The sequence below is a fragment of the Protopterus annectens genome, chromosome 10.part0 (assembly GCF_019279795.1).
Source record: "Protopterus annectens isolate FY-2018-M chromosome 10.part0, PAN1.0, whole genome shotgun sequence".
Taxonomy (NCBI): domain Eukaryota; kingdom Metazoa; phylum Chordata; order Ceratodontiformes; family Protopteridae; genus Protopterus; species Protopterus annectens.
In genome coordinates this window covers 1,744,803,894-1,744,948,072 of record NC_056744.1, presented here as the reverse complement: position 1 = coordinate 1,744,948,072, position 144,179 = coordinate 1,744,803,894, and the positions used below count along the sequence as shown (strand labels likewise).

The 144,179-nt window shown below is 40.3% G+C and overlaps 1 protein-coding gene across 1 annotated transcript; it reads right to left on the bottom strand.

Moving 5' to 3' along the window:
- Window positions 1-31,417: 31,417 nt before the first annotated feature.
- On the bottom strand, window positions 31,418-124,904 carry LOC122814475. The gene is made up of 5 exons (XM_044087054.1): window positions 124,819-124,904; window positions 117,922-117,929; window positions 112,207-112,542; window positions 38,958-39,112; window positions 31,418-32,305 (listed from the first exon to the last, which is right to left on the bottom strand). The coding sequence occupies exons 1-5, from the start codon at window positions 124,902-124,904 to the stop codon at window positions 32,207-32,209; spliced, it is 684 nt and encodes a 227-aa protein (XP_043942989.1). The 3' UTR covers window positions 31,418-32,206.
- Between the last annotated feature and the right edge of the window lie 19,275 nt (window positions 124,905-144,179).

The following is a 144,179-nucleotide window of genomic DNA, read 5'->3' as shown; positions in this document are numbered from 1 at the left end:
CCTCACAGCTTGCTTGCTCCACTTCCAGCCTTAGCCAGACTTCCCCTTATTTCTCCTCCTGTTCGTGATATAATTCTGGCTTCCCATAAGTCCAATACTAGGAAGACGTATGCGAGTAAATGGATGCATCTTTCACATTGGGCACAAACTAAGTCCCTAGATCCTTTCCATGCACCCATTCATAGGGTTCTAGATTTTCTAGTGGAGCTTTTTCATTCAGGGTCATCGTCGGCCACTATCAGGGTACAATTAGCGGCCATTGCTAATTTTCATGTTGGGCTCTCAGAAGCAAATATTATGTCCCACAAACTCTGTAAAGCCTTCCTCAGGGGCATCTTTGTGCTTAGACCTCCAGTTAAAGATCCACCTCCACAATGGGATTTGAATTTAATTCTAATCTCATTGATTCTGCCTCCTTTTGAACCTGCAGCTTCTTGCTCCCTCAAGCTTCTTTCTTGGAAAACTCTGTTTTTAGTAGCCATAACATCTGCCAGAAGGGTATCGGAACTTCAAGCTTTGTCTGTCCGTCCCCCTTATTTGGTCTTTCACAAAGACAGAGTAACTCTCAGAACAAACCCTTCCTTCCTACCGAATGTGTCCTCGGAAGCAAATCTAAACCACTCCATTGACTTGCCTGTCTTCTTCCCAGACTATGCCAACAGGGCTGAACAGAAATTACATTCATTAGATGTTCTTCGCCAATTACGGTATTATCTAGACAGGACAAAACAACTCAGAAAGTCAGACCAGCTCTTTTTCTCTTATGCTGCAGGAAAGAAAGGGCTTCCGGTATCGAAGGTTACTCTTTCCAGATGGTTGACATCTATTATTACCTTTGTCTATGAGTTGAGACACAGGCAACTTCCGTCTAGGCCTAAGGCCCATTCAACCAGGGCACTATCAACATCAACGGCATTTCAAGCAAGGGTACCACTAGATGCCATATGTGCAGCAGCTACATGGGCTTCCAAACATACCTTTATTGCCCATTACAAACTTGATATAGCCTCCAGAAATAGAGCTGACTTTGGTTCCACTGTACTCAGGAGTCTGTTCCATTGAGCCACCCAGGACTAAGATGCTAGGGACGCTGTCCCATCCAGCAAGAATGAAGGCGAGAATGACAACTTAACATTAAGAAGTTATGTTTTTACCATAACGTTCCATGTTAGTTGTCCTCTTCCTGCCTTCTTTCTTGCGTCCCTCCCTCCTGGCCCCTAGCCTGGATAGACTTCAGGTCTCTGAGTCCTTCCATTTCTGGAAATATAACATGTTACGGTTTCCCAGTATCCTTAATGTTACTAGCAGGGAGCCCGTACTTGCAAATGAGGATTATGATATTATGATATTATATTTATACTATGTCTTAGCTTCCAAACGAGATCTGGGGAGTTAGCGCATGGTATTGTGGGTTATAGGGCTGCCTCAAGCCGGTAAAAATAGCTCTCGAGCTATAGTATAGGCCGAGTCGGAGCCGAGGATCGGCTCCGAACCCATCCAGCAAGAAAGAAGGCGAGAAGAAGACAACTAACATGGAACGTTATGGTAAGAACATAACTTCTTATTTTTAACCATTCTAGACTACCATGCCCCAACTCGTATAGTAAGAACTAGGTCTAAACCAGCCCCTTGGCTCACCAAAACTACCAAACAAAAAATCCTCCATATAAACAAACTATGGGCTACCTGGCGTACAACCAAAAACCTGTCAGATCAACTAATATTTAGACAACTAAGAAATTAAACTAAAAAAGCCATATTGTCAGATAAAAGAAACTATTACTGCCCACTCCAACAGACCAACCAAAACAAACCTCAAAAATTCTGGTCAGGTATAAACAAACTCCTGCACCCAGGTCACTCAATCACACCCACCCCCTCAGGCTCCAATCTCCTTAGCCCCAACCAAATTGCCAATTCTTTTAACACTTTCTTCACAGACACCATTCAATCTGTGGCCAATCAGCTATCCGCTAACACTGCATCCCCTTCTAATATTATCCCTAATAGCCCCCCCAATATTTAAATTCCAACCTGTTCCTACATCCTTTGTCGGCACCCCAATCAAAAAACTTAAACCCACCACCCTCTCTGCAGATCTATTACCTGGAGAATACCTGCAAAAAGCAGCCAAAGCTATAGCCTACCCCATATCCATCCTCATTAACAGAACTATTTCTAAAGGAACTATTCCAACTATTTGGAAAATCTCACATGTCATCCCCCTGCATAAAGGTGGTAATTCCAATGATTTTTCTAACTATAGGCCTATAGCCATATTATCCCCTCTGGCAAAAATCATGGAGAAGTACATTCATAAGCAACTATTAAACCACCTCCTAGCAAACAACCTATTAGCTACCTGCCAACATGGATTCAGACCATTTCACAGCACCTCTTCTGCTCTTCTTTCCTTCATCGATGTCATTAATAAAAACCATAATAGCAACACTCTTTCCTCAGCCCTCTTCATTGATCTGTCAAAAGCCTTTGACATGGTCAACCACCAGCTACTCATAAACATACTTGGCAACTTCTCACTGGATCCACTTGCTATACAATGGTTCCAGTCCTATCCAAATAATAGGCAACAGGCTGTACTATGGGAAAACAACTTGTCTTCCCACTTACCAATTGCCCTTAGAGTCCCTCAAGGCTCCATATTGGGTCCTCTCCTCTTTTCTATTTTTACTAATGACCTACACACTGCACTACCTCAAGCCACCTGTATCCAATATGCGGATGACTCTACACTAATATGCTCAGCCTCCTCACTTTCACAACTGCATTCCCTAACCCAAGGCACATTTAACACAGTAGAGAATTGGCTCCTTCAACGATGTCTCATCTTGAACCCAAAAAAAGACAAAAATGCTACTATTTACTCCCACCCGCAGAGCCCCCCCACTACATTTCACAATCACATCTAGCAATGGTACAATCATATCTCCAGACTCTATTACAAAACTACTTGGAGTACTAATTGACAACCACCTCACCTTTGACCCACATATTAACAACACTATAAAAACAGTAAACAAAAAACTAGGTTCCCTCTATAGGATCAAACCCTTTCTTACCCCACTAGCAAGGACCACTATTGCCCGGACCCACCTTATCTCAACCCTACTATATGCTTCCCCTATCTATACCAAACTATGCAAAAGCAATCTGAACAAGCTGACTAGTTCCTACAATAATATTGCCAGATTTGCAACTGGCTCTACCTATAGAACCCATCATTGTAACAGTCTTAATCAACTAGGGTGGTTAGAATTGCCAAATCTTATTCTATCAAACCAACTAACTATTGCCTATAAGATACTGTTTCATCCTACATCTACTCCAATACTAACTAATCTAATCACCCCCTACAATAACCTGAAAACCCTGCGCTCTTCAAACAAAATAATGGTAAAGATATGTAAAACCAACAATCTGGCTGGAGATTCTTTATTCTCTAACACAGTGGGTAAAACCTGGAACTCCCTCCCTACTGATCTAACCTCCCAACCTTCTACTACCCTATTTACATCCAAGCTCAAACCATACCTTAAATCACACTGGCTATGCCCCTGTGCAAACCCAGACTAACTTCCTCCACTGTCTCCTGACCCTTTTCTTCTCACTCACACAAACTAGCTATTCCTTTTCTACTAACATCATTGTCTGTAAAACCATCTGAAAGTTCAAATAGTGCTCAATTTTACTTACCTACTGTTTTTGGTTGTATGTATATCCATACATGATATGTTAGCTTAGAAGACTTTTTCCTTACTCTTAAGCTAAAATGTATTTACTAGTTAAATTTGTTAAATCTTAGTAATGTACTTATGTTATTGAGATCTTTTCTTCTGGAATGTGGAGCTTTTCTCCCCGGGCCTCCACTGAAAGTGGACATGTATCCAGCTGGACTAGCCCGGTCAACAAATGTAAAATAAAAATAAATAAAATAATAAAATAGCCTCCCTAGCCAAGGTAAATCACAAAACATTTTTTTAACTACATCCAAAATCTTAAGGGAAATATGCAGCTATGCACAGAGCTGGTTGTGGATAGCACCACCCATACTCAACCAGAGGAAATAGCCAACCTGATAGCTGACAGATTTGGATCAAACTTCCCCCACCTGTCCCCACAGGTCATCTCCCAAAGTTTACCTGCCACCATTCCTCAGCCTATTATTTTAATAGAGCAGGTCATCTGTGCACTCTCTAAGGCTAGAAGCACATCATTAATGGGCTTTGACAACATCCCAGTTTGCCTTTTAAACAACTTAAAATGTGACCTTTCAGACCCACTTGGATCCCTATTTAACCACAACCTCCAGACATGCAATGTTCCGGGAGAATAGAGGACAGCAACAGTTATCCCTCTGCCCAAGGGCCATCAACTGACCCAGGAAAGTATAGCCCCATAAACCTGACTAGCTTTATTTGTAAGGCCATCAACAGAATCATCCTAGACCTTATCAACAAGGACATAGGTAATCTGTAGACTCTGGACCCAATCCAGTTCAGGTAGATCATGTCTGTTAAATCTGTTTGACTTCTTTGAGAAGGTCACCAAGGCCATGTATGAGGGAAAGACTGTGCATACCACCTACCTTGACCTGGCCAAAGCATTTGAGACAATTTGCCACTCAGGTATTATAGAGAAACTCTCTCAGCTGGGCATAAACCCTGAATTCATCTGGTGGCTAGCCAAATTGCACATTAACAGGACACATACTGTCAAAATGGGTAAATTCACCTCTAGCAAGAGGCCACTCCCCAGCAGCGTACCACAGGGTTCTGTACTAGGTACTTTCCTGTTCAGTATTTATATCTTTCTGAGAAGTCAAGACAAATGTAGATGGCCTTTGACTGACCAAGTTCACTGACGACTGTAAATTGGAAGCAATACCTGAATCCGCAAATGATACTGATATACTGCACAAAGGATTAACTCAGACAAATGATTGCTGCCAGAGCCATGGATTGAAACTAAATACAAAAAATACATAATTATTCCCTTTGGCAACACAAATACCCCAGCTAATTACAATATAGACAGCACCCCTGTAAGAGTAGACCCAGTGGTACGTGATCTGGTTGCTCAGGTTGATTAGTAATCTGAACTTCAACCTTAAGATTAGAAATCTGAATTTAAGTAAGAGCATGGCATTCAGATCAAAGGATGTTATAATTCCATTGGACTCAGCCCTCATCAGACAAATAATTGAGTAAAATGCACCCTTTTGCATATTCCTCACCAGATATCTGCAACAGCTGGAGCAACTCCAAAGGTTTCTCACCAGAAAGATACTGGATATAAAAACAAGTCCTATGCAGGAAGATTGAAAGCCCTATCACTGTATTATGCCTCCTACAGACTACTATGGGGAGATCTGTGTCTGGCCTACAGGGCAGTATCCGATCTGGCCCTGATGGAAATGTTACACATTCGTAAATGAAACTTCATGATGGTCACTCATTCCAGGGATCTTAACCTAGCATCTGACATAAATAAATCATGTTGGAGAGGTAGCTACATCTATCAGAGAGTACCCCCTTCTCTGTAATAAGCTTCCCATTCACGTGTAGCAAAGCCCTTCCGTGACCCTCTTCAAGCACAGTCTAGATCAATGGATGGATAATCATAAATGTACTCCTCAGGTGGCACCCATGTCCTTCATTGACAGAAGCATTTGGTATTAGATACCATAGGATGGGTTCATACCTCTGTGAACTTCGTTCACCTAGATATTGAAAATTGGGAAACACGTTAAATATGGCTAAACTTGTAAGGGCTTTTGAGCCTTTAGCCTAGGAATCTCGTATGAACCTATGAAATTAAAGTCATCCAGTTCAGGGGTCCCAGATCTGAGGTGAAGACACTGATATGCCTTGTTAAGGGCATCATCTTACATGACCATCAGTTACTACTTCTGTGATGAATAAAGTAAGGGCATTAAAATCTCCACTAAAGTTTAGCCACCCTGCATGAAACTAGTTATTCAGTTAAACAGACTTATACACATGGGGGAGTGAAAGGCTGGGTAGAGGCAGGAAGTCATGATCATTCAAAGTGACTACCATCATTCTTAATTCAGCGAGGGTCTCATCCCTAACCTTCTAGTCTTCTAGCAGCTGTAGGCACCATGCAGACACATTCAGGAGTACAGCTACCACCATCTATATCTTCTCTTAAAGGCAGAACAGGCCACTAGACCATGCTCTGCCCTGCTTAAGTTCATATGTTCCCCATGATCTACATACATTTCCTGGAGACAAGAGTATGTCTGGTCTATGGGCAGCAAGTGTTAAAATAACATATATCCACTTCATAAGATTGCCTTATTTGTTTATTTATTTAGTTAGTTATTGTATTTATCATTTGTTTATCATAGTAGAGCACTGATCCAAGTGGACTGTTTTCAGGGTCACCTTGGGAAAAACAAAGTACAGAGCAGAAATATGCAGAGCACAAATAGTAAACATTAAATATTCAGCATGAAAAGTACATAATGAAATCCCTAATGTGTATACAATGAAAATGTTTTCAAATCATAGTTAGAATGTTGGTATTGAACACAAAACAACGGGTTAGTAGCCAGGTATATTCTACTGTATTTACAGAGTTTTTTTTTTTTTACTAGTGGAGGACAATGTATTACAGTAAGAGGGAGGAGAGTAGATAAAAACAAAGAGATCTGGGAAAAGATTAGAGCGTCACAGGTGGTGGAGGAAAGATAGAGAAAAGAGTGAGTGCAGAATGGAATAAGATGGTGAAGGAGTGTACAGAATAGAGAGAGGAGAGAATTAGGAGGCAGTATCTGTCACATAGGTAGTCCCTAAATTACTGTTATTCCCACATATAATACTAGCATTCAACTAAAAGCTTGTCACAGCATACAAATGCCTATTCCTAGAAAAAAATTATACCTACCCATAAAGTGGGCTGCAGAGCTGCTTTTTGTCATATCTAAAGAGAATCTTGTCTTGACTGTGATACATTTCAAATAGATAAGTTCCTCAGCAAAAGCACCCAAATATTCCAAATACTCTGTGGCAGCGACCTCTAGTGTTGACAAGAAAGCTATCTGACTAGCCAGGAAACCTGAATAAGGGAAACAGGAAAAGTCAAACATACAGACTCTTTACTCATATCACATAGTGCCAAACATCACCATGATGTCATTTAAAGTTGTGACTTAGGAAAAGTCACATATACAGACTACTCATATCACATAGTGCCAAACATCACCATGACTTCATTTAAAGTTCATTGGTCATATTCTAAAGCAAGTGTAATCAACAAACCTTTGGAGTTGGGTATAATCTCCTCACTACATGCAGTACCAGACCTGCTCTTTGTATAGGAGATTTTACCAAATACACGCACACTAATCTAATGCCAGCGTATCCATGACCATCTTGACAACCCTATTGATCAAGTCATCACCATCAAATAACTTATGTGACTTGATCCTGCACTGAACTTTCACCTTCACCTAGAACAAATATGGAAGAAAATAAATTCCTTCCTATTTTGATCCTATAAAGTGCCCCCCTTTCTATCCACACCAACCAGGAATGCAAAAGCATTTTATAACACAACTCAAATAACCCACAACTCTTATCTAGACCTACTGGAGGCACCGTCTGTCCAACCAAACACTGTATTCATGGGAGAGTTTAACTACCCATGTATAGCCTGGAAAACATACATTGCCACCAACTTGCAAGCACAATGTTTCCGGGACTTCAGTAACACAAATGCCCTTGATCAGTTAGTGTGCACTTCAACCATTGATTCAAACATGGTGGACCTTGTTCTCATCAACATGGCAGAGTGTTGCATGCCCCATGTGTCACGTCCTCACTCGTGAGGTCCGTTCACAGATCAACTTTCAAACCCCAGCTAAACCTGTTACAGTCAAAGCCGGATCGTGGTCAAATGGGGTCCTAGGCAGGATAATGGATTGCCCCCGCAGCCATTCCAGTGTCTCGTTATTTGGCTATTTCTTCACAGTTACCAGAAATGCTGGTAAACTGTCAGTGTGCATACAGTTTTCTTCTTTACTTCTACAATAATTACAGATATTTAAATTTAATTTAAAACTTTTATTTCAAATTTTATAGTGCAGATATTGCTAGACATTTGCTAAACAAAACAATACAGTCTCAGAATTAAAACAGACTTAGCATTAACAGTAAACTTCTCTGCCCTTGAAACTCGCTTTCATTGAAATAGCATTGAAACCCACATTCAAAGAAAATGCATTTGGCTAGTAGTGGATTAGTTTTACCTTTGGGGTGTTTTAAAACCATAGGCTCCTTTTGCATATTTTTAGGACAATGCATGTGTTCTTTGATTCACCCTCCTGGTTGTATTAAATTATATTCCTTGTATAATACAACACCACCTGTTAGAATGTGTTTTAAATTTGTAGTTTTGAACATCTTTTTTTTCAGTAAGCAATGAAACAAAACATATGAGCCAATAAAGACAACACTGCCCATTTCAGAACATGTCAATCATAAAAGGCTTCTCAAACTCTTGTCATTACAGTCCACCAGTATCAGTCAATATGCACAATTTCTGCAGACATAAAAGCCATCTGAATAATTCCACATTAAAAGGAAATGTAACAAATGAAGAGGTTGCTACTAGCAAATATCTTCATGTTTCAGTGTTTCATCTACAAAGTCAGTGCCTTCTGCCTTAAAGAAAAAAATTGCCTATGTTACATTAAAAATTGGTAAACTGCTAATATTGCAATAGAGAATGGATGGCAAACTAACAACAGGTTCATAGTTACAAGGCATCTCACCCAAAGAAGGGCACACTCAGGACTGCAGTACCCCACACCTCTTAAAAGTACAATGCAGTATCAGCAATCCATCTACATGGTGTGTGGAAAAAATCTATAGCCTTCTGCATCAAAAGCAACCATATTGCTTGTTGTGCTAACAGTGCTTTGAAACATGGTGGCACAAACAGTAATGACCATTTGCTACACAAAACAGTTGCACATGGAAAACAGACTAAGCATGAGAAGCAGTAAAATTCTTTTCCCTTGAAGGTCACAATTCCTTCAGATGTACTGAAACTCACAACTCCTTGAAAATGCAATGAAACTAATAGTTGCTGTATAGAATATGGCTCTAGTCACCTGTAACCAAGGTACAGGGTGTGAGCCTGGTTAAATTAACTAACATGTCCACTATAACTAGGGCATTTCACACACAGACACCTACCTGTTTGTCTGGCGTTCAACAGCATAATAAAATTAGAGCTTGTTTTAGCATAACAAAATCCCAGAGTTCAATAGCATAACAAAATTGAAGCGAGTTTATTAAACAATTGTGTGTTCTGTTCCAGTTTAAATGTGCATGCATTGTCATATAGATGCATGTACAGACACTATTAAGGATGGATGAAGCAAACAACATGAAAAGCACAAAAGCAAGTAAACAGATAACACACCGAACAGCCAGTACTTCTCCAGCAATATTCTCCTTTATTTTTCAAAGACCTGGTACCTCGGCAATTCGCCTTCAAAGGATCACAACTCAATGCAGCACAATGGCAATTTTTATATATGCATTAATTGAATCAATCAATTAATTAATTATATAATTAATTCCAAAAAAGGAGGGAAAAAACTTGTGTACATATTTAAAGTGATCTCACAATAATTTCTGAATAAATATTCATATAAATTATATATATTACATTATTAAACATGCCAATTATATTATTTTATTAATAAATTCATGTATAAATATAAACATATTGTTCTACTTCTTTATTTGATTACCAAATGTATTTGCTAATATAATATATAATTCATCAAATACCTAATTCTAAATTAAGACCAAAAGGTTTTAAAGTATTGAACTTCAAAATCATCCTGGTTTCCAGCTCCAACAATCTATCAGAAATATTATCACCTCTGCAACAAAAAGGCTTTCCCAAAATGCTGAATTTTAAACTATCCGATTTCCCCTCATGAGCTTCAAAGAAGTGTTTAGCAACTGGACTAGATAAATTTAAATTCCGAATGTCCCTTAAATGCTCCAAAATTCTAACTCTGACCATTCTTTTGGTTTGTCCAATATACCATATGTTATTACAACTGCAAGTAAGTGTATATACAACACCAATAGATTTGCAATTAAAATAATGCTTGGGGTTATGGTTAACATTATTAATAGACCTGACGTTTATTATTCTGTCACATAAACTGCAAGAACCACATCTAAATGATCCCACATTAATAGTATAAGGGGTTCTTTTGATTAAGAGGTTATTATTTAATATTTCTTTTAAATTCTTTCCCTTTTTGTATGAAAACGTTATGTGATGTGGAAAGAGCTCACCTATAGAATCATCCTCGCTAACCAGGTACCAAAATCTTTTAATTAAGGAAACAAATTTTTCAGAAAAAGCTGTGTACCTAGTCATGAAAAATATCTCTTCCACATCTCTTTCTTTTTTAGTTGGATCTAAAACATCCATTTCAAACTTTGTGAATGTTCTATGCTTATTCATAACATTATTCATACTTTTGAATAATTGCTTTTTTTCATACCCTCTTTCAATTAATCTTGAACATACCTCATTTAACTCATAATCCAACTCAGATTCTATGCTAGTATGCTGATATATTCTTTTAAATTCTCCATGAGGCAAAGCTCTCAACAAATGGGGGGGATGCATGCTAGTAGCATGCAAAAACATATTCACTGACGTACTTTTCCTATAGGGTCTAAATTCAATAATATTATTTCTTTCAAATAGGGTCAAGTCCAAAAAATTAATTTGATTTCTATTCATCTCATACGAAAATGAGAGATTGTGTTCATTAATGTTCAAAGATTCAAAAAATTCACAAAATTCTAACACATCCCCTTTACATATGAAGATCAAGTCGTCAATGAAACGTTTATACAAAATTACTCTGTGTTTAAAAAAATCTGTGGGGTAGATAAACTTTTTTTCAAAGGAATCCATATATATCACAGCATATGTGGGAGCATAAGCAGCTCCCATAGCAGTCCCCTTAATTTGTAGGAAATACTCATCATTAAACACAAAATAATTGTGGGTCAGACAAAATTCCAATAAAGAAATCAAAAAACTAGTCTTAGGACCTTCACCTAACATGTTATAAATGGCTTCAAGTCCCCACCTAATGTTAATGTTTGTATATAAAGACTTGACATCAATAGTCACCCAATAAAAATCACTGTTCCAAGAAATTTTGGATACTTCATTAATCAAATCTTGAGTGTTGCTGATGTGAGCACTAACCCTGTTAAGATAAACTTTTAACTGAAAGTCCAAAAAGACATTAACATTCTCCAAAAAAGAGCCTACCCCTGATACTATAGGCCTACCCGGGGGCTCAATTAAGTCTTTATGGATCTTGGGCAGAGCATATAATATTGGTGTAAGAGGGTCTTTAATATACATTTTCTTAACATCAGTATGCAAGAAAAATCCTAGTCGTTCTCCCCTTTCTAATAGAAATAACAATTCTTCATTGTAAGATTTTAGAGGATCCCCATCAAGTTTAGTGTATTCTTCACTATTGCAAAGCAATTTATTTACCATCCTACAATAATCAGGTCTATTCAAAATAACCCAATTACCCCCCTTATCAGCACATTTAAATATATACTCATTTTTCAATTTTTTAAGATTTTTTAACGCCTGCCATTCTTCTTTGCTTAAATTGAATTGTTTTTTCTCTTTACAAAATTCTTTAAACATTAACTCTGTCTCTTTAAGAAGTACCTTTTGAAAAACTGAAATAGCTGGTATGAAAATGGTAGGTGTAAACTTGCTTCTAACATTTCTAAATTTTGGCATCATTAATTTGCCATATCCTGTCAGGTAATTGACATTAGAACTAATATGGGTATTAGGACAAGTTAACCAATCATCACCTTCTTCAAAAGAACAATCAAATTCATCACATTCATAATTATATATAGATAAATTCATTAGACTTTCATCAAAATCAATTTCATTAAGTACTTCATCACGAGTTTCATTTGAATTAGGAACATTTTCACTCACATTCACATTTACATTAGTGAATTTTCTAAAGTATACTCTCAATAAAAGCTTACGAATGAATGCTTTCACTTCTAAATAAATATCAGCAAACGACGGGAAAATCGTAGGAACAAATTTGCTCCCCTTATGCAAAACATTCAACATATCATGGTTTAAGCACAAATCAGATAAATTAACACACTCCAATGAAGGTACATTATGACAAGTTCTATTAGATGCGGTTATTCTCAAACCTTCATTTGTAACGGTTTTGCCCCTTTCTGCCGTTTCTTCCGTTTCTCCCCTTATTGTAGTTGTAATTTTGAAAGTTCATATTGTCCATGGAATTTAGGTTAGAAGCTTCATTAGAAGCTTCTGCAACTTCCCTGTCGACAACTCGGTTGGGAACAGCAGTTCTAGAAAAAGAAACATTTTTAGTAATAGTTTCCTTTTCTGTTGAAGAAAAAGATGACGCTGAATAGTTCCTTCATTTAGAGCTGCGAGTCCAGCTCCTCCCCCTGGAGCGATTACGTACAGGTTCACGCTGCCAACTAAAAATAATACCTGCCTCGTAATCTTTTAAGTCCCGAACTAATTTATTGCGTTTTCTCTGTACAATGTCAGCCTCTAGCTTGTTCATTTTATCACTTATGTTGGCCATTTGAACTCTGTAATTCACTTCAGCTATGAGTTCATTTTGCAATGCTGAAATCTAATTTTTAAGTTTATCATGAGATTTTTGATTACGTTTAATTAATATGCGAAGCCAACCTACAGTACATGAAAGAAAAGTTGGTTTCCACTCCTCTAGAAGGTCAGACTCATCATCCGAAAAAGGTGCAGCTGGCAACTTATCAATGCGTAACCCTCTAGGGGTGATGTTAAGACTCACATATTTCTCCAATAGCCTTGTATCAAAATACAGCGCAACTTCCTTGGCCATCAACTTATTTAACTGGGCAAAACGACCATCTGCATCTGTATTCCCCCCCAAGTTCCAGGGATCATTGCTAATAAACCTTTTGTCACGCTCCACCACCATATCCAGAAACAGCAGAGCATTAGATGCAGGGCTCCGTTCGGAGCTTTCATTACTCGACATGGATGAAAAATTCAATAATCTCAGCACGAGAATGTTAGGTCAAAATTTAGATCAAAAAATGACTCACTGGAAAAGTACGGCTTGGATCCAATGTACAAATGAAGCAAACAACATGAAAAGCACAAAAGCAAGTAAACAGATAACACACCGAACAGCCAGTACTTCTCCAGCAATATTCTCCTTTATTTTTCAAAGACCTGGTACCTCGGCAATTCGCCTTCAAAGGATCACAACTCAATGCAGCACAATGGCAATTTTTATATATGCATTAATTGAATCAATCAATTAATTAATTAATTATATAATTAATTCCAAAAAAGGAGGGAAAAAACTTGTGTACATATTTAAAGTGATCTCACAATAATTTCTGAATAAATATTCATATAAATTATATATATTACATTATTAAACATGCCAATTATATTATTTTATTAATAAATTCATGTATAAATATTAAGGATGGACTCTGCATAAGTCCTTAAAGAAGAAATGTAATACGTGTAGAGTGTGTTCTTAAAGAAGAAATGTAAGATTGCAGTGGGCTCACTAGCTGGGGAAGGTGATGCTAATTATCAAAGCACACTAGTTAACACTGGAGTTGCATTATTGTAACCATTTAGGTAAGCCCCCAGGACAGCTAATCAGCAGATATGCAAATAAAAATAATGCATGAAAAATCAAATCATAGACAAATGGCACTACCTTACAAACCATCTCCAATAAAAACTGCTGGTCCATTACTAACTCTCCTAATAGTGAACACCACTGTGTAACTGTTGCCACAGTTAAATGGCTCCCAGTACATTCAACAGCCAGCATCCTACTAGGATCATTAATTCACAAAGCCCTTTCTCCTGGGTCTTCATCAAAACACCCACATATAAGCTTAGTGGTATATCTCAAATTCAACCCACCCTACTATGTCAAAAACATAAACTATTGCACTGACCATGCATTCTCCATCCCAGCACCTAAACTATGGGACTCCATTTCTCTTTCAGTCTGAGACATCCAAAAGTATTCTGACTTCAGACAACAGCTCAAGTAATACCTTTTTACCCAAGCAAAGTGTAGCTATACTTACTCAGGTGATGTTACATGAACCCTGCAGCTCTCTCACACACCCCTTTATCCTTGTATCATACTTTTTTATCTCATCTTGTCATCTCCTTATTTACTGCCTCTCATTCATCGTACTTCAAACCAAAACCAAGTTCCACAACAGCATACTGTAAATCCAAAAATGCAAAATAAACGCTGCAAGGGTAAATCCAAACCTTTTTAATGTCTTAAAACCAGAAGTCTTAGCGCTTTTGTTCATCACCACTGAGCTTCATCAGAAACTGGTTAAAAATATTTTATTTTTAACCAGTTTTTGATGAAGTTCAATGATGGTAAATGAAAGCACTAAGATGTCTGGTTTTAAGACATTAAAAAGATTTGGATTTACCCTTGCAGCATTTATTTTGCATTCACCGTACTTCTTTTTTCTCTTTGCATTTCTGTCACACTTCTTTTCCTTTCTACTCTTCTTCCCTGTGCATGCCTCTCACACCTTTTCTGTGTCTTCTCCCCATGGTAGCATTTCTTGCAAATGTTCTTACTTGCTTGTTCTAATGCCTTCATACCTCTCTATACAATGATATGCTGCTATCTTTGTACCATAAGCCATCCAGAGCTTATCTAAACAATCCTGTCTTGGTTTAAGTTGATTGGTAAGAGAAGTTTTATTTGAATTTATATTTTACTTTTTACTACTGTCTTTCACTGTTTGTAGGAAGGAATGGACAGCTTGTAGACAAGAAGATTTACTGTGATTTATATTTTGTTGTTTTACCTTTAGTTTTCACTGTTGGTTGTTAGAAAGAGATAGGTTTTAGACAGGCAAGCCTTAGCCATCCCAAGGGGCCTAGTCAGCTATCAATTCAGAGATTGCAGAAAGGACAATCCAGAATTTATTTAAACAATCCTATCTTGGTTTCTGATTCCCTTGGTTTTTTCTATTAAAAAGAAGTGTAACTGTAAGCCGTAGTAAGCTGATCTAAAGGAATTTCAGCTTTTGTTTGACTTTCAGAACTTGTACGGTCAGAACAACTTTATTGTACTTAATTTAGGATTTGGTTGTATATTGCTTGTGTGATTTTTCTCATAGAGGTTGATTTAAGTTTTCTTTGAATTCTGTGGTTACTGATTTTGATTATTCTTTTCTTTTACAATGTTTTATTTGTTTGAAGGTGAATATAGATTCCTTAAATGAGTATGCCATTAATGATTTGCTAAAGCACAAATATCTTGTACAGCGTAATAAATGCTATGCACATTTAAAGGTAACAGCTGATAACACTGGTGATCTGTGTTCTTCATGTCAAATGTTGGATGATTTGCTTACCATTATTAGAAGTAAATCTACTGATGATGATTGCATTTGTGCAATTGGCACAGATTGGAGAACTGTTGTTACATATATTAATGAGTGGACTGGTATGATAAATAATGTTAGGCAAAGAGCAAATAGAACACATTTATGATACTATGTGTCTATTGTCTGTCAGGATCATGCAACCCCTATGAAACAAGATGATGCCCCTGACAGCTTTGGAATTCTGCATGCAACTATTCCGCAATCTGAGGATTCAGAGTGTTCAGAAGGAAACAAAAAAAAAGAAAGAAAGAAAGAAGTTCACAACAAATAACAAGGAAGAAAAATAAACTGATAAGTATCTGTAAAGTAAAGAGAATTTGTTTGTGTCTTTCGGCTGTTCCCGGTTAGGGGTCGCCACAGCGGAACTCCGGTCCGCTAATGATTGGTAGTGGATTTTTACGTACCGGGTTACCAGCCCTGATGCACAACCTTCAACGAAGGCATGCCCCATTCACGTATGCCTCCACACAGAAGACGCTCTAGCTGAGTATCAAACGGGACAAAGTCTTGCTATGAGGTGACAACGCTACCGCAGCACCACCACCGCAGTCATCTGTAAAGTAAAGAGAAGACATATTAAAAAAGAGACTGCTTTGTTATGTAACACACAGATTACAGGGAATGATAATACTTTTCTATCATAAAACCTTCAGTCTACAGAAAAAGGCATTATTTTTCCAAAAGAGAAGGTAGAAGAAAGAGGCAAGGGACAGGTGGAAAGGAAGAAGTCACAATTGAACATGGAAGAATTGAAGAACATTACTGTAAGAATAAAGAAGAGAAAGACAGGTGTTGACTACATGGCTCAAGCTGTGGATGTACAAAGCCAGCTGGATGAGAACTGTATGCTTGCAAATGTAATATGCAATGAAAACAGTGGGATTAATAAGACTAATGGTGATGAAGATCATTCTTTTGTAACAATTGATAGACCAGATATTACTGTATTAGAAGTTGAAGATTCTTCATATCTGGTCAGAAAAGATATTTGTGTATTTGGAGATTCGATTATTAGAGGAGCTGATATTTACATTTGTAGAGAAGATAATGAACATCGAATCATGTTATGCTCGCCAGGAGCAAAAATATAAGATGTGAGACAAGCCTGGAACAACTTAATTTAAAGAAGTACGGATTTGTTTTTATTCATGTTGGTACAAACAATCTCATCTGGAAGGCCGTATTTTTCATAAATCACATATAGAAAAAATAGTCAGGTCACTGTGGATGAAAAGATTCTGGGGTAAATACCTACATGGAAAAACAGTCTTGTTTTAAAATATGGAAATGTGTAGAGCATCTAAGCCTAGTTTTGGGCACACGTGTTCAGACAGGGTGGTGTGCATTTATCAAGATCAGGGAAGAGAATTTTTGCCACAGACATTTTGCAATATTGCATAAACACTGGGCAGGATTTTTGCCAGGTCAAAAATGTAACACTTTACAGATAGCAACATTTGATGTATCTGTGATGGTTGTTAATGCTAGGAGCATTGATAATAAAGTTTTTTTTTTATTGGAAAATTTTCTAAGTTCTCACAAGATTGATGTTGTTATTGTTTATGAAACATGGTTAAAAACAGTGACTAAAAACCAGTTCTGTCAGGGTATAAATGGTTTTACTGTAACAGACATTGTATCAAAAATCAGATGGAGGTGTTTTGATAGGGATTAAATATAGTTATGAGACCTGTGATTATTACATGTTCAGTGATAACACCAACACTATAGACTGCAACTGTGACAGTAAAGACAACCCTGGAACATATAACAGTTGTTGGAGTGTATAGACCACCAAAGTCAAGTGCTGATGACCTAAAGGAATTCATACATTAATTGCATGAAACACAGGAGGAAAGAATAATAGTAGTTGGAGAGTTAAATTTACCAGAAACTGACTGGAATAATAATGATTCAGCAACATTAGTATGGAAATTATTCACAACATAAGTTCAGGAACAACAATTGCTTCAGATTGTAAAAAACCCAACAGGGAACAAAATATCCTAGACATCGTTTGTGTTCCAAAATAAATTACTGTTAGTTCAAGTCAAGTTTACCATTGTTGATGTGTAGCGATTATGGGTTTATAAAGGTTAAATTGTTGCTAGATAATTCTGCCAAACTGAAATCTAAACCAATGCAGTGAAGATTAATTACAGATTATATGGAAGCAAACCAGTCACTATGTAAAACTAACTGGAGTGATTTGTTCAGTTGAAAAACTGCAGAGGGAATGTGAAAAGTTTTGAAAGAGAAATTGTTTGACTATATAAAAAAGTAAAAAAAAAAATTTAACATCATGATCTAGGCATACAACATCAGGTGGATACCCGATTAAGGTGAGAGAGATGAAAAATATAAGAAATGAAAGAGAGGTCGAACTACAACTTGAAAACTGAAATAAGCAAGCTGGACAAACAGATTAAGCATAGTGTGAGACAAGCTCAAGAAAGTTTTGAAGAAAATTTATATAAAGATATTGAGCATAATAGGAAACATTTTTATAGATACATAAGATGTGGAAGGAATAAAGACATACAAACTAATAAACTGTGTGTAGACTCTAACATTTATTCTCAGACAAAATAGATTATAGATTTATTTACAAAATCTTATGCAAAACAGTTTGGCTCTACAAAGGGGGTGATAAGTTGTCTTGGTGACATCCAGGTAACCTCAGATACTGGAATCAAATTAGATTATATTGAAAAAGAACTTCGCAAACTGGATCCAAACAAAGCACAGGGAGGAGATGGAATTAGTAATAATGACATGAGAACTCGTCAGCAAGAAATTATTAGTACTATTATATCTATCATTTACTAGGTCATATACATATGGGGTGATTCCTCAGGATTGGAAACATGCACGTTTTAAACCTTTTAGGGGAAAGGGAGTAGGACAAATCCAGAATCATACAGATCCTTAAGTCTACTTTCATATTGTGGAAAAATAATGGAGAAAGTAATACTGGATAAATAATTGTCAGAACTGGATATGTTAGGACTTGAACCCATATATCAACATGCACATGTTGAAAATAGATCTATTACCACATGTAACATGATGTTCAATAACAATATAATAACAGCTATGAATGAAAAATGTTGTTGTGATGTAATTTATGTAGATTTAACTTCAGCATTTGACAGGGTCATACACAAAACCCTGAGCAATAAATTAGAACAACTAGGTATAAATGTACTGTTGATAAGATAGATAGCTGTGTGGCTTACAAATTGGACATGGCAAGTATCATACAGCAATTGGACAGGTAAAATTCTTGGTTACAGTTAGGGTGTCCCCACAGGGCTCTGCCCTAAGCCCTTACTTGGTTAGGTTGTATCTTTCAGACCTTGCTTTTTCATCTGTGGTGCTCTACAGTCTATATGCAGATGACCTGAAATTGGGTAAACTGATTACTTGTGTTACAGACAAGGAATGTCTGCAAAGTAATTTGTCTAAATTGACCATTTGGACACAGGAGAATAATATGGTGATAACTACATTAAAAACTAAGCATATGAGATTTGGGAGATAAAAAATGAGAGCTGAATATTTAATACCGCACACAGTGACTGAAACTGTAAACTCATTTAAGGACCTGGGTATATGGGTAGATCTATAGGTTGTATAAAAGATATATAAAGTCTAGGAAATCAGAAATGATGAAGTCATTGTTTGTTTGTTACATTAGACCCAAACATGAGTATGGAATAACAATATGGAAACTGTATAAGAAAACAAGCATGAATAAACTGGAAGAGAGCAGCGGAAATATACCAAGGGCATCCATGGATGTGAAAATGTAAGTTATTATGAAAGATGAAAATATCTGGACTTGTACAGTGTCACTTATAGATATCTAAGAGGATATCTTATTCAGGTATATAGAGCATTTAGAGACAACTACCCCTGGGAATGTTTGGGGTTATCAAAAAGTACTAGAGAATCATCAGACAACCTATGTAGAAGATTCTGTAGGAATAAGAAGTGTACTAAGTGATTCTCTCAGAGAGCAGCTGATGCATGGAACAGAGTACCAAATTGCATTAAAGCAAGTACTAGTTTAGATATTTTTAAGAACAGCCTGGACATTTATTATGGGAACAAGTGTTTTGGTATATTGGCAAGCTAGAAGGGCAGTAATGCCTGAGCTTAAAATATTTGAATGTATGTGTATATCTCAGTCATTATGGTTACATCTTATCCATAATTCTCTGCTAAGCATAATTAATTTTTTCATTCATGTTTTGACATTGTTAACTCCTTCTTGAACTAAATGCTGTTGCATATTACTACATCTGTAAATATGTATATATATTTGTTTTTAGCATACCTTTGTATCATTTAATATGTTTTGTTCATTTCTTATGTGATCCTGTTCACCCGGGCTGTGACTGCAAATGGTTTATTGAGATCAGTGCACTTAATAAATAAATAAATATGACAAACACTCACATATCACTACAACCTTTAGATTATAGCAGTCCATGCAAATTATGTTAAAGTATGCTGTTATTATGATAACCCAAGCCTCCTGCATCTCAACTGAGGAATATATTCACACCCTAGAATACATAAAAATGCAAAAGAAAAAGAAGTTATGTCTTACCATAAAGTTCCACCTGTATTGTTGATCCTCGTTAGTCATTACGCATGGGTATCGGTTCCGACCTCGGAACCGAGCCGGCCATTTTCCAAGCTCGCTTCAGCTTCAAACTCTCGAGCTAAACTCTTACCCACAATCCCCCTCTCCCTATTACCTCAGATTGAGTTTGCAAGACAAAGAAGGTAGAAGCTACCTCTGGTCAAATAACCTAGGAGAACCGGATGGTGAGATCCACTAGAAACCACAGGAGGGGGAAGGAGGGAGGGTCGTAATGGCTGAATGAGGATGAACAATACAGATGGAACGTTATGGTAAGACATAACTTCTTTATCTGATATTTTTAATCCTCGTTCATTCCTAATGCATGCGACCGAGTCCCTAGCTACCTCTATTCTTGGGAGGCTCTCACGGAAGGACATTCCTGAGCACCATAGAACCAAAAGATGCTCTTCCCCTGGAGGCCAAATCCAATTTGTAATGATTGACGAAGGTATGAGGCACAGCCCAAGTTGAAGCTCTGGCATGGAAGGCAGCAGAAGTTGTCACCGACCTTGTTGAATGAGCTTTTATGGTAGTAGGCAATGAGATTTTACGTTGTGTATAAATGAAGGTCACACAGTTCTTCAACCATCTAGCTAATGTGACCTTAGCAACAGCAAATCCTAATCTAGGTCCAGAAAAGGCCAAAAATAACTGGTCAGATTTATGAAAGGGTTTAGTCCTGTTTAAGTAAAAACAGATTTGCCTGTGAATATCTAGGGTATGTAGGCAATACTCTCCTCTGTATGAATGATTGGGAAAGAAAACTGGCAATTCAATGGCTTGATTAATGGACATTTCAGAGATCACTTTAGGCAGAAATGATGGATTAGTTCTCAGAGACACTCTATCTCTATGAAAAATCAAGTATGGACTCTTAATACATAAAGCTTGAAGCTCAGAAATACGTCTGGCAGAAGTAATGGCGACCAAAAACAAGGTTTTCCATGACAAATACTTGAGGTCGCAAGAAGAGGCTGGTTCGAAAGGTGACATTATCAGAGCTTGTAGAACTAATGATAAATCCCATGGTTGAATAGGTTCTCTATAAGGTGGCTTCAGATGATTCACACTGTTTATGAAGGTCTTGCACAATTTATGGGACATAAGAGAGGAATCTTGAATACCCTCATGAAAATTAGAAATTGCACCCAAATAAACTCTAATGGTAGAGGCCGATAGACCGATTGAAAAAGGTTGGCCAGATAGTCTAGTATTATCGACACTGGTGCTGAAAAGGGGTCTACTTGTTTATCTTTCAGCCAACAGGTAAATCTTTTCCACTTGCTCAGATAAGTAATTCTAGTGGAAGACTTATGAGAAGCAATGAGAATATCACGCACTGGTAAAGAAAGATCATTCTGCCTGGCAATCAAGGGAATTGGAGAAGCCAAGCCATGAGCTTCAGGCTGTTCAAGTTGGGATGAATCAGGTTCTGTGGATGTGAGATCGACTCCGGGGTTGGATGGAGAATCCATGGTCGATCTAGTAGGTGAGGCCAAAGGAAGGTGAACCAAATCTGTCAAGGCCAATATGGTGCTATGAGGATCACCTTGCTCTTCAACCAACGGGCTTTCTTCAGAAACTGGGGAATGAGAGGAAAGGGTGGAAATGCATAAAGAAGACCCGAGGGCCAATCGTAGACTAGAGCGTCCCTAGGTGACTGTCCCGGAGGGGGAATCAGGGTGAAGTAGTTGGTGCATTTGTAGTTGGTCGGGGATGCAAAGAGGTCGCAGCAAGGACGGCCCCAGCGGTGGAAGATCTCCGCTGCTATCAAGGGATTCAGGGACCACTCGTGAGGTTGAAGAATGCACCTGCTGAGTCTGTCTGCTATCACATTGGAACTCCCGGGAATGTGCGTTGCTAGAAGAAAATGGTTGGTAGCCATCGCCCATTGCCATATCCTCATGGCCTCTTGACAAAGGAGGTAAGATTTGGTTCCACCTTGCTTGTTGATGTACCAGACCACCGCCATGTTGTCTGATTGAATTGCAATTGTCCCAGATGGCAGCAGGGGATGGAATTCTTGCAATGCCAGAAGCACCACCCTCAGCTCTAGAACATTTATATGCAGATGGGCCTCCAGTTCGGACCAAGTGCCTTGGACTGTCTGTCCCTGACATAGCCCCCCCACCCCATCAGGGAGGGGTCCGTGGTCACTGTGACCTTGGGTTGCTGGGGGGAGAAGGGGCGAGACCATTGTGAGAGATTGTGTGTCATCCACCAATTTAAATCCTGTTTGCAGCTGTGGGTTACTCAAATCATGGCTGAAAGAGGATGCTGAAAAAGATACCATTGGGTGAGCAGTAGCCATTGTAGAAGCCTCATGTGAAACCTGGCCAGGGGAACAATGGTGATGGAGGCTGCCATGGAACCCAACAGCTGTAGAACTGAGTGAGCCATGGATTTTTCAATTGAAAGGTTTGGAATTAGTTGTTGCTTTATCCTTAGAATTCTGTGCTCTGTAATAGCAGCTCTGCAGTTTTTTGTGTCCAAGATAACCCCTATTAATTCTGTCGACTGTGATGGGGTGAGATTGGATTTTTGCCAGTTTATGGTTATGCCTAGCCTTTGAGCAACAAGGAGAGAGTATGTCAGGGCTTTTTCCAGTATATGTCTGGTGGGGGCGGAAATGAGCCAGTCATCTAGGTATGGAAACACCTGGAATCCTTGAAGTCGCAAGTGAGCTGTGACAACTGCCATGCACTTTGTGAACACTCTGGGGGCTGTAGAGCGTCCGAAGGGCAGTACTGTGAACTGGTAGTGACTGGCTCCTGCACGGAAGCGCAGAAATCTTCTTGATGGCCTGTCCACCTTTATGTGGTAGTACGCATCTTGAAGATCTATAGAGCACATCCAATCATCTTTTTCCAAAAGTGAGAGGATAGACTGTATTGTGACCATCCGGAATTTTTGTACTCTCACAAACTTGTTCAATACACTGAGATCCAAATTTGGTCTCCAGTCCCCGGTTTTCTTTGGCACCAAAAATAGTCTGTAGTAGAATCCGGATCCTATCTGGTCTGGAGGGACTATTTGGATGACTCTTTTTCGTAGCAGCTTTTCTATCTCTAGTGCTGCTTCTTTCCTTTGACTTGGTGGAATGTCAGGAAGATTTTTTGAAGGGAAGGGACAAAGATCGAAGGGGATATGATAACCTCTGGTTATAATCTTTGTACCCAAGAATCGGTGGTGATGGTTAGCCAGGCAGAAGGGTACAAGAAGAAATGTCCCCCAACCACCTCCAGAGGAAAGGAGTTGGGCCATTTTTCAGGAGCACTGGTAGGATTGACCAGGGAAAGAATCCCTTGAACCCTGGTTACGTGGACCCCCTCTGCCCCGAAAGGAGCGTCTTCCCTGTGAGTTTCCCCCTCTGCCTCTGAGGGAGAACTCGGCCTGTGTGTCATGGAAAGGACCCTGAGATTTCTTGAACCATATCTTCCCACTCTTTTGGTTTCAAGAGAAAGCACGTTGAGGGGAAGAATAATGGACACCTATGGCAGAAAGGGTCTTACCATCCTGTTCACATCTGGCCAGTGTGCTTTTAACTTTGGGCCCAAACAACGAGGAGGCCTCAATGGGGGTATTAAGAAAGGAAGACTTAAAGGGTTCTGCAAAGTTGCACAAGTGCATCCAGGCGTGTCATCTCAAGACTGCAGCTGAACCCGCTGCTCTAGCTGCTCCTTCTGATGCGTGAGATATCAGTCGCATAGAGGAGTTAGATATAGATTCAGTGGTGGCCAGCTGAGAGGCCACTTTGTCACGGACCTCATCAGACACGGCACCAGCAAAGGTTTCAGAGAGCTCAGAAACCAGATCCTTTTGAAGCCTGGTAAAATGTGCCATATAATTCAGGGACCTGATAAGCAAAGGTCGCTGAAGCAAAGGTGCGCTTCCCTATCCTGTCCAGGGCCCGGGACTCTTTGTTAGGTGGATGGACAGTCTGGCTTTCTTCTTCTGCCAGATCCTTTTTTGTTGCAGCCACCACCACCAAAACATCCACAGGAAGACCTTTGGACCAATGGGGATCCGAAGCAAAAGGGGACAAGATCTTATCTGGCCTCCGGGGAATAGCTTCAACGGTATCAAGAGCCTTTCAAGCATGCTGCACGATGAGCCGGACAAGTTAATCGGCAGGTGGAGTAACCCAGGAGGTAGGGGGCCGGGCGTGAAAGGCCTGCAGGAAGACAGATTCCTCAGAGGTCAGATTAGAGGACTGCCAGTCACCTCTCTGTTTCAGGATTTCGAGGATATCACCAAAGGATACCTCAGAGGGTGACCGAGGGGATCCTTCCCCCTCATCGAAATATGTGTCTTCGGTCAGGGACTCCTCTGTGGAGTCCATGTGCTTCCTCTTACATGAACTTTTCCGGTGGACCTCCTCAGTGGGAGAAGCTGGAGAAGACAACGGAAAAGGGGATTCCTGAGGGAATATGTCCTGTGGCCCTTGCACCCGGTGTCTGCTAGGTGCGACTTGTGAAACCAGTGTACCAGAGGAGGGCAGAAGTATAGACAGTCCGGTATCCCCAACAGCAGCGAAAGCCTTCTCCATCAGTTGGAAAGCTGGTCCACCCGAAGAAGAGTGCATGTCTAGGACAGGGGTCACCCCTCCCCTAAGTGGCTCAGCCTGCCGACCCGGAGTCCCTGGATGGGTGTGGAGCAGCAAACTATGCATGTCACAACTGACATCCTGGGTCATAGCAAAACCTTCCTGCCATGAAGGCAACTGCGGTTCCTTTGTGAGATCCATAAAGGGGACCGCAGAAGGGGGAGACTGTGCTATATCCATGGACTTCAAAGGCAATGAAGGAGGAGAATAAGAAGGGGTCTTTGGAGATGGGTGATCACCTCCCAAGGAAGGATAGTTCCTGAGGGGTGGGATACCTCTGACCAAGAGTACCTGGTCCACAAGACGCAACACATCATGTTCGCAAAGGCTTCTAGTGGACCTCACGGAGACTGAGGGAGAAACAGGCCTGTCCACAGAAGAGGCAGACTCTGTGCCCATCTCATCTGTCCAGACTGAGGACAATGGTGCAGAGAGAGACTGGACTACTGTTGTCTGTACCGAAGAAGTGATTGGTGCTGAGGTCATGGTCTGCACCGACACAGGGATCGGAGCCGAACTGGTTGTCAGTGCCGAAGCTGGAACCGACAAAACTGGGGTCAACAATAAAGGTGTTGGTTCTGAGGTAGATCTCGGAGCCGACGCGGTCAAGGTCTGCGTCGACTGAATGGTCGGTGCCGATACAGTGGTAATAGTCTGAACAGAGGAGCCCCTCGGTGCCGATATATAGAAGGCTGCAGGGGAAGATGGAGCCGAAATCACTAATGGAGCCGAAGGCCTCGGTGCCAAAGGTCTAGGCACCGAAAGCGCTGGGGCTGCCTGAGTGAGCTCCGGAGCCGAAACTTTAGCCTTTTTAGGTTTTGGTTGGCAGGAGTTCCCAGCCGGGGATGAAGGCAAAGATTTTGCCTTAGTAGGAACATCCAAGGTTTTCTTATGGGCTCTAGGAGCTGTTGAGGCCTTCGACCTAGAAATAGCCTCTGAAAAGGGAGATTTTAGAAGTCCCTTCAGTAACAGCTTGTTTTTCCTTTCCAACAAGGTTCTATTAGAAAAGTTCTCACAAATAGTACAGGGCGGGTCAACAGACAAATGGGAAACTCCCAAACAATAAACACACAAATAGTGTGCATCAGAAGTAGGCAGTTTGTGTCCACAATCAGAACACCGCTTAAACCCCAGACTTACTTTCTTATCTGCCATGACAGCAAATTAATTAATAGAAAAGGTACCAGCAATGGTACAAGAGAGTACCCGAAAGTATGAGAGAAAAAAGAAAAGGATTACCAACGATGGTAAAGAGAGAATACCTCGTGGTAAAAGTGGTAAAGAAAGAAGCGGAAAAACCTGAAGAAATTATGTACGCTAGATGCGATAGGGCAAGAGACAATAAAATATGAACTTTTCTGACACAAAAGTAATCCGTAAAACTATTAAACAACAAATGACTGTACTTAACTCAAGAGAAGTAGCTTGACACGACCGAATGGCAATGCGGCAAATGAGGTAACAGGGAGAGGGGGATTGTGGGTAAGAGTTTAACTCGAGAGTTTGAAGCTGACGTGAGCTTGGAAAATGGCCGGCTTGGTTCCGAGGTCGGAACCAATACCCATGCATAAAGAATGAAAGAGGATTAACAATATCAGATTGAATACTGTACTATTTCAAAGTTAATGTTCAGTGCTAGATCTGCCACATGTGGTGGGTAATTAGCCACCTTGCACTTTCACCTGCTATTGTTATTCCTAAACACTCAGCACAGGATGTCACTAAAAGACTGTTATCATTTTAAAGCTCATGCTCATGCTGTCCTGCATGCAACCCTTTCACTGTCATTGATACCTCTGGGTTGCTTCTAGCAGAATTTAAAAATAACCAAAATCTACTCCCCACCTCCACAACTGTGGTGATTCCCCCACCGCAAACTAGTTCCCTCAAAAAGATGAAGAGAGGCACAGACATCCTTAAAGAGATACACCCACTATCAGCACTACATTAGTAATGCAGGGCATGCAGCGTAAATTGTGTTAGTTCTTTACACTCCCAGTGTCAAATAAGGAAGTTGGGTAATTATAACATGCAGTCTGGGAAGCAGACTCAAGCATTAAGTTACTGCAGCAGTCCATGACTGGGATCCAAATGGAATCTGTGAAACTCCTCATAATATTTTGATATGCTGATCACTCCAGCTATGTAGGGCACCATATTTGGAAAGAGACCACCACTTAACAGAGTTGAAACTAGAAGAAGATGAGATCCACATAGAACTCCACCTCTACATGGGAAGCCAAAGAAACTTTCTATAAAATAGGGAAGGAGGGAAGGGACATTAGATAAGTAAAAGCCAGTTGTGTTGCTACCATCCATCTGTTCAGGCGGTCCAAAGATTTAGGTGTTGTTTCTTCTGACCCAAATGCTCTAGTCATCAGATCAGGTAACCAGCAATGTGGCTTGCTTTAAGAGGACTGTGATTTGTGCCTTACCCTTCTGTATTCAGCTATTCACACAGGACACAGATGTCTTCAGAACTCTGATCCTTACTGCTGACTGAGCAATAGTTGCTTTCAGGTTCAAATACTGTTGCTCACTGGACTTGTGTACTAAGGCAGTTTGTGAACTAATGTCCACTTTCACCTTAGTTAATGTTTTTACATCCATCATGCCACTCTAAGTTCCATAGTCTCCATTCTATGGGTCTGAGATCCAGCATTAGTGTTATATTAGGATGTATGATAAGTAACACAGTGACACTGAGTATGGGGAGTAAACTCATTGAGGTGCACATTAAGACTAAATAATATAAAAAAAACATGTACCACATAACACACAAATCATTTTGGTGACCTCACTACCATTAAGCTATAAATCTTGTGTGTGTGTGTGTGTGTGTGTGTGTGTGTGTGTGTGTGTGTGTGTGTGTGTGTGTGTGTGTGTGTGTGTGTGTGTGAGAAACAGCACCTATATTTATATATATATTTATATATATATATATATAAAATATATATTTATATATATATTTATATATTTATATATATATATATATATATATATAAAATATATATATTTATATATATATATATATATATATATATATATATATATATATATATGGTGGCATGGGTTATAATTTTAAAAACTAACTTTAACAGTATTCTAAATATTTCATAGGCTAGTTACATCAAAATAAGATTTGTGATGCCAGCTCCATTGGTGTAGTAGGGTAATACCCAGATTATGACCAAGGCAACCAGTGCTCATTTAGTGGCTCAGACACCTGCTGGATCTGGCATGGGGACAGGAATGATGAGGCTTCATGGGAAGGGGAAGAGCATGTGCTGGATGGCACACTGTCCATGTTATAATCCTTGTTGTAGACTAGGAAACTCATGGAGGTACTGTCTTCAAGGGAGACATGGCCAACTGACTGATTCTCCTCACATATGTGGACACTGCTGCAAGTATACTTGGCTTTCACCACCAACAAATGAAAGATCACCAAAGATGAATGAGTGGGCTAATAAGTCATCCAGGAAGGAAGGTTTAATGGTCATATTTTCAAAGGATGATCGAAAACAAATGTCTGAATATATTTAAAACAGCTATTGTCAAAAACAAATGTCTGAATATATTTAAAACAGCTATTGTAAGTAAATGAAACTTTCAGTCTTTAGCAGCATTGTTAGGTTCTTAAACAGTCAATACCTATACTTGTTTTCTTCAAAGGTCATCCATATTATTTACATTGTACATCCAGTCTTGGTTTTGTGCACTTGTGACAATTTTTTGTTGCAGTATGACTTCTCTTGGAGAAATGATGAAAGAGGCTATCTCTGCAACCCTTGAGAATCATGGCTCTCACGGTCTCTATTTTCTTGCAGTAGGATTGGTTGTAACATTTCTAGTTGCTCATCATCTTGGATTGTTGCCTTTGATGTTTATGTCTCATACAGATTTCTGTAATTTGTCCTATACAGCTTTCCATTTTCCCCAGACAGACATAAAATATTGTTTCAGCTGCTTTACCAACCATTTCAGCTGCAGTCTTAAGACTTTCCATGGCATTTGCATTCTTTGTCTCAAAAAACCTGCTCATGTTGCATAATTTATGTCAAAGCAACACGTTTGTTTCTTTTGGTTTCTCTCCAGAATTCCTTTTATTTTGTATTAATTTTCAGGCATTGTTAATGTAACTGAGGAAGGTAATTTGCTCTTTGACTTTTTGCCCATTAACAACTGAGCTAGAGCAAGATTTAAATCCCTGGAGTGGACTATTCCCATATTCTAAAACTGAGATTCTGTATCCCTCTAGCTTTCACTATTCATTGTCTGTGTAGTTTTCTCACCTTATCCATTATACTGCAGATAGTGTAGACTGGACATTATATATCTGAATTCCTACTTAAAGATTTTCCAACTTCCTTACTTTTGTATTCTGGATCATTATCAGATATGTCATCATCAGGTATCCCTGTCATGAGAATATAGTTTTTAATGCACCAACCATATCTGCATTTGCTGTGCTTGTCAATTTTATTATTTCAGGGAACTTGGAATAATAATCTACACATATGAAATATCTGACCTCTTTGTACTGGGGCAAATCAGTGCTCATTTTATTCCAAGGACATTCTGGTACTGGAAATGCTAACATGTCATCTTTTAGGTTGTTGTTATGGTACACATCCTAGATAATACAGCTAGAGAACTACTTGTTTTGAGTCGGCAATCCTGGCTAATAATATTAAATGTTTTGCTTATTCCTTGTACTTAACTGTTCCAAGACCTGACTTGTGCATACTATCAAACATTTGCCTTCCCAGTTAACTGATAATTGTTAATTTGTCAGCTTTGAATATTAAACCTTAAACACAACTTATTTCTGCCTTGCGATAACAATAAGACTGAACTTCTTTCCGATAAAATCACCAGATTTTCCTCCAGTCATAAAGGTTTCAGTTGACATATTGTCTGGTTCTGAAGCTTTGCTGTTTTTCACTTGTTTGATATCTTATTTCTTCAATAATAGTTAGTCAAAAAGGTGCTATACTTCAGTTATCAAAAACTTGACAAGGACTGTCCCATGCAAGGAGCTGAATTCCCAGATAAGAACATCTGATCCTCTATACATTATGTGAACCAAAATGACAAATAGGATGAATTAAAGTGAAGAAACTAATAGAGTCATGAACCAGCTGTTAGATATGGTACCTCACATAAAAGTACTTCGTCATGTGTGTATTGCCATGCTGTGGTCCAAGGGCTCAGCACTCATGTAAGGCTTATGTAGCTTATGTATCTATGACAGTAACCAGTCAGGTGTTGAGACATGAGACACAGTACATATTACAGTTCACATGGTTCAGATTTGAGGTAATGCACTACAGCTTAAAACAGATAATGAAATCATTACCATATCCCTCTGTTGTGCCTCTAGACAATTTCCCAAACTCTTTTCTGGAGAATCAGTGCCCTTTGTTCTACAAGTAGAATTATCTGGATTTCTGTGAAATGCATTACTCCCCACCTTTTATACAATGGAACCTAGTAATGGCTTTATGCATTCCAGATGTGTGCTTTTCCATGAAACACAGTACCTCATGGGCATCACTTCGCTGAAACACCCATCTCTCTAGTTGGTACCTCTGACACGTAGTCATAGTAGCTGAATTTACAGTATATTATTAACTTAAGACTAAAACTTTTACATACTCCATGCCACCTAGACTGCAGGCTGTTTGTCTAATTTATTCTTCCTAACTCTGATGGCCTCTTGGATCCATCTTCACTAAGAAAGAAAGAAGAACTGAAATGTGACACAAGATTGATGCACAAATAAAGCAGGTCACCACCATGCACAAACATGTGGAGCAGTGTCAGCAAAGATGACAACATAGGCAGTAGTAAAACTCTGAAAAATTCTGCAAGATATGCAAGACAGTATACTGACATCAGGCAAAATCAGTAAATAACTAATCACTAGTGATTAGCACAGCTACTGACACACACACACACACACACACACACACACACACACACACACACACACACACACACACACACACACACACACTAACATACAAGCGCACAGTCACACATACATATACGTGCATGTACACACACACACACACAACCATCCTTTCCGCACAGACATGCAAACACACACACAAGGGACATGTCAAAATGCTAAACTGTAGTGCCAGATTTCTGATGAGAATATACTGCACACATGACAAAATATGATAGCTGTTCTGCCACAGAACACACATAGAAGGCTGCAATTATGTTCATATCCACCAACACTGACAACAATAGAAGTTACAGATGTGTGTAAGGGTAATATTTGCTGTTTAAGCTGGCTCCTTTCTGTTGCTAGGCAGTAGGTTACTTTCTAGGGATTAACTGCAACAGAGATGCTGTTCAGAATGGCATGAATGTCAGTATGTCAATAATTAATGGCACAGATGTCAGCGGCGTGTACATGTCTGCACATCAATGCAGAATTGATCTTACATCACTAACTTCAGGGGTGAATTATTATTTGAAAAAAGCTGTTGATGCTCAATATGATAAAGAGTATTAAACACAGAAAACATTAATTATTTTATCTCAAAATATTGTATTTAGGTTTGGGGTTAAGCCCTTCAGGAAGTAGAAAGGGAGACATTCTCATGAAAATACTCATTTATCAGCTTTCTATTTTCTAGTATCTCATATGTATGTTAATCTTTTGTGTGTCCACATTTAATCCATTTAGTTTATGATAAAAAAAGGAAAAACAAATTTTTCCATTTTAATACAAAAATGCAAAAAGGTAGTGCAGTACTTACAAAAGGCTGTGCAGCATAAACATGTCTGCAAAATGAGTGGTTGTGCTTTTATTTATATACATATATTTGTATATATATTTTCATTAGTATGCAAGCAGAATTTTATGTTAATGGTCGCTGTATTTTATCAAATGCAATTTGTGTTATAGCTTTCTTGTTACACAAATATATAAATGAAATACACAACACTTAATCGTTAAATAAAGTGATTTATAATTGGTTGCCATCTTTGATTTTTCTGATGTCACAAGCAGATGCATCAGATAATTATTTATTTTACTGGCAACTACTTCTTTTCCATTATTTATGTGCATGTGCGTGTATGTGTGTGTGTACATGCCATGTGTGTGTGTGCATGAATGTGTGAGCGTGTGTGTAAGACGGAAAAAGATTGTGCTGTTTATCCATAGGAAAGAGAACATGAACTCAAGCTCAATGGTGTTAAGGAAGTGAATACTAATAGCTAAAGCCATAAAATAGGAAAATAAGAAAGATTAAAGTGAGGCAGTGAGAATCAATCTATTTTGCTTGGAGACTCAGTCGCCTTTGGCTTGCTCTTCACAGGTATTTACAAAATCCAGATACTTCAGTGAGGCAAGCTATAAATACTTTCATCACCTTCACAACTGGATACATTGTTTTTTGACGAGGTTATGTCTTTTGTCCATTTAATGTTCATATTAATCTGAAAGAACAAAGAGATAAAGTGAGTCTGATGTACTACAAGAAGCAAAAGCACTACATGTTAATAATTATTTTTTGGGGTTATTTATGAATTTAAAATTAGAACATACTCCAGTGAAGGGTCAGTGCAGTACTTGTTGTTTCATGGAGCAAAGCCTCTGTTTGTCTACCTGGAAGGTCAGAATTCAGATAGTATTGCATACATTGCCCGAATTCAGTTTAACGTATTACAAAAAAATATAATTTTTGTCCCCATTTCCTCTCTGACCATCAGGCCTCCATTCCTTATTGGCCCTTTAGTTCTATTTGGCTCCTGGCACCTTAGGACAGCAGTAAGGCAGGAGCTGAGGAAGACAGTCATTATCCAGCAGGACTTAAGAGATTTTCTGCATGGTTCTTACCAGGTCTGCTCTCATTGGCTGGCTAACTTAGTACAATGCTGCTATACTGAGCTGCTACAGGTGTGCCCTTCCTTATACACACACTGCACACCTGAAGTGATGATCATTATCCAGCAGGACTTAAGAGATTTTCTGCATGGTTCTTACCAGGTCTGCTCTCATTGGCTGGCTAACTTAGTACAATGCTGCTATAGTGTGTAAGGTATATCAGGTGTGCAGTGTGTAGTCACCATCCCCACAAGAGGAGAAAACATACTTGATCTCATCATCACGAACATGGGATCACAATGTTCAACACCGGAAGTATACCCCTCACTGGTGAGATCAGATCATAAACTAATCTCGCTGGATGTCCTCATCCCGCCCCCACCTGAAACAAAAAAGACCACAGTGAAAAACTTCTCAAAAGCTGACTTCACACTTCTAAAAACTAGTGTGGTCTCCTTTAAGGCCCCTGAGCCAGTGGTAAACATTACTCAAACCGCTGAATCACTTACAAATGCCTTCTACCAGCACCTACAGGACTGCATGGATCAGGCAATCCCAAACAAAACTAAGACTCTTTGTACCAAAGGCAAGCGTCCAGTCTGGTGGACCCCAGCCATAAACAAGCTCTACAACAAAAGGAGGAAGCTACTACAAGATAGAGCAAAATCCTTGAAAGGTAAGACACCTTTGATCATTATAAGTAAAAACTAAGAGCTCTCATAAAATCATCCAAGGCAAATTTTGAGAGAAAATCGCCAAGGATTCAAAAAGACAATCATAAGGCCTTCTTTAGCTATGTTAGAAACCTAGGAGGAAACTCCCAGATATGCTCAGAATTAGTTCAAAATGATGTGAAGATTACTGAACCTACACACATTGCCAACATACTGGCTGACAGGTTCAGTGCAAACTTCTCCCCCTCCCCAAAAGGAGAGATATCTATACCAGAGGATTGTAGCCCCCAAACATCTCCAACGCCCAGGTGAGAACTGCTCTCTCCAAAGCAAAAACACAGCATCCATGGGACCGGATGGTGTCCCCGGCTGTGTGCTCCATGAACTCAATGAGGAATTAAACCCGCAGTTAGGACAGCTGTTTAATCTTAGCCTCACCTCAGGATACGTACCCAAGGAGTGGCGACGCGACTGTGGTCCCACTTCACAAGGGCGGTGCCTCCACCGACCCTGGAAATTACCGTCCCATTAGCTTGACAAGCCTTATCTGCAAAGCCATGGAGAGGATCATAATGGAACTCATAAATAAAGACATAGGGAACTTGCAGACTTTGGATCCAACCCAGTTTGGCTTTGTCAAAGGCAGATCATGCCTTTTAAACTTGGTTGACTTTTTCGAGACAGTCACCAAGGCCATTGATGAGGGAAAGGCAGTCCATACAGCCTACCTTGACCTGGCAAAGGCCTTCGACACAATACCCCACTCAGGTATCATCAAAAAACTCATCAGCTTGAATGTAAACCCATACATCACAAGATGGGTTGCAAACTGGCTAAGTGACAGAACCCACAGGGTCAGAGTTGCTGGAGCCATGTCAGACTCAAAGCCTGTCACAAGTGGTGTCCCACAGGGCTCAGTCCTGGGTCCACTCTTGTTTGGCATCTACTTTTCTGAAATACAAGCAAACACAGGAGGGTTATGGCTGACAAAGTTTGCAGATGACTGCAAACTGGGCGCCATAGTCGAAAACACATCTGACACAGATATCCTTCAGAAGAGCCTCACAGAAACGGATAACTGGTGCCAGAGCCATGGCCTAAAGTTAAATGCCAAGAAATGCATAGTCATACCCTTCGGGAAAAACAAGGTTACCCCTAGCTACCATATAGGTGGCAATCCACTGAGCACAGAAGAAGTCATCAGGGATCTGGGGACCCAGGTTGACAGTAGCCTTCGTTTGACACTCATGTTGCTAAAGTAGTTAGGAAAACCTTCTACATTGCCCACCTGATCATGAAGGGATTCACATCTAGATCAAGGGAGGTCATCGCCCCCCCTGTACTCATCACTCATTAGACCTATGATTGAGTACAATGCCCCATTCGGAATGTATCTGACCAGACACCTGCAGCAGCTGGAAAGGCCCCAAAAGTTCCTCACCAAAAGGATAAAGGGTCTCAAAAATATGTCTTATGCTGCCCGACTGAAAGAACTCCAGCTCTATTCAGTCTCATACCGCTTGCTCAGAGGTGACCTGTGCCTGACATATAAGGCCATGTCAAACCCTGATTTGATGAATATGCTTCACCTCAAAAATCTAGATCCCTCAGAACCACAAGGGCGGAGACTTAAACCTTGACACGGTTATTAATAGAACATGCTGGAGGGACAGATTCATCACCCAGAGACTCCTATGCTGTGGAACAAAATCCCGGTACATGTGAGGCAGAGCACCTCGCTGGCCTTGTTCAAGAGGAATCTTGACCAATGGATGGGGGATCACAGATATACCCCAGGGATTACTTCAGTGTCACTGCTTGACAGAGGCACAGCAAAATAATAGGCATAGTTTTATTCAAACTAAAGGGGTGGCGAAAGCCAAATAACTATGGGCTAGGCTTATAAATGCCCTTGGGCAGATAGCCTAGTATGAACCTATGAACCTATGAACCTATGAACCTATGATACATACTGCCTCATGGGCTGCCATTCTCTGTTGTCCTTATTGCAGGATCTACATCTACAGGTCTTCATCCAAATGATGTTTTGTAGTGAGACTCAGTGAGCATTTTCCATGTTGGCAGCTCAGTCCCATCTCTGCCAGCCATTTCCTCCATTGCTTGGACTGCTGCACAAATTTAGGTCATCTGGGGAGTATTCAGTCAAACCCTCTGTGCTTTGAAATTGGCCATACTGTAAATTAAATTATATATGGTCTTACTTCTAATGCATTCCACTCCGTATTTATGTTGTTGATATACCTTACACACTATTCAGGCTTTTGTAGTGCTGCTGCTGAGGAACATTCGTTTTAAATACAAGAATTGTCAGGGATTCCTGAAAGATGTATGCCATGTTGTACAGTTCCTTCACTCCTATTGAATATCAAACAAACCTGGGCACAATTACAGTTTTCTTAAAAATAAAATGGCATTTACCTAGGCAAGGCTGTCCTTAGTTGGAATGCAGCCCTAGGTAAAGGACTGCATGGTGAACTCACATGCTGGTCACCGTTGCCCCTACTGCATCCCAGTGTCCCCCTCTTTTCCACCATCCTACCCTCCTAACACCACCCAGATAACTTTTTTCTCATTCTTTTCATTATTTTTTATTTTTTCTTGCATCCGTTCAACATACTCCAAGAGACCAAGACAGTACTGTAACAGCTGTAGAGGAAAGAATCGAATTAAACCAGGGATCAAGGGTATACTAGGCACCTAAAATCCATGTTGTTCTGGATCCTCTAAAGTGCATTTTGATTCGGTGATGATATGAACAAAAAGTCTGGCTAGGAAATGAAATTCAGTCTTTTATTCTTTCAAGGAAGAAATGAGTTGTATCCAAGGTTTACTGCTCAAAGCTTACAAAACTGTAGTCTCCAATAAACTGAAAAGACAAAAGCTTGAAAGGACAAATCTTATCTGGAAATAGTGCCTTATTGCTGCACTGCTGTCTCATTTACTTGTCTTCACCAGGATTCTGCCCTTCTGTGTGCAGATAAAGGGCTGTTTATGGGGATTTCTTGGCTGTTAGCATATTCCATCTATCTAAGACTTTGGGTAAGTGAATCTCCTCAGTAAAACTTCCTTCACCATGGGAAGAAAATCAGTGTGTGAAGATACTGATGGCAGACACTGCACTGAATGGAATGGGAGCCCACCCTAGTTCTTTCATAGTCTAAGAGAAGTGTCCTCCTATAGAATGAGCTGATCATCAGTCACGTGAAGTTGTTAAGAGATCTCCTGGCCTTGGAGGCTATTGTGAGAAAGTTGTTTACACAAACAGTTTGCCACATCTTATCTGTAAAATCCCTGCCATCATTGTAAAAAGGTAATGCAAGTCATGCGGTGGGTCATAGAGAGGGGCAACTCCCACTCAGCAGGTCACCTGATAAGACTAATAAATATGTATGCTGATGGAGCCTCTCAAATGCTCCTCTTATCTATTTATGAAGCTGAGCATTTGAGAGTTGTGCCTACTCAGTACCCTTTGGGGGTGGGATGCCTTACAGATTAACCTATTTGTTATGTGACTGAAAATGGCTCTTTTTCTCTTCTTCTGCTCTAAATAGTAGGTAGCTAATGTTGGATACATTCTTTCCCCAGTGATGTGCTTGATTCCTATATGCCAGTTGTTTTCTCTAATTCTGCACCATATGGCATAATTCAAACAAGAGAGGCTATAGCTCATCCTTATCACCTTATGTGGCCATGAGGACATGAATTCAGTCTTTCGGCTCCTTGGTAATATAGAAAGCTTTTCTAGTTCAGGCTAAGGAAGTCCCCATGGCTGGCCAATAATTGATTAGACAGTAATTTAGACAAGTTCTGCATGTCCCCCACGTAAAAAAAAAAAAAAAAAAATTGCCCTCCTAGGGACTTGAAATTCATGGCTGATGGGCAGACTCATGGGTAGGTAAACTGGTACCATGGGTAGTCCCTAGACTGGCACCTCCCCAAACCAGATGTTGAAGAACAAAAAAAGTCCTTGAACAAAAGAAGCTCTTTCCAGTCTCAGGACAAAAAGTCCTCTAAACTGTAGAAAAGAGCATCTATAAGCTCCTAACTATAGAATAAGCTTTTACATACTTTCTTTTCTGCAGCTGTGATATTAGACATGGCAGTTTATATTATTCCTATTGCTGCACTTGTACCTAGACTGCAGTTCTTAACCACTGCTGATTGTGCCCCTTGCCAGCTTGTGCCCAGGACAGCTACCTCCTTCATCCTTCTCTACCTATGGCACTACCGGCAGGCTTGCCCAACTTCCATATGATTTCACTGCTTTGGCAGCTTTGAAACTTGTCTGTCAGAAAATGCTTTTTCTGGTGACCATCACCTTTGCTACAGGATCTCACAACTTCAAGCCTTTTCTCTAAGAAACTAGTCTTACCCAAGAAGCAGATGTCTGTTAGGGCCAAAAACAGTCATTCTATGTTTTCTTTTTAGTGATAGAAATTGGGGGAGAAAGAGCCTTTCACACCTTGGACATGTTCCAGCAACTCAGATTCTACCTGAAGAGTTTAGGAAGAGAATGTTTGCCATCTGCCAAGCAATCCACTTCTGAGCAGATTATCAAGTGTATTATCTTTTGGAGTCAGGAAGTGAACCATCCATTGAAAAATGCTTCTGTCAAAGGCCAATCCATGAGGAGAGTCACATCTTTCAGCACTGTCTTTAAAAATGTTTCCACTGCAGTCATCTGTGCCACAGCTGCATAGTCTGCAGTTTATGCCCACACCAAATATTATTTCCTGGAGTGTCACTTCAAAGGTTGGGATTTCTTTGTGACTTTGTTACTTCAGGACTCAGCCTCTAGAGTCTCTACCTACCTGGTGTCTTGTGGATCCCGCCACTCTATAGGGAAATTGGATGTGGAAGTTAATACTTAGGTTATTTCCCAGTAATCAACCAACTGATGGGCGGCTCCCTAATTTCAGATATAACAGATATGTTGCTGCAATATTAGTTGATTTGTGAAAGAGACCCTCTTTAATAAGCCATAAATATCCTCATGCTATTGCTTGGTATCTGGATGTGGATCCATCTGACAGCTGCCACTGGAGTTCCCCATAATTTGAGCAAGTATGTATTTATATCCCCCTGTAACAATGTAGGAGTCAAACTTTCACTGCTATTCTTGATTTACCTGATGTGTGTATCCATAGTTGTTAGGGGTAAGCTAGCAAGTTTGGGAGGGAGGGTGTTCTAGTATTCTACATGACATCACAATAAGCTCCAACCCAAGATTTTCATGGAAAAATAAGCCCACTGGAAGGGAAGGAAGAAGAATCTTAGTCACACACCCACTGTGCTGTGGAAGGCCTCATAATATATTGGCTGATATAATAAGAACATTTCTCTTCTTTACTATACATTGTTTAGTTGTAGGTTAACAACCATATATGCCCATTTACCAGGCTGTACAACTAATATTGTGACATTAAACCAACCTGTACTTGTTCACTAGAGGTGTAGCATTAACAGTGTTATGCATTCCAATCACAGTTTACAGGAATGCATTTAAACCTTGTGTTACAGGGTATGGGGAAGCAATGTTAGAGAGTTCTTAGTAGAAAATCTCGGGTACCTGCTCCTGTGTGTTGTGGTTTTTTGCCTTTCTGCATCCTTTCATAGCCCAGCACTGATGTAGGACAAGGACGTGCAGAATAAGTAGAACGATCCCACAGATGCATCCAGTACCCTCACAGGCTAACCAGGTCGTAATGGCTCTTGCAGAGGTACCTGTGAGGGAGAGGCAGACAAAATACTTCAGTTATTGTAGGACAAAATTAAATAAAAACAGAGTAAAACAGATGTAGATATTCACAAAGAGAAAAATGTAATTTCTTTTTAATGAGAAAAACAAAGCATCTGAATTAATTATATGGCCAGATGGAAATAAAGCAGTACAAAAAATATGTTTATACAAATATGAAGCTGGCATTGCCTTTATATGGCAGTATTGCATCATGGGATACAGACCGTAGTAGAGAAGGATAATAATATTGCAGTGAGACTGAGACGTAGCTGGTGAATTCTGTCTAATACGCAGTGTTCTTCAATGATAAACAGTTTGGAAACTTCTAATATCCCCTCATTGTTCACATAACACTGGAAGGGAAATTGCCTAGGCTTAAAATGGCCCACATGCTCAGCTAACCTAGTAGAAATCTATGAACCTATGAGATATAATATATTTGATGTAATATTTTAGTTAATAAAATAAATTCCTTTTATGAAGTAAATTTTTATTAATGATTAAACATGATTTGATAAGTCCATGTGCTGGTCATTATACTCCTCCCAGTGTATATACATTTTTATAAATTATCTTTATTGATTTTATTTTAAACAGAAAAGGATCCAGTAGTGTGTGTTTTTCTTGATTTTATTTTAAACAGAAAAATGAACATGATATAATAAAATACTGCATGCATATCAGTTACTACATCAACAATGCAGCAAAAGAAAGTATTTTGAAACCATGCAGATAGCTGGGCAGAAGCATTTCATACAGGATGCTTGCATGAAAGCTACTGCAGTTCTTTTTATCTTGTATTCTAGCTATTTAATGCAAGTAGTTTACGTGTGAGAACTATGAGGGTATGGAAATATCTTAGGATAAACATGATAAGAAACCAGCAATGTCACCTCCTCAGTCCCCTCCCCTTGATGCACTTCGTCTAAACTTCCATCCTTCTCTCTGCTACACTTAAACACCTTTTCCAAGTCAAGAAAATATCTATTAGATTAATTTAGAATCCCCTCTCATTTACATAGGTAACAGTACTTGCCTTGTAAAACAAAGCTGCCTGCAACATTTTTCCCCTTCCTTCCTTCCTCCCTTTAATCCTGCATTCTGTCCCTAACACTACCTAGAAAACTGCATACTGCAATACTACAGTTCACAGGTTCACATGTTTACAGGTGTTTACTAGGCTAACGGCCACAGGGGCCTTTTTAAGCCCAGCCATGCATCCCAAATCTCTGACCAGCTCTGATACCCTAATGAGTGTAAGAAGGGGTTTGGGAGATGAACCATTTACAGGTTGCCTGTGTCCATTAGAGACATAGGCGGCAAACCAGGAATGAATTTCCTGTTCCCCATCCAACTGTCCAAGATGCACTTGAATTGGGCTAGGGAGAACTCTGCTTCACAGGATGGGGAGCATGTTTCATAGACAGTGTAGTCTCTGGGATACATGCCTGTCTCTCCAGCAGGTCCTATTTATATCACAAGCAAGCTTCAAGTCTTTAGAACGGGTAATTCTGGTGCTATTTTTGTGGATATGCAGGAGGTTCACCACAGTGCAGTCTAATAATGCCCTGTATGCCAGGCATAGATCTCTCCTCAAAAGCCTGTAGGAGATAGAATACAGGGACAGGGCCTTGAGGCGATCTGCACAGGACATTTTACTTATGCCTTGTATTCTTTTAGTTAGGAACCTCTGGGGACATTCCTATTGTTAGATATGCCTGGTTAGGTACATACCAAAGAGGGGACTGTACTCAATGATAAGTCTGATGAATGCCAAATACAGTGGAACAATGACTTCCTTGGACTTAGATGCCACACCTTTGTTTACAAGTTGCTCATCATAGAATGATTTCTTTGCTACTGTAGACACATGATGGTCAAGCTAGATTACCATCTGTGTGTGTCGTTAAGTCCCTGACTACTCGGTCAGCAATAAGGGGTGTGTTATCAATATGACAGTTACTAGGGGTAGATGACTTCAAAAAGGATACTATTATGCATTTCTTAGCATTTAGTTTTAGTCTGTGGCTCTGACACCAGTGGATTGTCTGTGTCAGCCCCTAATGGAGAACATTTGTGTCAGCGTGGGATTCAATAACAGACCATCTGCAAACAGTCACCCAGAGACCACTGACACTGGCCTTGACTTCAGAGAAGTAAATGCCAAAAAAGAGTGGTCCAAGGACTGATCCCCAAGGGAATCCACTTTTGACTGGCCTCTTTGTAGAGGTGGACTCTCCAATTCTAACTTCCTGGGTCCTGTCTGTGAGCCAGTTGGCTATTCACCGGGTGACATATGAGTTTGTACCCAACCTCTTGAGTTTGTCAACAATACCCGAGTAGCGTATTGTGTCAAATGCCCTGGCCAGGTCAAGGTAGGCACAGTGTGAACCATTTTGCCCTCATCCATTGCTCTGGTGACCTTCTCAAAAAAGTCCACTAGGATGAGTAGGCATGATCTGCCCTTGACAAAACCCAACTGGGTTGGGTCCAGTGTCTGGAGGTTTACTATAACACTATAGATCATTTCCATGATAATTATTTCATGGCTTTACATACAGGACTAGTGAGACTTATGGGTCTGTAGTTTCCAGGGTCTGTAGATGGCCCACCTTTGTGCAGATGAAGGACTGTTGCTGTTCTCCATTCATGGCTCATAACTCAGCATACTGAAAGATCTGAGGCATCTGTTACGTCCAACTAGAAGTGCCTGTTTTTGCTCTTGTATTGCACTTTTAATTTATATTTCCATTCTACTGGTCTGTTTGAATTGTCTGAACTGTTTTTTTTTTCTTTTTTGCCACATTTTACTGTATACTGTAGTAGTTTAACTGTAGCATAACCCAGTTCCAGGTTTGCTGTTTTGGGGTTTATTTTGTAACTTCTGAGCATCAAATTCAAGCCATCTTTGTTGGTGAAGGCCCTTTTGCACCCTTGTGAGAGGAGAGTGCTGTCTGGGTCCCATCTAATAGAAGGTGATTAGACTAGAGCTCAGACAAAACATCCTTATTGACTAGTTACAGTTAAAAGGGTTTTTGTTATTTTATTTAAGCCCCATGCTTGCTTGTGTGTAGCGCACCATTGTGCACTGCCATGTAGCTGTGCTTATAGATGCAAACTGATAGTCCACAAAATGAAGAAACCAAGGTACAGATCCACACAAGAAATTTATTATGAGCACTTTCGTCTCTCCATTAGAGAGATGAAAGTGCTCATAATAAATTTCTTGTGCGGATCTGTACCTTGGTTTCTTCATTTTGTGGACTATCAGTTTGTGTGAGATTTTGTTATTATAAACACAAATGTTTTGCTTGTTAAATTTTTCCATAGCACTTTGCTTGTGGTCTTCCAGTGTTTTTTTTTTTTTTTTGTAGCACTGCTCTGTCAGGTGGAACACTAAGACTAGCCTCAGATGTACCAACACACCTCTCACCCACTAACCATTCAAAAGTGCAACTTCTTTTCCTGACCATATAAATTTACTTAGCACTATTGATGGACAATTTCCCACAGTTTCACCAGCCGGCTTAGTCAACATGGGCATCCTGAGGCAGTGTGGTAACTGTCTTATGTTTACAGACAACCCTCTTCTCCTAGTCCACACAAGCACAACATGTGAGAAATGCAACTGTATTAAGAACCTTGAATCCATGCCCTCTCACACCAGTCACTACATATGACAAATGGGTTGTCAGCATGCACACCACCTCCTACTCCATCCAAACCCACAGCACACATACCTACTTATGTGGAGGTCCTCACCAGAAACATTCTTCAACACCAGAGACCTCCCAAACACAAACAAGCTACGCATAATACTTCCTCTGCAGAATACAATACACAACAGCTCATGGACCAGTGTCTTACTTGTAAAGCCCTCAAGGCACAACAGAAAACCAAACATTTTAGTCACAGGTGATTCCGTCGTAAGACACACACATGTCCCTTTCATCGAGCTGAATAAGGAAAAGGTCACGGTCAGCTGTCAGGTGCCAGGATCCACCATTTCACAGATGCACTCAAGTCTCTCAATAACAGGTACTGTTATGACTCTGCCATAGTCCATATTGGTGTGAATGACTTAAGATATCTCTCTTCATATAGTCCAAAGCCTTAAACAGCATTTTATCTTCACCTAGGATGATGCCTCAATAGAAACAGAAAATGATGGACTTCAATAACTAGCTTAGTTTCTGGTGTCATTCTAAGGGGATCCAGTATCTGTCAGCATGCGATGACATGATCAGACCTCGATGCTTTGCCAGAAAATGCCTTCATCTGTCAACCCTGAGATTTCTGCTACTGGCCAAGGCTCTTGCTACCCCCACAGTGCCTTTTTAGGGAGTGCTCAAGGACAAAATTCCAGATGTAAAAACTCCATCTAAAAATAACCTCAAGGTTATTCTGCTGAACACTAGGAATTTTAACATAAAACTGCACTCGATGGAAGCAGTCCTCACCTTGGACGACACAGACATTTACGCAGTCATGGAGACCTGATTCAAGGCTGTGAAGAGCACCCCAGCCATACTGACTTGCACCTACTTCCACACGTTCAGACCACAAACTGAAGGCGTGAAAGCTAAAGGAGGCAGTGTATCAATATTCATTAAAAATAAATACACTTCCAGACTGGTTAAACAGTATGATTCCCTGGAGATACTTCTGGTGAAATTAACTGTTAGTAGGACACCTATTCAAGTCATTGCCAGCTACAGGACCCCCTCCATGAATCAGGACACAAACTCTGCGTATTGGGATCTACTTGTGTCTATCAAGATACTTTCTAACACCATGGTTTTGGGCGACTAACTACCTATCCATTGACTGGGTAAATTACTAGTGCTCAAAAGGTTCCTCGACTTTAACTCCCATGCCCTCGACTAGATGGCTGACATCCCTACAAGGGGTGCCAACATCCTGGATCCGGTGCTTACCAATATGGCAGACCACTTTAACACCCCTACTGTGAGGTCTTCCCTGGTGACATCTGACCACAAATCAGTCTCATTCGAAGTAACTGCATCTCCTGACCCCCCCTTCAGCAGCAACTGAAACTAAAAAACTTATCCAAAACAGATTATAACCACTTACGAGATGGCATAAATAGCTTCAGTGCACCTCCCTCAGATGGATTCTGCTGTAGATAGACTTCTATATCCTTAAATCCTCCTAGATTTTATACTTCCTAACAGTTATATATTACAGTGTACTCAAACCAAAACTGACAACATACTGTATCTCTTCTCTCTAATATATGCCTCCCTTCTCCTAATAAAGTCTTTTCTGGCCCAGTCCCCCACCATTCTCCTAGCTTTCAGACTTATTTGTCTTTGCATGCACTCCTAATTTCTGCAGCAACTTCAAAACGTATTCCTTCCTTGTGTTCCATGTTTTCTGCTTTTCATCCCCTTGCAAATACCTTTTTAATAAAACCTCATATAAAATGTTTTGCTATATTTTCCTCCCTCCTCCACTCTTTTGTTGCCTCTTCTACCTCAAAGAGATATAATAACCAGCTATTCTGTAATACTTCTATAACATACACTGAGGTTCTTAGACTTCTGTGCACCTTTCACAGTTTCTTTACTTTGCTTTATTCTCACCTTGTATATAAATTGTTAATCTCCATTTTTTCATCACCAATAATCTGCCTTTTCCCACCAGCCCTCCTATCTGATCTTACATGGGGGTTTTATACCAGTGGTAAAAAATAGTTTTTCTAAATTAAAAACTTAGCCATCCTTCTTTAATTTTCTAACTACTTGCCAACCTTCCTGACTTTCCTTTGCCCATTTCTCTCATAACTAAGTTACTAATTTCTTGCCTCTCACCTAACTTCTTATAAATTACTCCTGTTCTTCCTTTTTAGGTGCAGACAAGTCTGACAATTTATACATGTATCTTGCTGCACTCTGGGATCAAATGTCTGTTTTGGCTCCCTATTGAAATGTCAGCATTTGAAATGCTGAGTGCTGTCAAGCTGGAAAAAAAAAAGACATAAAACACAGGAGAAGAGCAAATCTCGAAAATTGCTCTTCTCCTTTAAATTCTTTTTGCAAGGGGGATCTCACACCCCATAATGTTTACTGACATCTATATCTGTATTCCTTTTTCAGCTTGTTCATCACTTCCAAGCTCTGACTTTCCCTACTATCTTCCCAGTTAATGTATTTAATTCCAGCATCCTCTATTCCACAAATCTATGGGACATGTTTACTGCTACCATACACCTCCTCCAGTGGGACATTTCCCAACATCCCAGTTGTTCATTCCTTGTCACTTGTCCTTTGCAAAAGTAAGCTTTCTTATACCTTCAGATACGGCTATCCCATATATTTTTTACCATTCCTATGACCTGCTTCCTGGGAGTTGTACCAACACACCTAAGAAAATAATGTACCAGGTATGTAATTATAGGTTCCTAGGTACATGCTGGGCTGATGACCACCAGGGCCATTATAAACCTAGCTGTACAACCTAGCCCAATTGCATCCATATGTACCATAAACATTTATTGGGAGGTGGGGATGTTAGGAAGTTTCTAGAGGTTATGGGAGTCTATGTTAATTTGTGCATTACCGTCTAGAGACATGAAGGCCAGACCTAAGGTGACCATTTTGTTACAGGACCTAAACTGGGACACTTGAGAGCTGCCCCAGGAAGCCAGGACTGCAATCCCATCCTTCCAGCACCCAGGGAAGTGGAGATAGGGCAGCCATGTCATCTTGCACTGGGGCAGGCAGGTTGGCCTCCTGTCCTTCACCAGACACTGTGGGGATGCCACTCTGTGAATAGCACCACCCAGGAGGCAAGATGCCACATGCCAGGAGGTGAAGAGCTGCACATTCGTCAGCACGTGGCACCATGGGGGTGAGAGACTGAGGTGTGCCGCAAACTGTGCAGAGATGGGAGACCCAGGGACATCTTCCTTGAGAGTTTGAAAGCCCTAGGTGCAAGGCAAAGTGGTGAACCTGTGTCATGGAAGTCTGGATGAGGGACTGTCTGAGGCTTCATGGCCCAGCAGAGTTCCATGAGGCTGGGAAGATCTCCTGAGAGGCTCCAAGAGCATACATGACACTGCATGATTTGGCAGCAGTTAGAAGATATGTAACCCTGGAAAAGAGCTCTCTCTCCTTGGTAGAAGTGGAACCCCAGAGGGGGTCATTCCCGATGGAAGTCTGGAAGGGAGAGAGAGAGGTGGAAGGTGACTGGTACAGGACAGCTCTCACCTGGGTGAGGGGGTACAGACCATGCCCCCTCTGGGACAGAAGTCTGGAAGGGGGAGAGAGTCAGATAGTGGCAGGGTTGGGCGAGCTCCTGCCTGGGTGAGGGGGATCAGGCAGAGCTCCCCACAATAGAAGTCCTTAAGGGAGCACTATGGCGGACAGCAGCTGGGCCTGGAGAGCTACTGCCTGGGTGAGTGGGGGTCAGGCAGAGCTCCCCATGATGGAAGTTCTTGAGGAAGCACTAGGGTGGATGGTAGAGGAGCCTGGAGAGCTCCTGCAGAGGTAAAAGCATCCAACTTCACCCCATAACTGACAGCATCCTTGAAAAATCTCAAAGTACCCAGAGCTGCTCCGCTCTGGATGGGAAAGCAGGGGGACTCTGAAGCCTTCATGAGAGAGGATCTGCCTTTTAGTGGCCGAGGGGAGTTCCAGAGGAGCAGACGGGATTGGAGGGAAACTCCCTTGAGAGGGTCCGAGGGCATGAGTGATCCGACACAAAAGTGGAGTCCCCTGACATGGGGGGCTGCAGCTGGGGAAGGTCTCTTGGCCAGGTCAAAGGGGGAGGACTGTAGGGTTTGCCTCTGACAGAAGTCAATATGGGAGCACCAGGCAGATGGGTGTAGGGCCTGGAGAGCTCCTGCTTGGGTGAGTTGGGTCAAGCAGAACCCCCCCACAATGGAAGCCCTTGAGGGAGTGACTCACTGATGGTGACAGGGTCTGGAAGGCTCCTGCCAGGGGGAAGGCATCTGACCTTACCCCATACCCAATGGCATCCCTGAAAAATCGCAGTAAAGTCCTCAGAGCTGCTTAGGATGGGAAAACAGGGGGACTGGCCACCCTGGGAAGCCAAGTCACCATTCAGACTGAGCGGTATAAACTGAGACATTTCTGTGTCCCAACGACAATGTTTGGGATTCCGGGACAGAGACTTCCAAACTGGGACTGTCCTGAAAAAACTGGGACCATTGGTCACCTTGGCCAGACCTAGTATGAATTTCCACTTTCCTATCCATTGGTCAAGGTTACGCCTAAATAGAGCTAAGGATAGACTTTGCTTCACATGGATGGTGAGCCTGTTCCAGAGCATGGACACCCTTTGAGACACATATCTGTCTCACCAACATGTCTTATTTATGCCATAAACAAGACTTACATTGTTCGATCTAGTGATAGTGATTCTGATGCTGTGCATTTTGCAGATGTGCAAAAGGTCCATTAGAGCTGGATCTGAGGATGTCTTGTATGCCAGGAATAGATATCCTCTCAGTGTAGAAGACCAAGTATAGAGATAGGGCTTTAAGGCAATCTATATAGGACAATGTGCTTATACCCTAGATTCTTCTGGTAAGTAACCTTGGTGGGCGTTCCAACCATTGCATATGTCTGGTCAGGTGCATGCCAAAGGGGACTTTATACTCAATGATGGGTCTGATAAAGGCAGAATAAAGTGGTACTATAACTTTCTTGCACCTTGAAGCCATGGCCTTATGTCTAACGGTCTGATAAAGGCAGAATAAAGTGGTACTATAACTTCCTTGGACCTTGAAGCCATGGCCTTATGTCTAAGTTAGGAGACATAAAATAACTTTTTTTACTACCTTGGCCACATGTTGGTCAAAGGCCAGATTTCTGTCTATATTTGTTCCCAGATCCCTCACTCCAAGGTCAGCTCTTAAGGGTGTCTTAACAATGAAGTGATTAGCCTGGGTGGCAGTTAGCCCAAAAGGCACAGTAGTGTATTTTTTTATATTGAGTTTTAATCTGTCATTTTGGTATCAGTTATCTGTCTGTGTTAGACCATCCTGTAAGATATTTATATCATGTGGGTAATCTATGATAGCTCCTGCTTTGCAGTCAACTGTGAACTTGGTCAACCAAAGGTCCTTGACATTAGCTTTTGCCTTCCAGAAGTAGATGCCAACTAAGAATAGTCCAGGCATGGAGCCCTGAGGTACCCTGCTGGTGATTGGTCTCTTAGTGGAGGTTATCTCACCAATCCTGGCTTCCTGTGTTCTGTCTGTGAGCCAGCTGGCAATCCAGTGAGTTATGTACAGGTTTATGCCCAGTTTGGTGAGTTTGTCAACTATACCTAAGTGAGGAATTGTACTAAACACATTAGCCAGGTCCAGGTAAGTGGTATGCACCATTTTCCCCCTTATCTGTTGCCTTGGTGACCTTCACAAAGAAGTCCACCAGCTTTAGTTGACATGACATTCCCAAGAAAAAGCTAAACTATCTTGGGTTGAATGTCTGAAGGTTGCCTATGTCTTTCTTGATCATTTCAATGATAATTTATTCCATGGCTTTGCATATTCAAATTATCATTTCCATGATAATTCATTCCTTGGCTCTGCATATTAAACTAGTCAGACTAATAGGTCTGTAGTTTTTGGGATTGGTTGATGGGCCACTCTTGTGAAGTGAAATAACTGTTGCAGTCAATGTACAAAGTCTCTCCTGAGGCTATAGTTGAAAAGGACTCAAATGGTCCTGATAAGTCATGTTTCAAGCTATTTAGCAGACATTCTGGGATATTGTTGAGGTCCATTGAGGATGCCTTTTTGGTCTTAGCGTGCACAGATAGGGCCTGCTCCCTGTTAATAGTTGGGGGGGTTATGCTAGTAGATATTTCATGGGGGAAGCAGGGCAAATTGTTTGGTGAAGTTTGAGCAGAATTTGTCAGCCAGCAAATTTACTATATCACTCTGCTCAATGAAGGTGGCACCGCGGACCACCAGGTTGGCACACTAGTCTATGTTGCCTTTGAGGTTTTGGACATAGCTGTAGAAGGCCTTGTGGTTGTGTTTAGCTTGTGAGGCTATCATGATCTTATAATTGGCCTCGTTGGACTTAATTAGTCCTCTTAGTTTCCTGTTTAGTTTAATTAGAAAACTCTTATAATTATGGGAGCTACTCTTCCTTATTTTAGCCGTAAGTTTTTTTTCCTTTTGTTATATACCCTATTAAAGTTAAGATGTTACCAGTGTGGTTTATTTATAGAGTTTGTTTTGGGATTACTTCTAATAGGTACAGCAGCCTCTGTACAGCCATTTACATGGCTGTACAGGGTCTCTGTAAACAATTCTGCATATGTTGCTGTGAACTTGAGATTGGGAGGGGCACTGAATTTTGACTAATGCTTAACAGGATGTAGTTTGCTTTGGAATAGATCCTAACTGTTACAGCTTTAGCTCGGGTTACCAAGTTGATTTTTATGTCGAAGGAGACAGCTTTGTGGTCCAACCTTACCAGTGAGGAAGTGACATAGGGGATACAGCATTCTCCCATATTTGTAAGTACCAGATTTAGTATGTTTGAACATCTGGTGGGTATGTGCGCTATGTGGTCAAGAATATTTGTGTTAATAAAGTCCAGGAATCATTGTGCCTGTGATGAGTATGAGCCAGTGTATTTTTCGTATTCTATAAAAGGGTAGTTAAAATTTCCCATAAAGAAGGTATTTGGTTTAATGGTAAGAGTCTCCAGTAGGTCTAAGTATGAGCTTTGGGATTCTTGGGACATAGAAGATGACCTATAGCTTGCTTGGATGTGGTATGGGACTTTGTCTATGGTGATTTATACGGGGATAAATTCCAAGGCATCATCCTATTTAACCAACCTAGAGTTATGGTTATTGCTAATATAGAGCGAGGCTTCTCCACCTTTTTCCCTGTCTGTGTAACTGATGTTCTAAATGTGTAGAAGGCACCCAGCTGGAGTACTTTCTGCAGATTTAAAACATGTCTTAGTAATGGCAAAGATGTCTATATTCTACAAAGTGAGGAGTGGTTCTAGGGTATGCAGTTTCTTGTTTCGGCTCCTGCCATTGAGCAGTAGCACCTTTAGGTTTCTATGGGTTTTTTTGCTACATCAGTAGGCTTGTCAGTTTGGAATTGCCTAAAAAAGGCTCTAAAGTGATGGATAAAGTTTTAACCAATGTTCAGAATTCTAGGGGAGACAGTTGCAGATCAATCTTTGGAAAGCAATGTGGTTTTTTAACCATGTCCTCCCATCCTTACAAATATTGAATCTCCTAGGAAAGACACCAGAAATTAAGCCAATTATTGAAGTCAGTCATCTTTTGTTCATACTGTGTCATCTTTGTTAGTGAAAGAAGCAAGCTGCTGAATGCAAGGCACATACCTGCCTGAAACATATTTTCAGGCAGATCAACAGTCTCTCTCTTCATATAGTCCAGGGAAGTACATATCGGGTTATTAAAACCCACATGGACTATGACGGAATCATACATGTACATGTGGTATAGTAAAATCAGTGAGTGTGCAACTTGGCAGATCCTTGCTCCAGATAAGGAGTTAACTGTTATCTTCTCCTTGTTCAGTCTGGTAAGTGGGGCATCTGGGTGTCATACAATGGAGTCACCTAGGACACGAGTCCTGGGTAGTGTGTTTGCTTGCTTTATGGGCTTTGATTTTGGGGCTCCATTGGGTGGAGGTTTACGTGTGGTGTTTTGTGTTGCTTTTGGTGGGTGCTTTAGAGATTGGTGAGGAGAAGTGTTGTTGTTTATAGGCTTAAGAGGTCTTTGAGATTTGGAAAGATTGCTTTTTAGTGCCTCAGCATAAGTTGGTCTGTGTGCGTGGTGGATACTATGTGTGGTGGATGCAGTGTGTATGCTCTTGACAACTTAAGTGAGAATTTTGCCTCCAGTGAAACTGTGTTGCATCTCTTGCAACTGTATTTATTTCTTTAAGGATTAAATGGTTGTTTGAAGTTTGGGTAGGGATGGGTGAAGGCTGCCAGCCTAGCCAAATAGAATTTGATACATAATTCTATCATTTGTAAATATAAATGTAAACTACAGGCTTGTGTCTTAAATGTAAATAAATGCTGTTTCAACAATGTGGCAACATTGCCATCTGCTGTAAGGAAAACTAAGTCAAGCATTTCTTACTGGTCCTTTGAAATTAAAATTACTTATGTCTGTTCCTTTGAAGTTAGAATTTGGAATCGATGAGTCTGGTGTAAGCATCTTGCCTGTTGTTTTAAGGCTAAAGTTAATGACCAGAATTTACATGTGGAATGTCCTTTATTGCTCTAAGTGTAAAAGAATGTAAATGCAGTTTCTGTGTGGCCTGGGAACCAGGAAAGTGTAAACAAATGATGTAATGTTTTATCAGAACTCCAGTTTCAATTTAAACAGTGAGAACCAGAGATTATTAAGCATTTTTGTCTTGATATGCAACTCAGCACTGCCTTGCTCTATGTAAGTAAGTTACTTTAGATGTATGTTTTCTTGTAAAAAATAGCTAGGACTATAAAGATTAGACTAAGTGTTTTTCTGTTATGTCAGAACTCTACTACAGAATTATTTTAAGTTTCTGTTTGATCTCTGAAATCTTGAATAGCACTGTGGTGTAGTAGTATTCTCTTGTGTTTTTAGTATTTATTATTAAATATTTTAAAAACCTTTTACCTGTGGCTGGTTTGTATAGAGACAAGCTAAGCTCTATAGAGTACACTGCATCTTTATAGAGTTTATTGTACAAGGCAACTCTAATAAGCATTGACTGATTAGTCACACTTACCAATTGGATAATAATATTGCACAGTAATAATTGGACACCCTTTTAAAGGCCTTTGGGTAGCTGATAATTACTAGCTGGTGGTGGCAGTAATTACTGCAGATAGTCTGGGTAAAGGGGCACAGCTGGAGAATCTGTGTCAGCCTTTCCCAGGAGTGTCTGTGAAGTTGTATAAATACTTATCTTAAAGTGTGTGTGTGTCGGCTACTTGGGCAGGGACACAAAGCACTGGTTGGACAGAGAGGGTACTGGAGGTTAGCTTGCCAGCTAGGCTGAGATCTGTACCCTATAACTGTGCCAGTGAGGAGTCTTATTGGGGACCTGTGGAGCAAGGGATCAACCAGCCCCAGACTGACTGTGATCTCTGTGTGCACTTAAGGGAAATTGTACTTTACTGTGAGTATTTGTTATCCTTTCCTCTTATATGAGATGCCCTCTCTGGTGTTAGTGGTGAGAATTGAGGCTCCTTGATTGCTGGGCTAGGGCACGGGTGTCACATGTGGTTTGCAGTGGTGGGATCCACTTCACATACTAATTGGTGGGTATTAGTGGAATATCCACATCACATATTAATTGGTTGGCAAATACTAACTGGCTTGTAGTGGTGTGGGTAGAGTGAATCCTGTAGCTTATGCACAGTAATCTCTGAAGGTGTTTTGTAGTCTAAAACAGCCATGCAGTGAATACTCAGAGTTCAGATCACACTTGTTTTATTTCTTTTGTTGGCTTAGTTAGTCAGGGTGAGCAGGCAGCATGTCAGCAGAGGAGTATGGAAAGCTGACAAGGAACCAGCTGGTGGAGATGTGCCAGGCTAGGGGACTGGTACATGGAAACCCAACTAAGGCAGACCTGATTGCAGCCTTGGTTACAGCTGCATCAGAAAATAGCATCCAGGAGGACAATCAGACTGGCAGTGGAGATACAATATCCTAGGAGAATGGACAACTCAACCTTTCTGCAGTGGACTTAAAAATCCAGCTGGAGATAAAGAGACTTGAGTTGGAGGCCAGGAGTTTGGAGATAGAAGCCAAAGAAAAAGCATCAGAGAAGGCATGAGAGGGAAATGCTGACTTTTCGCCAGAGTCATGGAGGTAATGGGGAAGGGAGTAACTGGACTCCAGAAGCACAACAGGTCAGTAAATTTCTCCTGCAATTTAAAATGTATAGGAAAAAGTTTTGTGAGCATAGACGCAAAGCAGATGAAATTGTGTGTGAATATGTTGCTGAACTGAGCATTTATTTTCATAACTGGGTGAGTGGATGTCAGGTCACTACTTTTGAAGGGCTGACAGACCTTTTGGTGAGGGGACAAGCCCTTAGCACTTTGCCTGTGGACATGAGGATCTGGTTAGCAGATAGACAATGTGCTACTTCAGATGAGTTGGGGAAGAAGGGAGACATATACCTGGCCAGCAGGGCAGCCCTGCACAGGAAGGGGACCCCCAGTACTGCTCATGGGTCTAATGGAACCCATGGTGGGCACCACAGACTGCCACAACAGAATCTGCCAGTAGCAGGGGAAGCCACTAGTCCAGTTACCCGTCCAGGAGCTAGGGTTAAATGTTTTGAATGCAACCAGTGGGGCCATGTGGCATACAGGTGTCCATGGAGGCAAGGTGGGGAACCAAAGGTGAGGGAGCCAGTAAGTGGGAAAGACAAAATGCCAACAGTAGGTTGTCTTGAGACAACAGGGGTACTAAACTTCCATCCTGCAAATGTCCTGAGAGGGAAGTATTTGGATGAGGCAGTACCATGTACTTATGCAGTTATACGCTGTCAGGCTAGGAGACAAGCATGTGGGTCTGTAGCCTGGGGGAGACCCAGACAGACTGCATACTTGCAACCAGGACTGGTGAGGTGGTGACTTTAGGAAGGGAGCTACTTTGTAGCAGTGAAACTGAAGGTGAGCCACAGCTGCTTGTGGGTACTGATATTCCCTTGGACAGGTTAAATGCAAAGGTAGAGGTGAGTAGTAGTACCCAGGCTGACAGTGAGGCACCACTGTCAAAGGATGCCAGACTTCCTGTGGAAGGGGAACTGGGAAGGGTTACAAGGAGAGAGTTGAGACAGGCTCAGCTCTCAGACCCTACATTGCAAGGCCTGAGGCAGGTAGCTAGGGAGACACCTGATTCTCAAGGAAAGGGGGAATCTGCATACTGGGACAAAGGGTTACTATACAGAGAGTGGACCCCTGAGGGAGGGCTAGAAGAGAGTACAGCAGTTGATAGTGCCTAGAGCTTACAGTCTGGTGCTTCTAGCCATAGCCCATGATATTCCCTATGCAGGTCATATGGGCATAAAACGTACAAAGAGACATATTATGCAGAACTTCTATTGGCCTGGAATTGCCAGAGATGTAACAGGGTACTGCAGGACCTGTGAGCAGTGCCAAAAGGTAGGCAAGGCAGGAGACAAGGTGAGAACTCCTTTAATGCCTTTGCCTGTGATTGAGGAGCCATTTCAGAAGGTAGCTATGGATATTGTGGGTCCTCTGAGTACCCCAAGTTCCACAGGAAAAAAAGTATATCCTAGTGGTAGTGGATTATGCTATACGATACCCTGAGGCAGTGGCTTTGTCCTCTATTGAGGCAGAGAATGTGGCAAATGCTTTGTTAGGGATTTTCAGCAGGGTAGGTTTCTCAAAAGAAATACTGTCTGACAGAGGTGCCAATTTTATGTCAGACCTGCTGGCTTATCTGTGGAAGTCCTGTGGGGTGAAGCACATGAAGACCACGCCCTACCATCCCCAGACTAATGGTCTTGTTGAGAGGTTAAACTCTACAATCAAGTCCATGCTACGGGCATTTGCAGATCAGTTTAAGAGGGAGTGGGACAAATATTTGCCCTATCTGTAGTTTGCTTACAGAGAGATTCCCCAGGAATCCACAAGTTTTTCACCCTTTGAGTTGCTGTATGGGCATGGGGTGAGGGGGACCTCTAGATTTAATTCGAGATGAGTGGGAAGGTGAGTGTGAACCTCACAAGGAGTCTGTTGTGGCATACATCCTAAACCTCAGGACAAGGCTCAGGGAACTCATGGGCTTAGTCTAGGAGAACCTGGCAGAAGCCCAACAACAGAAAAAGGTGTGGTGTGACAGGAATGCTCAAGCTAGAGTGTATGCTGTGGGACAGCAGGTAATGGTTCTCATTCCTGTCAGACACAACAAACTGCAAGCAGCTTGGGAGGGACCCTACAAGGTAGTAAGAAAGGTAAGTGTTGTTAACTACATGGTGGAAGTGCTAGGCAGACGACAGGAGTACAAATTGTACCATGTTAACATGATGAAATCTTACCACGATAGGGAGGCCCTTGTGCTGAGCCAGTGGATTGCATGAGGAGTCGGAGGGAGATCTGGTGACTGATCTTCTCAGTGAGGCTCGGGCTAACACCTCAGTGGAAGGAGTAGCAATATCCCAGCAGCTATCTCCTACCCAGGTTTAAGAAATCCAGGCAGTGTTGCAGGAATTTGGGGACATGTTCACTGGGAAACCAGGGTGCACACACCTGGTGCAGCACCAGGTGGATACAGGACCCCAAAGGCCTATTAGGCAGGGCCCTTATAGGGTGCCTGAGAGAATCAGACAGACTCTGAGGGAGGAGGTATAGGAGATGTTGGAACTAGGGGTGATTCAAGAGTCCAACATTTCCTGGGCCTCCCAGTGGTGCTGGTGCCAAAAAGGATGGCAGCACCAGGTTCTGTATGGATTACAGGAAATTAAATAGTCACACAGAGTTGGATGCTTATCCCATACCTAGGACAGATGAGGCCCTAGAGCAGCTGGGTGGGGCTAAGTACCTTACAACCATTGATCTTACCAAGGGTTACTAGCAGGTGCCCTTGACTCCCAGTGTTAGAGAGAAGTCAGCCTTTGTGACTCCTTTTGGCTTGTATGAGTTCACAAAGATGCACTTTGGGATGAAGAATGCTCCAGCAAGTTTCCAGAGGCTGGTAGATAATATCCTAGCAGGAGCAGGAGGGTTTGCCCTTGCTTACCTAGATGATATTGCTATCTACAGCCATTCCTGGCCAGAGCACCTTCAGTATGTCAGGCAGGTGCTGGGCAGACTACAGAGGGCAGGGTTAACCATTAAGCCAAGTAAATGTCAGGTGGGTATGGCAGAGGTCTCCTACCTAGGACATAGAGTGGGGAGTGGTACGATAAGGCCAGAACCTGCCAAAGTGGAAGCCATTTAGGCATGGCCTGCACCTGTTACTAAAAAGCAGGTGAGGGCATTTTTAGTGACAGCAGGGTACTACAGAAAGTTCACCCCAAGCTATGGTACCATAGCTGCTCCCCTCACAGACCTGATAAGGAAGAACAAGCCAGATAAGGTAATGTGGACCCCAGCATCTAAGCAGGCATTCCAGAAGCTTAAAGAAGCTTTAGGAGGACCCCCTGTGTTAGCCAGTCCAGATTACAGCAAAGAATTTGTTGTGCAAGTGGATGCTTCGAACCATGGGGTGGGGGCTATACTTAGCCAGATTTCTTCAGAGGGGTAAGAGCACACAGTGATGTATCTCAGTCGTAGGCTCCAACCCAGGGAGGAATGCTATACAGCTGTAGAAAAGGAATGTCTAGCCATAGTGTGTGCATTGCAAAAACTTCAGCCTTATCTGTATGGAAGAAAATTCACTGTTATGACAGAACACAACCCTCTATCATGGTTAAACAGAGCCATTTAGCAAAATGCCAAGTTGCTAAGATGGAGCCGGGGGTTACAAGCATATGATATGTCAGTGCAGCACCACAGTGGGATTAGCAATGCCAATGCAGATGGGCTCTCAAGACAGGGAATGGGGTGAGGTACACTCAGATAGACCTAAACCTCTCAAGCAACGTTTCTCAAGGGTCACTTGAAAAACTAGCTTGAGTTCTCCGGGGGGGGGGGGGGGAGATGTGAAGATTGGGTAGAGATGAGTGAAGGCTGCCAGCCTAGCCAAATAGAATTTGATACATAATTCTATCATTTGTAAATATAAATGTAAACTACAGGCTTGTGTCTTAAATGTAAAGAAATGCTGTTTCAACAATGTGGCAACATTGCCATCTGCTGTAAGGAAAACTAAGTCAAGCATTTCTTACTGGTCCTTTGAAATTAAAATTACTTATGTCTGTTCCTTTGAAGTTAGAATTTGGAATCGATGAGTCTGGTGTAAGCATCTTGCCTGTTGTTTTAAGGCTAAAGTTAATGACCAGAATTTACATGTGGAATGTCCTTTATTGCTCTAAGTGTAAAAGAATGTAAATGCAGTTTCTGTGTGGCCTGGGAACCAGGAAAGTGTAAACAAATGATGTAATGTTTTATCAGAACTCCAGTTTCAATTTAAACAGTGAGAACCAGAGATTATTAAGCATTTTTGTCTTGATATGCAACTCAGCACTGCCTTGCTCTATGTAAGTAAGTTACTTTAGATGTATGTTTTCTTGTAAAAAATAGCTAGGACTATAAAGATTAGACTAAGTGTTTTTCTGTTATGTCAGAACTCTACTACAGAATTATTTTAAGTTTCTGTTTGATCTCTGAAATCTTGAATAGCACTGTGGTGTAGTAGTATTCTCTTGTGTTTTTAGTATTTATTATTAAATATTTTAAAAACCTTTACCTGTGGCTGGTTTGTATAGAGACAAGCTAAGCTCTATAGAGTACACTGCATCTTTATAGAGTTTATTGTACAAGGCAACTCTAATAAGCATTGACTGATTAGTCACACTTACCAATTGGATAATAATATTGCACAGTAATAATTGGACACCCTTTTAAAGGCCTTTGGGTAGCTGATAATTACTAGCTGGTGGTGGCAGTAATTACTGCAGATAGTCTGGGTAAAGGGGCACAGCTGGAGAATCTGTGTCAGCCTTTCCCAGGAGTGTCTGTGAAGTTGTATAAATACTTATCTTAAAGTGTGTGTGTGTGTCGGCTACTTGGGCAGGGACACAAAGCACTGGTTGGACAGAGAGGGTACTGGAGGTTAGCTTGCCAGCTAGGCTGAGATCTGTACCCTATAACTGTGCCAGTGAGGAGTCTTATTGGGGACCTGTGGAGCAAGGGATCAACCAGCCCCAGACTGACTGTGATCTCTGTGTGCACTTAAGGGAAATTGTACTTTACTGTGAGTATTTGTTATCCTTTCCTCTTATATGAGATGCCCTCTCTGGTGTTAGTGGTGAGAATTGAGGCTCCTTGATTGCTGGGCTAGGCACGGGTGTCACATGTGGTTTGCAGTGGTGGGATCCACTTCACATACTAATTGGTGGGTATTAGTGGAATATCCACATCACATATTAATTGGTTGGCAAATACTAACTGGCTTGTAGTGGTGTGGGTAGAGTGAATCCTGTAGCTTATGCACAGTACTCTCTGAAGGTGTTTTGTAGTCTAAAACAGCCATGCAGTGAATACTCAGAGTTCAGATCACACTTGTTTTATTTCTTTTGTTGGCTTAGTTAGTCAGGGTGAGCAGGCAGCATGTCAGCAGAGGAGTATGGAAAGCTGACAAGGAACCAGCTGGTGGAGATGTGCCAGGCTAGGGGACTGGTGCATGGAAACCCAACTAAGGCAGACCTGATTGCAGCCTTGGTTACAGCTGCATCAGAAAATAGCATCCAGGAGGACAATCAGACTGGCAGTGGAGATACAATATCCTAGGAGAATGGACAACTCAACCTTTCTGCAGTGGACTTAAAAATCCAGCTGGAGATAAAGAGACTTGAGTTGGAGGCCAGGAGTTTGGAGATAGAAGCCAAAGAAAAAGAGCATCAGAGAAGGCATGAGAGGGAAATGCTGACTTTTCGCCAGAGTCATGGAGGTAATGGGGAAGGGAGTAACTGGACTCCAGAAGCACAACAGGTCAGTAAATTTCTCCCGCAATTTAAAATGTATAGGAAAAAGTTTTGTGAGCATAGACGCAAAGCAGATGAAATTGTGTGTGAATATGTTGCTGAACTGAGCATTTATTTTCATAACTGGGTGAGTGGATGTCAGGTCACTACTTTTGAAGGGCTGACAGACCTTTTGGTGAGGGGACAAGCCCTTAGCACTTTGCCTGTGGACATGAGGATCTGGTTAGCAGATAGACAATGTGCTACTTCAGATGAGTTGGGGAAGAAGGGAGACATATACCTGGCCAGCAGGGCAGCCCTGCACAGGAAGGGGACCCCCAGTACTGCTCATGGGTCTAATGGAACCCATGGTGGGCACCACAGACTGCCACAACAGAATCTGCCAGTAGCAGGGGAAGCCACTAGTCCAGTTACCCGTCCAGGAGCTAGGGTTAAATGTTTTGAATGCAACCAGTGGGGCCATGTGGCATACAGGTGTCCATGGAGGCAAGGTGGGGAACCAAAGGTGAGGGAGCCAGTAAGTGGGAAAGACAAAATGCCAACAGTAGGTTGTCTTGAGACAACAGGGGTACTAAACTTCCATCCTGCAAATGTCCTGAGAGGGAAGTATTTGGATGAGGCAGTACCATGTACTTATGCAGTTATACGCTGTCAGGCTAGGATACAAGCATGTGGGTCTGTAGCCTGGGGGAGACCCAGACAGACTGCATACTTGCAACCAGGACTGGTGAGGTGGTGACTTTAGGAAGGGAGCTACTTTGTAGCAGTGAAACTGAAGGTGAGCCACAGCTGCTTGTGGGTACTGATATTCCCTTGGACAGGTTAACTGCAAAGGTAGAGGTGAGTAGTAGTACCCAGGCTGACAGTGAGGCACCACTGTCAAAGGATGCCAGACTTCCTGTGGAAGGGGAGCTGGGAAGGGTTACAAGGAGAGAGTTGAGACAGGCTCAGCTCTCAGACCCTACATTGCAAGGCCTGAGGCAGGTAGCTAGGGAGACACCTGATTCTCAAGGAAAGGGGGAATCTGCATACTGGGACAAAGGGTTACTATACAGAGAGTGGACCCCTGAGGGAGGGCTAGAAGAGAGTACAGCAGTTGATAGTGCCTAGAGCTTACAGTCTGGTGCTTCTAGCCATAGCCCATGATATTCCCTATGCAGGTCATATGGGCATAAAACGTACAAAGAGACATATTATGCAGAACTTCTATTGGCCTGGAATTGCCAGAGATGTAACAGGGTACTGCAGGACCTGTGAGCAGTGCCAAAAGGTAGGCAAGGCAGGAGACAAGGTGAGAACTCCTTTAATGCCTTTGCCTGTGATTGAGGAGCCATTTCAGAAGGTAGCTATGGATATTGTGGGTCCTCTGAGTACCCCAAGTTCCACAGGAAAAAAAGTATATCCTAGTGGTAGTGGATTATGCTATACGATACCCTGAGGCAGTGGCTTTGTCCTCTATTGAGGCAGAGAATGTGGCAAATGCTTTGTTAGGGATTTTCAGCAGGGTAGGTTTCTCAAAAGAAATACTGTCTGACAGAGGTGCCAATTTTATGTCAGACCTGCTGGCTTATCTGTGGAAGTCCTGTGGGGTGAAGCACATGAAGACCACGCCCTACCATCCCCAGACTAATGGTCTTGTTGAGAGGTTAAACTCTACAATCAAGTCCACGCTACGGGCATTTGCAGATCAGTTTAAGAGGGAGTGGGACAAATATTTGCCCTATCTGTAGTTTGCTTACAGAGAGATTCCCCAGGAATCCACAAGTTTTTCACCCTTTGAGTTGCTGTATGGGCATGGGGTGAGGGGGACCTCTAGATTTAATTCGAGATGAGTGGGAAGGTGAGTGTGAACCTCACAAGGAGTCTGTTGTGGCATACATCCTAAACCTCAGGACAAGGCTCAGGGAACTCATGGGCTTAGTCTAGGAGAACCTGGCAGAAGCCCAACAACAGAAAAAGGTGTGGTGTGACAGGAATGCTCAAGCTAGAGTGTATGCTGTGGGACAGCAGGTAATGGTTCTCATTCCTGTCAGACACAACAAACTGCAAGCAGCTTGGGAGGGACCCTACAAGGTAGTAAGAAAGGTAAGTGTTGTTAACTACATGGTGGAAGTGCTAGGCAGATGACAGGGGTACAAATTGTACCATGTTAACATGATGAAATCTTACCACGATAGGGAGGCCCTTGTGCTGAGCATTTGCAGTGGATTGCATGAGGAGTCGGAGGGAGATCTGGTGACTGATCATCTCAGTGAGGCTCGGGCTAACACCTCAGTGGAAGGAGTAGCAATATCCCAGCAGCTATCTCCTACCCAGGTTTAAGAAATCCAGGCAGTGTTGCAGGAATTTGGGGACATGTTCACTGGGAAACCAGGGTGCACACACCTGGTGCAGCACCAGGTGGATACAGGACCCCAAAGGCCTATTAGGCAGGGCCCTTATAGGGTGCCTGAGAGAATCAGACAGACTCTGAGGGAGGAGGTATAGGAGATGTTGGAACTAGGGGTGATTCAAGAGTCCAACATTTCCTGGGCCTCCCCAGTGGTGCTGGTGCCAAAAAGGATGGCAGCACCAGGTTCTGTATGGATTACAGGAAATTAAATAGTCACACAGAGTTGGATGCTTATCCCATACCTAGGACAGATGAGGCCCTAGAGCAGCTGGGTGGGGCTAAGTACCTTACAACCATTGATCTTACCAAGGGTTACTAGCAGGTGCCCTTGACTCCCAGTGTTAGAGAGAAGTCAGCCTTTGTGACTCCTTTTGGCTTGTATGAGTTCACAAAGATGCACTTTGGGATGAAGAATGCTCCAGCAAGTTTCCAGAGGCTGGTAGATAATATCCTAGCAGGAGCAGGAGGGTTTGCCCTTGCTTACCTAGATGATATTGCTATCTACAGCCATTCCTGGCCAGAGCACCTTCAGTATGTCAGGCAGGTGCTGGGCAGACTACAGAGGGCAGGGTTAACCATTAAGCCAAGTAAATGTCAGGTGGGTATGGCAGAGGTCTCCTACCTAGGACATAGAGTGGGGAGTGGTACGATAAGGCCAGAACCTGCCAAAGTGGAAGCCATTTAGGCATGGCCTGCACCTGTTACTAAAAAGCAGGTGAGGGCATTTTTAGTGACAGCAGGGTACTACAGAAAGTTCACCCCAAGCTATGGTACCATAGCTGCTCCCCTCACAGACCTGATAAGGAAGAACAAGCCAGATAAGGTAATGTGGACCCCAGCATCTAAGCAGGCATTCCAGAAGCTTAAAGAAGCTTTAGGAGGACCCCCTGTGTTAGCCAGTCCAGATTACAGCAAAGAATTTGTTGTGCAAGTGGATGCTTGAACCATGGGGTGGGGGCTATACTTAGCCAGATTTCTTCAGAGGGTAAGAGCACACAGTGATGTATCTCAGTCGTAGGCTCCAACCCAGGGAGGAATGCTATACAGCTGTAGAAAAGGAATGTCTAGCCATAGTGTGTGCATTGCAAAAACTTCAGCCTTATCTGTATGGAAGAAAATTCACTGTTATGACAGAACACAACCTCTATCATGGTTAAACAGAGCCATTTAGCAAAATGCCAAGTTGCTAAGATGGAGCCGGGGGTTACAAGCATATGATATGTCAGTGCAGCACCACAGTGGGATTAGCAATGCCAATGCAGATGGGCTCTCAAGACAGGGAATGGGGTGAGGTACACTCAGATAGACCGAAACCTTCAAGCAACGCTTCTCAAGGGTCACTTGAAAAACTAGCTTGAGTTCTCCGGGGGGGGGGGGAGATGTGAAGATTGGGTAGAGATGAGTGAAGGCTGCCAGCCTAGCCAAATAGAATTTGATACATAATTCTATCATTTGTAAATATAAATGTAAACTACAGGCTTGTGTCTTAAATGTAAAGAAATGCTGTTTCAACAATGTGGCAACATTGCCATCTGCTTTAAGGAAAACTAAGTCAAGCTTTCTTATTGGTCCTTTGAAATTAAAATTTCTTCATGTCTGTTCCTTTGAAGTTAGAATTTGGAGTCGATGAGTCTGGAGTAAGCATCCTGGCTACTGTTTTAAGGCTAAAGTTATTGACCATAATTTACATGTGGAATGCCCTTTATTGCTCTAAGTGTAAAAAATGTAAATGCAGTTTCTGTGTGGCCTGGGAACCAGGAAAGTGTAAACAAATTATGTAATGTTTTATCAGAACTGAAGTTTCAATTTAAACAATGAGAACCAGAGATTATTAAGCATTTTTGTCTTGATATTCAACTCCGCACTGCCTTGCTCTATGTAAGTTAGTTACTTTAGAAGTATGTTTTCTTGTAAAAATAGCTAGAACTATAAACATTAGACTAAGTGTTTTTCTGTTATGTCAGAACTGTACTACGGAATTATTTTAAGTTTCTGTGTGATCTCTGTACTCTTGAATAGCACTGTGGCGTAGTAGTATTGTCTTGTGTTTTTAGTATTTAGTATTAAATATTTAAAAAACCTTTCACCTGTGACTGCTTTGTGTAGAGGCAAGCTATGCTCTAGAGTACATTGCATATTTATAGAGTTTACTGTACAAGGCCACTCTAATAAGCCTTGACTGATTAGTCACATTTTCCAATTGGATAATAATATTGCACAGTAATAATTGGACACCCTTTTAAGGGCCTTTGGGTAGCTGATAATTATTAGCTGGTGGTGGCAGTAATTACTATCATATAGTCTGGGTAAAGGGGCACAGCTGGAGAATCTGTGTCAGCCTTTCCCAGGAGTGTCTGTGAAGTTGTATAAATACTTATCTCAAAGTGTGTGTGTGTGTGTGTGTGTGTGTGTGTGTGTGTGTGTGTGTGTGTGTGTGTGTGTGTGTGTGTGTGTCAGCTACCTGGGCAGGGACACAAAGCACTGGTTGGACAGAGAGGGTACGGGAGGTTAGCTTGCCAGCTAGGCTGAGTTCTGGACCCTATAGCTGTGCCAGTGGGGAGTCTTATTGGGGACCTGGGGAGCAAGGGAGCAACCAGACCCAGACTGACTGTGATCTCTGTGTGCACTTAAGGGAAATTGTACTTTACTGTGTGTATTTGTTATAATTTCCTCTTATATGAGATGCCCTCTCTGGTGTTAGTGGTGAGGATTGAGGCTCCTTTATTGCTGGGCCAGGCGACGGGCATCACAGTTGTCTGTAAACATGAGACAATTGCTATATTGTCTCAGGTTGCCTATATCTACAAAGCTGGCTACGGAGTAATTTGGAAATTGCATATCCATGTTGCCCAGACCTGTATTCGGGTGGACTACTATAGGTCATGGACTGGGTTATACATAGGTCTCCTTGGGTATTCTCTGGGGTTTGATACTAAACTAGGTTAAATTGTGCTATGATTTGATGCCATTTAATGTGCAGACTAGCTGCTCTAAACCTGTCTCCAAGCAAAGGTTTTGTTTTAGGAACACTAGGTTGCAGGTTTCAGTTCTAAGGGAAGTTTTATAGATAAAATTTACTTTCTGGGCATGTTTGTCTGTACTGAGTAGTGTTAACCTCTTAATGTAGTAACACCAAGAAATATTGGTTGCAGGTGTAATGCTACAACAAAACAACTTAAACAAAAAACCTTAACAAGACAATTTCAAGTGTTAGGGATCTATAGAATAATTAAAAAGCAAAATCAACAAATAAAGCAAAAATAAACCAGTAGCAGTTTAAACAGTTAGCTGAACTGCAGAACAATAAAATAATTATCTCATCTGCTAAGGATGTAGCAGGATTAATTCAAGACCCCCTAAGATTGTGGAGGGGGTGCCAAGCAGATGGGATCTCTGGGAAAATGAGCAGGAGAGAATTTGTAGTAAGTGAGGTTCACTCAAGTGCAGTACTGGTTTGCTGGGTGGGCACTTAGTATTATGGATATATAGAAAACAATGGGTGCGAAAGAAGTTAAATAGGTCACACAGCAGACAATGGCAATGAAAGAGGGGACAGAGGGACTTCGGAAATCAGACTACCATAAGGGCTGGAAGCCAAAGACTCAGCCCTTAAAGCCACAAGAAAAGAGTGAGATGGTTGGGGAAAAAAATTTAAACTGGAGCTCTAGGGGTCTATATTATATGTTTGAAGTTTGAAAACTTTGAATGTTAATTGAATTTAAATGTTCAAAGTTTCAAACATCGAACATATAATAAAAGAAAAAACAAACAAACAGAACTTACCTGACTAGTGTAGGGAGGGGGGCAAGCCCCCCCTGCATCCCCCACACCCCCTGGTCTTTAAATACATCAATCCGAGACTGCACTATAGTGCAGTAAAGGGAAGATTTGTTTTTTTTACATATGTTCGAAGTTTTATAACTTCGAACATAATGTTCGAAGTTATAAAACTTTGAACATATGATATAGACCCAGCTCTAGATCTATGGTTAGAATTTCACAAATGTTAGCTTAATGTCTCAATGGAAGGTGGGGCAGACTCAAAGAACAGGAAAATAAACAGTAGCAAAGTAAACAGAAAGGCACTGGAATGCAATTTTAAGCATGTACATACAGCTATCAAAAATACTGAAGCACAAATCCTGGAGCAGAATTCACAGTATTACCACTGCTGCAATCCCACCACAGACTAAGGCAGCAGACTATGTAGAAAGTTACTAGTGACACTGTAATAAATAATTAAATGAGACTTAAATCTGGTAGTAGATCAAAGTCCTGCCACAACTGTGAAAGAAGCTAGAAGATTCACTGAGGCCCCAGACTGAGTTCAAAATATAGAAAACTACCTTTTACATGTAATTCTGCACATGGAAAATGAAAGTGCTGTATAATGTATAAACATTGCTAAAATATTGCAGTAATACATAATGTTCCCACAAATGCATACAAAAGCGACATGACTAAGGTCCGAGAGCAAACAAAAAATGCAAACAGATAACTTTTTTGGCTAAAACATGTACAAAAAGCAGTGAAGTACAAAAGTATCACTACAAAGGTCACTATACGTGCAACATAAAATGTATAAGCAGAATTTAAATAAAAGCATTTCCTCTTATGATGAAAAGTGTGTACCTCACACCTCTCAGAGTTTTTAACCAAAGATCAAAATAGGCTACGTTGTGATTAGAACCCAAACATAGAAGATCAGCAGTCTCTTAAGTTATAAGCCACATCTGTGGGTATATCAGGATTTACCCATGATTGGTGTGGTTTGATCATGAGGGTGAAGCCTGAGTGATTAAACAAAATTAACCATGGGTAAAGCCTGATAAACCCATGCAGAGGAGTGGATTATTGCTGTTATACAATGTTATTTAATAAAAAAGTCTTAAATTTTCTAAATAATGTTATTATATAAGTGGACTTTCGTGCTCTTACACCAGCTTCTCATAGTCTTTAGTAATAACGATATCTACTGAGCATATGCAGTACATTGCTGTATAATCCTTTTTTTTAAGTTATTAGACCAGAGACATTGAGAGCCAAACTTTATTTTCAATAACATGTTCTGCTCTACTGAGCAGTTTACTGGGCTGAGAATGCTCTTTTTTTTCTCTCCATAGTTTAATTACTTCTGTTAGCAATGTAAAGAAAGCGGAGCTCTTTCTGTGGTGAACTAAATTTACAAAAAGCATGTTGACTGGACTTATCAATCAGTGTGCATATTTTTAAATATTAAATGCGTTTTAAGCAGTGGAGAAATGGCGGTTTCTCCATACTGCTGTTGGTTTCATCTTGTTTGCTGAAATATTTTGTGACATTCTGCAGCTTCAGGGGAGAGGTATGTACAACCAGTCCATCAGCTCACACAGCGAACTAATTTCTGTTGCGATATCGTGGATTTACAATGTGCATGATAATTGGGTTATCCAATCATCATGCACATTTTTGTATAAAAATTAGCTTTTATTGTATAATTTGCCATATGGCTTAACCAGGTGAGCTAAGGGACATCACTAATGTACAAACTTCTTGCACTGGCTGGGAATCAGGCCCAGGTCAGCTGCTTGGAAGGTAGTTATTCTCACAACTATATCACCAAATGGACAGCATGAAGTCTTCAGGTTTAATGTTAGCATTTTAACTGTGAATACATTTTTAATTTAGCTTGTTTTTTTGTATGCGCACAGTTGTGAAATGCACTGTGTTTAGGCTACACCAGTTTATCTAGCACTTGGTGTAGTTGATTAAGGCTATGAGCTGTCTCTTGTAGTACATGGTTTGATTCCCTCAGACTTTGTTTGTATTTTATATAACTCTGCCAAGTTACCTCACCAGGCAATATTCCTGGACTGCTGCTGAAAAGGGCCAATTGGGTCCAGTGGGCTAACCCAGGCTGCTATCCTACACCATTAATATAGGTGGTAATTAGGACTTCACCATATGTTATATGAGTATGAATTCCTGAATGTATTTTGTAGCTTAATGGATTGACAGGTACATTTTTCACTAAAAGTGAGTTTTAAGGGAAGTGAAATTTACTGTTTATCATGCTAAGTCTGTTTTAAATGTGAGAATGTCTTGTTTTGCTTAAAAAATGTCTGCCAGTGCTTTTTTGTAAATTTTGAAATATATTTTAAATGAAATCCAAATGTAAAAGTAAATAAGAAAATAATTGGTAAATAGGGAGAGACAGCCAACTAATGAGATAGATACTGGTATGGCTATCGGTCTTCTAATTCATAGGTTCATAGATTAGTACCAAGCTAACTGCCCTTGTGGGCCATTTTAAGCCTAGCCAATTACCCCATATGAGAAACAAACCCTGCACTTTGTGCTTGTAAGGTAAACACCTTAACTGTTATGCCAGCCTCCCACTTAATATACAACTGCTTTCTCATGTAAAAGCTGAATGGCCTGTCTTGGTATTCGAACCGTGCACCTACTACATGTCAAGCCGTGACTCTAACCTCGAAGTTGACTGAACTTCATTACCATTTACAGGGCCCCATTTGTCCACGCTCTGACTGTGTAGGTCAGACCTGTGCTGAGTGATGTCAGATGGGATAGCTATTCTTGATAACAGAGAAAACATAAGGAGGTTAACAAATAAAATATAGGTGTCCTGCAATACCCCCTTCCAAAAAAAAACAGTATGTTGTATGGAGTGATACGTACTTTTATATAACGTCTGGGTTGCTGAACCAAAGCTGCTACTGTATTTATATTGTCTTTTAATTGTTTCTTTTAATTGTTTTGCTTTATTGATTGTACTAAAGAATGAATTTATTCATAAATAGGCCGTGATTGTGTAATATAGTCTAAACATATTGCATTTCAGTAATATATTTTTATATTACCTTCTTTGCAGCCTCCCGGAACAGCAAAGAGGTTGACATTTGTCAGGTCATATAATCTGCATTACTTGGATCAATGATCAAAACCATCTGATTTTAAGCATCCATTATGTAGTGATTGTGCATATTACTGGGCTACAGTCTTCTCTACAGGACTGGATTGTAAAGGATTTCTCTACTTGCTTAAAAACTGTTACTCTGGCAGTTGGTCCAGAAGATTAAAACCCTGAATTGTTAATGCATTGCTTCCCATGGCAAGGGTGCAGGGCTTGGATCTTCTACCTTTTACCTACTGTATGATATTGGAGCAATTGGAAATTTGGGCCAAGCCCCCTAAGGGTCTTCAAGACTGTATGCTTAGTAATTATGAACCTGCTGTTGTTGTTTGCCAGCCATTCCCGATTACATAGCTGATCTAGTTCAGGAAATGTTATGGCAATATCACCAGCATGCCATTCTTTGTGCAACAAAGACAATTTATACTTCAAGGGCAGCATTCACTACATTTGTAGATGAGGCACTGAAAAGCAAAGTTGTTTGTTGGCAGCAACAGTAAACTCTGCATTAGTAATAGTTTCATTCTGTGTAGAATTCAGATGATTTTGCATTTTGCAGAGCTTATGCGTATTGACTTAGTATATATTATCAGGTGATTAATATTTCTTATGTTCTCGTAAATACTCTTCTATTTAAACTGTGCTGCACATGGATGGACTTTATGGCATGATGCTTGTGATCTTTATCCAGTTTCATGTAGATCATCGAAAGCTAACAATAAGGTACAGGTAATTTTATTTCTTCATAACAATAAAGGGTGTACACTGTCAACTAAGTGGTTATAACTGCTGGAAGGGGTGGGGTCTCTCTGTGGATGAAAGTAACTTGTGCTCTTATCTAGTCATTTTTAACAGTGTTTAATCTGACTTTACAGGACTAATGTGCATGTGTATGAATTAAACTGGCATACTTTGGCCACTGTGTGTGTGTGCATCTGAACAAATTTGAAATATGTGTTCAGTGGCTGTAATTGTTGATTACAGATACTGGTGCATTATAACAACAATCCAAGTGGCTTTTTTGTGGTTGAAATGTTCTGAAATGGGTACTTTTGTCATTATTGGTTCATACATTTGTAATCACTGCTTACTGGAAAAATATTCACAACTACAAAATTAAAACATACTCTAATAAATGTTACTGTATTAAATAAGAGCTATACTGTGAAACAATTAGGAAGGTGAATCAAAGAATACATGTACTTATGCATGGTCCTAAAAAATGTGTCCAAGGGCATGGGTTTAAAACAGCCTGAGATCCAAGAGTCCACCACTGTGCAAAGGCATTGTCAAATTAATTTAAATCCAAATCTGTAATCAATGTAAAAGTAAAGAAAAAAATAGTATGCACACTGACAGTTCAGAGCAGTGTCTATGGTAATTGTTGAGAGGCAATCAAATAGTGTGACACTGGAATGATTGTGGGATGGGGGGCGAGGCCTGGTTCATTTCCCTGACTAGAGCCCCAATTGACCATGATCCAGATCTGTTCTCAAGATCTCTATTCATAAACAGTTGTTTCTGTGTTTCATTGTTTATGTTTTCAGTTTAAAGTGTTCATTTACTTTAAGTCAAAGGTCCACCAGTGATATGGCCATTATGTGTTTCTCAATGACAACTGACTCAGATATCAATGCAGTTACATTTGTGGTAGATGGCGCTGACTTCCTCAGCATAGTTAGGACTAATTTCCCCACTGATGGCAAAATATTGAGGGGTGAGTATAACATATAAAAAGCCCATGGATGGCACTAGTTGAGCTTCTCTCTTTTTCTATTTATAAAGAAGTTTTGTTTGGGGGATTGCATTTCTGATTTCTGTACTATACGTTGTGTTTGGTACCATTTGTTTCCATTTTGCTGCTTTTATTTTTGTGCACCTTGCTGTACTATTATTAGGATATTATACCTAATTAAACATAAACAACAGTCCAGTTAATGTGACTAACTCCTCTGCACTTGTTCATTGCACCCCTTCTGTTGTCACTTTCAAAAGGTTCAGAATGTTACAGTTGTAGCATGCAGCTGTCTACATTCTCCTGGCATAGTATTATAAGCTGGATATGAAGAAGATGAGCCAGAACATGGCTGTATAAGTCAATATACTTATACATAGCTGTATAAGTAAAATTTTAATACGATCAATAAATAGCAGAAACGACAACAAAATGAGTAGTAAGCACTTTCACATCCAACACTGATGCTTCATCAGACATTAAAATCACATTGAGACAAAGTAACCATTTATAGAGACATTGATTCAAACTATCCAATAGAAATCTAATTAAACAGACCTCTAGCTTTCAAATGTGGTCTTAAAGAGACACTGTCATTCAGTCCATGTCCCTTATCTGACTGAAAAGTTACAATCCATTTAACTTCTTGTCATTCAGTATTAGTTACAAAATAACAAAGTGTCTTATCTGAAAACAATATTTGAATCACTTTCACTAATAACCTGTTCCCTCAATGATCTACTAGTTTTTCCAATATAAAAAGCTGGGCAGACTTTACATCTAGCTAAATAAATCAGGTTATGGGTGGAGAAATCTGCATAATGTGAAAAAAATGTACCTCTTGCTCTTTGTCGGATGTATGAACAAATTTTCATTCTCTATATACTTACATATAGTGCAGTGGTTGCAACTATAAGTGCCTTGCCTCTGTGAAATAGTTCGATTTTTGGGAGACTTATCATAGCAATGTAAACGTTTAAAGTTCTTATTTCTAAAACTAAAAGGTGGATGTGATGTTGTCCTGTCTCGCCTTCATTCTGTACTGGTGAGTTCGGACCCACTCGGCCATTTACAAAATGTTGAGGTTTCCAACTAGCTCGTGGCTTACTCCATATCCATGATGTTCTCGTGAATTTCCAGATTCCGTTTGCCGCTAAACAAGAGCGGGTGTTTCACAACTCTGGCTAAGTTTTACCTTTAATTATAATACCTTTAAAACTTGTAATTCCTTCCTTTGATTAAAATTCTTGGTAGTCTCATTGTTCCTTGATCTGTTAAGTTTGGTGTTTAAATAGTTCATTGTTAGTTAATCTGATATATTTAGCTTATAAGGTTTTCCTTTTCTAAACAGTTCCATTTGAAATATTTTTTTGTGTGTGTGAGTTAAACACTGTAGAGTAAACTAGTTCCGCCTTTTCATGAAGCCAGCTCAAGAGAGGGCTCAACCCGTTTAAGTTAGAGGGCTTTTTTCCTGTGTGGGTGTGCTATTTTTTTCTGCATATATCTATACACACACACATATATATATATATATATATATATATATATATATATATATATATATATATATATATATATATATAAAGTTATTTGTTGTTCTGTTCCTTTATCAAAATAGCTCGTTTGAGTTAGAGAGCTGCTTAGTCTGTAAACAGTAGAGTGTTATTGCTTCTAAATAATAGTTGTGTTTCTCAGTTGAGTTTTTCCTGTTAATATGTCTAAACAATCAAAAGACACTAAACCCTCAGGGTTTAAGAAGTGGTCCAAGTGCTCTCAAAAAATGTCTTTGATAACCATAACAACTGTGTGTACTGCCTTGGAGCAGTACACTTGCAAGAGTCTTGCTGTATATGCCACTCATTTAGTTCGAGGGTTCTCCTCGAATGAAAAAATAGGCTGATACTGAGGTGATTGTTGAAGAGTTCTTTTTCAGAAGCCTTAGAAGAAGGTCAGAGTGTTACAAAGCAAACCCCTTCCCCTCCTTCTAAATCTAGAAAATCGAGCAAAAGATCTTCATCTACCTCATTAGATCAAGCTGAACCTACTAACAAATTACCAATAATGTCTTCATCGGACCCAAAATATGTAGGGCCTAAAAAAAATCAACCTTGGCTCCTTCTGTTTCAGAACCATTGGTATTGCAAGCTCGGAGCTGTTCCCCAGTCCTGGAGCTGGTTTCTCTGACATTAAGATCACCAGTTCTACAAAGGTCAAGATCTCCTGCCCCCTCTTCTTGGTCCTCCAGGATTTTGTCAGAAGAGGATGTGAATTGTGTGGTGCGGAGACTTTTGAGTACACTAGCACTGGCCAAATTATTGTCGGAGCTGACTCAGAGAGTTTCAGAACCAAGTGGACCTACCCCATCACCACTGATTCCTCCTCTGACCCACCTCTGGGCCTCAGAGCTAGAATGCATGGAGCTGATTGTAGTGGAACCATCATAGCTGAGACCTGTTCCAGGATCTTTGGCCCCATCAACCACTCCAACTTCCTTGCTGCCATCTGAGCTTGAGGAGTCTAGGAGCTGACACTCTCCAGTCAGGTCCAGGGAGGACAGTTGGAATGGATAGTTGTCGGATCCGAACTCGCCTCTCTGGGCCTCGGCATGGTTGAGCTCTGCTCCTACATTGGCTTTGGAGCCAACCCCCTTGGTGCCAGGGAAGCCTTTTAGTTTTTTGGAACTGGGAGCTTCCTCGGGTCATGGGTGGGAGGCCTTCAAAGTGATGAGGAGGGCGCTGTCCCCACGGGGAGCTCCACTCTCAGATCCAGTCATTCCTCCCCCAAAGGCACCAGTGTCCATCTCAACACAACCAATTCCACTCAGACGTGGAGACCCAAGGCCTCAGGATGCCCCAGTGGGTGAACCCCTCTCTTCCGAAACCTCTCCAGAATACCCTTCTGAAGAGGACCTCGCAACAGATTATGCAAGAGAATGCATCTGGACTCCCCAGAGGAGTCGATCACATCTGACACAGACCTCGATGAGTCAGAAGGGTCCCCACTGTCACCCTCTGAGAATGTCTCCTTTGCAGACATCCTAGAAATTCTTAAGCAGAGAGGTGGCTGGAAGACCATCAACTCTTCTGATCAGGAGTCTGTCTACCTGAAGGATTTTGGGTCTCACCCTTCCATCACTTGGGTATCTCCGCCTTTTGATGAACTTATGGATCTAGTTTTACCTGGTTGCAGAGAGATCTCCTGAAGGAGCTAGGAGATACTCTCCAGGGTTCAGTAGCTGCAGGGGTATCAGATAAAGTGTCCTCCCAGCTCTCCACCTTGAATTCAGTGATAAACTCATCCATGAGGCTCATTTCCTATGCAGCTGATGGAGCAAGTAGGGCAGCAGGTTCAGGAATTTCCCTTAGGAGGTGTAACTTTGTGGAACCGTTTATGTCTTTCTTTGTTAAAATCCCCTTCAATGGCTCATCCTTGTTTGGGCCTAAGGTCAAAGACACACTAACCAGGTGTGAACATGAAGGAAAAAAACTCTATCTGTCATCAGAGTCTGTTTTTCCCTACCTTCTAGGCCTTATTCAATAGGTCAAAAGGGAGGAAACATGTGGTTTTGAAAATCCCAGAGACTTTTTCAAGACACACATGGTGAGTCTTCCCCCAGGGGCAGAGGGTGAAGCAATAATGGAAGATGCTGGCTACATGGCAGAGGGGGTCTGCAAAACCAGGGTGACAGAGAATCCTTCTTTGGTAAGCCCTTTCAGTGCTCCTTAAAGGAATCCCATCTGTCCTTCTCTGGAGGCAGTCAAGGGTCGCTTATCCTTGTACCCAGATGCCTAGCTAAAAATAACAAAGACAAATGGGTACAAAGCATCATATCCAGAGGTTACGCCATACCTTTTTCCTTTCCCACTCCACTCATAAAAAAAAACATTCTAGAAGTTCTACCCAGTCACAGGAAACAAGCAACCATAGAAGTACAGAAGTTGCTAGAAAAAAGAGCCATCCAAGTGGTCCCTGCAGACCAAATAGGATCCGGGACTTACTCAAGGTTCTTTTTAGTTCCAAAGAAAACAGGGGACTGGAGACCCATACTGGATCTTAGCAGATTGAACAACTTTGTAAGAAAGACAACATTCAGGATGGTAACACTGCAGTTGATACTTCCTTTTCTGGGAAAAGATAATTGGATGTGCTGTATAGACCTCTATACCTTTTTCCTTTCCCACTCCATTCATAAAAAAAAACATTCTAGATGTTCTACCCAGTCACAGGAAACAAGCAACCATAGAAGTACAGAAGTTGCTAGAAAAAAGAGCCATCCAAGTGGTCCCTGCAGACCAAATAGGATCCGGGACTTACTCAAGGTTCTTTTTAGTTCCAAAGAAAACAGGGGACTGGAGACCCATACTGGATCTCAGCAGATTGAACAACTTTGTAAGAAAGACAACATTCAGGATGGTAACACTGCAGTTGATACTTCCCTTTATGGGAAAATATAATTGGATGTGCTCTATAGACCTCCAGGATGCGTACTACCATATAAAAATGGACAAGCCCTCCAGGAGTCATCTGCACTTTCAGCTGGGAGCCAGCCACTACCAGTTTTGAGCTCTGCCCTTTGGTCTCACTACAGCCCCCAGAGTGTTCACCAAATGTATGGCAGTAGTTACAGCTCACCTGAAACATTTAGGATTCCGAGTGTTTCCGTATCTAGACGACTGGCTCCTAACCACCACCACCACCAAGCTTCTACTAACAGAAACAAGAGACACCACACTGAAACTCTGTTTTTGTTTAGGGATCACAATAAAGTATGGAGAATCTGCCTTATTGCCATCTCAACATATCATTTTTATAGGCACAAATTTAGACACTACAAAAATGATGGTAAAGCTTCCCCCAGAAAGAGTACAAGCCCTTCGGTGACAGGTTATAGACCTTCTTTTCAAAAGGAAGATTCAGGCAAGGACAGTTTTAAAAGTACTAGGCATCATGGCAGCAGCAATAAATGTAATTCTGTTAGTGTGGCTGCACATGAGAATTCTACAGTGGCTGCTGTTCACTCAGTGGTCCATGCAGGAACTTCTGATGTCACACCAGCTCATGTTAACAGAATCTTGCAGGAGAGACCTTTGTCGGTGGCTTCACGCCAATCAAGTGACTTTAGGTTGACCTTTTGTTCTTCCACATCCGCTCGCCACAGTGACCACTGATGCTTCCCAGATGTGGGGGGGGGGCATTATCAAGGAAGGACAGTCCAAGGCACTTGGCAGGATCATGAGGCCCACTTGCACATCAATGTCCTAGAGATGAGAGTGGTGCTTCTAGCATTGCAGGCATTCCAAGACTCTCTCTCTCTAGGAACAATTGTGATCCAAATGAACAATATGTCAGTTGTATGGTATATAAACAAACAAGGAAGAACCAGATCTTTCCCCCTTTGTTGAGAGGCCCTGAGAGTATGACAGTGGGAAACCTCCTCCCAACGCTTTCTAGTAGCAATGTACATCCCGGAGAAATCCAACGTGATAGCAGACAAACTCAGCAGGGCAATACCGATGCCTCACAAGTGGTCCCTGAAACAAGACATAGCGGAAATGATTTTCCAAAAATGGGGCCAGCCTTGCTGTGACCTTTTTGCCACATCCATGAATGCCAAATGCAGCTGCTACTTTGCACTAATCCCCCCTCCAGGGGTGTCCCCAAGGGATGCACTCTTACACGATTGGCCCTCGGGTCTTCTCTATGCCTTTCCTCCCTTTCAGTTCATACCCAAAGTTCTTCAGATCCAGCTCATTGGGAAGAACCTTAATACTTGTCATCACCCCATACTGGCCTCGTCAAATCTGGTTCCCCTTTCTGTGGCCTCATCTTCAGGAGGAGACTTGGATTCTGGACCCAGTTCCAGATCTTGTGACACACCTGTGGTGAATGCCCCATCCATCTCTTCAAACCCTCAAGTTGACAGCATGGCTGCTCTGATTCCAAACATAGCCAGGCTACCTGACTTTTCACCTTCAGTGCAACATATCCTGATTTCTTCTCACAAAGCTTCTGTGAGAAGATTATATCTCAGCAAGTGGAAAAGATTTTCCTCCTGGGCCTTGGAAAATCATATTGACCCTTTCTCTGCATTTATATCCTCCATACTGGAATTTTTAGCAAAGCTTTTTCAGGAGGGGCCAGCTGCAGCTACTATTCCAGTTCAATTAGCAGCAATTTCTAATTTCCATTTTGGAGAAGGGGGTCTGAATATTATGTCCCACAGACTTTGCAAAGCTTTCTTGACAGGTTGCAATCTGTTAAAACCACCCATTAAACCACCTCTACCCCCATGGAACCTAAATTGTGTATTATCCTGTATAATCCTTTCCCCCTTTGAGCCTAAATCATCCTGTGACCTAAAGTTCTTAACCTGAAAGACGATTGTCTTAGTAGCTATCACTTCAGCTAGGAGAGTTTCGGAGCTACAAGCAATGTCCATCAAACCTCCTTATATACTACTCCATATGTTCCCAGTTAGTCACTATGATCCAGTGACCAAAAACTCTTGTTTGCCCACATACCTATCAAGTCTGCTGGGCATTATCTGTACTCATACCATGTTGCTAAGGCCTGGAACTCCTTATCTGTATTTATCAAGTCAATAGCCATCCTCCCAGTCTCAAAAAACATTCTGAAAGACTTCCTAGCCAAAAGCTGGATCTGTCCTTGCACAATACCAGGATAATTATATATCTAAATGTGATCAAATACTTATTCTTACCTTACATCTCCTTAGTCTCCCTTTTCACTCACTTTCTTCCTTCTATCAATTTCTCTCCCCTGGGTTTCTCTCTAAATATATCATAAGCCTGGTTTCTCTCACTTGTTACTGCAATTCTTAAAATATTTTGTAATACTTTGGAGCTTTTCTCCCCAGGCCTCCACAGAAAATTAGCTTCTATCCAATTGGGCTTTCCCAGTTATCAAATGTCAATAAATAAATAAACATATTCAGATGACAATATTTTTGGTATACAGGTAAGGAAGCATGCTGTTTATGTACTTGTGAAAGCAGCAGATTGAAATGTGTTACTGTGTTCATCCCAGCCTAACTTCAGAGTGGTACACTGAAGGCTACTGCCTTTTGGGGGTAGGGCAAGGAGACATATTATGAGTGCATAGATTCATAGGTTCATAGGTGTATACAAGCAATAACCAAACTTACAGAGTGTGAAAAACCAGCTGTTAAACACCCCTTAGAATAATCTTAAGTTTCCTAAACTTGCCCCTGTGATCTTTAGCCTTGTATACACCTATGAAAATGTGAAATTGGATGGTAGTTTTTAAAATGGAGAAATATGAAACATATCTTGGAAGGATATTACAACATGAGTAAAATGACAAAGAATAGGAAAGAAAACAGAATGATGTTAAGTTGTCTATCTCGCCTTCATTCTTGCTGGATGGGTTCTAAAAGCTCGAGAGTTGGTTCCATATCCCACAATGCTAGGCGAGAGTTACCTCAGATCAGGTTGGTTTTCTACGGTTCTTGGTGAGTGACTTTTCTTGTTGAAATTAGTCTTTCAAAACCCCTTTAATTTTAATATATTTACTTAATTCCCTTAGTTTAGAGAAAATTTAATCCCCTTCTAAAACCCTCAAGAACCTTAGGTTCTTCCCTTGGGCCTACAGGCCTTTCCTTCCCTAGTGGAGTGTGTGTGTATTATTTTATTTTAAAATCCTAGTTACTAGTTATATGCAAGGTTCCTAGATGATCTATGGTTTTTCTGGAAAGGGAACAAAAGTAGTTTTGAGGAATTGGTGGACCATGTCAATCAAACTACAGATTTTTTAAAATTTACCTACAACTTTGACTCAAAAACTTTGAATTATTTAGATATCAACATCAGCAAAAAGGATGGAAAGTTTACATCCAAGGTATACAGAAAGGAGACATTTTGCAACAGTTATTTACATTTCAACAGTTGTCATCCTCCGTTTCAGAAAAAAGGAGTAGTAAAAGGGCAACTGGTTCGTATAAGCAGAATGACATCGGAGGAAGATGAGTTTATTAAAGAAATTAATGTGCTTAGAGAATTCTTTGCCAAGAGAGGCTATTCAAATGAGTATTTTAACAGTATTTTAGATGAAGTCAACAAGAAAAGGAAAGGTCCTTTTGCTCCTATTTTAGGTACAAAAGATTTAGGTTCAACAGGACAAAATATTAATGTTGATTGTGACGAACAAGGTACAGGGTTAATCACTACCTTTAATGAACATTCAGTACTAATTAAAGAAATATTTGCCAAAGAATGGAATGCCTTTTCTGAAATTTCAGATTTAGAAGGTATTTTTGACAAAGAAATAACATACACCTATAGAAAAGGGAGAAATATAAAGAATATTTTAGAGGACGGTCGTCAAAAATGCAATAGAATAAGCAAGAACAGTAAATCCAAGAAAGGATTGTTTAAATGTGGTAGGTGTAATTATTGCACCTATTTACAGACTGGCAGTTCAATTTTCTTAGAAGCTAGAAACAAAACATTATTTTTGGACAGCTTTGCAAACTGTGATACCAGTGGTATTATTTATATTGCTATATGCAAAAATGTTCTTCCTTAAGCTCAAACAAAGAATTTATGAGCATCTAGAATGAAGAAAGACAAAAATGCCCTGAGTAAACACTCAATGAAATGTCAAACAGCTGGTTATCAATTTTTTGTACTTGAAGTAGTTCCCCACAACCCTAGAGGTGGTATGTGGGAAACATTGATTGAGTACAGGGAGTTACACTGGCAATTAATTCTTGATTCAGGTAGAAACTTGGGACTTAATGAAATGGTGTCCCTTGCGCCTGTACTCAAACTTTGCTGCTTGTGTTACTGTGGATATCGTTCCTTTTTGCTGCTATTGTGCTTCGACTGCAGTGCAAATAAATTTCGATTTGTTATACTTCTGGGACCCGATTGATTTGTGCCTATACCAGGTGGTTTTTATCTTTACCCCTTAGAATAATCTTAAGTTTCCTAAACTTGCCCCTGTGATCTTTAGCCTTGTATACACCTATGAAAATGTGAAATTGGATTGTAGTTTTTAAAATGGATAAATATGAAACATATCTTGGAAGGATATTACAACATGAGTAAAATGACAAAGAATAGGAAAGAAAACAGAATGATGTTAAGTTGTCTATCTCGCCTTCATTCTTGCTGGATGGGTAGTTGGTTCCACTATATCCCTCAATGCTAGGCGAGAGTTACCTCAGATCTAGGTTGGTTTTCTACCGGTTCTTGGTGAGTGACTTTTCTTGTTGAAATTAGTCTTTCAAACCCCTTTAATTTTAATATATTTACTTAATTCCCTTAGTTTAGAAAATTTTATCCCCTTCTAAAAATTTTCGTTTTTTTTCCCTCAAGAACCTTAGGTTCTTCCCTTTGGCCCTAGGCCTTTCCTTCCTAGTGGAGTGTGTGTGTATTATTTTATTTTAAAATCCTAGTTACTGGTTTTATTATATTTTAACTTGACAGGGTGTAACTAGTGTGTTTGTGTGTGTGTTTGTGTACACCTGTTCAAAAAATGTCTAAAGTGTGATGCGCGTGTCAAAAAAAAATCTCTCTGACAGATGCACCTTCTTGTGTCTACTGTCTGAGGGTCCTGCAGGAAAGAAAGAATAAATTGATACTCAGAGGCTGTCTGTTTCAACAGGGGAAGCCTCTAAAGGCATCTAGGTCTTAGACCTTCAGAGCCGACAACTAGGAAGAGGTCCAGGTCACCATCTTCTCCTCTCACTCCTCTGGCGGGATCGCGGATCTTCAGGAGAGTGAGTCGACTACTTAAGTCTTCGTCCGAGGGGCACTGCCCAGATGCTCAGAGCCCGACCTCTCAGGGTCGATGCCTGCCGGTCCATCAACCATATTCTCCTTCGACTCTCTTGAGCTCGAGGGTGAGTGGTCGGGACCCTTGTCCGACCCCTCTCTCCTCTCAGACCTCTGGCTCTGCCTGACAGGGGTGCTCGAGGTCATGCGGGGTGTGTTAGAGCCTGGCTCTACTCCACAGTGTGCCTCAGGCTATCATCCCGGACGAGAGAGAACTCCCTCAGGAACCCCTGATTTCATCCTCTTCGAGGCCTCTCCTGATTTGGCAGAAGAGCCCACTCGAAGAGGAAGTAAACATGGACTCACCTGGAGTCCAATCAGACACACACAGATTTGGATGATTCTGAGGTCCCCCTGCCCCCTTCTGAAGATGTCTCATTTGCAGACATTCTGGATCCTGAAACAGAGGGGAAATTGGCCAGCCCTCAACCCTTCGGAGGATGAATCTGTGTATCTTCCTTCCACCTCCTGGGTGTCCCCGACCCCCTCATGCAGGTGGTTGCTAAGAAGGCATGGTGATTCAGTGGACCCCAGAGCCAGGAGACCCTCCAAGATCAAAACAGCACCAGCAGACAAACACTTCGTAACAAAAGGAGATTCTGTGGATGCTATGGTGGTAGCTGCTGCCACTAAGAAGGAGCTAGCTGATCCTTCAGTACCTGTCCATCCACCTAACAAAGAATCTAGGTCCATGGAGCTGAACTACCTGTGCCATTTTTCAAAGGGACTTGATCAAAAAGCGAGTGAAAGTTTCAAGATAAGATGAACATGAGGCTACCCTTAACTCCATAACCAACCTTTCACGAACTCCCGTTTGATGGATCATCCTCTTTGGTCCTCAAGTGAAAGAAACCTTGACTAGGACTGATGGCAAGACCCTTTCTGCTCGGAGTCTCCTTCCAGGCCTTACCCCAAAGGCCAGAAAGGTGGAAAGATGTGGTTCCGTAAACAATCTCAAGGGACGCCAGAGGCAGAATAACAATGGGCCCTTTCAGCATCCCTGAGACTGCCCATCGTCACTGTACCCAGAAGCCTGGCTATCCTGACTCAAGACAAATGGGTACAGTCCATCATCTATTCTATCCCCCAAATCAGTCAAAAATCCCTTCCAGATGTTCCAGGGATCTAGCAGCTTTGGAGATCTCAAAACTGCTTGCAAAAGACAATTCAGCCAGTTTCAGCAGACCAGCAAGGATCGGAATCTACTCAAGGTTCTTTTAGTTCCAAAGAAAACAGGGACTGGAGACCAATTTTGGATCTCAGTATCTTGAACAGATCAGTCAAGAAAACAAGATTTCGGATGGTCACGCTGCAATCCATCCTTCTCCTTTTGGGCAAAGGAAACTGGATGTTATCACATAAATGAACAGACGCTCCAGAAGATTCCTCCACTTCAGGCTGGGAACCAGTCATTTTCAGTTCAGAGCCCTGCCCTTTGGTCTCACCACTGCCCCCCGGGTGTTTACCAAATGCATGGCAGTGGTAGCTTCTCACCTGAGATGACAAGGATTCCAGGTGTTTCCATATTTGGACGGACGCTCCTCACAGCTCCCACCAAGCATCTCCTTCTGATGGCCAGAGATTGCACTTGTCAAAAGCTGGGTATTTCAATAAATTGTGAAAAGTCTGTTTTGTGTCGCTGTTGTACTATATTACCCATATAGCGCAAATCTAGATACAATAAACATGTCTGCAAGGCTAACACATCAGAGAATAACAGACATTCACAAATTGGTATCACTCCTTTTCAACAACAACAGAATCAAAGCCAGGTTAGTTCTGAAGGTGTTGGGAATTATCCATACCTCTGCTTCCATTAGCCAGATACCACATTTCAATGGATGCTCTTTACTCAATGGTCATACCAGCAACTTCCAATGTCTCACACCATTATGATCATAAGCTGCAAAAATCATCTCATGTGGTGGATGTCTTCCCCAGCTCTTGTCGGAAGACCTTTTTGTCCACCTCCTCGGTTGCTACTCTGACAACGGATGCCTCCCTGATCGGGTGGGGGGAGCATTATCAGGGCAGGACGGTCCAGGGCACATGGCAACCAAACGAGTGCCACTTGCACATAAATGTTCTGGAGATGAGAGCAGTGCTTTTAGCAAGCCCTTCAAGACTCTCTTCAGACAGACAATATGTCTGTAGTGTGGTACATCAACAAACAAGGCGGAACCAGATCTTACCCCTGTGTCGAGAAGCACTCAGACTGTGGCAATGGGTGATTTCTTCTCAGCAAGTCCAATCAAATTGCGGACAAGTTGAGCAGAGCTATACTCATGCCTCACGAGTGGTCTCTGAAAGACTCTGTAGTGAGAGAAATTTTTCTCAAGTGGGGTCAGCCATCTTTGCTACTCCCAAAACAGCAAGTGCAGAGAATATTTCACTCTATTCCCTTTACCAGGCCAACCCAGCAGAGAAGTTTGGCCCCAGGGACTTCTGTATGCATTTCCTCCTTTCCCACTGATCTCTCGCTCAGAAGGCCTCTTTGATCCTCATTGCTCCTTACTGGCAAGTGTGGTTCCCCTTTCTACATGTGGAATCTGGACCTAGTTCCAGATCTTTTGATCCATCAGTTCTCTGAACCTCACTGCTTGGTTCCTCCAGTTCCAACCTTAGCCAGGCTTCTCAATTATCTCACTCTGTTAGAGATATTTAAAGATTTATTTGAGTAAGTGGAAACGCTTCACATATTGGGCTCAAGGAAAGGACATAGATCCTTTCACTGCTTCCATCCAACTAGTCCTCGATTTTCTAGCTGAACTCTTCCATGCAGGTTCATCTCCCTCTACACTTAAAGTTCAATTGGCAGCTATTTCTAACTTTCATGTGGGTATTTCTGAATCTGCCCTAATGTCCCACAAGCTCTGCAAAGCCTTTTTGAAAGGAGTTTTTCTTCTCAGACCTCCTATAAGAAATCCTCCTTCTCCTTGGGACCTAAATTTAGTTCTTGCTTCTTTGATTCTTACCTGCAGTCTCCTGTTCTTTAAAATTATTATCATGGAAAACTCTTTTTCTGGTAGCTATTACATCAGCTAGAAGAGTTTCAGAGCTTCAAGCACTCAGCTGTCGTCCTCCTTATCTTTTGTTTCATAAGGACAGAGTACTAAAGTGGTCTCAAATCTGAATCAAAGCATTGATCTACGGTCTTTTTCCAGAATACTCCAATAGGTCTGAACAAAAATTACACTGTCTGGATGTTCACCGTCAATTGAGGTACTACTTGGATAGAACTAAACAATTCAGAAAATCTGATGGAGAGCAGAAAGGACTTTCAGTTTCAAAGGTATCATTATCCAGATGGCTAACATCTTTGATTCCCTGGTATATGAAATTAGACATCAAAAGCTGCCTGATAAACCTAAGGCTCATTCCACCAGAGCTTTGGCTACTTCTTTAGCCTTCCAAGACAGACTGCCTATCGACACCATTTGGGCTACTCCTCACACTTTCATTTCTCATTATAAGTTGGATTTAGCTTCTAGGCATAGAGCTAACTTTGGTTCCACTGTTCTCAGGAGTCTGTGTCCCATCCAGCGAGATAGACAACTTAACATATATAGAGTTATGTTCTTCTTACCATCATTCCATGTTGATTGTCTTCTTCTGGCCTGGACAGACCTAGAGGAGTTCTGATTGTGACCTCTCTTTCTACCACCTCTTTCTTAGACATATGCTATTATGCATATTTCCTGGTTCAGGATGTAGGTCACCCTTCTTTCTTCCTGTTGTTAGAGGTGGATCTGTTTTACAGTTATTCTGTTACTATTATAAGCTGGGAGCATTGTGGGATATCCAACTCTCGAGCTTTTAGCGTTATGGTAAGAACATAACTTCTATTTTAAAGTGGTTGTAAATTATGTAGTTACATCTTGGAGGGCCCTTACGTAACAGTGGTGGGATATCATAAAACAATTGAAAGCCCAGGTTGTGATATTGTGAAACAAAAGGTGTGGTATATCTAGCCTCATGTTCCACATGTGATGGATTTTACATGGGGAAGACAGAAAGGATGTTATAAATAGAATTTATGAACATAATATGAATATTAAACATAAGGTAATTAACAATACCCTGTTTAAGCACTCTGACGTATGTAAGGAATTTAAGAGATTTTTAATTTTATTTTAGAAAAAGTGGAGGTTAAACCAAGGGGAGGTTGTTGGGAAAGCACTTTGGAATACAGGGAGTTGTGGCAGTTAAAGTTGAATGCCAAACAACAACCTTGATTAAATGATAATATCTCTTTAAACAGCATTTTAAAATTGTGTTCAGCTAAGTTATAGTGAACCTGTGAATTTCAGTGACCTCAGATGGGCTAACAATAATGACATTTGGCTTTTTAATTTTTTTAGATTAGTACTACAACGCATTCAAGATTGTTCATAATATAATTCTGTTTTTTAAATGTTTTTGTATAAATAACATATAATACTAAAAATCTTGATGATTGGCTGGGAGATAGGAAATTCACCCTGGGATCACTTCTGTGGCTCTGCTTGAAAGGGGCACAGGAAAATAATTTTCTTGGATGGCAAAAGCCAGGGTACTGTTTGGCTAGGCTTATATAGGTCCTAGGTCCAATAGCCTAGTACCTACCTATGAATCTATGAACATAAGTAGAAGTATTAATTGGAAGAGGGAATTTTATTGGTTGTTAAGGTAACGTGATTTCATTGTAAGTTTTAAAATGAGGTGTGGATGTGATTATGTTTTATTCTGATGAAGTTTCATTGCTAAAAGGGAGGAAAGCACTCAATAAATGTTGTTTCCTATGACGTGCTAGTTTGGTGTGTTTTTTACATTTTCATAGGTGTATACAAGGCTAAGCATTGCTATACATCCTTAAGATTATTCTAAGGGGTATATGTAGCCTGGGCCTGGGTGGTCAAGCATTCAAAGGCTGCCTCTGTCCATTAGGGAGAAAAATGCCAGAGATGAATTTCCAATTCTCATCCATTGGTCCAAGTTATACTTGAATTTGGTTAGGGAAGAACTCTGCTTCACATAAATGGGAAGCATGTTCCAGAGAAGTGATAGTCTCTGAGACACATACTTCTCCCTGCAACATTTATGTCGCAAGCAAGGTTTAAGCCCCTAGAGCTGGTAATTCTAATGCTATTTGTTTTGCAGATATGTAAAGATCCATCAGAGTAGGATCCAAGGGTGCCTTGTATGCCAGCCACAGATCATCCCTAAACAGTCATTAGGAGATAAAGTACACAGATTTTCTTTGAGTTGATCCAAGTAGGACATGTTGTTTATGCCCTCAAGCCTTTTTTGTGAGGAACCTCTCTGGATGTTCCGGTTGTTGCTTGTGCATGATAAGGTACATACTGAAGGGAGGTATTGTACTAAAGGATTGATCTGATGAGGGAGGGCAAAATTGGAGGAAGAATGACTTCTTTGGACCTAGATGCCATGCCCTTGCTTGTAAGTTGAACAACATAGAATGATTTCCTTACTACTGTAGCCACATGAAAGTCAAAGGCAAGGTAACTGTCTACATGTGTCCCCAAATCCCTATTAGGTCTACTCTTTGGGGTATGTTATCAATGGGGTATTTTCCAGGGGTAGACATCTTCACAAAAGATAGTATTATGCATTGTTTGGATATGAGGTGTAGACAATAGCTTTGGCATTAATTATTTGCCTGAGTCAGCACTTCTTTGAGGATTTTAGTCTCCTGTGGAAAATCTATAACTGCACCTACTTTGCAGTTGTCTGCAAACTTAGGCAGAGGCCCTTGATGTTGACCTTGACTTCAGAGAAGTTAGATGCCAAAAAGAAACACACCCAGCACAGAACCCCGAGGTACTGTGCTAAAGACTGGCCTCTTCTTGCTTGTGACTAGCCTCTTTGTAGATGTGGGCTTCCCTATCTTATCTTCTTCGGTCTTATCTGAGAGCCAACTGACAATCCGTTGGGTAACATAGGGGTTTATACCTAATTCCATGAGTGTGTCTATAATGCTCAAGCGGGATATTGTATCAAATGCCTTAGACAGGTCAAGGCAGGCAGCATGCACTGTTTGTCCTCATCCATTGCTTTGGTGACCTTCATGAAGAAATCCACCAGGCCGATTATGCATGATTTCACCTTGGCAAAATGAAACTGGTTTGGATCCAGTGTCCAAAGATTTCCCATGTCATTATTTATCATTTCCATGATAGTTCTTTCATTGATATTGCATATGAGGCTGCTCAGACATGGGTCTGTAGTTTCCTGGATCCACAGGTGACCTGCCCTTGTGAGGAGGGATGATTATTGCAGTTTTTCATTTGCATGGCTCAATGTCTGTTTGGAAGCTATGGTTAAGCAATGACTATAGTCATCCTGCTACGTTATGTTTTATGCTATTTAGGAGGTATCCTGGGATATTATCATGGCTTATCAATGCAGTATTCTTGGCCTTGGAGAGCAAGTTGAGGACCTGCTCCCTAGTGATAGTATTTCCTGAGGGTGGCTGGGGAAGAGAGGGGGTAAAACTGGAGCTGAATTTATCAGCCAGTAGATTTGCTATATCTTCTGGCTGAGTGTAGGTGGCTCCATTTGCAAATAATTCTGCACATTGTTGGGTACTGCCTTCGAGGTTGCAGACATCACTAAAAAAGATTTATTGTTGTCCTTGGCTTGGGAAGCAGTTTTTATCTCAAGTTTGGCTTTGTTAGACTTGATTTGCCCTTTGTGTCGCTTGTTTATTCTACTAGGTATTGCACTTCCTAATTTTTGTCATGACTTTCTTCCTTTTTTTTTGCAGCCTATTAATGTGGGTGACTTGTTTTTTGAGTTTCTTTTATGCTTATTCCTGGTAGGCTCAACTGTCTCTATACATCTATTGACACTGATGTACAAGGTCTCTGTTGTATAATGTCTCTATGAACAGTAGTCTCCTGTGGAAAATCTATAACTGCAACTACTTTGCACACACTCAGCAGTGTTCTTGGAGTTGGGAGGGCTTGAAATTTTGCCAGGTTATCACTTAACAGGACATTTGCCTTGAAATAGCTCCTAAATATTCAAATGCTAGCAGGGGTCCTTGGCATAGCCGGCTTTAGCCGCCAGTGAACTCTGTGGTCTCTGGGGGCCCCCTGTTTCTGTGGGGCCCTCAACCACAGAAAGTTGTCTTATCTTGATATTTGTAACATATCTGTCAAACCAATAAAAGCTAGTACAGCAGTCTTGTATACTTCATAAACCAAGAGGGTAATAACTCTTATTTGTATCTCCTTTAAAATTCAAAGATTTCTCTGGTTCTAGTAACAGTGTTTTATCAAGTAATAGCCCTCATAATTCCATTCAATATTTTATCAATGACATAATGCCCCTGACTTAGATAAACTCTGTTGGTGGACATTCTGTCTACTAAAACTAACAACACAGCCATGTTTAGATACCTGTAATACCTATGGCTGCAGAGAGGGGCCCCTTAATCATCCCTGACTGTGTGGGGGCCCTACAAAAGCTTTTTTGTTTAGGGGAAAATGAGGAGAAAATGTATTAATTTCCTGGTTATGCACTTTAACCTGAACAGGGCTTTGATATGACCCTGTTAGGATACAGCTGAGAATGCACATGAGCAAGGGAAGTACTAGAAAGATCAGCAGCAAAGTGTGACTGATCTCAGTGCAAGCCTTGAATTTTAAGAACAGCTGATGGTTCCAATCTATAGAGATGAATTTCTTTTTCAAGGATTTTATAAACACTTGCAGAACACTAGATACTGTGACTCTCAACTTCTTTGCTGAAAAATTCATTGCTGTGCCAAACATAATAACAGAATAAAAATTCAGAAATCAGGAACACATTTTAAATATTATTCTAATTTACTTAAAAATTTATTAGAATTATAACACCTTTTGCATCTGTCATAAAAGGAGATACTGCTAGCCCAGCTATCTATAATTTTATAAATAATTATATGTCATTTGTGAATATCAACATGATTTATAGAGAAGTGCGACAAAGGGCGATACAGCCAGCACAGCTGTCTTGAATTTTGTAAATGGTTATGTGTTATTTGTGAATGCCAACATGCTTCATGTAAGATGCTTGTGTTACAAATGTATTAGAACTGTATGTCATGTATATATCAAACTGCTGATACAGAAGTTTGCGTTTAAAAGGTATTTTGTAAAGTACTGAGCTTAAATATGTATCCACAGTGTGTCCTCCTGGAAGAGAACAGAAATGTATATACAGCATTGTAACTGTTTAAATCTATATATTTTAACAGTGGAAACTGGAACACAGGTGGTTAACTTCAGAAAAATAGCTGAAATTAAATTACTTTATGGCAGCAAGGAGACACAATGTCTAAAACTGGGGAACTTTCTGTATTGTCTGGGAAGTGATTTATTGTTTTATGACTTCCAGTCCATGCCATAGATCTCTGAGTGAGAGACAGCATTCTGTATTCTGTCTTTGACCTGACAACATCAGCTACAGGATCCATTCACCACACATATGCCTTGCTCTGTAAGTAGGTTAACTAGGGTATAGTAATTGTCTTAGATTTAGTCAAGAATATAGTGAAGCCTAGTTTAGATGTTTTTCTTCATTTATTTGAGACTGTCCTGCAAACTTGTTTTAAATATTCCTGTGATTTTGAACTCTGATTTCACTGTAAATATATATATATTTAATATTGTCTTGTTCTTTTATTATTGATTCTTTAATATATTAAGCCGTTCATTGTGGCTGATCTGTCTAGAGATATTTAAGTTCTGAGAGTACTTGCAAATGTATTTAGTGACACTGTGGGTCACTCCTAATAGTCTTGCTCTTGGTCAAACTACCATTTGTATTGATAGTAACATTACAGTAAGATTGGACACCCTTTTTTTTAAGGACCTTAAAGTTGCTGATAAGGAGCTGGCTGGTGGCAGCGATAACTACATTATAGTCTGGGCAAAAGGTGGCATAGCTAGTAAACCTGTGCTAGCCTTTCCTAGGTGTGTGTGTGTATGTGTGTGTGTATAAATCAAACTTCAAAGACTGTGTGTGTCAGCTACTTGGGTAGGGACATGAAGCACTGGTTGGACAGAGAGGGTACTGGAGATCTTGGCTTGCCCACTCAGTTAAGATGTCAACTCTATAGCTGTGCTAGTGGGGAGTCTTACTGGGGATCTGGAGAAAGAGGGGAAAACTAGACCCAGACTGACTTTGGTCTCTCTGTGCTCTTAAGGGAAATTGCACTTGATGTAGAGAGCTGAATCTGGTAATACTGTCTGTGTACTTGTCATCCTCCCAGTGTACATCCCCACTGGTGCCAGTGGTGAGGAATGAGGCTTTTTGATTAGTGGGCCAGTGGTGGGTCATCACATTTATTGGTGGCTGTAATGGAATCACCACATCACATATTGGGATTCAGTGGTGTGAATATTGAACTCCTGTAGCCTGTAAACAGTGGTTACTAAAGAAGGTATGTGTGCTTTCAATCAGCCACACAGTGAACATTTAGAGTATGACATAAAAAAAGTTTTATTTTTTGCTAGCTTAGTTAGTCAGGGAGAGCAGGCAAGGATGTCAGCAGAGGAGTATGGCAAGCTGACAAGGAGACAGTTGGCTGACATGTGCCAAGACAAAGGACTGGTGCATGCCAATCTGACTAAAGGAGAAATAATTGCAGTCTTAGTCACAGCTGCATCACAGACCAACAACCAGGAGGACAACCAAGCTGGCCTTAGGGATGTAGAGCTCTCAGAAAATGGACAGTTCAACCTTTCCACAGAGGACTTAAAAATCCATCTGGAGTTGAAGAAACTTGAACTGGAGGCCAAATATTTAGAAATAAAATCAGCAGAGAGGCTGAGATGTCTGGAGACCAAAGAAAATGAGAGACTGAAACATTTGGAGGCTGAAGAAAATGAGAGGCAGAGGCAACATGAAAAGGAAATGATGACTGTTCTCCAAGGTCATGGAGGTAATGGGGAAGGGAGTAACCGAACCCCATAAGCAATAAAGGTCAGTAAATGTCTTCCACAATTTACAGAGGGTGATAATTTTGATAGGTTTACTCATATGTTTGAAAGGGTATGTAAACAGTATAATGTTGACCAAGGGCTCTGGGTATGGTTTCTGACCCCCTTACTCCATGGTAAAGCTGTAACTACTATTGCTAAATTGTCTGATACTGATTGCTTAAATGATAATACTTTTGAAAATTGTTTATTAGAGTGTTTTAAGTTAACACTTGAAGCTTATAGAAAAAGTTTCATGAGCATAGATGCAAGACAGATGAAAGTGTGTGTGACTATATTGCTGAGTTAAGCACTTATTTTCATAGATGGGTGAGTAGGTGTCAGGTCACCACTTTTAAAAGACTGGCAGACCTTTTGGTGAGGGAACAAGCCCTTAGCACTTTGCCTGAGGACATGAGAACCTGGTTAGCATATAGGGAATGTAGCACCGCAGATTAGCTGGGAAAAAGGGAGACCTATACCTAGCAAGCAGGGCATCACTGCACAGGAAAGGGATAACCAGTGCTGCACATGAGTCTAGAAAACCCATGGTGGGCAGTTTAAACCACCCCAACTGAGCCTGCTAGTAGCAGGGGAAACCTCTAGTTCAAGTACATGGCCAGGATCAAGGGTTAAATGTTTTAAATGCAACTATTGGGGCCATGTAGCATATAGATGTCCACAGATACAAGGTGGGGAACAAAAGGTGGGAGAGCCAGTAAGTGGGAAAGACAGAATGCCAGCAGTAAGTTGTCTGGAGACAACAAGGGTACCAAACTACCACACAAGGTTATATCCTATCTTAGTAGATGGGAAACAGCCCACTGCTAAGAGAGACACAGCCTCTGACCTAACCATTGTGAAGCTTGCAATGGTTAAAGAGGAGCACTACTTGCTTAGGCAGTGTACCCCAGTCAGAGCTTTAGGAGGGCCCCCATTCCAAATACCCCTGGTTAGGGTTCACCTTGACTGGGAGGGTGGAAAAGGAAGCAAGCAAGTAGGTGTGTTTGAGGATATCCCTGCAGCTGTTCTGATAGGGAATAAGTATGATAATGTACTACCTTGTGTGCATGCAGTTACAAGCAGTCAGGCTTGGAGACAAGCATTTGGGTCTGGTAACCTGGGGGGACACAGAGAGACTGCACACTTGAAGCCAGGACTGGTGAGGTGGCTACTTCAGAGAAAGAGCTACCCTGTTGCAGTGAGACTGAAGGTGACCCACAACTGCTTGTGGGTACTGATGCACCCTTGGTCAGAATGACTGCAAGGGCAGAGGTGAGTAGTAATACCTAGGCTGACAATGAGGCACTGCTGTCAAAGAATACCAGACTTCCTGTGGAGGGGAACCTGGGAAGGGTTACCAAGAGAGAGTCAAAACAGGCTCAGCTCTCAGACCCCACATTATAAAGCCTGATGGAGGTAGCCAGTGAGGTACCTGATTTTCAAGGAAAGGGGGAATTTGTATACTAGGACAAAGGGTTACTGTATAGAGAGTGGGCTAGAGTTTGAGAGAATACAGAAGTTGGTAGTGCACAGAGCCTACCTACTTCTAGCCATAGCCCATGACATTCCCTTTGCAGGTAATATGAGCATAAAGCATATCAAGAGATGCATTATGCAGAACGTTTTTGGCTTGGGATTTCCAGGGATGTAACAGGGTACTGCAGGACCTGTGAGCAGTGCCAAAAGGTAGGCAAGGCAGGAGACCAGGTCAAAGCTCCTTTGGTGCCTTTGTCTGTGATTGAGGAGCCATTTCAGAGGGCAGCTATGGCTATTGTGGGGCCTCTGAGTACCCCAAGTGCCACAGAGAAGACGTATATCCTAGTGGTGTAAGATTATGCTACCCGATACCCTGAATCAGTTGCTCTGTCCTCCATTGAGGCAGAAAAGGTGGCAAATGCTTTGTTAGAGATTTTCAGCAGGGTAGGTTTCCCAAAAGAAATACTAACCATCAGAGGTGCCAATTTCATGCCAGACCTGCTGGCTTGCCTGTGGAAGCACTGTGGGGTAAAGCACCTAAAGATCACCCCTACCATCCCCAGACTAATGGTCTTGTGGAGAGATTAAACTCTACATTAAAGACCATGCTACGGGCATTTGCAGACCAGTTTAAGAGGGAGTGAGACAAATATCTGCACCATCTGTTGTTGGCTTACAGAGAGGTGCCTCAGGAATACACAGATTTGTCACCCTTTGAGTTGCTATATATGCATAGGATGAGGGGACCTCTGGATTTGATTTGTGATGAGTGGGGGATGAGTGTGAGTCCCACAAGGACTCTGCTGTGGCACATGTCCTAAATCTCAGGATAAGGCTCAGGGAACTCATGGACTTAGCCCAGGAGAACCTGGCAGAAGCCCAATATCAGAAAAAGGTCTGTTATGACAGGAATGCTTGAGCTAGAGAGTATGCTATGGGGCAGCAGGTTATGGTTTTCATTACTGTCAGACACAGCAAGCTGCAGGCAGCTTGTTTGAGACCCTTCAAGGTGATAAAGAAGGTCAGTGAGGTTAACTACATGGTAGAACTGCTAGGCAGAAGGCAGGGTCACAAATTGTACCATGTTAACATGATGAGACCTTACCATGATAGAGAGGCCCTTGTGCTGAGTATTTGCAGTAGAAGGCAGGAGGAATTTGAGGGGGATCTATGGCTACAGGGAGCCAGCCAGCAAAATCCCAAATTACTATGGTGGAGCCTAGGGTTGCAGGCATATGATAGGACAGTGCAGCACTGTACTGGAGTCAGCAATGCCAAGGCATCTGGGATCTTGAGGCAGGGAATGGGGTAATGCATTCCCAGACAGGCTCATCCCTATCAAGCAATGTTTCTCAAGGGTCACTTGAAAAACTAGCTTGAGTCTTTGAGGCAGGGAAGAAGTGTCATGAAAGGAGATAATGCCAGCCCAGCTATCTGGAATTTTGTAAGTAATTATATGTCGTTTGTGAATATCAACATGATTTATATAGAAGTGTGACAAAGGGAGATACTGCCAGCACAGCTGTCTGAAATTTTGTAAATGGATATGTGTCATTTGTAAATGCCAACACGCTTCATGTAAGATGCTTGAATACAAATGTATTAGAAATGTATGTCATGTATATATCAAACTGCTAGTACAGAAGTGTGTGTTGAAAATGTATTTTGTAAAATACTGAGCTTAAAGTTGTATCCAGAGTGTGCTGTGCTGGAAGAGAGCAGAAATGTACATACACTGTTGTACCTGTTTAAATGTATATATTTTAACAGTGGAAACTGGAACACAGGAGGTTAACTTCAGATAAATAGCTGAGAATGTAATTACTTTATGGTAGCAAGGAGAGACAATGTCTAAAACTAGGGAACTTTCTGTATTGTCTTGGAAGTGTTTTATTGTTTTATGACTTCCAGTCTTTGCCATAGATCTGAGGAAAACCCCTTGTTTATGTATTTTTTACAGGCAGATGCTAAATGTTGTCAGCTGCTATAAATGATTGTTTTGAGCCTGGGACATAGGAATCAGATGACAAGTAATGATGTCATTCTGCAATTTATCCCAGCAGTAATATCTGAGATATTAATTTGAGAACTCTGAGTGAGAGACAGCATTCTGTATTCTGTCTTTGACTTTACAACATCAGCTACAGAATCCATTCACCACACATTTGCCTTGCTCTGTAAGTAAGTTAATTAAGGTATAGTAAGTCAGGAATATATTCAAGCATAGTTTAGATGTTTTTCTTCATTTATTTGAGACTGTCCTGCAATGTTGTTTTAAATATTTTTGTTGTTTTAAATATTTCCAGTGATTTTGAACTCTGATGTCACTGTAAATATATATTTACTATTGTTTTGTTCTCTTATTATTTGTTATTAAATATATTTAAAACTTTTGTTGTGGCTGATCTGTCTAGAGATATTTAAGTCCTGAGAGTACTTGCATATTTATTTGGTAACACTGTGGGCCACTCCTAATAATAGCCTTGCTCTTGGTTAAACTACCATTTGTATTGATAGTAACATTACACAGTAAGATTAGGCACCCTTTCTTAAGGGCCTCAGGGTAGCTGATAAGGAGCTGGCTGACGGCAGTGATAACTACCTTATAGTCTGAGCAAAAGGGGAATAGCTAGTAAACCTGTGCTAGCCTTTCCCAGGTGTGTTTGTGTGTATAAATCAAACCTCAAAGATTGTGTGTGTGTCAGCTACTTGGGCAGGGACCCAAAGCACTGGTTGGACAGAGAGGGTGCTGGAGGTCTTGGCTTGGCCACTCAGCTGAGATCTCAACTCTATAGGTGTGCCACTGGGGAGTCTTACTGGGGATGTAGAGAAAGAGGGAGAACCCAGCCCAGACTGACTGTGGTCTCTGTGTGCTCTTAAGGGAAATTGCACTTGATGCAGAGAGCTGCATCTGGTAATACTGTGGTTGTACCTGTCATCATTGCAGTGTATGTCCCCCACTGGTGCCAGTGGTGAGAATTGAGACTGCTTGATTACTGGGCCAATGGTGGGGTGTCACAGCATCAACATGCATTTTTTGGATAATAGGAAATATAGAAAGCTGATGTCTGGATTTATTGACTGTCTGTATTCCTGAATGATTTATTATTATTTATTTTTATTGATTTAACAGCAAATTAAACATTTTTGAAGGACAGAGCAAGATTATAAGCAACATTAGGGAATGTCTGTGAAATCAGGGACAGTGACAGCTATCCATTGCTCCTCAATGAGGTAAATAAAAGTGACTTACCCCTGTTACTGTTTGATGACTTCTAAACAGGAATCACTGATCTGGTGTGGCAGTACCAGTATTGAACAATGTATTGCTATTTGCTGCAATAAGTACAAAACTAGTATTGCTATGGTGTGTGTGTGTGTGTGTGTGTGTGTGTGTGTGTGTGTGTGTGTGTGTGTGTGTGTGTGCGCGCGCGCATGTGTGTATGCGTGCATGTGTGTGTGTGTGTGTGTGTGTGTGTGTGTGTGTGTGTGTTATCATAACACTGTTTTTTATCTGTGCACACACCAGTAATGCCAGGACACATGCATTATTTTTCTAGGTATTAGTAAAAATGCAGCTAACAAGTAATTTTATTTCAAAACTTAGACATAAAATATATCACAGAACATTCAGACACTTAGATCTTTACAAGTCTGGTGGCCCCCACTCACCAAACTATGTAAATGAATACAAGGGTATGCCTTAATTATCACTGACATTGTGGGGGCCCACAAAAGCTGTTGCTGGTTGGGAAAAATTAGGAATAAAAAAATGCATATATATTACTTTTCTGATTAATCTTTAACCTTAATAGGGCTGTGATATGACCCTGTTAGGATAAAACTGATAATGGTTTCTGATCTCAACCACCCCATTCTAATACCAGCCTTGCTCAGATGTGTGTGTGTACAGAAAGTTGCTATAGGTTATGGGAGGCTGGGAATTGTATGATTATTAGTTCTTTAATTTTCATCACAGTCAAACCTTCGAGGTGTGCACAGGAGGTCATTATAGTTTGTGCTGAGGACAGTGTGGTGAGTGAAAAACTATCATATAGCTCTTACTTGCTTCTTGCTTGGTGTGACGGATCTGCAGTGTTCTTAAGACACTCAGTCTTGCTGGCTGGATTCTTGCTAAAATTCAAAGTCTGATTATATTTGCATTCACAGTCTGTTGCATACAGAAACTTGCAGAATATACACTGATGAAAGAATATACTTTGCAGCACTTGTCTTTAAGAGCAGTAACCAATAACTTTTATAATAAATAAAACTGGACAAACGTTGCAGCTTAAAAGTACTGTTCCAACTTTACTTCTCATATAGTACAGATGATGTGAGAGATATAACATTTACCTTGGGACTTGTGTCCCTACCAAACCTCTCTAACAACTGGATTTATACAGCTCTTTATATACAGTTTTGAACATATTTTGGAGAATTGCTTATCCTGTAGAAACAATACTAAACTTCCTTGTTTAACAATGTCTTGTAAGAGACCAGCTTTTCTGACAGTGTGAATATCCCGTAACAGTGTCCTGATGTCCATGTAGAAAAACATATTTTTGAGGAAACACATTGTCCTGTATTCTATTTGAATCTGTGTATAGAAACATGTGTTCTTATGTCAATGCTGATAAGCATATCCTGTTTTATGAAGAAAAACATATTTTTGAGAAAACACATTGTCAGAGATCAACTTTTCTGACAGTGTGAACATCCTGTATTTTATTTGGATCTTTGTATAAAAGCATCTGTCATCCTGTTTTTCCATGCAGAATAACATGTCATTGTTCTTAAAAGCAGATTTTGCATTTTGTTCTTGCATACATCCTATTTTGAGTCTGTAAGGGAAAAATGTCCATTCAGCAGATTCCTTTTCCAAGCCATGGTCATTTAGTATGACTGCTGATCACATATTACTTAAACTTTGTTTCTGCATTTAAGCAAGCCTTTTCTTTCAGCATATTTACAACATAATTAATTTCAGATTTATATTCATAAAATCTAACAATTCCCTCTGTTTTTAAACATACTCAAAACATTTTATATAGAAAACACAAGAAACAAACCTTTAGTTTGATACAACAAATCAAAATGCAATTTTACATAGTTAATACAATGATATTAAAGTATTACTACCAAAACTGAATGTATTTAACAACTTTTTCTTTTGCAGACCATTCTGTGAAAATATTTTATCAGTTATGAGCTGTGTCTGCTTTAATGTTATTATTATTTTTTTTTAACTTGATCAATTTATTCTTTTGCAATCACAGAATTTAATTTATGACTTAGAACTGTTTCATTAACTCTTTGCAACTGTTGAATTAACTATAAGAGACAGTAACCATGTGCTACTGCAAGCATTTATACACTACTGAAAACACACAATTTCAATGTCATTTTAACCATCACATTGTGTTCATGTCTCTGAACTGCTACAATGTATTCTGTACAGTATGTATTTACATAGACTGTTTGCTATTTATGCATTTCAATTTACTAGGTATACTGGACCCACTTTTTATTAAATATGGGTTTTCACACATATTTATTACTAGACATTAATCTCATTTGTACTGAATTCTTTTGTATTTGTACATACAAAGACTATAAAGTACATTTAGTCTAATCTTACAAATTTAATAACATTAATATTAAGCAAAATCTTGGAAAATGTTTGTCTCTTTAGAAATATCTAGTGGAATTGATACCATATCCATATGTCCTGTTATTTTAAACTACATACTCAACAATTAAAAATATTCATGCTTTTTTATACCAACATTGTTTTGCCAAAAACATATTAAAAATAGTGACCATTCTTGCTATTAGAAACATTTATGCATTTTGCATATCTTTATTCTCTCTTGTATAGCTTTAATAAAGCAATTTTAAATCATCTCTTGTTTTTTCTAAACAATAAAATAATAACCATTATGATAGCTATTAACAACTTGTAAAATATCTTATCCTGTCAGGTTTAATCCAGTTTACCAGTATTTCTAATACACTAATACCTGTTTTTTCCTCCCCATAAAAGAGTATTGTCAAGAAGGAAATTTTAAATCATCTCTTGTTTTTTCTAAACAATAAAATAATAACCATTATGATAGCTATTAACAACTTGTAAAATATCTTATCCTGTCAGGTTTAATCCAGTTTACCGGTATTTCTAATACACTAATACCTGTTTTTTCCTCCCCATAAAAGAGTATTGTCAAGAAGGAATGAGATATTTTTTCTTGTAGCTTTATTTTAGACCCTTATTATTTATTTTTATGTAGCTTTATTTCAGACCCTTGTCACAGTCTGTTTATACAGTCAGTGTAAAACTGAGAAAGTGCCCTCCCTCTTATACAGTCAGTGTAAAACTGAGAAAGTACCCCTCCCTGTAGTACTTCAGCACTGTTTACCTGCCCTATGCTGTGAAAATAGAATGTATGTTAGCCTAACACTATGGTTATACATTTATTTTATTAAATTATGAACTTTTGTCTGACTTGATAACTTTTTATAAAGCTTTTGCTGTTTACTACCACTAGTAGGCATTTACATTCTCCTGCACAATTGATTTGAACTGTATATATACTATAGCCCATTTGCTGGCTGTACTTGATACAACTGAGGGTTTTTTTTGTCCTTTTAACATTTACTTGCAAACAGATTATCAGTGACATCTATGCACAATTGTGGCATTTTATGACAATTACTAAATAGTGTTGCCTGTAAACATTTTAATAATTATGGTTTAATAATGATGCTTTAGAAAAACTCAAGCTACTTATCTGGCAATCAGTCTTGTTGTTTATCTTATCTTTCCAGCATTTCCTGTAACTATTCATTCAGTCTAGGAAGGTCTGAGCTCACATTTCATATTCTGTAAACTATAGTTAATTCTTTTAGCATTTTTCCTTTAATATGATTGTGATTTGCATAACTATGCATTTATACAACATAAATAGACATCATTTTACAATTACCTTACATGGATTTCAGTATTTTTTTTTATTTTTTATTTAACTATTTAACTGTCCTGCCATTAATTTTACAAAAACTGTTTGAATAATACCATCTGTGATTTTATTTATTTTTAAAATTCAGAACTTTAACTGTTTGGTGTTACTATATAATTATAAACAAATTGTAAAAAACAAAATAGATATTAGTTTAACCAACACATTTATATTTATATTATTTATATTTGCTGTTGTCTGCCTTATTGTAACAGATGTACTCTAGATGAAAAGAACACACATGCATGTCTGTCTTGTATCTGTATATCTTTATACAAGCATGTCAGTCTTGTGATTTTAAATTTTACTCATCTATTTTTATTTAATTTTATATTATAATACACTAGAACAGTTTTGTTTACCTTTTGACTATGCTAATGAATGGCATTCATATGCTTTACTTTACTGTAGTACTGATAGATGTCTTGCTTTAACTGAATGAAAGTAAAACATTTAAGAATGATTTGTCCAGATATCAGATCCTACCATCCTACCATGTATGTTTAACCATTTTCAAAACATAAACATATTATAAAATATATTTCTTTTGCACAGATTAACTGTGTATGCAGGAAATTTTTAGTCTTTGTCAGTTGAGCTAATTTATTGCCTTTATCCTGCAACTGAAGTTGAATTTCTTGTGATGTTGCATGGTCTTTCTGACATTCTTTAGTAAGCTGTTCTGCTGAATTTGAAACTCCTATGCACTTTTGAAAAGATGTATGTATAACTTGTCTAAGCTTCCTGAACTCATTGTGTCTGTCTTTTAGAAGTTTACTACATTCCTTTGTAATAAAATGTACTAGGGGTTCTATCAGTAACTGATTTGACTCACATGTGGTGACAGGACATAACTGTTCAACATCAGAATGTAATGGAAACACTTTACCCTTAGTTAATTCTTCAGATCTGTCTTTACAGTCTATTTTTTTCGCAATATGATGCAATATTATTTTATGGCATAATACACAAAATGCAGTTTTTGTTGAATCACACAATAAACATTTGTCATATTTCACATGATTTTCTTTGAGATACCAGTCAAATATTGTAATACATTTGCATAATGCCTTACTATCAACCTGCCCTAATAAGGTTTTACATTTACTAATGTGCTGTGTATACCAACATAGCAATTTCCTAAAGTTTGGTTTACTCCTGCATGAATTATAAATAATATCCATACTATCTAGTAATATACAACCTGTCTAGGAATACAGAAACTATATATGAATATACAAACTGTCTTAAGAATATAAAAACTCTCTTAAGAATATACAAACTGTTTTAACATCATCCACACTAAATATGTGACACAGAAAAAAGTCTTACCAGTTAGCAAGAAAACAGGTGATCAGGCTGCTATTGCAGATGGCTGGAAATTTTTCAAAGTCACTTGAGAAGCTGGGAAAGCACAACAGGCAGTGGACTGATGGGCTAGTGGATATCCCCCTTTTCTTTAGTGAAATTATGGCACTGCGAATTTCTTGAACTAGTCTCACTCCGGATTGTAGACGTCTAAAAAACTTTACTACTGCAAGCTGCATAAACTGGAATACTTCTGTTCAGAATTGACACATACGTACAAATGTTAGTTACTGCAATTTAACTGAAGTGACCCTCTGCAGGGCTTACCATCACTCCTCCTGTGTTTGAATGCAGATTGTAGGTTCAAGTGCAGACTAGCTTGCCATTGAAAAATTATATGGTGCTAGTCACTCAGCTGCCTCGCCATTAAAAAAATATTATATGGCTCTTACTTGCTTCTTGCTTCTTGCCTGGATTCGACTCCTGGCTGGCTCGCCATTGAAAAAATATCATATAGCTCTTACTTGCTTCTTGCTTGGTGTGACGGATCTGCAGTGTTCTTAAGACACTCAGTCTTGCTGGCTGGATTCTTGCTAAAATTCAAAGTCTGATTATATTTGCATTCACAGTCTGTTGCATACAGAAACTTGCAGAATATACACTGATGAAAGAATATACTTTGCAGCACTTGTCTTTAAGAGCAGTAACCAATAACTTTTATAATAAATAAAACTGGACAAACGTTGCAGCTTAAAAGTACTGTTCCAACTTTACTTCTCATATAGTACAGATGATGTGAGAGATATAACATTTACCTTGGGACTTGTGTCCCTACCAAACCTCTCTAACAACTGGATTTATACAGCTCTTTATATACAGTTTTTGAACATATTTTGGAGAATTGCTTATCCTGTAGAAACAATACTAAACTTCCTTGTTTAACAATGTCTTGTAAGAGACCAGCTTTTCTGACAGTGTGAATATCCCGTAACAGTGTTCTGATGTCCATGTAGAAAAACATATTTTTGAGGAAACACATTGTCCTGTATTCTATTTGAATCTGTGTATAGAAACATGTGTTCTTATGTCAATGCTGATAAGCATATCCTGTTTTATGAAGAAAAACATATTTTGAGAAAACACATTGTCAGAGATCAACTTTTCTGACAGTGTGAACATCCTGTATTTTATTTGGATCTTTGTATAAAAACATCTGTCATCCTGTTTTTCCATGCAGAATAACATGTCATTGTTCTTAAAAAGCAGATTTTGCATTTTTGTTCTTGCATACATCCTATTTTGAGTCTGTAAGGGAAAAATGTCCATTCAGCAGATTCCTTTTCCAAGCCATGGTCATTTAGTATGACTGCTGATCACATATTACTTAAACTTTGTTTCTGCATTTAAGCAAGCCTTTTCTTTCAGCATATTTACAACATAATTAATTTCAGATTTATATTCATAAAATCTAACAGTGAGGTCACTGTTTCTTTTACTTTTCTCACAGACCTCAGAGGTGTACAAACACGGTTACTATAGCTTGTGTGGGGCAGTGTACTGTTTAAGAGCAACAGAGTAGAATATATTACTGAAATCATTTTTTTTTCACTTTCTTCACAATCACACATCAGGCACATATACAGGCAGCTGCCTTTGGGGGTTAAAGCTGAGAAGGCATGTGGTGTGAATGTATGACAGCAGTCACTTGAAATACATGACTTTGGCAATTTTAATCTCTGCTTTCATCCTAATCTTACACTAGAATAATGTATAGGCAGTGACTCTCTGTTTGTTGGGAAGAGTAGGGAAGTGGGAGGTATTCCTAAATTAAGACCTGTGTATCTGTTAGTTTATTGTGAGTTACTATTTTGTCAGTTTTGAATATTAAGCGATAGGCATAATTTTTTATTCTTTCAAGCAAGACATAAGACTAAAGTTTTTTTCATACAGGCCACCAATGAATTGAAAGGTTGGGAAAATGCTCTAAAATGCACCCAAGAGCAACTATAACGCTATGGTTTCTTAGACCCTGGCTTATTTCAGTTGTTTCCTAAATGGTTATTGCTGTCATAGTCAGGAAAGGTATGTTGAAAGGATGCAAGAAAAACTAAAGCTCAACAACAACACTGAATTGATTTCCTTAATCATAATTTCTGTCCAAGACATCATTGGATGAAAAAGCCATGTTAAAAGAAATACAAACTTTCAAATGCACTTCAGAATACATAGAAAGTTGTGGCTTCTTGAAAAAGCTGAAGAATGAGGTAAAATGTGAGGAAAGGAAGAAAAAAAGCAATGTGTATGGAATGGGAAGCCCAAGAAAGGGAGAAGGACTGGAAGGTGTGTGTGTGTGTGTGTGTGTGTGTGTGTGTGTGTGTGTGTGTGTGTGTGTGTGTGTGTGTGTGTGTGTGTGTGTATGGAATGGGAAGCCCAAGATAGGGAGAAGGACTGGAAGGTGTGTGTGTGTGTGTGTGTGTGTGTGTGTGTGTGTGTGTGTGTGTGTGTGTGTGTGTGTGTGTGTGTGTGTGTAATGAATGGGGAGCCCAAGATACGGAGAAGGACTGGAGGGTGTGTGTGTGTGTGTGTGTGTGTGTGTGTGTGTGTGTGTGTGTATGGAATGGGAAGCCCAAGATAGGGAGAAGGACTGGAAGGTGTGTGTGTGTGTGTGTGTGTGTGTGTGTGTGTGTGTGTGTGTGTGTGTGTGTGTGTGTGTGTGTGTGTGTGTGTGTGTGTATGGAATGGGAAGCCCAAGATAGGGAGAAGGACTGGAAGGTGTGTGTGTGTGTGTGTGTGTGTGTGTGTGTGTGTGTGTGTGTGTGTGTGTGTGTGTGTGTGTGTGTGTGTGTGTGTGTGTGTATGGAATGGGAAGCCCAAGATAGGGAGAAGGACTGGAAGGTGTGTGTGTGTGTGTGTGTGTGTGTGTGTGTGTGTGTGTGTGTATGGAATGGGAAGCCCAAGATAGGGAGAAGGACTGGAAGGTGTGTGTGTGTGTGTGTGTGTGTGTGTGTGTGTGTGTGTGTGTGTGTGTGTGTGTGTGTGTGTCTGTGTGTGTGTGTATTTGTGGAATAGGGAGCCCAAGAAAGAGAGAAGGACTGGAAGGTGTGTGTGTGTGTGTGTGTGTGTGTGTGTGTGTGTGTGTGTGTGTGTGTGTGTGTGTGTGGAATGGGGAGCACAAGATAGAGAGAATGACTGGAAGGTGTCTGTATGTGTGTGTGTGTGTGTGTGTGTGTGTGTGTGTGTGTGTGTGTGTTTTTGTGGGGGCTGAAACAGTTGGCCTAGGGTACTGTTTCACCTAATTCCAGACCTATATATAGAATTGTTGTAATGCATCATTGTTGCAGCTAAGTGCTAGTAACTGTGAATGTCTCATTGTATGATGGCGATGTGCCTACATAGTGTGGTACATAGGCCTGTTGTAATGTAATGGCATTGTAGCTACAAGTAAGTCTCTGCATACTACTCCTAAATGTTTGCAGCATGAACCAAAAGTTTGCTTGGGAGGGGTGGCAGTGACAGAGTGATACTTAGACTAGAAGTGCCTAGGGGAGTCCCCAACTTGACATTTGCTGGGGGCTTCCAAATTGCTAAAACCGGCCCTGGTCATTGGTTTTATTTTTTGTTTCAAAGGAGATAGCTTTATGGTCTGATCTTACCAAAGAGGACTATACACTAGAATGGGTACAGCATTCTTCCATATTAGTAAAGACCACACCCTGTATGTTCACACCCATAGTGGACATTTGGATTATCTGTTCCAGAGCGTTTGCATTGAAAGGTCCAAGAATCTCTGAACCTACAAATTTTGGCTAGTGCATGATCAAAGTTTATAGTAGGGTAGTTAAAATCACCGATGAGTATGATATTGGGTTGAATTGTGAGTGACTCCAGTTAGTTTAAGTATGAGAGATAAAATTCTGAGAGATGCTAGTGACTTTGCCACAGGTCAAATTTTTCTTTGGCCAAGGAATAGTAATTCTCATCCACAAGGAGCCTCTAGATTGAACATTCCAGATAATAATATTGCTTCAGAATCTCCTGTCAATGTGACTTTGAATACTGTCCCTTCAGACTTGTTACCATCAGTACCTATGGCCAGTATCCACAGGACCAATATAATAGCACATAATATCCAACCTTCTTACTCCTCAGCAGTTTCGAACGACCTGAACTGTTCTAATGACACACCCCCGCCCAACCAACAAGCAGCTTCAGCGTTCCTTTTAGCAGGAGCAAAACCTAAGGACTCTGCACCTGCAACGAATACTTTTTTACCATTTCCAGTAAAGCAACAGCTGGGATGGAGAGGTCGTTCTCACAGCAGAGGACCAAGAAAAAGAAAAGGATCCGGAGAAAGATACACCGTAACAAGGAAACAGCGAAACTGAACTCTCTTATATATAATGTTTCTGCATATACTTTATCTGACTCAGATGTTTCCCTCTTAGAAAAAGGTCTTAACTTTATACCCTCTCAAATCAGTTCCCTCAATGAGGTGCTGGTAGACTTAAGATTGTTTTGTCGTAATGTCTCTCTTAAGATCTTGTTTAAGAACAACAGTGCACTTAAAACAAATGAGATAAAGAATTTTTTTAGAGTTAAAAGCAGCTTTATACCTAATATGCCACACAATGTTGAGAGCTTTTTGAGAATGTGTGAAACTGATTTTTATGATTGGTTTGTTCATCATAAGAAGAGATGCTGCTTTTTTAATATGACCAAAGCAGAACAAGATTCCTTACTAACATTAAAGAGAAACACTGACATTATTGTTAAACCAGCAGATAAGGGGGGAGCTGTAGTTATAATGAATTCTTTAGACTATGGTCTCACTATGACTAATCTTTTATCAGAAGATACCGTATATGAGAAGATTAGCAGTACAAAACATCAGAAGATCATTAAAACTGTACACGCTGACCTTTATGATCTTTTGTTAGGGGGGGCAGATCAGTTGTGAACTGTATGAATATTTTTTTATAGAATTTCCAACTACCCCCCTGATTAAAGGCTTACCCAAGATACATAAGGGTCTCAGTCCTATACCAATGAGACCCATTGTTTCCAGTAATAATTGGGTAACCTGTACCATCTCCTCCTTTGTAGAAAGCATTCTCAGACCATTAGTGGACCGCATTCCACATATTCTCAGTGATTCATACCAACTAATAGATTCCCTGAAAGATTTTGAGTTCAGCAGTAAGGAGATACCACTGGTACTAGTGACAATGGATGTTAAAAATCTCTTTACTTGTATCCCCAATGAGCAGGGGCTCCAAGCGATAGACGAGGTATTAGTTACTTTGTCTGATTACAGTAACAACAGGAAAATTCTTATTAATTATCTTCTAGATCTAATACTTAACAACAATGTTTTCCTATATCAGAATCAACTCTATTTGCAAAAATGGGGGGTTGCCATGGGCACCCCCTGTGCAAATAGTTATGCCAATCTTGTGGTATACAATTGGGAACAGGAACATCTATTCAAACATCCAGATTTCAAAAAAATCAGGATCTATAAGAGATTTGTGGATGATGTCCTTTTTGTGTGGGAGGGTACTGAGACAGAATGTATCAAATTTGTTAAAGATCTGGAAACCACTTCCTCTTATTTGAGGTTTACTGTGGAGACATCTTATAATCAGATACATTTTTTAGATCTACAACTACAATTTAGAGATGAAAGGATTGTCACATCTTTATATAGGAAGTCAACTTGGAGAAATACGCTGCTACATTTTAGCAGCATGCGTCCGAGACATACCTTTGAAGGGATAATATCCAGTCAACTGCACAGGATTTTCAGAATATGTAAATATAGTGACACCCTGGATAGGGAACTCAGTACATTACAGGTTTTGTTTAGAGAAAGGGGGTATCCCTCTAAGATGTTCACAGAATGTAAACAAAAAGTTCTCAATAAGTTATTCGTTCCTGGTGATACAGTTGGAGTCAGGAACACTACTGGTTATAGGAAACCTATTACAGCTAAAGAAAGTTTTACTGATAAACTGAGTTATGTCACTAAGTTTACTAGTGACAGTTTTAACTTAAATAAGATTATTGTCAGGAATTGGAACGTTTTAGTTACAGATCCCTTCACTAAAACTATTGTGGGTGAATTCCCCAGGTTCAGCTATAGAACCTCTCAAAGCCTGAAAGAAATTCTCTGTTTAGAACATACATTCCCACATAGTAAATCACATCATGATAAGGCTGGTACTTTTCCCTGTGGTGGCTGCTCTATGTGTCCTTACATATCCAAACGCATTAGCTTTGTACATCCAGAAGGTATTTTTACCTTCATTCCCAGATTTTTCAGTGATTGTAATAGCAGTAATCTGATATATTTGGCCACGTGCAACCATTGTGACGTATTTTACGTCGGATTGACTAAAAGACGGCTTCGTGACAGGGTTTATAACCATTGCTACGACATTAGAAAAGAGAAAGAAACTAATGCCTTAGCCAAACACGTTATAGAAAATAACAACCATAGTTTTGGCTTTAAAGTGTTGGAGATGTTACCTCAGAATCCCAGAGTAGGAGATAATAATAATCAGTTAGCTATCAGGGAGTTGAAATGGATTTTGACCCTAAAAGCACATATATCTCCTGGGATTAACCAGTCCGTATCCGTAAAACCAGTTTTGGATAATAGAAAGAAATATTAATAAAGAAAAAAATTATTTTCTAACCTTAGTTGATTTCATATATATCATCTGCTGTATCAGATTACATTCTTAAACAATAACTTTAGAATATTAAATATTCACACTTATATGAATTTAAATTTAGTTGATTCAGTTAATATAAGAAAATATCATACTTTTATGGATAGCCATGATAATATGGTTCTTTGTTAAGTAATTAATTTACTGCGTTTTATGAACTTCACTGAACCCTTGGATTATGGGAATTTTGAAGCTAATTTTGGTTCAGGAGGAAATTTATTGTTTGTCATATATTAAAACACCATGATCTAGTTATATTTGCAGCAATGATACATATGCCTCGTGATGGTTTAGTGTTAATCAATTACGCCCATTTTATTTTAGAATGGAAAAACCGAGTAAACCAACGTAATTCCTCAAGCTGCTTTATACAGCTGACTTGGAATTTGTCATTCTGAAAGTTTTAGCGAACACCTAAACGTAAGCATGGTCATTGCTTATTTATTGCTTTTTATATATATTTTTTTACATAGTCCAGATACAATAGTGGATGTTATTTGTGGGGTTGTCCATGGAATATTTAAATGTCCCTAGATACCGGAAGTGAAAAGTTAATGATGTCTGATCATACGAAAATCTGTTGGGATCTGGCATTTGTTTTCTTACTTTGATTGCTATACATATGGGCTTCTATATACTGGATTTTTTATTTTTATCGCAGCCCTTCAGCTGCTGATCATATTTTAAAGTATTGCAACGGGTTATTGCAAGTAATTTAGCGCAATATTCCATCAAGCACTTTAGAAGAGCAACCCGATATGTTCTATTACACTATATATAGAATATTTTAAGTTCGGTACTTCTACTTGGTCCTCTTGTACCTGTTTAAATGTGAGCTAGTTGCATAGTCAATAATATACCGATTATTTTTTAAGCTTAAATAATTATAATATATGTTTGGCTTGCATTTGTATTGGAATTTCCGATCCTTCATTTTTCATTGCACATACAAGTATTCCTTCATTCAGAAGGAAAAAGATGTGAAGGACAACTTTAGTATTACTAAGGTCAAGAATCCAGATGACATGCTTATATTTTCAGTCCATTGTTTCCATGGAGCTTGAAATAGCGCCCTCCAAGCCCAATAGAGTTCCCTAGCTATTGAATTTAATCTAAGCTAATCATCGAAGCAGAGATTGCATAGGCTTTAAAGCGGCAACATTTTAGCATATTTTAAAGTTTAGTCAATTCTGAATTTGATGATATGTTATATATTTTGAAACACTAAACATTGATGTGTTAAATATGTGAATGAATAACAACTAGGTTGATACAGTATAGAAAGATTCAGCAGAATCTGATTGGAAGTCTGATATACTGTGAGTTAGTAGTTATATCTTTTATGTTAATTAGGCTCGCAGCGGTTCAGCGCCGCAGTGCCTTTAATGCAATTTAGCCATGTACTATTTATCTATAGCATTGTAATTAAAGATTTTTTAATAGTTTGTTGTTCAAAGAATGTTCAGTTAGATTTTAATTTCTTATATTTGAATATTGGTTATTGCCGATTTAACTATAACAGCAACTAATTTAATTATTGGTTAATTGATGCCTTGTACCTTGATTTTCGCGCCGAAAGGCTATGTATAAAAACAGCTCATCTACTTCATGTTATTTACACCTGAAGAAGCGTAGTATACCTACGTGAAAGCGCTTGTGTTTTTATGGAACAATAAAAGACGTTTTTTTTACTTGGCTTTTCCATGTGGTGACTCCAGTTTAGATTTATTATTGACATTAGTTTAAGTATGTGTTATAGGTTTCTTAGGTCATAGAGGATGGCCTACACTTGCAGTGATTTGATATGAGACTACCAATGGTTATTTGGAGGTGGAGAAGCTCAAGTGTATAATCATGTTTGACCAGTCTTGAGGTATGTTTGCTTTTGATGTAAATCAAGACACCTCCACCTTTAGTCCCAGTGTGTGTGAGGGACTGGAGAATGTGTGTGTGTGAGTTTGCTTTTGTTTCCTGTTTGTGCGATCTCGGAGTTAGTATATATAAGTAGGGGGGTGTGGGGGGCACAGTCCCCCACATGGGGGGTGCAGGGAGGCTTGCCCCCCTGCTTATGTGTGTATGAGTTGTGTATGTGTGTAGTTTTGTTTGTTTATGTTGTGATGTGGGTGTTGTTATGTATGTATGGTGTAGTGTGTGCGGTTTGTTCGGTGTTTTGAATTTCGCAGTTTTGTTGTTTCAGTCTTTTGTGGATTCGGTTTCATGGTCTCGAGATACTGAAATTCGATATTTCAGTATTTCAAGATTATGAAGTGAATCCCTCTCTTCATATAGTCCATGAAGGTATATCTGAGTTCATTTACACCCACATAGACTGTGACTAGTACTTGCGATCCAATGACTTGAGTGCATGGTGGATCCTGTCCCCTGATAAGCAAGTGACTGTGACATTCTCCTTACTAAGCCATGTGAGTGGGACATCTGTGTGTCTCACAATGGAGTCTCCTATGACCACAATATTGAGTTCTGTGGTGGCTTACTTTATAGGCTTAGAAGCTGAGGTTCTGTGAGATGTCGGTGTTGTTTTCATGGTGTGCTTTTGTGGCTGCTGAAGGTATTTCTTGTGGATGCAATGTCTGGGAGGTCAGCATATGTGGGATTATTTGTCTGATGTTCACTGTATGTGGTGGATGTAATGTGTACATTATTGACAACCTGATTGGTACTGTGAGTGCTTGTATGTGAGAGTCATGTCTCCAGTGACACTGTGTAGTTACATCTCTCACATATCTTATCAGTATGTTTAGGAATTAGCTGGTTGTCAGTAAACATGAGGAAACTGCTACACTGCCTTAGGATGCCCACGTGCACTAAGCTGGCTGCTGAAATAGCAGAAGAGTTCATATCCATGGGTACAGGCACCTTTTTATTTGATCAGAAGGTTGCTGAAGGAGTATAGAGTAAAAACAGCAGTATCTAATGCAAAACGTGAGGGGCAATCCTTGTCACTGCGCAAGCTAGTTTCGCTTTGTGCAGCTGGGGACTGGGGAAGTTTCAGAGGTAGTTTTATAGAGCAAATGTCAACTCTAAGTGACTGCACCTGTACAGGGCCCTGCTAAAACCCGCTGTGTGATGAGCAGCATTACACAAAACAGGTCAAGTTTATACAGGCCTGAACATACAAAATAGCCTTGTGGCCAGTCAGAGGGTCACTCTAAAACTTTGATTTCCAGGTCAGAACAGACCAGAATGCCCCACCACCACTACCACTACCACTAGAGCACAGTCCTGAGTCAACTTAATGTAAAACCACAAAGGCAAAGCTCAAGTGTAAGGAACCAAGCTACAAAAAACTGACTAAACCAGGAAACACTCTAATAAAAATTAATCAACAGTGCGGGAAGAGTGAGGTCAGCAAAATGCAAGGGCTCTTTACAATGATAAAGTGCAACAAAATATAACAAATATGGAAATATAGCAGGAGCATAGTCACCATTAAGTTTTACAAGTGCAAAAATTATCAGAAGTACTTATTTTGTGCTTGGATTGCACTGGATTATATGTACTTGACAGAAGCCACTTGAAATATGACTATGACCATTTGTGCCATGACTTTCATTCAAATCTAACACCAAAGGGATGCACAGAAATTGACACTTTCTTTCGGGGGAGAAGGATAGGGAGATAAGCACTATTCCCAGATATAATTTTTGTATCCTCACAATCATTTGTCTTCTCATTTTATAGAGAACTGCTGTTTTGTCAGACACAACTTATTTTTTTCCTTGAAAGACAAAATAACACTGGATTTCTTTTCTTACTCATGTTTTTGTTCAGGCCATCACTGGAGCAAAAGGTTGGATTAAAGCTCTAAAGTGCACCTCAAAGCATTTAGAACCCCATGGTGTCTGGGTGCCTAGTGATCCAGAATTCCTGTCTTAATTTAATTAGTTATTCCACTGTTAAAGAATGGGCAAACTGTACATTGTACTTTGATTGGAGAAAAATGCTCTCCAGCAGGGTAATGCCCACTAAAATCTATTTCTCTGTTTCACGGCAGTATATTAAGCTACTGTGAAGTTCAAGCAGTCAAAAAGCAAATGTCTGCCATTTTTTAAAATTTACTAAACAGCACTTTGCATTTAGTGAATGTAAAATAAAAGTAAATAAATAAGGCAAAGTGAGTGTGTGTGTGTGTGTGTGTGTGTGTGTGTGTGTGTGTGTCTGTGCATGTATGCATGTGTGTGCGCATGAGAGACGGAGAGAGAAAAGAGCGTAAGCATGAGAGAACGGGACAGAAACTACACTGACTGTAGCAAGCATCCCATCAGCGTAGCTCTGTTAGACAATAAGAAGTTTGAAACTCTTAAGTCTGTTGTTATTGACTGACACAGTGCAGCACTATACAGCAAAATCAGTGACAGTAAAGAGGCATGGGGCGACTTGTAATGCCTTACATTCTATTATTCATTTTTTCATTATTTGCTCACAACACGACATCTGTGTTATATTCTTTCAACAAAGTAACTGTAACTGCTTGGTGAGTGTGTGTGTGTGTGTGTGTGTGTGTGTGTGTGTGTGTGTGTGTGTGTGTGTGTGTGTGTGTGTGTGTGTGTGTACATAAATACATATTCATATTACTTACACAACATTAGATGCAAGATCTATTTTACTTCAAAAATATAAAAAAAGAATATAGTTATAAAAAATACAAATCTATTTAACAGATAGCACCATTCTCTCTGCCCAATAATGTCCTCTAGGGAGTATGTTATTGGGGAAAATAATACCCTTCCATTATACAGGCCGTCCGCCACAGTACATTATTTCCCCATCAACACACATCCTGTTGGGAAAAATTCCTGTTGGGTTCACTCCTGGCCATTAGGAGGAGTTCAAAGGATACTGGAAAAAGGAAAGTTGTATTGTAAGCTTGAATTTCGTTCTTAGTCATGATTTTTGTTCATGTCATGTTTGGAAGAAAATGGTTGTTAATATTACTCTAGAAAGTATGTCAGAGTATCTAGAAACCCCATGACGTCTGGTGGCTCCCAGAACCCCTGACTTAATTCAGCTAATTCCTCTACAGTTAATCCGTGGTGGTGCAGCGTTAGCATTGTTGCCTCACAGCAAGAGGTTCTCCCTTTCGATTCTCGGCTGGAGTGTGGGGAGTGCCTTCTGTGTGGAGTCTGCATGTCCTCCCCGCAGGTCGAGTGATGTTCCGAAAGACATGCGTGAATGGGCGTGCTTTCGTTGAAGGTTGGGCGTCGAGCTGGCAACTTGGCACCGTAAAAATCTACTGCCAATCATTAGCAGACTGGAGTTCCGCTGTGGCGACCCCTAACCTGGAAAAGCCGAAAGACGAACAACAGCAACCTCTACAGTTATTACAGTGCAATCTTGGACAACTAGAGTGTGTTTGAAGGATGGAAGGAAAAATATGATCAGTTAGACAAAATTTGAGGAAAGGTTGAATGAGTAGTCTGGATGGTGTGTGGATGCCAGGATGTGGAAATAAGGAAGTCACCAGAGAATGTGGGTGGGAGGAGCAGATGGCAACAGGGGGAGGGCCATAGAGCATTTCACTTAGGACACCATTTTACCTAAGGCCATCCTTGCCTTGATAGGCAGAGACATTGGGATTATTAATGTATACAAATAAAGTATAAGGGTGAAGCAAATCATTGCAGAAATTCTTCTGGATTTTTTTGTACATTTTGGCAAATACTCCTTTTGGAGTAATGCACTTTGTGCATTTCAGAGAGGTTAGTTTTGCCTCCATTACATGGGATTAAAAGCTTATCTAATACATGGTAAAATGGGTGTGCTGAGTAGGCTAAACAGTCCTTTCATCTACTATGACTATTCTTGTTTATCTGTATACACACATGCACTTATTCAGACATAAACGTGTGCGTAAGAACACATATACTTGCATTTGCATGCACATCTATAGAATCATAAGCACATGCATACTTTAACATAGATATCTATGAAAGCATGTACACATTTAAATATACAGTAAGACATGCCTTCGCATATATGATACTGGCCTGTCTGGTAGAAGCATACACATCAGAAGTGCGTGTTATACTGTTAGCTATGGAGACAATTGCTTCTTAGAATGGAAAAATAAACTTACGTAGCACAACCAGCTTTGTTCCTTTTCCTTTTACGTCATTATATATTGTCCCAATTTTACAGTAATATGTCCCGGAATCCTCTGCAGTAAGGTTGGTGAACAGAATGGATGCATCACTGCTGTTTATGAGTGCCTCAGCGTCGAGGATAACTCTGTCTTTGTACAAAGATTCTGGGTAGATTAGAATGTGGTTTGGTGGCACTCCTCTATGCCACTCCACGGACACCTTGTAAATCGTCTTATTTGTAGTAAATTTGCAGTTCAGCCAAGCAGAATGCCCTTCCGGTACTTGAACTTTAGGGATCTGAAACACTTCAGTGATGAATGAGTTGCATTCTAAAATAAAGTTGCATTTATCTTAATTAGGCAGTTAAAAATTAATGGCATTTATTGATTTACTGTTTAATGATTAATTAAAAATAAACAATTCACTATGTTTCCCTCCATGGATTGAACCCCTGCATTAATTAATTGTTTGTACACCAGCATTCATTTTGGTCCTTTACAACAAGAGCAAATACAACTTCCACCCTTCCTGTTATTTCTTTTTTCACATTCATTTCACACTGTATGCCCATGTCATTCTGCAAGAGTGTTTGTTAACAAGTAACCCTTTTGTAATTTGAGAAATTAAATGTGCTTAAAAATATGCTGGGATTGAAACTCTGCCCTACTACTTTGCTGGATAGCGTGGAAAAGTATTCTAAGGCAAGGGTTAAATTTCAGGTAACTTGCATAGCATTCATTTTAGCTTAACATTTGTTATTTGAACCAAGCTCACATAATTTAGTGTGTTACAGTTTAACTGATATTGTTGGCAACTGGTAGCTGATACTTTTGAGTTATTGTTGTTTTTTTTAGTACTCTTATCCCCTCCCCTTTCAGGTTACCTCTTACAGAGGTTCCTGTCAGATGAACGAAGACACATTATGTCGAATGCATCTTCGTCGAACTGTAAATGTCGAAAACGCAAAATGACGAAGTGACTTTTAAGTGAATTATTTCCCTGGGAAAGAAGTCGCTTGGCCGCTTCCGTCACTTTGCCGTTTTCGGCACTGTAGTGCGATCTCAGAGTTGGTATATTTAAGTAGAGCCCCCCCACATAAAATAGTGTTTAGTGTTTTTTTTTTTTTTTTTTTTTTTTTTTTTTGGGAACAGCAAATTTGTTCCCTGGGAAAAAAATTGCTGTTCTGGCTGTTCGCTCTTTTTTGTTTTCATTCTTTTGTGGTCGATATAACAGCATTCGATCCTTTGATCGTTCATTGTTATAACATAGACCCTCTTACAGTAGATCTTAACTTTAAAATAAAGTATCAGTAGAATACATTTCATTCTTGTATTACTGTCTGGCAGGGGTGGCTTGTCATACTGGCTGCTGGAGTGCACTCATCCTCCACTTGAAAATGGAAATAAAATTGTAGTTGAAGCCCTCCTGTTGGTTCAGGCTGCCTCTGGTGACTGTGACACCCTGAGGCGGGGAGAAGGAAGTGGATGTGGGTAACATGCGAGAAGAAGCATGAGGAGAATGTGTGTGTGTGTGTGTGTGTGTGTGTGTGTGTGTGTGTGTGTGTGTGTGTGTGTGTGTGATTGAGCACTTCCAAGTTTAGGTTAAAAAAATATATGACTTGTTCTTACTAAATGTAGTTAAAGTCAAATGCTTTAAAATCACCTTTCTCTGGCTGACTGAGGTTGCCTGAAGTTTATGTTACGTTACACCTTACTTCATTAAACTGATCCACAGTGGGATCTTGGCACTGCATGTTTTTTTTTTCCTGTCATAATTCATACTGGTGTCAATATCTTGTAGTGTACCTCCCTGGACTATATGAAGGGAGACATGATAGAGCTCTCAGACTGTGTGTCCAAGGTAGGTATGAGCCTAGGATTGAGTAGTATTCTACCTTCCCAAGGATGATGCCATGATATGAGCAAAAAATAATTGACTTCAATACCTCGCTTAGTTTTTGGTGTCATCCAAAGGGGGTCTAATTTTTGTGAGCCTGGGAGGATATGATTGACAGACCATGCTGCTTCACCAGGGATTGCCTGCATCTGTCCCTTGTCATGTTGTGATTGTTGTCCACCCCTATAGCACCTTTTTAAGGCAATGCCAACCTGATAAACCTATCAACATAATGAAACACACAAAGGAAAATATGAAGGTGTTACTGATCAATGCAAGGAGTCTAAACAAAAAAAAAAAAACACTCCCTACAAACCCTTCTCATCCTGGAGGGCACTGACATTTGTGCAGTGACTGAGACATGACTTAAAATAGTGGAAAGCACCCCTGTTGTGTAGGGCTATAATGCCTTCCATGCCTTTAGACCACCTACTGCACAGGAGAGGAAAAAGGTGGATGTGTCTCAATCTCCATCCTGAAGAGATGCACATCAAGGCCGATAAAGCAACATGATGCAGTAGAGCTTCTTCATGTCCAATTAACCATCAGAAAGGTCTTGTACCATATATTAGTACTCCCTCTATGACACAAGAAAGCCACAATGCCTATCTACAGGAACTAGAAACATTCAATATTAAAACCAATACCATTTTCATAGGTGATCTAAACTATTCATCAACTGACTGGGAAATCTACACCACCACTGGTGAACAAGCACAGAGATTCCTGGACTTTGTCAATACAACTGCCCTAGAACAATTAGTCAGAGTACCCATTGGGGGAATAACATCTTGGATCTTGTCTTTACTAATATCGGAGCATCTTGCCCTGTCCCTTGCATATCTTCAGCACTTGTTAGGTCTGACCTTTGAAATAAAATTGAAATCAGAGATCCCTTGCACCCAAGGTCCCTTTAGAAATTTCTTTAATGCAACATACTCCTAACTGATACATTGGCAAACTTCAGATCCCCCCAAACCCCGTTAACTCAACTGAATATGCAGAAACAAACACTATACTAGCATGTTAACAGCTGCATAGATGCAGCTGTACCCATAGGAACAAGTGCAGGGCAAACTCCAGAAACAAACCCTCCCAGTGAAACTATAATACCAACCACTTCTGTAATAAAAGGAATATAATTTTGACCAAAAGTAAGAAAAATAATTCCCAGAATGTTAGAACCCTTGTTACTGAAATAAACAAACAACTCAGGAGCTTAATAAAATCCACCAAAGACAAGTTTGAGGCTAAAATGGCTACCAAAGCCAAAGACAATCAAAAGGCTTTTTTTAGGTATGTTCATAATCAAAAAAGCTCAACACAGCAATGTGCTGAGTTGACTGTGAATGTTACCTACACTGATGCTGAAGATATAGTGAGCCCGGGTCTATATCAAAACTTCGAAGATGTAAAATGTTGAAAGTTAAAACATCGAACCCACAACATCGAATGATGAAAATAACGAAGTCCCGGAACATCGAAATCTTACCTAGGGCAAGATTTCGGTGGGCCGTTCCATGGCTTCTCTATTTCCTCCACTGTGGTGCGAGAGTTATGGACCTTAGGGTTAGGGTGTGGGTTAAAGTAAGTGGATAGTTAGTAATGTATGTATGGTGTAGTGTACAGTTAGGTTTTGTTAACTGTATGTGTGTGTATTAATTAGTTTGTGTATAGTTTCATAGGGTATGTGTGCGATAGTTACAGACCTTAGGGTTAGGGTGCGGGTTAAGGTAAGTGGATAGTTAGTAATGTATGCATGGTTTAGTGTGGGGTTGGGTTTTGTTAACTGTATGTGTGTGGTTTATTTATTTTGGTGTGCTTGTGTTGTGTGTATGTTTCTTAGAACAGCAATTTTTTCCCTGGGAAAAAAATTGCCATTCTGAGCATTCAGTGTTATCAATATTCGAAATTCCAAGTTCGAACATATGGTGTTGGATATTTTGGAATTTTGAATATATGATATAGACCCGTGAGCCCTGCCTGATAAATTTAGCTCTAACTTTACACCTCTGTCATCTTTGTCTGTCCCTTAAGATACACCTGAAACTGTCTTGACTCCAGGTATTACACACGTCTAAGTCCTAAAAGTTCTATTGAAGCTAAAAATACTGCATTGATTGGTCCTGACAGACAACACCCCCAGATGGATCTTAAGTAGCCTGAAGCACAATTTAGCCACACCCCTAACAACATTGCTCAATCTCTGCCTCCGTACAGGCTTTGTACCAAGTGAATGGAGAACAGCCACAGGTTATTCCCCTGCATAAGGGAGGACCTTCCACAGATCCATATGTCTGACCAGCCTCATATGCAAAGCCATAGAAAGACTTATCATTTAATCAATCAGTCAGGACATAAGGAATTTCCAAACACTGGTCCCATTTCAGTTTGACTTCATCAAGGGCATGTCATGCTTACTCAACCTGTTTTTTTTTTTGTTGTTGAAAAGGTCACCAAAGCAATGGATGAAAGCAAAACAGTACACACACTGCATACCTTGATCTGGACAAAGCTTTTGACACAATTCTCCACTGAGGCATAGTAGAAAAGCTAAATAAACTGGGAATAAACCCCTGCATTACCCACTGGATTGGCAGCTGGCTCACAGGTAGGAAACAGGAAATCAAAATACAGGGAAGGTTACCTCCATAAACAGATCAGTCACCAGTGGAGTCCCCCAGGGTTCTGTGCTGGGACCTCTCCTGTTTGGCATCTACTTTTCTGCAGTAAAAGCAAATACCAAAGGGCTCTGGCCTATTAAGTTTTCAGATGACTGCAAGCTAGGAACAGTCATTGAATCCCCAACTGATTTAACCTTACTACAGGAAGGACTGCCCCTGATTAAAACTGGTGCCAAAATCATGGACTGAAACTAAATGCCAAAAAATGCATTATTGTATTGTTTGGGAAGTCATTTATTCCAGAGGGCTACCATATTAACAATATGTTCCTACAAGCTGTCCCAGTTGTTTGGGATTTGGGAACTTATGTGGACAGTGACCTAACTTTTGACCAACATGTGCCCATTGTTGTAAGAAAGTTCTTCCATATTGGATAGCTTATAAGCAAAGGGATGGTATCTAGATAGGGGGATGTCATTGTCCCACTTTACTCAGCCCTCATTAGGCCAGTCACTGAATATAATGCCCCCTTTGGCATGTATCTGTCCAGACACATGCAACAGCTAGAATGCCCACAGAGATACCTTGCTACAAGGATATAAGGCCAAAACGATATGTCTTACATGGACCAACTCAAAGCCCTGTCACTATACTCAGTATCCTACAGACTGCTAAGAGGTGACCTGCGTCGGGCATGCAAGGCATCCTCTGACCCAATACTGATGGATTTACTACACTTCAGCAAGTGAAATGGCATTGGAAATACTCAGGCAAGGGATCTAAACCTCTTCTGCAACATCAGCAAATTGGCTTGTAGGGACAGGTATATCTTACAGAGGATAGAGCTGTTCTAGAACAGACTCCTCAGTCACATAAAACAAAGTTCATCCCTGTCCATATTCAAGCTTACCTTGGATCTATAGATGGGAAACAGAAGATTTACCTCAGGACTGACCCCTGTACTACTAATGGACAGAGGCAGCTCCTAAATGCTTTATCCCATGCATGTGTCCCCTAAAATTATCAATGGTATGATCTCAGTTATTCCCATGAGGGGTAATATATAATTATCAAGCATGGGATGAGTAAGTCTAATTCCTAACCAAATGGGCTAGGTTAATTTGAGCCCAAAAAGGGAAACTGTCTAGTCTTAAAATGGATCTCAAGGGCAAATAGCCTAGTACTTACCTATGAACCTATAAGAGAAACAGTATAAAACTCAGCTAGTGTACTTAAATGGCAATATATAGTCATATAATGCTTCTGAAGTATAGGAGACAGAATCTATTATTAGATGACCTACTGGCAGTGATGAGCAACTGTCAGCAATCCCTGCATGTACTATGATGCCCCACAGCGTGATAGCAAGCATGGCCATGTTTTAATGTGGAAATTACAGTTTTGATACGTAAGATAAAGGAAATAGGTCAGCTCAATATGTTGGGGAAAATTAATGGAATATTTCACTGGAGAAGTAAGCAGAGTGACAAGAATATTTTATTTTCAAACAAGAAATTGAAAGGTTTGTAAAAAAATGCATGCTACAGAAATAAGAAAGGTACTTTCCTCATCGCTCATACTGTAAAGATATTAAGAACATATATATATATATATATATATATATATATATATATATATATATATATATATATATAATTTGTCATCCTGTCAGTAAGAGAATAATAGGTTCATAGGTAAGTACAAGGCTATCTGCCCGAAGGCATCTATAAGCCTAGTCAGAATATGTTGGCTTTTGGCGCCCCCTCCCTGTGCCTTGGTCCAGCAGAGCCATTAGTTCACTGTGCCTCTGTCCAGCAGAGCCACTGCAGTGATCCCCGGGGTAAATTTCCTGTTTCCCATCCACTCGTCAAGGTTTCTCTTGAAGAGTGTGCATTTGTAAAGCATGTGCAAATTATGATAGTGAAAGCCTTGCTTAGCTTGCCCCGAGTCGGCACACTGTAGCAGAAAACTGAAACTGAGAATAGGAGAATGTTTGGGATGTAATGAAAATGCTATATTCTATAAACATGCAAAACAGAGGTCAGCAATGTGAGTTTAAAGTTTCCAGTTCCAGATCTGCTCAGAACGCATGTAAGAAAGGGATACATGGTAGGAGAGCTTGAATCCAGAGAGTTTCTTTAATTGAATAACTGAGCTAAATGCCTGGCATTAATACATTAATATCCTTAAATCCCATTTTGCACAACAGAGCTTTTAGAAGGTAATTCTCTTTTTAACTGATGAAAATTGTTTACGTTTATAACCAGTATGGGTATCTATGTCGTTTTAAAAGCTAATTTTAGTAGACACATACTTTTATGTATTGTTACTATGATGCTGAAAGAAACATACTGGATGCTTTATACTTTTGTGTTTGTTGTCCTTCATCTGGCTTGTTGTTAGATCTTTGCAGCAACTCATAAAAGCTCCAGTCATTACACAATAGCTAGTCTAAGTGAAACAGATGCCATCTCAAGTGAGCTAAGGCATCCTAACTCCTCACACAGAATAAAACAAGCCAGGCAACTGTTTATCATGTCTATTCGCAACACTTCGTAACAATGAGCTACTGGAATAAAAAGATGGATGTCTCTTTCCTGCCTGTCCGACAGCAATCGGTCCTCCTGATTCCCCAAGAAACACTCATTGGATGTTAAGAAATCAAAACCAATCAGTGCAGACTTCAAACTTTTTACAGCTGTTTTGAGTCAAGGTACATTTAGCTACAGAAATATATTTTGTGTAATTTTGTCACTCTCTCTCTTTTTTTTTTTTTAATTAGTTGTTAAATGGTGGTTTATAATTATTGGAAGACATATAAGCTCTTAACTATCCCTGACTTTTTGGTCAGTTTTTTTTTTCTATTGTAAATGTGTGGTCTTGCAAATCAGTGAGGATTGCAGGATACCTCTTAATAGTCTAGAATTTTGCAGAATGTCCAGATTTTTGTGCCTCATATTGTTAGTCTGTTACACAAAATCTGTATTTTTCTGGTAAGCCCTAGAGAGTGTAACTGATCTGATGGCTGTGTATGTGTGTATGTATATGCATATATATATATATATATATATATATATATATATATATATATATATATATATATATATATATATATATATATATATATATATATATATATATATATATATATATATATATATATATATATATATATATATATACACACACACACACACACACACACACACACACACACACACACACACATATATATATATGTATCCATGTATGCTTGGAGGCACAGATGCTGTCAGTTGTCTGCAGCAGATGGGTATATGTGTGTGTGTGTGTGTGTGTGTGTGTGTGTGTGTGTGTAGATTTTCTCAACTGTGCCTGAGTTTGTAGAATATCTTTGAGGTTTTGTGTTATATTTTGGTCTGTTTCTCATTGAATAGTGATGACTGACATTTGTGTTTCATATTTAGTGGCCTTCAAAAAAAAGCATGATAATACAAAGTTTGTTATTCTAGCAATTTTTTAAGTATACCAAGGCAATAGCTGTCTCTAATTTTGGAACTTTGTATATGATTATTTTTAGCTTTATCCTTGATTTTTGACGCAAGAAGCTGAGAAGTATGGGGTGGTTACACATTATTTTGGCAGGAGTGAGCTGAGAAGATACATTCCTGTTTGGCAGTTTTTATGCATTTATTCATTCATTAGATGCAGCCAAATAAGTGAGGTATGCATTCATGATAACACAGGTGGCTATAATCGGTGGTTAAGTCTTTGTTTATGTGAGTATGTATGATTATGTGTAGAGTATTGAAATAAATTACTCTTGAAATTGTTTTTATTTCATTACATTCTGGTATCCAATGTGATATAGTCAATGAAGTTAGCTTTAATTGCTGGGTAAAGGATTTGTCTGTGAATGAAAGTGATTGACACTGTTGTCATTTATTCAGCTTAAACAGTTATTACCATAGCTTTGCAGATCTAGCATGCATGAACCTGTTTGTGTGAAGTCAGCTAGTGGCTATTTTCTGACAATCAGATATCTGTGGTGTGCACGTTCAATAAACTGTCTATAATTGATGAGTATGGGGATTGTCCATGATGTGTGGGAAAGGGGTTGCAGTGTATCTAATACTAGAAAGTTGATCATAATTTTTTTCAATTTATATCACAGTCAAACATCAGCATTGTGCTCAATAAGTGACTGCCTGTGAAGGTCTGGGCAGGATATGTGTGCTAACAGCTGATCATTGGCAGACTGCTGCTTTGAGTAGCATTGCCATTTAACAGAGCTTGGTTCTCTGGTTGATTTTTAGCGGTGATTCCCTCTGTGTAGGGTTTGCAGCCTTCATGTCTGTGTGTGGCTTTATCCATGTGCATTAGTTTCTTCTCCCAAACCCTCAGCGCTATAACATATATCTCCAGACATGTGTACTTTTACTTTCATCCCAAGTCTATTACCAAAAGGTTACACAGAATGCAACCATCTCTATTTGGAGGGGCTGAAAGGTAAGCAGTATTCCCAGACACAATTTATATAATCCCTGCATTTGTCTTCTCGGTTTATTGGGGAACTACTGTTTTGTTTCAACATTAATCTTTAGATACAACATATTTTTCCATGAAATAAAACATATACAACTGCATTTTCCCCTTACTCATGATTGTTTGTTCAAGGCATTATTAAATCATAAAGTTGCAAAAACCTCTAAGAAGCACCTCAGAGCCTCTAGAACCCTATGACATCCAGGTGTCTAGCGGCCTCCAGAACAAATTGCCTCATGTTCAGTCCTGGAACCTCAGGGTTCAGTCCTGGGTCCTCTCTTGTTTGGCATCTACTTCTCTGAAGTACAGGCCAACACTAAGGGACTCTGGCTAACAAAGTTTGTAGATGACTGCAAATTGGGAGCCATTACTGAATCCCCAAATGATGTTGATACTCTACAAAACGGCCTTACAGAAACAGATGCTTTTTGTCAGAGCCATGGGCTCAAGCTCAATGCCAAGAAATGTATAGTTATCCCCTTTGGGAAAAAACATATACCCGTGAATTACCACATAGGTGGCAGTACACTAAACACCGAAAGTGTGATAAGAGACTTAGGGACACAGGTGGACAGTGGTCTCACCTTCAATAACCACATTGCCACAGCAGTCAGGAAATCCTTCTGTGTGGCACACCTCATCACTAAGGGCTTTTCAGTGAGAAAAAAAGGAGGTCATTGTCCCACTGTACTCATCCCTCATTAGATCCATTATAGAATACAATGCCCCATTTGGTATGTACCTCTCAAGACATCTGCAACAACTGGAAAGGCCGCATAAATACCTCACTAAAAGAATCACAGGCCTAAACCAGATGCCCTATGCTGACCGCCTTAAAAAACTCCAGCTATACTCTGTCGCATATCGTCTACTCCGAGGCAATCTCTGCTTAACATACAAGGCCATGTCAAACCCAGAGCTGTTGGACATGCTACACTTAAAGAAATACCAATCCCTCAGAGACACACACTCCAGGGATCTAAACCTTGTCATCACAATAAACAAAACATGCTGGAGGGTTAGGTTCCTGACCCAGAGACTCCCCAGACTCTGGAATAGACTGTCCATACATGTCAAGCAGAGCACCTCTTTGGCCCTCTTCAAAAGGAACCTTGATGATTGGATGGGAGAAAGGAAATTCATCCCAGGGATCACGTCAGTCACCCTGCTAGACAGGGGTCCACGGAAGTAAATAGTGTGGGAAGAAATAGCCAGGGAATTGTTATGGCTTGGCTTGTATAGGCCCTAGGGCTGATAGCCTAGTACCAACCTATGAACCTCTGAACCTATGAACCAGTTAATTCTCAAACAAACTGATATGGTATGTGAGAGATGTAGTTACACAATGTCACTGGAGGTAAAGCTCTCACATAGAAGCACTCCTAACGTTAATAAGGTTGTCAGTAGTCCAGCTATGCCGAGGCATTTAAATATAACTTTCCTAAACCCCAAAGACCTCCTAGATGAAGTACACATAACAAATACCTTCAGCATCCCTGAATGCACTCTTTCAAAATGAAACCCACATCAACACATACAACCACATCTCATGGAGCCTGTACTTCTAGGCCCATAAGGCAAGCCACTACACAATCCAACATTCTGGTCATTGGAGATTCCACTGCATATCCATGAAACAAGCAGCACCAGTATTACCTGTTCTAAAGACTTAAACCTTGCCTGTGATATAAATAGGATCTGCTGGAGAGAGGTATGTATCCCAGAGAATACCTTGTCTATGGAGCAGGTTCCCCATCCATGTGAAGCAGAGTTCCTCCCTAACCCAATTCAAGTTCAGCTTGGAATATTGGATGGTAAACTGGAAATTCATCCCTGGTTTGAAATCTATGTCTCCAATGGACACTGGTAACCTGTGAATGGTTTATCTCCCAGGCCCATGCTTACACTTCTCAAGGGTATCAGAACTTGTCAGAGATTTGGGATGCATGGCTAGACTTATAAAGGCCCTTGTGGTCATTAGCTTAGTAAACACCCACAAACCATTGTGAAACTCCTAATCTTAGTAAGGAGAAAGTCATGAACAGCTGCTTGTCAGGGGACAGGATCTGCTACATTATGCACACACTCAGGCCATTGGACAACACGTACCACAATAACTCAGTCATAGTCCATTTGGGTGTAAATGCCCTCAGAGTACCTCCCTGGTCTATATGAAGAGAGATATCAGAAAGCCCTCAGAGTACGTCAACAGACCACACTGCTTTGCCAAGGATGGTCTGTACTTCTCCCCTCTAGGCTTTTGAATATTAGCCAAAACATTGTCCAGTGCATTTTTTATGCAATGCCAAACTGAAAGTACTTATGACATAGCAAATCAAAACCAAGAAAACAAATGGTGTTACTGCTTAATGCTAGGAGTCTAAACAAAAAAAGTTAATCTCTGCAAGCTGTCCTCTTTCTAGACAATGCTGATGTCTGTGCAGTCACTGAGACATGGTTTAAAGCCATGGAGAGCACACTGGCAGTGCATGGCTATAATGCATTCCACACATTTAGACCATCTACTACACAGACAGGGAATAAAGGTGGAGGTGTCTAGATTAATATCAAAAATAAATATACCTCAAGGCTGGTCAAACAGGACAATGCACTTGAGCTTCTCCACATTAAAATCACCACAGGCAAAATCCAATACCACTTCCTTGCAAGCTTTAGGTCCTTTTCAATGACCAAGGAAGCCCATGTCACACTCACAAATATTCCACACACAACACCAAACACATCACACACAGCAGACAACACAACAGTGTCTCACAAACACAGCCATAAGGCAAAACAATAAACCATCACAGCCCACAAGACATGACAATAAACCAAACACACTATTCATTGGTGACTCAATTGTAAGATACACCAATGTCCCTCTCACCAGGCTAGACAAGGAAAAGGTCACGGTCAGTTGTCTGTCTGGTGCCAGAATCCACCACATCACACACACACTTAAGTCTCTCCACAGCAAGTACAAGTGTGACTCTGTCATTGAACATGTTAGTGTAAATGACTTGAGATGTACCTCCCTGGACTATATGAAGAGAGACATGATTGAACTCTCAGAGTATGTGCTCCAGGCAAGTATGACCCTAGCCCTAAGCAGCATCCTACCTTCACCAAGAATGATACCATAATACCAACAAAAAATAACTGACTTCAACAATTGGTTTAGTTTCTGGTGTCATTCTAAGGGGATCCAGTATCTGTCTGCCTGGGATGACATTGTCAACAGGCCTCAGTGCTTTGTCAGAGATAACCTTCACCTGTCACCACTGGGTTTCCGGATCCTGGCCAAGCCTCTTGCCTCCCTCATTGTGCCTTTTTTAGGCAATGTCCCAAAGACAAACCTTCCAACATAAAAGAACTGTCAAAAAAACAAATTGAAGGTCATGCTGCTTAACGCTAGGAGCCTTAAGCTGAAAATGTACTCACTAGAGGCCCTCCTTGCACTGGAGGGTGATGATGTCTGTGTAGTCATGGAAACTTGGTTCAAAACTGTGGAGAGCACTCCTACCTTACCAGGCTATACCTCATTCCACACATTCTGACCCCAAAATGAGATCAGGAAGACTAAGTGTGGTGGAGTCTCTGTCTTCATTAAGACCCGGCACACCTCCAGACTGGTTATCCAACATGATGCACACTGGAACTACTCCAGGTACAACTGACAGTTGGCAAGACACCCATCCAAGTTATAGCTAGCTATAGACCACCCCTTCATGACTCTAGACACCCACTCATCTTACCTGGATCTACTTGACTCCATCAAGGTATCCCCTAACAACCGTATCCTTGGTGACTTCAACTACCCCTCCATAGAATGGGTAAACTATTCTTGCACTAATGCACTCTTTCAACAGTTCCTTGACCTCATCAATTCTAATGCACTAGACCAGCTCATCTCATCCCCCACAAGGGGAGATAATATTCTGGACTTGGTTCGCAACATCATGGGTGACCGCTGCACCACTCCCATAGTATGTTCTTCCCTGGTGAGATCAGTCTCATTCAAAGTTTCTATCCCCCCCCCCCCCAGTCATAATCAAGCTAAAAAAACTTCTCAAAAGCTGACTACGACCTCCTAAGGGAGGGTATCTGTAGCTTCACACCACTGCCTCCCTCAGAGGATGCAGACAACTTTGCTGAGCAGTACAACGCAGTATTCAAGCACCTGTACAACTGCATGGACTCAGCTATACCCAATAGAATTAAAACCTGTTCCTCAAGGAAACACAAACCTGTTTGGTAGACATCCTCTATCAACAGGCTTTACAACAAAAGGAAGAAACTGTTGTCCAAGGGTAAAAAGGAACAAATTTCAAACTGGAAAAACTCACACTTTAGCCTCAACAAGCAAATTAGATTACTAGTGAAAACCTTCAAGGCTAATTATGAATCAGAAATAGCCTCCATAACAAAGGGAAACCATAAAGTCTTCTTCAGCTACATCAGGAACCTCCATGGCAAAGCCCAGGTTTGTTCTGAATTAGTACTTAACAGTATCACTTACACTGATCCTGTTGACATGGCCAACCTGCTAGCAGTTAGGCTCAGGGCAAACTTCACCCCCGGTCCCCCCCCAAAGGCCCTTTCGACATCCCCAATAGTTGTCCTGCACCTCACATCTCCATAGATCAAATGTTACAGGCCCTATTCAAGGCAAAGAACACAGCTTCCATGGGATCTGATAGTATTCCAGGATGTATTCTGCACCATCTCCAGCAAGAACTGGCTTCACCACTGAGCACCCTATTCAACCACAGCCTAAGTACAGGCTTCATTCCAGTAGAGTGAAGAACTGCCATTGTCATCTCCTTGCACAAAGGTGGTGCCACTACTGACCCTGGAAACTATCACCCATTAGTTTGGCAAGCCTGATCTGTAAAGCCATGGAGCGTATTATTATGGGTCTCATAAACAAAGACATAGCAACCTCCAAGCACTTGACCCCACCCAGTTCGGATTCATCAAGGGAAGATCTTGCCTGTTGAACCTGGATGACTTCTTTGAGATTGTCACCAAGGCCCTGGATGAGGAAAAGTCAGTACATACGGCTTACCTTCACTTGGCCAAGGCCTTTGACACAATCCCCACTCGGGCATTATTGAAAAGCTAACACAACTTGGGATAAATCCCTATCTCATCAGGTGGTTGGCCAACTGGCTCATTGACAGGACCCTCAAAGTCAAAATAGGCACCTCCACCTCCGATACCAGGCCTGTCACTAGTGTTATTCCCCAGGGATCTGTCCTGGGACCCTCTACTGTTTGGCATCTATTTCTTAGAGGTCCAGGCAAAGACAAAAGGCCTGTGGCTGACCAAGTTTGCAGATGACTGTAAGTTAGGTGCTGTCATTGACTCCCCAGATGATGTCAATATACTGCAAGAGGGTCTCACATCAACTAATGACTGGTGTCAAAGTCATGGCCTCAAGCTAAATGCAAAAAAATGTATCATCATACCATTCGGCAAAAACATGATCCCCTACTGATTACCACATCAATGGCAACCCCCCTAAGCACACAACCTGTATTGAGAGACCTGAGCACTCAGGTTGATAACAACCTCACATTCAAGCATCATGTAGCGGCAGTGATTAGAAAAGCCTTTTACTTGGTTCATCTCATAAGTAAAGGGATTGCTTATTACCTCTCTATACTCCTCCCTCATTAGACAAATAATTGAGTATAATGCCCCATTTGGGATGTACCTCTCCAAACATCTGCACCAACTGGAAAGGTCACTGATATACCTCACAAAGAAAATCCATGGCCTCCACCACCTGTCCTATGCAGGCAGGCTCAAGTCACTGTCACTCTACTTAGTATCGTACAGATTGTTCAGGGGTGATCTGTGTCTCACCTACAAGGCAATCTCAGACTCTGTCCTACTAGAGATGCTCCATATCTCTAAGTCTAACTCCTCATGCACTACCCACTCAAAAGGCCTGAATCTAATATGCAACATCAACACACCTGCTGGACAGACAGGTTTGTCTCACAGAGTCTGCCCCGTCTCTGGAATAGACTTCCCATACACGTCAAACAGAGCACCTCACTGACCACCTTCAAGCACAACCTTGATGAGTGGATGGGAAACCATAAATTTGACCCAGGGATTCCACCTCTGTCCCTCATTGACAGGGGCAACAGGTGCTGCCTGAGGTTTCTTTTTGGGGATAAACTCTTAGCTAGGCTTGTAAGCGCTCCAGGGCCATTAGCCTAGTAACCTCCTATGATCCTATGCATTTAAACTTATTGGAAGCACTCACCATTCAACCTAATACTGAATTCATTGGCAGCTTTAATTATCCCACATCAAATGTACAGGCACAGGGATTCCTGGATTTTGTAAACACAAATTCCCTGGACCAGATTGTGAGTACACAAACCAGGGGTGCAACCATACTGGATCTGGTCCTCACTAATATGAGAGAGTGCTGCAACCCCAGTATAATGCCATCCCTGACAAGGTTGGACCACTAAATGATCTTCTTTGAAGTAAAAATAAAACCTGGCACCCCAGCTAACCCAGGAACAATCAGGAACTACTATGAGGCTGACTTCCTACTATTAAGTGATAACCTGGCAAAATTTCAAGTTCCAGTAAACCCTGAGAACACTGCTGCCTATGCAGAACTATTTACAGAAACCCTATACAAGCATATTAATAGCTGCTGTACCCACCAGGAGGAAATGCAGAACTAGCTCAAATAACAAGCCGTCTTGGTGGAATCACATCAGTGGGCTTTATAACAGAAGGAAGAAAATCATGACAAAAATAGGAAGTGTAGCACCCAGCAGGATAAAAGAATTCTCAGCAAACTAAACAAACAACTCAGAGGACAAATAAAGTCTACCAAAGCCAAAGTTCGTGCAAATTTAGCTCCCCAGGCCAAGAACAGGGACAAGGCATTGTTTAGTTATGTCTACAACCTCAAAGGAAATAGACAGTTGTGTGCATAGCTCATTGTTAATGGAGCCACCTAGTCTGAGCCAGAAGATATAGCAAACCTACTAACTGGCAAATTCAGCTTCAGCTTTACCCCTTTCTCCCTCTCAACCTTCCCTCAGGAAATACCATCAAATATAACTCCCCCTGCTATCACTAGGGAACAGATCCTTAATGCTTGGTCTAAGGCCAAGAGCACTGCATCAGTGGGCCCAGACAATATCCCAGGATGCCTTTTAAATAATATGAAACATTACCTATAAGGGCCTCTGGAATTTCTATTTAACTGTAGCTTATAAATAGGCTTACTGCCTCAGGAATGGAGAACAGCAACAGTCATCCCTCTTCCTAAAGGTGGGCCATACACACTCATATGTCTCACTAGTCTCATATGTAAAGCTATGGAAAGAATTATCATGGAAATGATCAATAATGACATTGGAAACCTCCAGATACTGGACCAAACCCAATTTGGTTTTGTCAAGGGCAAGTCATGCCTACTCAACCTGGTGGACTTCTTTGAGAAAGTCACCAACGCAACAGATGAGAACAGGATGGCTCATACTGCCTACCTTGACCTAGCCAAGGCATTTGACATAATATCCCACTTGGTCACTGTTGACAAACTCAAGAGGTTAGGTTCAAACCCTTATGTCACCCGTTGGAGAGCCAGCTGGCTCACAGAACTCAGGAAGTTAGAACTGGGGAGTGCACCACTACAAAGAGGCTAGTCACAAGTGGAATCCTTCAGGGATTAGTCCTGGGACCTCTTCTTTTTAGCATTTGCTTCTTTGAAGACAAGGCCAATGCCAATGGACTCTGGTTGACTAAATTTGAAGATAACTGCAAATTAGGTGCCGTCATTGAATCCCCCACTGACACAAATGTTCTCCAGGAAGAACTGATACAGGCAAACAACTGGTGTCAGAGCTATGGACTAAAACTAAATGCCAAAAAATGCATAATAATATCCTTCGGGAAGTCATGCATCCCTGGTAACTATCATATTGACAACACAACTCTAAGAGCTGATCCAGTAGACAAGGACTTGGGGACACAGATAGACAGTAATCTAGCCTTTGACCATCATGTGTCTACAGCCGTGAGGAAATCATTGAGCAACTTATAAACAAAGATATGGGATATAGATCCAAGGAAGTCAGTGTTCCACTGTATTCAGCCTGTCATTGAGTACAATGCCCTCTTTGGTATCTGCCTAACAAGACATATCCAGAAATTGGAATGTCTACAGAGGTTCCCCACTAAAAGAATACAGAGTGTAACATGTTCTGTGCAGAAGGCCTCCAGGTTTAGTCTGTGTGAGGAGATCTATGCCTGGCATATGAGTCATTATCAGACCCCATTCTGATGGACCTTCTGCATATCCACAAAACAAATAGTACCAGAATTACTCATTCTAAAGACTTAAAGCTTGTCTGTGATACAAGTACGACCTGCTGTAGAGATAGGGATGTATCCCAGAGACTACCCCTTCTCTGGGCTCCCCATCCATGTGAATCAGACTTCCTCCCTAACTCATTTCAAGTGTAACTTGGACAAATGGATGGGGAACAGAAAATTCATCCCTGGTTTGGCACCTATGTCTCTAATGGACACAGGCAGCCTGTAAATGTTACATCTCCCAAGTCTCTGCTTGTAAATGTTTCATCTCTCAAATCCCTGCTTACACTTATCAAGGGTACCAGAACTTGTCAGAAATTTGGGATGCATGGCTAGGCTTAAAAAGGCCCTTGTGATCAATCGCCTAGTAAACACCCATGAACCTATACAGACTTACTGCATAGAAGCCTGGCCAGTTAGAGTGAGTTAAGACCATGGTAAGAAGCTAAAAAGTAAGACAACATGTGAAAAAGCAGGAAAGATCTATATGAATCGTCTGAGTTCAAAATGAGGGCAAGACAGGAGAGGGCAGAGGAAACGTGCTGGAGGGACTGATGTGTAATGGGGGGTCCATGAAGTCCCTATTCTAGGGTTCCATTTCGTCTAAGGCTGACCTTGTTTATCACAGTCAGATTTATGACATGTATATTTATTTATTGACATTTGATTACCGGGAAAGTCTGACTGGGTAGAAGCCCATTTTCAGTGGAGGCCTCAGGAGAAAAGTTCCAAATTATTACAAAACATTTTAAGAACAATAATTTTACAATCTTCAAAACTAAAACTAAAACATCTGCAGTTTAAATAATTATAACAAGACATAATATAAAAACATTGGCTAAGAATCAATACAAGGTATATTACAATCATTTAATATTTAGAGAAATTTTAGACAGTTTGTAGAGAAATTAAAGGTATGTTAGTGTAATACAAACAGGGATTGCAATATGAAGTGAGGGGAAAAACAGGCTTATGATATATTTAGAAAGAAAGTCAGGGAAGAGACTTAGATAACAGTAAGGAAGTGAGTGAAGAAGGGAGAGTAAGGAGGTTTAAGGAATGTAAAGGTACTTGTTCATCAACTCATTACATCCGAGTGAGGCCTCCAGGTGCATCTGCAGTTAACTTCTCCTGACGCCTATAGGTGTCAAATATTGCTTGTTCATATTTGCATCAATAATTCCAAAACCATGCTATGTACAATATTTTAAAATATTTCATCTTACAGCTTACACAATAGCAAACTCAACTGCATTAATATTTGACCTCTGTCTAGTACTGGTAAATAGATATTAACTGTTGTTTTTATGATATTAATTTATATAGATAACATTTCCACACTTTTCTATATATCTCAACAACCAAGTAACACAGACAGAACTCCTTACTCTCACATGAAAGCTCTCAGCTAGATGAATAAACTACTGCTGACAATGTGTGTGTAACTTGAGTGGTTGCTGAGATATTGTAAGATGTTTACAAAATATTATAAATGTAATAGTTATTAAGTTTCCTGTGACTTATAAAATTCGGTTGAAGACCTAGAACCTAAAGAATATACCACTATAAAAATAGTTTGTGCTGAAAAGTTTGGCATTTCTTTCATAACCCCTATAGTTCCAGAAATATGAACATTTGTTTGAAAGGTGAGGACATAATTTGACTCTGTCAAAAGGCTTAGGCTACGCTCACTGGAAGTTAGAGTGCAAACTTCCTGAGCTCCATTAGAGTGGATGAGTTAAGGATATAGTTTAACCTGGTTTTGAGCAAGAACAAAGCCAAATTTTAGTTAGGAAGTCTTTCAGAGTTGTTTTGAAAGATGGGAGTGAGGGCATACACCTGATGGATAACAGGTAAGGAGTTCCAGGCCTTATAAACCTTGTACAAGTATAACGCACCGCATATTTGCTAGGTTTGTAGACAGAGTTTTTGGTCATTGGATCGCAGTGACCAACTAGGGACATAGTTGTGTAGAATGTATTTTAGTGCTGGACAGGCAGATGGATGCTGGATAATTTTATAGGTGGTAAGAAGTTGTGTATATGTTAGTTGAAGTGACATTCCTAACCAATTTATACTTTTCAGTGCTATACAGTGGTGAGTTCTGAAAGGGCTATGTGCTGCAAATTTTGCAGTTTTGTATAGCATTGTTCAAGTTTTAATTTTTGTGAAGCCTGCAGATTAGTAAGGATGGGAGTGCCATAAAGAAGTGTGAGGAATAGATAAGTAGTGGCAGGTTTAGTTTTAGTTGCGTCAGTGAGAAAGTTTTTGGCTCTGTAAAGCATCCCTAGTTTTTGATGAATTTTTCTTATGCAATTTTGTATATGCAGGTCAAATGTAAGATTATCATCCACTATCATCCCCAATAGTTTGCTATGAGAAGTGACTTCAATGGTTGTATTATGGCTGTATTATCAAGAGAGATGAATTTAAATTGTTTTTTTTCATGAGAGAAGGATTTTTGGGGGGGGGGGAGTAGTAGTTTGGTCATTTTTGGGTTGAGCATGAGTTGTGAGTTACAAAGCCATGTTTCAGTGGCTGTTAAAGCTACCTGAGTAATATTTTGGAGGTGCACCTTGTTGTCAGATGTGCAAATGAGAGTGGAATCATCTGTGTATTGCATTAGGGTGGCCTTATGTGTGGAAGTACAGAGGATGTTGGTGAAAATGTTAAAGAGTAGGGGACAAAGGATAGAGCCTTGTAGGTTCATAGGTAAGTACTAGGCTATCAGCCCTTGGACCTATACAAGCCTATCCAAACGGGTTCCCTGGGTTTTGCCACCCAAGAAAATTATTTTCCTGTGCCATTGTCGAGCAGCACCATAGCAGTGATTCCTGGGGTGAATTTCCTATTACCTATCCAATTGTCAAGATTTCTCTTAAAGAGGGCTTATGAGGACCTTTACTTGACATGAATGGGCAACCTATTCCAGAGCAGGGGAAGTCTCTGGGACATGAATCTATTCCTCCAGCATGTTCTGTTTATTGTGGTGAGAAGGCTTAGGTCCCTGCAGAGTGTGGCTTGGAGAGATTGGGATTTCTTTAAGTGTAGCATGTCTATCAGGTCTGGGTTAGACATGGCTTTGTACATTAGGGAGAGGTCACCTCAGAGTAGATGACATGCAACAGAGTAGAGCTGGAGTTTTTTGAGATGGTCAGCATATGGCATCTGTTTTAGGCCAGTAATCCTCTTAGTGAGGTATTTCTGTGGCCTTTCCAGCTATTGCAGATGTCTTGCAAGGTACATGCCAAATGGGGCATTGTACTCTATGATGGGTCTAATAAGGGATGAGTAGAGAGGAATGATGACCTCTCTTTTTCTGGAGGAGAACCCCTTTGTGATGAGGTGTGCCATGTAGAAGGATTTCTGGACTACTGTGGCGACATGATTATCAAAGGAGAGACTACTATCCACCTGTGTCCCAAGGTCTCTTATCACACTTTCGATGTTTAGTAGGCTACCACCTATGTGGTAGTTCATGGGTACAGTATTTTTCCCAAAGGGGATGACATTGCACTTCTTGGCATTGAGCTTTAGGCCATGACTTTGACACCAAGCATCAGTCTTAATGAGGCCTCTTTGTAGAATGTCCACATCCTTAGGTGAATCAATTATGGCTCCTAGTTTGCAGTCATCTGTGAGTTTCATTAGCCAGAGACCAGCTGTATTAGCATGGACTTCAGAGAAGTAGATACCGAACAGGAGAGGACCCAGGACCGAACCCTGTGGTACTCCACTTGTCACTGGCCTGAAGTCAGATTTGGAGTTGGCTACTTTCACTGTGTGGGTTCTGTCAGTGAGCCAGTTGGCCACCTATCTTGTGACATAGGGATTTTTGCCTAGTCCAGTGAGCTTGTCTAGAATACCAGAGTGGGGGGATGGTGTCAAAAGCCTTGGCGAGTCAAGATAGGCTGTGTGCACTACTATACCCTCATCTATGGCTTTAGTCACTGCTTTGAAGAAGTAAGTCAGGTTTAGGAGGCATGATCTACCCTTTACAAACCCAAACTGAGTGGGGTCCAGAGTTTGGAGGTTACCTATGTCTTTGTTTATAAGCTTTAGGATGAAGCGTTCTATGGCCTTGCAGACCAGGCTCGTCAGGCTAATGGAGCGGTAGTTCCCAGGGGAGTGGGATAACTGTTTCTGTGTGCAACTCCTTAGGCACAAAGCCTGAAGTGAGGCTATGGTTGAACATGGTACTTAGGTGGGGTGCCAGTCCATTCTGTAGTTTGTGCAGAGTGCAACCTGGGATGTTGTCCAGTCCCATAGATGCTGTGTTCTTTGCTTTGGAGAGTGTGGTCTTCACCTGTGCGGCCGTGATTTCAGGGGATTTGCAATCATCTGGTATCGGGATGGGCCCTTTGGGGGGTGAGGGGGGGTGAAGTTAGCACTGAACCTGTCTGCCAGGATGTTGGCAATATCAGTTGGTTCGGTAAATGTAGTGCAATTGTGCTGTAGTTCAGAGCAGATCTGAGTGTTGCCATTGAGATTCTTGACATAGCTGTAGAAGGCATTGTGGTTGTGTTTAGAATCCAAGGCAATATTATTTTCGTAACTAGCTTTGGAGGATTTTATGAGGGATCTCAGCTTCTTGTTGAGGCTAACCAGGGGGTTACTGCAGTCATGTGATTTTACTCTTTTCTGCAACAGTTTCTTCCTTCTGTTGTAGAGCTTGTTTATGGCAGGGGACCACCAGATTGGCTTCCTTTTTCTGGAGGATAGTGTCTTGGTTTTGTTGGGGTGGCACAGTACATGCACTCGTGTATGTGCTTATACAGTGCATTTGTATATGATTTAGCAGTCGTGCCACTATTTTCCATCTGTGTTTGTGTAATGAAGTTTGCCACTTCTGACTTAAGAAGCATGAAGTTGGCTTTGGAAAAGTTATTTACGGTGGTTTCCTTAATGGGGAGGGGGGCAGAATATGGATGCCTAGGGTGATTAGCTTGTGGTCAGACCTGACCAGTGAGGAGTTGACCTCTGGCATGGAGCATCTATTACCCATACTGGTATTGACCAGGTCCAGGATGTTGCTACCCCTGGTAGGGGTATGGAAAAGCTGGTCCAGGGCGTTGGAATTGATGAATTCCAGAAAATGTTGGGCAAATGAGTTAGTACATGAATAGTTTTCCCAGTTGATGGAGGGGTAGTTGAATCTCCCAAAATTAGGATATTGGGCTGTATCTTAATATTGTCCGGTATATTGAGAAACATGGGATGAGTGTCCTGGGGCATGGCAGGGGATCTGTAACATGCTACAACCTGATTTGCAGTCTTGCCCAGTGTTAATTGTATTTGGATAATTTCGGAGGCATTATGTTGAGCAACTAGCCTGGAGGTGTGGATATCCTTTATGCATATGGATATGCCTCCTCCTTTAGTATTTCAGTCTGGGTTGGGTGGCCGAAAGGTGTGTTAAGAATTGTAGCCTGGTAATGCAGGGCTCCTCTATGGAGCTTTAAACCAGGTCTCTGTCACTGCACAGATGTTGGTGTTCTCCATCTTAAGGAGAGCCTTGAGTGTGTGCATTTTGAGGTTTAGGCTTCTAGCATTGAATAGCATTACCCTTAGATTTCACTTGTTTATGCCTATTACAGTGGTGCATTTGTCATTTGAGCCTTGCTTAAAAGAGGCACTATTGGGGCAGCAAGAGCCTTAGACAGTATCTGGAATCCCAGCGATGACAGGTGCAGGCAATCTCTGGCAAAGTATCGTGGCTTGTCGATCATGTCTTGGAATGACACCAGAATTTTAGTCAACTGTTGAAGTCAATCATTTTGTCCTTGTACTGTGGTATCTTTCTGAATGATGACATGATGTTACTCAGGGCTGGTGTCATACCTGCCTGGGACACATGATCAGAGAGCTTCTCCATGTCTCTTTTCATGTAGTCCAGGGAGGTACATCTCAGGTCATTCACTCCAACATGGACAATGAGTCATACTTGTACTTGTTGTGGAGTGACCTGAGTGCGTGCATTATATGGTGGATCCTGGCACCTGACAGGCACCTGACAGTGACTTTCTCCTTGTTCAGCCTGGTGAGGGGGGACATCAGTGAGCCTGACTATAGAGTCACCAATGACTAGTGTGCTTGGTACGGTGTTTTGCCTTATGGCTGAAGTTGAGTGGCACACTGATTTTGTGGGCTATGTGTTGTTCAGGTAGTGTTGGGGGGGGGGGTTGCTTGCATTTAAGCTTTGGAGGTCTCTGTTGTTTGGGCAGATTTTTATTGAGAACCTCCGTGAATGTAGGTGTGTGATTTGTATTACTATGTGTGGGTTTGGGAGGTGCAGGTTTTGATGGACTATGTGTTGAGTGTGGTGTAATGTTAACCTTCTCCTCTTGACTGTCTAGTCCAGTCTTGGATTGAGAAAGCTTGGCTTTCAGTTTGGCTATATAAGTGCATCTCTCCCAGGTTGTAGTGTTGGGTGGTAGGAGGAGAGGGTTGTCAGTGAACATGAGGCAATTGCTACATTGCCCCAAGATGCCCAGATTCATTAGGTGGACATGAGAAAACACCAGGAGCTGACCCTTGGACATGCCTGGTTAGTGATTATTAATTTAAGTACTAGGAGCATTTCCTCTTGATTAGTGAGGAAAGTTTAGTGCTGCAGTAATTGCTTGCAGCAAGAGTTGGACAAGTGTGGAGCACCAGGAACAGTTATGAGTGCTAAAACTAGAAGACTGGCTTGTTCAAGGAAACAGAAACAGTTTTGAGTGCTAAAACTAGAAGACTGGCTAGTTCAAGAGAACAGAAGCAGTTATGAGCACTAAAACTAGAAGACTGGCTAGTTCTAAGGGAAAATCTGAGGAGCAGACTTTCTGGCACCGGGAATAGTTTAACCGCAGTTAAATGCTGCTGCACGGTGTGCAAAACCATGCAACACAGGTTTTTAAACAGAAAAATGAAAGGAATAAAAATAGCCCAAAACAGCCAATAAAACTACAGATTCCAAGCTGAAACCACTTCTCCAGGAGACAGATAGGCTGTTTCAAAGCTCACCACTCTCACAGATGAACAGAAAAGCTTCCCTCTATCTCAGAAAGGTCTGGGCATCACAGAAACTTACAAACAGCCCAGAATTCAGCAAAATCTGAAAACTGGACTCTACTAACTCTAGAAAGGCAGGAAACGAGTACAGAGATAGGATTTTTTTTTGTTTTTTTCTAAAGTTAGAGCAGATACAAGTAAAAAAAACACTTTCAAAGCAGAAAAATACTATCACACTTAAGTGCCTAGCCCTTTACAATTAAACAGATGAAAAAACACTTAAAAATGATCAACTAAAGTGCAGCAATATAAGAATTCAAAAAACAGTTCAAATAAGTAACACAGTTAATAAGAAATGGTCAGAATAATGGGGCTAGCAAAAATAAACAATAACAAACAAAACAGAGGTACTTAATCCACTCAAAAGTCTCCCTTTTCTCTCTCTGAGACTGTAGGACTCTGCAGGACACCCAGGCAGGCTCTTGCTGAGGTAATACAAGCGCAAAAAATGTGCAAACATGGGTTTTTAAACTGAAAGATGAACGGAATAGAAATAGTCCAAAATGCCAATAAAACTACAGATTCTGAGCTGAAACCAGTCCTCCAGGTGACAGATAGGCTGTTTCAAAGCTCACCACTGTCACCGATGAACAGAGAAGCTTCCCTATATCTCAGAAAGGTCTGGGCAACACAAAAACTTACAAACAGCCCAGAATTCAGCAAAATCTGAAAACCAGACTCTACTAGCTCTAGAAAGGTGGGAAGTGAGTACAGAGATAGGATATTTTTTTTTTTGTTTTGTTTTGTTTTTTTTCAAAAGTTAGAGCAGATACAAGTAAAAAAACACTTTTAAAGCAGGAAAACGCTATCACACTTGAGTGTGTATCCCTTTACAATTAAACAGATGAAAAAACATTTAAAAAAGACCAATTAAAGTACAGCAATATAATAATTCAAAAAAAAGTTCAAATAAGAAGCTAGCAAAAATAAGCAATAAAAAGCAAAACAGAGGTACTTAATCCACTTAAAGTCTCCCTTTTCTCTTTCTGCCACTGTTGTAGAATGTTTAGTGCTGGTAACACTTTTGTCTGATACAATAATTGCTACAAGTCTGGTAGAGTGCTAAACTAATAAGCTAGTAAAAGTGCAGGAGAGGAGAGAACTAACAGATCTAAGGGAAAAATTGAAGAGCAGACTTTGGCACCACTCAGAAGCTTACAAACAGTCCTGGATACAGCCAATCTGTATCTGGACTAGTTTAGTTACAGTAAAGGTGGGAAAAGCACAAACGCAGGCTTTTAAAACAGAAAGTTGAAAGAGATGGAAACACTGCCCAAATGGCCAATAAACATATAATTTCTGGGCCAGAAACCACTCCTCTTGTGGTAGATAGTGCTTACCACTCCCATTGACAAAGTAGAAGGCTTCCCTCCAACACAGAAAGGCTTGGAGGGCTCAGCAGCTTGCAAACAGTCCTGGATACAACAAATCTGTATCTAGACTAGACTGGTTACAGGAAAGGTGGAAAACAAGCGCAAAGCCAGGCTTTTAAACCAGAAAGTTGAGAGAGATGGAAAAACTGCCCAAACGGCCAATAAACTCCAATTTATGGGCTAGAAACCACTCCTCTTGTGATAGATGGGCTACCTAGTGCTTACCACTCCCACTGATAAGCTAGAAGGCTTCCTTCCAACATAGAAAGCTTTTTGGGGCTCAGACATTTACCAGCAGTCCTGGATATAGCAAATCTATATCTGGACTAGACTAGTTACAGGAAAGGTGGGAGACAAGTGCAAAAGTGGGCTTTTAAACCAGAAAGTTGAAAGATATGGAAAAACTGCCAAACAGCCAATAAACTGCAATTTCTGGGCCAGAAACCACTCATCTTGTGGCAGATAGGCTACCTAGTGTTTACCACTCCCACTGATAAGCTAGAAGGCTTCCCTCCAACACAGAAAGGCTTGGGGGGCTCAGAAGCTTACCAACAGTCTTGGATACAACAAATCTGTATCTGGACTACACTTGTTACAGGAAAGGTGGAAACTAGCGCAAACGCGGGCTTTTAAACCACTAAGCTGAAAGAGATGGAAAAACTGCCCAAACAGCCAATAAACTACAATTTCTGGGCCAGAAACCACTCCTCTTGTGATATATAAGCTACCTAATGCTTACCACTCCCACTGATAAGCTAAAAGACCTCCCTCCAACACAGAAAGGCGTGGGGGCTCAGAAGCTTACCAACTGTACTGGATACAGCAAATCTGTATCTGGACAAGACTAGTTACAGGAAAGGCAGGAAACGTGCTTAGAATTTTTGTTCCCAGAAAGCAGCTAAAACAGCACTAAAAACAATTTGAGTACAGTGCAAGCTAGCACACTTGAGCGTGTAGCTGTATTAAAGCAAATACAGTTTAAATAAATTAAATTTATTCAGAATGTATTTTGAACTAAATTCAACTTTGAACAGTAAAAAAGTGGCAAAAAATATACTTATCAGCTGAGAAGCACACTCAGTCAGAACACAAGGAGAGAGATTTTTTTTGTGTGGTACATCAGTGCTAGCTGGGAGGTTAGGAGAGAGCCTGGACTGACATTTTACTGACTTATACCTATAGGACTGGTAGATTTTGAACCACAGAAGTGCGGGCTGAGTAAGACCTAGTGAGGATATTTGAAATAAAACTTTGCTGTAACAAACTGTGTAGAAGGCTTTGGACAAGTCTAGAAATAAGGAAGAGAACAGTTTGCCTTTATCTCTAGGTTTACTAACAGTATCTCTATGGGTTAGAAGGGCAATACTAGTACTATGGGAAGAATGGAATCCATGTTGTGTAGGGGATAGGAGTTCTTCCTGCAGGATATAGTCTAGCAATTGTTTTTGAATACACTTTTCAAGTATTTTGTCAAGGGGAGATAAGACTGCTACAGGTTTAATGTTATTAATGTATGTTGAATTTCCTCCTTTTTGCAGAGAGATAATGTGTAACTTTTTCCAGAGAGAGGGAACATGTGAATTCTGCACTGACCTATTTATAAGGATTGAGACAGGATAGGCAATGCTATTTGCTGCTGTTTTTAGGTACTCACTTGGACGATTATTAGATGAAGAAGAGTGCAGTTTAAATTTGTTTATGAGTACTTTTATATAGGATGTAGGCACAGGTTTGAAAGTGAAAGTAGATGTGATGTGGGGCTGTTGGGGAGGGTTGGGATTAGATGTTGAGGAATTCTTAGTTACAGATGCTATACTATCTATACATTAATTAACTGTATTGCAATTATGAGTTGTGATTTATTAGGAGAGGGGTTTGGATTGATTTTTTGGCCGGTATGTAAGATATAGTTAATGGATGTGCAACATTTTTTAGGGTTGTGTTTAGTATTATTCTGAAAGTTATTATAGTATAGTTTTTTTGTCTTTATTTATTTGCTTTTTAGTCTGATTGTGAAGCATTCTGATGTTTTCAAGATATTGAGGTGTTTTATATTTTTGCCATTCTTACTATACTTTTTCTCTATCCTGCATTAGCATTCTACTCTTTTTGGATAGCCAAATTTCATTATTTGTTTTGAGTCTCTTCTTTCTAGGAGGTCCAAGGTTATGTAGGATATTTAGAAAAGTTTTACTGAATTCAATTACAGCATCATCTAAGGGGAGGATTTTTGGGAAGCTCCAGTTAATAGATTATAGCGTAGTAATTAACATTTCTGAGTTAAACTTGGAAAGGTTACATTATGTTTTATAAATATGCTGTTTAATTGGATGTGTGAGATGTCCGGTTGTATATACTGAGAGATGATCACTGAGAGAGTCTGACATTGTACCTCTGGTGGAGTGTTTTCTAGGGTCTGATACTAAGATCCAGTCTAAAACAGAATTTGATGTCTTGCTATAATGTGTGGGGCTATTAATTAGTTGTGTGAAACCATATAAGTTCATGCTATACATAGGGTATTTAGAGTTTATGCCCAACCAATTGACATTCACATCACCTAGTGAATTTTTTTTGTGGAAATGTTATGGATATCCAGTGTACAATATCTTCCAGTATAGCTGTATTGTCACCAGGAGGGCTATAAAGGACAGTAATACATATTTGTTTATAACTGTTTATTTTGAATAAAACAATAAGATGCTCTGTTGAACTGAATGTCAGTGCTGGTTTGCTGTAAGGGGAAATGTGGTAGGTATTGGGAAATATTACAGCAATGCCACCATCTTTCCTCTTTATACGGTCATTATGGATTATATTATAGCCAGGAGGTATAACTTCAGATCCGTTTATTCTGGGTTTAAGCCAGATTTCAGTTATAGCAAGAACATCAGATTTATTGCTGTACCACATCCAAAAACCAGCGACACCTTTTCCAAAAAATCTGTTTAATTCCACAGTGAATTGAATATAAAAAACACAATGAAGAACTTCACCAATTGATCTCTCTTAGTGCCTCGGCCGTGTCAGCCTTTACAGAGTAAAATGAATGCTCACAATATTCCCTCTTATATTATACTTCGTTACAATTAATCAATTATCTAATTAAAATATTTAAAGTAACATCTACACTATACATGGCTAAAACAACTAAAATCAAATAAAACTCTGCCATTGACATTCCTTATTCAACCCGTTCAGCTGCAAAGTATTATATTTCATTAATAAAATTGATTCCTTCTTTCTTAATAAATATTTCAGTAAATTTTCACCAGAAAGGTGTAAGGTAATGTGTTCCAAAATCGTTACCATTAAACTATCAGTTTCCCCTTTATGTACCGAATTAAAATGATCTGCTACTGGGCTGTTGATTTTTTTATTCTTTATATCCTTAACATGCTCCTTAATTCTCTCACTTAAACTCCTTTTGCTTTCACCTATATAGAAACAATTACATGAACATTTTATTGCATAAATTATGCCTTTCGTTGTACAAGTAAAACAATCTTGTATTTGGATTTTTTTTCCATAAAAAAATCCAAATTCAAGATTGTTTTACTTGTACAACGAAAGGCATAATTTATGCAATAAAATGTTCATGTAATTGTTTCTATATAGGTGAAAGCAAAAGGAGTTTAAGTGAGAGAATTAAGGAGCATGTTAAGGATATAAAGAATAAAAAAATCAACAGCCCAGTAGCAGATCATTTTAATTCGGTACATAAAGGGGAAACTGATAGTTTAATGGTAACGATTTTGGAACACATTACCTTACACTTTTCTGGTGAAAATTTACTGAAATATTTATTAAGAAAGAAGGAATCAATTTTAATAATGAAATATAATACTTTACAGCCGAACGGGCTGAATAAGGAATGTCATTGGCAGAGTTTTATTTGATTTCAGTTGTTTTAGCCATGTATAGTGTAGATGTTGCTTTAAATATTTTAATTAGATAATTGATTAATTGTAGCGAAGTATAATATAAAAGGGAATATTGTGAGCATTCATTTTACTCTGTAAAGGCTGACACGGCCGAGGCGCTAAGAGAGATCAATTGGTGAAGTTCTTCATTGTGCTTCTTATATTCAATTCGCTGTGGAATTAAACAGATTTTTTGGAAAAGGTGTCGCTGTTTTTTGGATGTGGTACAGCAGTTCTTGATCTGAAGTGGTTTTAATTCAACATGACCAGTGACTCGTTTCCTTCCTTACCCTGTATTTTTCGTGAAGCGAGGTTGGAATTCACTCAAAGGAATGAACCTGTTAATGTTCCCGCTGACTCGAGAATGGTGACGAATAATGGTGATGTGATGAATAATCAACAGAATTGTGGTTTGGGAGAACAGCATTCCAATGAACAGAATAATGCTTTCAAAAAATGGGAGGAAACTAGGTTCCGGACTACTACTAATCTGTTTGCAGCAATAGGTAAGCACACAGAATTGGTGGCTTTTCCTGCAGCACAAGAACTTTGCTCCCAATTTGAAAAGTTACTGTTTAAAGAGACTGCCACTTTCTATAATTTAAACAGTTTACAAAGGTACCAGGAGTTGCAAATTACCCCCTAGAGAGCTGAGAGCTATCAAAGGTCCTTCTGCTCCGTTTGAACTTGCGGAGGAGCAGGAACAAAGGTTTCATGACAGGTGGATAGCTGCAGCCCATAGGTGTAGCATGGAATGGGTCTCTATTTTAATAGATAGAGACAACTATTAGAGAAATAAAATATTGGAAGAGACCAAGAGAATGTGTGAGGAAGTGGTCAAGACCACATCTGATTCGGCTTTGGAGACATTTTTGGCGACTATTAATGAACGCCTAGCTTCCTATGAGACGGAATTAATACACAGAAAGAAGAACAAGTTGCAAAGAGATTTGCGTGATTATGAGAAGAATAAGGCTTTCATTTTGTCATCTAATTTACAAACCAAGTGTCGCAAAGTAAGTTTTCAGAATCAAAGAACTCAGGGACAACAATATAATCATAGCACATACTCTGTATAAAGTGGAGCATCTTCGATGGAAGAAGAGGAATATGCAGATTGAGAATATCCCCCCTTGCCTAGATCTGGTAACACGGAATCTTTTCCATCTAATTTTCGTGAACCAGGTGCAACAGAATTTGGTGCCAGAAAATGAGTATGGCAGGGACATGGTAATCAGAGGGACCAAGGCCAGGGTCCATATAAGCGAAGTAGATGGACTAACTAAACAGGTATTGCATACAGTTGTGAATTCGCAGGTTGAATATGAAGTGTTGGACTCTTATGTTGTTAATTTATCTAATTATGAATTTGACAATGATGAAATGTCTGTTTTACAGAAGGGGCTAAAATTCTTTCCTACTGCTTTCCCAAGAATGCATGAAATTAAAATGGAACTTTTTAGATTAGTTCGAAAAATGCATTTAAAAGAATATTTTCATAATAATAAGACATATTACATGAATTTGACTAGTGAAAACACTGATTTATCTAGTGGCAACAATTTTTATTCTTGTGATTCAGATGTAGAAAATAATGCATATGTTATGTTTGATACTAGCATAATATCTACCAAAAGTACTTTTATGCCACCATTTAAAAATGTTAATATTCAAAGGTTTAATAATGCCATGAATTTGATAATTGAAAAAGAATTGTGTGAATTCAATAACACTGAGAAAAGCTATAATTTATCAAGAAATGAATGGCATAGATTGAAAAAATTGGGTAGGAATGATAATATTGTTTTTAAACCCTCGGATAAATTGGGAAAATTAGTTGTCATGAATTCTTCTATGTATTATGAAATGTATATGCAACATTTAAATAATGAAGAAGTTTATAGAAAGGTGAACACTAGTACTTTAGACCAGGCTCTAAAAGAGTTTAAGGTATTGATTGATAAAGGAGTAAGGTTACATTTTTTACCATCGGAAGCAAGTAAGAAATTTATCGATAAAGAGAATATAGTTGCAAAATTTTTTTGTGTGCCAAAAATTCACAAGAACTTACGACAACCTCCAGGCCGTCCTATAGTTTCAGCCATGGGATATTTTACACACAACCTGGGATGTCTTTTGCATGAAGTGTTGCTTAAGGAAGTAATTAATCTTCCATCATATATTAAAGATTCTTTTGACTTTTTGGATA

Coding starts and splice junctions, on each gene's coding strand:
- LOC122814475 (XM_044087054.1), bottom strand. CDS start 124,904: ATGTTGGATAACCAGTCTGGAGGTGTGCCGGGTCTTAATGAAGACAGA. Junction 39,113..112,206: donor AACAAAGCTGGTTGTGCTAC/GTAAGTTTATTT, acceptor TCTCCCTCACAG/GTACCTCTGCAAGAGCCATT. Junction 32,306..38,957: donor ACCACAACACACAGGAGCAG/GTACCCGAGATT, acceptor TTGTTCTTTCAG/ATTAATATGAACATTAAATG.